Consider the following 102,304-nt stretch of genomic DNA (forward strand, 5'->3'; position numbering starts at 1 on the left):
TTGGCTGGAGTCCATTCCTACAGATGGCTTTGATAAAGTTCACATCAATTGAGAGAAATCACTGTTCAATAATACCTTTTAAATTAACTAATCTTGAATTCTGTGGGTAGGCTTTCTTTTAATTTCCATAGGAAACTAAGGGTTCAGCATTTTTAATGGTCACAAACTACAGGGTGATTGAGAGTGCTTTGGGAAAGAGGATTCCCAGCCCATTTTCCAGACACACTTCACATTGTCAGAAGTCTGCAAGTCCCCTATCTCCAGGGTATATGGAAAATAGGAACAAAGTACTGGAACTTCAGAAAATAAGGCTTAAGCAATGGACGGCCCCAAGGCAAGTGCTCTACCATAGCAATACTCAAGAAGCGAGAAAGGCTTCCCCCACAAATAGTGAGGCAAATAAGGTATGCAAGACCCTTGGCTAGGTATGACAGGGGATACGGAGGCACCAGAAGCTCTCTTGGAACCAGCATGAGAACAAAAGGAACAAGGAACAGGATTTGAGGCAGAAGAACACTGTTAGTTTTCTCAGTAAGGTTTAGCTATTAGGAGGTAAAGAACTAACTAGAGAATGCAAGTAACTGCACCAGCTAAAAAAAGAAAATAATTAAAATCTTGATTTATTCTAGATCATAATGCCTGAAATGAGTTCTTAGGTCCCCACAAAAAGATTTTTAGGGAATAAATTTGTAACCAGCATGTGAAAGAACAATTTCTTCATAAAAAGTTAAAAACTTAATGTTTCAGAAAAGTAATCTCAAAACAAAAAGGTCAAAGTACGAGCAGGAAGATACAAATTCTGGCAGCAAATGAGAGTGAGGCAAAGAAAAATGATGTGGCAGACCTTGAGAAACAAGTCTACCAAGTAAAATAACAATATTGCAATGTTTTTTCTGATAAGCATTGTATTGAACATATGCCCATTTAGTTTTCCCCTCTAGAGCAGAATATGTATTGTTTAAATAAGATTTAAGAAAGAAGGATTTATTTAGATTTTGTTTCCAAAAGTAAATTAAGATTCCAATAAGTTTCAGTGGTTATAAATCTGCTCTATCTTCAGAAACTGAAACAAAAGGCAAAGCTCTTTACCAGAAGTTTTATTTAATTAACACACATCTACATACTGAACAATGACCAGCATCACATTACAACTGGTATTCTTTTTGTCTTGTTTCCCTGCTGCAAAATTTGCTTGTCGTATGATACCCATTTTCTTCTGTGCTGGCTAGACATGCTGGACAGACTTCTAAATAATAACTTGAAGTACGTTATCCATATGCATAATATGTTCAGTATATTTACACAGTTATAGAGTATGCTCTACAAAAACCATAATGAAAGCTAATAATGAAAGCTAAATAAAACACAATAGCACCTTTGAGCTAGATACCCACTCCTGATCAGGCTTCTTTCCATTACTGGAGCCTATTTCCTCCTCTAGGGGACCATTCCACCAAGTTGTCTACTTGAAGCTCATTCCTACAGAGAGGGTGTTTGGCTATGAAAAAGCCCAAACAACATTAAAAGAAACATATTAAATCTAGTTATTTATAGTGAATGATAAATATCACCTTTACAAAGCACCTTTTATGCATTTATTATATTGATGTGCATGTAAAAAAATCCTCAAGGATTCATTCTTGTCACACACTTTGTCATTTCTGACATGACAGTCAAAATATTTCATTTGCAAGAATATTAACATGACATGAACACTACACATTTTATAAATACTCAGCCTTCCTTAAAAGTGAAGTGTTCTTCTTTCTGAGCATATTTATATTGAAATAAATAGCTCAGAGTTTTAGAGCAAGGATATATTTGGGCTACGGGAGTAAGACTATTTAAAATATGAAAGAAATAAACCATCTTTCAAAGACAATATCTTTCTTAGTTACAAACAAAGAATGACCTTTTACCCTTTTTCTTCAAAGCCTGCACAGAAATAATAGCAGCCTGATGAAATATGCTTTGTCAGGACCAGACACGGGGTACCTTCTCTTTTTCCCCAACAGACACATGAGACATAATTTAACACCAAAAGCCTTTTTCTCTGAAGTATATTCTAGGTAAAGCAAAATTTATACAATAGCACTGTCATAGGACTACTCACAAAATTTAACAGAAGACTGTGTGCACTGTACAAATGGACAACTTCGTGAAGCAAAAATGACAGACGTGAAAAACTTCTGCCTAATGGAGCAACCCTTTAAAATTACAGAAATCTGGCCACGGAACCAAGGCATCTTTAGAGAGGCTACAAAGCAGACCTCACAAAGCACATGAATGCTGGGGGCTGCTAATCTGGAATGAGTCACTAGTCAATTAAAGAGACTGGCAGTCATAATCTGATATTTTAATTTATTGCAGCAGTAAAGGCATCCTTTTGAGAGACAGAATCTTAACACAAATTTGAAATATCAGTTTTCCAAATGTTCTGAATGAATGAGCCATTCCTGATTGGCAGTGAATGAATGAGCCATTCCTGATTTGGCAGCAAACCAAAAATCCTCCAGTGACAAGACTAAATAAATTAATTCTATTAAATGTGAAAAAAAGTTTTCTGGAAAAAAAAATCCTAACAGTGCTCATAAAGACTTTTTTTTTTTTAAAAAAAAAAGCGCGCATCTTTCTGCATCCCTTATCCACTTTAGTACTGTAATTGTAAACAAAACACAAAAGTCAGCTGAACAATGCCAACACAGATACTGAAGACTAACAGTAAAAGCATATGAAAATGACAAAAAATGTCTCACAATGAACAGCTAGAAGAAGAAAAAATGTTTGAATCCATATCTGGCAAGCTTTTATAAGAATGCAGTTGATACACAAAGACATTAGATTACTGTAGAGATCTTACTTCTGCATAGGATCTTTACTTACTTGCGCAACTCTAAATTTAGTCTCAACAGAAGACTGAGATGAAGGTAGTGTTAACTCTCAAGCTGTTAAGTACTAAGAAGTTTTTCCAATCTCGGTAAATGCTTTTAGGTTAGCATTAGAAAGATAAAACAATTGCCAAATTCGTAATACCATGACAGGCCAAACTTTTTACTCAGCAGTTTTGTGTTTGCAGCTTCACATTTCATGTCTCACTGATGATTTAATGCTGTCATTTGTATTAATAATGGCAAGCATTATCTTGCCTGGAAGAATCGTGTTTGAACCCGAGCTGCTTTGGGGAGAGGGTATGCCGTTTGTTGGTCTCCTTTGTTTTCAAGGTGATACCTAAAGTGCTTTCCCACGTTTTTTACGAGGAGAGATTTGCATTGTAGCCATTCAGGCACAGAAACGACCCGGCTCAGATGCAGTACTAGGACTAATACCTATCATGTGGAAACAGTGAATTCCGCAACGCTGGGATTTAGATGCATGTCAGAGTTTTGGCTAAAAGCTGCAAAAACCTCCTTGGCAATTGATTGAAATCAGGAATCATTCTGAAGGTAAGAAAGGCTTATTCACTCACTGTTTTATAAACTTATGATAGCTCAAAAGAGCAGAATGCACACCCACCTCTGTTCAGGCTTCACTACTATGAAGGCAATCTATAGATAACATGGGGTTGGACAAAGGCAGTAGTTCTGGAGATTTCATGGTCCTTTCTACGCAAAACATAGTAAGTAATTTGACTTTACATTCAAGTAGTATATAATGATGATAATTTCATCACATCATAACCCAGTTTATTTCTTGCATGTTAAAAGCACCAGAAGGTTCAGTAGAGGCACTGACTGCTACAGACACATCAAGAACCTCTGCACTGGAAAAAGGCCTCTGCAAGTGCTCTTTCCTTCATTAGTTTCCCTCAAATTTCTCAGGAACTCTATAGAGTGGGATAGCTGCATCAAAATTTTGTGTATGTGGCAATGGAACAATGTCAGTCCAGAAGCCAGACAGACCACACTTGCCACCTCTGTCTTCTTAGGTTGACTGACTATGCACAAGCAGGGACTAATCTATCCCTGCTTGTTCCTAATAAAGAACACCACCCAGGTTTGTGCTAACATTTGCAGCTCTATTCTGGCTGAGGAGGAGGCAGAACAATTCCCAAGAGTAAGTGCAGCAGCGCTGGATACAGATGGTGAGACTACCATGCCATTATATTGCCCTAGAAAGAAAAGGGCAAACAAAAAGGAAAAGTATAACTAAGAAGCACACAAGAAAAATAAATACTATGGTTTTCAAAAGAGCAGTTAAAGTATACTCATCCGCAAGTTTTTTCTGGATAGAGCCCAGAGAAGGGCCATAAAGATGGCCCACTGTCAAAGTTTATCAGCTTGGAAAAAGGAGTGTAGACATGATTTTAATTCAACAGTCCACTTCCAATACACAGCTTTGGTCTCTTTTAAGCACAATAATATCTACGTGCATCACATCACATACAAGCAGTGAAGAGGCACCCAGCCATATGGAGGCATACAACGGTGCACACTTTTACCCCGGGAGGAAGGAAAAAGTAAGGTAAGAACTACAGAACAAGCTTCTGAAAATACTGATGGACCTTACCATTGTTCAGTTTGACAGCTACTCTCTCCATAGATTGACTTCAGGCCAATAGTTTTTAGAAGCCAGCTGATAACTGTTTGCACTCTTCACCATGATTTAAAAGAACAATAGCCAGATGGCCTTCTGGTGATAGCAGTTCATTGCTTTCGAATAGCTATTACGATAACTTTTAACCATAGAATAACCAACTTGTTCATTTATGAGGACTTAAAAAATACACAGTTTACAAAACATATGTGCACAGTGTGTTATCACAGGAAGAGTCAATGATTCCAAGCAAACTGCGCGTTCTTCATCTGAACCAGAGCTCAGAACCAATTTAATTTTACTCAGTAATGCCTCACGCAGTTCTTCAAGAGTTTTATCATTTGCAAATATAGAAACATACTTAAACCCAGAGATTTCCATACAGGAAGCACTCTGAGCTCTCATGCATCAAAACAGTTCAATTGATCAAAATGCAGTCAGAACAGTTGATACACAATGAGGATACAGCCTACAATACATAAAAACACAAGCTGCCCCATACTACAGAAAATTCTGACCTATTATTTCAAAATATATGAAGAGTAATCTTACTTGGAAAAATGGTAATTACAACTTAAAAGTACCTCAACACAATGCCTAATGGGAATAAGCAATTTTCATATGGCAGCTGTTCAAGTAGCAGCAATACTGTGGACGTGACACTATTTATAGTTAAGATTACTTTATATTTTAAGTAAAGAAATTCAAGTCATACTCAGTTAATAATTAAGCTCTAAATAATTACTGAACAATTTTCAAATAATTTTTCCATCCTGTATTCTTCAGGAAGATAAACAACAACCTTCTAAAAAAGGTTCTGACCATATCTCATTGATCTTCTGGTATCCTGAAAAATCAACAAGGGTTTCCTTCTTGTTGTCTTACAAAACCTGTAAATAACACTAATGTTCAAAGAGGTGAAGTTGTTATATTTTGACCTATTTCTTTGGAATACCCTAGTATTCTTATACTTCAAGAGCAATAAATTTCTTTATTTGGCACTTTGACATTCTCAGACAGTAATATTTCATTCTGAGCATGTAAGGAAAAAGGCACCTGTCTCCTCCCCCTTCCTCAGCTGGTTTGAGGAGTTAGTCACACAAATTCCAGAAGTGCCAAAGTGAATCTGCCTACTCAAAAGCAGGGAATGGAAAGTGTGCTCACTGCTCATGGAGTGGCACTGTAATGACGATACCACTCCAGTTTTGTATTTCTATCAAGTAAATCCCCATTGGGAAAGCAGATCTGTATCCTTTTACTATCAGGAGAGACTACAGGAAGTAGTACTTTTGTATCATCGTAACCAGTATAGATCACGTTTACATATTAAAACAGCTTAGCACTGTGGTACCACTTCATTTTTACTCAGAGCCTACGTAGCAAACCCCCGGCACCCCAGATGGAGTTTCCCGCCTCGAGAGGACAGGACGCACGCACGCACCCCCGCCCCGTGCCGCTCAAGCCCCGCCCCTGGACACGCCCCCAACTGGTGGCAGTCTTCCCCCTCGCCGGGAGAAGAGCGCCCTCGGCCAATCAGAGACCTTCCCTCGCCCCCACTCCGCGCGGGTAATGGCCAATGGGAAGTCAGAAGCTGAGGCGAGGGGCCAATCAACGGTCTTCGCTCCCGCGTAGCCCACGCGGGTAAGGGCCAATGGAGAGCCAGCACTTGAGGCGAGGGGTTTGAGGCGGTTAACGGTCGGCAGTTGGTGTCGGTCGGTGGCGGCGACGGACGTTTTGTGGCGCAGCCGGAGTTCATCTTAGCAAGGCACCATGGTGGGAGACGGGATCCTTGCGGCTGTGGGGGGAGGGGGCATTTGGAGACGGGATCCTTGTGGCTGCGGGGGGAGAAAGGGCGTTTGGGACCGCTTCTGCTGCGGCACCTCATGGGATTTCATGACTGCACGTGCTGCGCCAGGACTCGCAGGCAGTCTCTGCTTGAAGTCACCGCGGTAGCTCTAAGGCAGAAGTGTTGGGGAGAAGGAGAGAAATTAGTGTAAAAGCATATTAACTTTAGAGGAGGCGGGGCATAGAAACCGGCCGATAGCTAGCAAGACGACATTATGTGCAAGGGAAGTCTGTTCGGAGCAGGCACCTCCCGCGCGAAGACGCGAGGGACGAACTGAAACGTGATCCGGGAGGCAGGGAGATAGCGGGAAAGAGCATGGTGGCGACCGGCCGGATCTATCCGCCGTTTTTAGGCCGCCTTGGTGCGTGAAACCGTAGACGGCACGGCACGGCGCGCGCTCCTGGGAGGGCGGCGGTGAGGGACGAGGCGGGTGGCGCGTGCCGGGAGCCGCTCCCTGAGTGTAGCCAATCAGAGGAGGAGGTGTGGCCGGCGACGGTGAGGGGCAGAGCGGGCCACTCGCTGGGCGTAGCCAATCAGGAGCGGGTGCGGCCGGCGGCGTGAGGGGTCGCGCGGGCGGCGCGAGACTCGTGCCGGATCTGCGGGGGTGGAGCGGAGACTGCGGAGTTTGATGAAGCTACCAAGGAAACGGGGAAGAGCAGCCCAGACACCTTGCTTTTTCTTTCCCATCTCAGCTTTTTTCTAGATACACTCTAACAGTAAACTAGAAAAGCAGCTTATTTCCATCTCAGGTGTAAGACAATTGAGGTATTGGGAGATTAAACATACATGGCACAGTTGCTTAGAATCAAAGGAGCGAGCTAAAAGGGGGCAGATTACAATCGATTGGGACTCTAAGACGATTTCACATAGGAATATGTATGAAAAAAATATGTACGAATTGCTAGGGCCTAGATAGTGCTATGCTTATTATACAGGAAAATGTAGTGAATGGTCCTGTGCAGGAAAGATTATTGCAACAGTTACCCAGTACGTGGTCTGGTAACAAGTCAAGGAAATTGGGGGGATATTATCTAAAGAGGTCTTCCAAAGACTAAAAGAAGGTGAAAAAGAGACTAGGCTGAATATTAAAGAGGGAATATATATGCAGCATTTTAAGGAATAATGAATTTGTATTCACCTATGTGTGCATAGAAACTATGTTGTCTTTAGGATCTTCCAATATTCTCAAAGTCAGTGCAGGTCAGCTAAGGTGAGTAGTGTCTTGCCAGCAGCAGACAACTTGTTCTCTTAAATTGTCACTTAAGAGCAAACAGGGAATATTCATTGCAGAAAAGGAAGATCATAGAAAGTACAACCCATGGGCAGGTAGCCCCATGTCTCATTATCATTCTCTTTTTACTTTGCAGCGTGAATGCATATCCATCCATGTTGGTCAGGCTGGTGTTCAGATTGGCAATGCATGTTGGGAATTGTATTGTCTTGAACATGGGATCCAGCCTGATGGTCAAGTGCCTAGTGATAATACAATGGGACGTGGAGATGATTCATTTAACACTTTCTTCAGTGAGACGGGAGCCGGTAAACATGTTCCGAGAGCAGTGTTTGTTGACCTAGAGCCAACCGTAGTTGGTATGTACCCAACATTAAAGGTCTTAAGTGAAAAAGTGAGGATCCGTTACAGATTCCCCACTGTCTTATTTTGTTTCTATAGAACACTACAGATTTTAAAACGTGTGTCTGGATGCTGTTTTGACATTTGAGGTTATTGTTATTTGAAAGAAATTACATAATGGTCTACAGGTAACAATATCTGGAAAACAAGAGAACTTCTTTACGATCTGGATCATCTTTCCGGACTGCTGCACTGCATACAGAGTTTTGTTTGAGTGCTGTCCAGTATCATGTCTGTACCTGTAAAGTAGTTTTCTGAGTGATCTCTGTGTTCATTGAGTACAAATACTGCTTTGTGTGTGCCTGATGTTTACCCTGAAACAAAGGGGCAGAAGTGGTGCCAACTTCTTAAGACTAGTCAGACAAAGCTGTGTGTAGTCAGAGATGCTGTCTACACTCTTTTGACACACGTGCTTTGTGTGTAGTCACTAGGCAGCACACACAGAACTGAACAGATCAAACTTATGATGAGGTATTGTGGGTTTTTTTGTAGATGAAGTACGTACAGGCACGTATAGGCAGTTATTCCATCCTGAGCAGCTCATTACTGGGAAAGAAGATGCAGCCAATAATTATGCCAGAGGCCATTATACCATCGGAAAAGAGATCGTTGATCTAGTGCTAGACCGCATTCGCAAACTGGTAAGGATTCATGCTGCAAGTTAGTATTTAAAATAATTGATGCAGCTCTATAGCTAGCTATATTGATGGTTTGCTGGTTTTTTGTTAAGAAGTTTATGCATAGTTAATTGTTCAAAACAAAATAAACCTTTTATTTCCTTGCCTGCCCTGGGCCCCCTTTAAATAAAAATTCAAGCAGTTAAATCAGGACCTTTCAAGAACACTGTTTTTTTTATTTTAACAATGTAAAACTAGCTAACTTATGACAGAAATTATTTTGAATGATTATTTTAATACTGATTTCTCCAAAACCAGCAATAACTTTTTTTTCTCTCATTTTTTTTCAACTCATTATAGGCTGATTTATGCACAGGGCTGCAAGGCTTCCTTATCTTTCATAGTTTTGGAGGAGGCACTGGTTCAGGGTTTGCATCACTGCTCATGGAAAGGCTGTCTGTTGACTATGGCAAGAAATCTAAGCTGGAGTTTGCAATTTATCCAGCACCACAAGTTTCCACTGCTGTAGTGGAACCCTACAACTCAATTCTAACTACCCACACAACATTAGAGCATTCAGACTGTGCCTTTATGGTAGATAATGAAGCCATTTACGATATATGTCGTCGTAACCTGGACATTGGCCGTCCTACTTACACAAATTTAAACCGATTAATTGGGCAAATTGTTTCATCCATCACAGCCTCACTGCGTTTTGATGGAGCCCTCAATGTAGATCTGACAGAATTTCAAACTAACCTGGTTCCATACCCACGAATCCATTTCCCCTTGGTAACATATGCCCCTATCATCTCTGCTGAAAAAGCATATCATGAGCAGTTATCTGTGGCTGAAATTACCCACGCATGCTTTGAACCAGCCAACCAGATGGTCAAATGTGACCCTCGCCATGGCAAGTACATGGCCTGCTGCATGTTATACAGAGGCGATGTTGTGCCCAAAGATGTCAATGCAGCCATTGCCACTATCAAGACTAAACGTACCATTCAGTTTGTGGATTGGTGCCCAACTGGATTCAAGGTATGTAGCCTTTTAAGTGCTCGATATCTAAATGATTAGGAATTGTGTAGTCTTCAGAGGTGACAGTCATACTACAATGTTGTAATCTCCCTGTTAAATATTTTGATAAAGTGCAAAATAACTCTAAGCTATTTTATTTGTAATCATGGTGATTTTTGATTGTTAACAGAAATGAGTCTTTAAGCCTTAGCACTGCTAAGGAAAGTTCTCATTTGTTTTCTTGAAGGTGGGCATTAACTACCAGCCTCCAACTGTGGTGCCAGGTGCTGACCTTGCCAAGGTGCAGCGGGCTGTGTGTATGCTGAGCAACACAACTGCTATTGCAGAAGCATGGGCTCGGCTTGACCACAAATTTGATCTCATGTATACTAAGCGTGCCTTTGTGCATTGGTATGTTGGGGAAGGGATGGAGGAAGGAGAATTTTCTGAAGCCCGGGAAGACCTTGCTGCCCTTGAGAAAGATTATGAAGAAGTTGGCCTAGACTCGGTAGAAGCAGAGGCTGAAGAAGGAGATGAATATTGAGAAAACTAAAGCCTGGAAAAATTTATTTACCAAAAAAAAACAATTGCAGAACCCTGTTTGTTTTCAAATGTGTTTCTAAATAAAGTTCCAGAGATTATACTGCTGCTTTTTCTTCTTCACTATTAATGTGTGTATTCATGAGGGAAGGACCATTTGAGATGGCAGGTTTTGGTAGTGGATCTGTTACCTGCTTTAAAAGTGCATGGTAATTTTTACCTTCCAACATTGGCCTAGTAAAAAAAAAAAATTAATATCCTTTACCAGTATGGTCACATGAATAAAGCTTTAGAGACATATGGAAGCAGCTCTATCATGGAACACTTGGCTTATGTAAAAAGTGCTGAACCCGTTGGTTAGAGCATGGTGCTAACAGCACCAAGGTTGTGGTTTCAATCCCCATACAGGCCATTCAGCTAAGAGTTGGACTTAGTGATCCTTGTGGGTCCCTTACAACTGGGACTATTCTGTGAAATAACTAGGCTTTTGTTTGGGGGGTTTATTGGTTGGGGTGTGAATCTTTTTTTTTTTTTTTTTTTTTTGTTATTAAGAAAGAATTGCTGTATTTAAATACAAAAAAGTCTCTGGTTTTGACTCGGAGACTGAAAGAACCCAGGTTTCAGCAGCCTAATGCATTAGGCACGCTGCTGCCGGCGGTAGCTGCTCCAAGCCGTGCCCGAGTGAAAGCCGATCCGCACACAAACCACCGACCAAACACCCGTCAGCAAGGTCTTCCATTTATCAGTCACCGTTCCCAGTCCGTCTCACACTCCTCAAGGATCACTTCCAGTTTATCTTCCCCCTCGAGAGCTCCGCCAGTGTATAGCGCTGCTCTGCCATGACGGAGGATTCCTGGCAGTGCTCACACAGCAACGGAGTCACGCTAAGGCCACACCAAACCCCGTACGAGGGTACCTGCCCCGGGGCAGCCGCACACGGCCGCACCCGCCATCGCACAGCGCCGCGCGGAGGCAGCTCTGCCCACCGCGGAAGTGCAGGGCGCCGCCCCAAGAGGCGGCGAGTGCTGTCTCCGCTGCTGCGGCCGAAACTTTCGGGACCATGGTGCAGCTTTACAACCTGCACCCTTTCGGGTCGCAGCGAGTAGTGCCCTGCAAGCAAGAACCGGCGCACTTCTGCTGCGGCCAAGACGTGCTGTTCGTGGCCAGCACGGCGGCCAGCTGTAGGGTGGAGGTGTTCGCCGTGCGCGAACAGGGCCGCTGCGAGGCCCTGGGCTCCTTCGCCACGCTGGGTCCCGTGCTGCGCATGGCGCACAGCTCGGCAGGTCAGTCCCGGCGACCGCTGGGTCCGTCAGTGCTCGGCTGGGGAGGCCGGGACGTGTCAGGCTCGAGTCCGTGGACCGGCCCTGAGGGTCCGCCGGGCGGGGATGGCGGGCCGCTCGGGCCGGGGCCGGGGCCGGGGCCGGGGCCGGGGCCGGTGGGTGGCGGGCGGCGAACAAAGCCGCTCGGGCTCCGCCGCGGGAGGACGACCTGGCCCTCCCACCCGTCTCTGCCTCAGACTTCCCCTCAGGCTCCTTCTCAGGCTCCCTCCGAGCTCGAGGTAGGGCGCGCCTGCTGGAGCGGGCTGCCCAGCGGCCCGGGCTGGGAAGCGCGGGCCGGTCCCAGCGCCGGCAGCGCTTGAGCCTGCAGAGAGGGTACGGGCCGCATCTCCCTTCGTCGTCTGCCTCCGCCTCGGTTGCGGTCTGTGCCCCCTTCCCTGCTTTTGGTTTTTTGTTTTTGTTTTTTGTTTTTAGAGCACGGAGTGGGTGGTCGTTCCAGCCGATCCCACAGCTCTTCATAAGTCTATTGCTTTCCATGGTCTGTAGAGAACAAAACATTTCCTCATTAATGGGTGTGAGGAGGCGGGGAGTGGGGGACCTTGTCTGCAGTCACAACTCATAGAGATAATTCACATAGGAGTTACCCTGGATCTACATCTGTAAATCCTGCTTTTTACTGGTGTGTGAAGTGTGTGCCACCCAGCAAAGAAATTTGCACTTTGTATTTAATTAGGGAAAAATCGGTGAAAACTGTTTTTGGAATTTTTTGTAAGAGTTGAGACTTGAAGATGTTCTTTGTAGCATACTACAGCAGGTAAAGAGCTCAGAAACTGTGCTCTATTTTTTAATGATATATCAGTATGCTTTCTTTTAAGGAGACTATCTGGTGACAATTGAAGAAAAAAGCAAAGCAACTTTCCTAAGAGCATATATGAACTGGAGATGCATGTCTTCAGGGAGTGCTCGCGTGTGTGTTCGGATGGTTGGTCACAAGATGGAAGAGTCATACAGTGAAACCTTAAAAGAACAGATGTCAGTTGTTGAAATGCCACTTTCAGATCCTCCACTGTGCATTTCATGTTGTCCTGTGAATGGAGATCTTCTTGTGGGCTGCAAGAATAAACTAGTCATGTTCTGTTTGAAATACCTGGTCGTAAACCAGAATTTGACTGTGTTAGATTTTGAACGCTCCTTAATTTTGCACATTGATAACCTCATTCCTGCTGAAGTTGCATTTTGTGCCAGACATATAGCTGTAACAACAGAGCTGGATGTTCTAATCCTGAAACTGGAACTGGTTCAGCAAAGTGCAGACAGGACAAAGCAATGTGCTCAGGGAGTCAGTGCACCAGAAAAGGCTGAGGATGGAGGTAGGTGCTGAAATAATTTAAATTTTTATTTATTTTTTTTTTTTTTGTCTCCAAGAATCTGCTAGTTGATTCCTGTTGTTCTGAAAGTAGTCTCAAACAGGGTCTTTGCCCTTCAGAAAATAATTCCACATCATCCTATCACTGACTATCAGCTGAATAATCTAGGGCGTGAAAAGTTGTACCAACCTGCAGTTGGAGGTAACATTTCATACTAATATGCCATCACACTTAGAGGGTAGTACAGCATCTGCAGACACAGAATTAGGTCCCTGTTGTACGGTGCCACAATGGGCCAAGTTAAAGTGGTAGTAGTTCAGTGTGCTGTGTTCAGAAAAATTCTATCAGTGTCACTGCCTAAGTAACTGACTTACACAATTAAGAATGTTTCTGTTGTGATGTCTGTGTGCTTTTGTAACTGTTAGGCTCGGAACCTGCCATAATAAAGCACATTCTCCTTTTTCAGGCCGTTATCTTACTCGGGGGCTTGCCTTAGAATTCTAGAAATCCCAGAAATAGGTGTACAGATAGCAATCTGTATGTAATGAATTATCAATTCCCACTTTTCCAAACGTATATGTATCAGATCAACACCAACAAACCTTAGGAAGGTCCTTTCTTTATAACTGAAGAAACTTAAAAGGATGGTCTTTTAGGAATGGAAACTGTACCTAGAAAAAATTTAAAGGTAAATAAGACTCTTCAGGTGGGAACAATATAAATGTAATGTTCTTAACTGAGTGAACATGGATCTTTTCCAGATAGTGGCGTCCTATCCCCAGTTGTTTTTATTACTGAAAACTGCATAGAAAAGTTCCAGTTACTTTGTGAGTGTTATTAGGATTTGCTTTCCAGGACTTAAGTGAGTTTAAGACAATACAACTTCCTCTGATAGTTGCCTCTGCCTTCTCAAAACCTCTTCAGGCAAAAGTCAACATTTTTTGATGACCAGCCATTTGCGGCTCTGGTTGCCTTGGACTCGCCTTCTAATGAACGGTTTACCTGTTTGGGTTTTTTTTCCCCAGAAATCTTGACTCTTAAGTATTCAGACTTTTGAGGCTTAAATAGGAATTGTTCCCATCTTCTAGCATGGTTGTTTTCAAAATCTTGTGGTTTGAGGAAGCCAGTGCTAGCTAGCTAGCTAGCTGTAATTGGAGCGTTTAATTGATATTATGTCATACCATTTTCTTACTGCCGAGTGGAATGGTTTGAACAATTAAGATAGCATTTTCATTGCTCAGGTGTGAGAGATGAAAGTCCTTCAACACATACTTTACAGCTTGAATTAGATGAGTTCATCGTATGTCAGAAGCCAGTGGAACTGCTTGGGGAAGAAAGTAAGCTATGTGAGATACCCATCACACTGGAATCCACAGAGTTACCTACAGAAGACACAAAGCGCTTCCAAGTGCAGTATCTGCTTTTCAGGTATTACAGACATACTTTCCCTTTTATGGGTTAATTTACTACAAAAAACCAAACTGAGTTGTGTGTTTTGTCTTTTTGAAAGAAAACTCCTGATGTTTTTACTTCTGGGGTTTTTATAAGGTTTGGTGTTTCTTTGGAACTGAGGAAATTATGGGATACTAAATAAAGCCCATTTTTTACTATCTTGGAATATTTCACTTGGAAGGGATCTGCAGCAATCATCTAGTGCAACTGCCTGACCACTTCTGGGGTGAGCCACTGTTAAAGCATATAATTAAGGGCACAGTCCAAACACCTCTTAAACAGTGACAGGTCTAGGGCATCAATCACCTCTCTAGGAAACCTGTCAGTGTTTCACTATTCTCGGTAAGAAAATGCTTCCTCATGTCAAGTCTGGACCTCCCCTGGCACAGCTTTGAGCCCTTCCCAGGTATCTTGTCCCAGGATCCCAGGGGGAAATGTTCAGCACCTGCCTCTCCAGGTCCCCTCCTCAGGAAGCTGATTTAGTCTTCCTCTTTCATCAGAATTTCTGTCAAAAGCCGAGGAAGAATTGATGTCAGGGTCCAACAGTGAATTCCAAAGCAAAGGAGGGAAAAGGATGACACATAATAGGGAAAAAAATCGTATTGGAGATGGCATGATGTTCCATATAGCTCAGTGGAATAGAAAGAGAGAGGAAAAAGAAGGTTAAATTGAGGTCAAAATCAATTGCAGGATTTCTTCAGTGATCTCAGACTTTGATGTGCATCTTGCAGACAAGCAAAGAGAGAGGATTTTGGTTGCAGGAACTCAATATAGTTCTAGCTAGCTGTGCTGCTTCTTGGCTTCTACAATGGCATTGGTAGTAAGAGTGTGCATTATTATTGAGTGTTGAAACATGAGCTGTGCCTCTTATAACCAGTGTTGTTTACTTGTCCAAAGTTTATCATCATAATTTCTCACGGCAGTCCCATGTTGTTTTGGACTTTTTTCTAGACGTTTTGCACCTGATCAGTCGCCTTTTGGGTTTTGTGAAGAGACAAAGTTGCACTCTCTTCAACTGCTTCCTGTATACCAGACAGGTATATGGATATGCATGAATGCACTATGGACTGTGTCATAGGAGACTTGTGAAAGGAAGGAGCTTCTTTGTATATCCTGTTTCATACACTGCGTGATTTCTGTATGATTTGTTTTTAAATTGAGATCTTCCTCCTTTTTCAGTTGTTTAAACTGAGCTTCTGTTAACTAAAAGTCTTTTAATTTGTCCAAGTTCTACATAAACCTTGAACTAACATACCAATTCATCACACAAAAAGTGTGACTAAATCAGCTTTTATCAGTTCTTTACTGATAAATTTTGTGTTGCAAAACAGTCAGTCTTCACATTGCATTAATAAAATTCTCCGTAGTGTTACAAGATACTAGACTGCCTCTCAGCCAGCCGAGGAAATCAGAGTAGTAAACGTTAATAATCACTAAGATACTGGTTACATTTCTGAAGGGCTTTAATTAAAACTGGAAGGGATGAATGCAGATTTTAGGGGTTCACTAGCTCAAGCCCCAAAAGACCCATGGAAGAATTTAATGCTGTATGTTAGCAGTCAGATTTCATAGAATCATAGAAGGTCCTGAGTTGGAAGGGACTCACAAGCATCATCAAATCCAACTCCTGGCCCTGTGCAGGAGAACCCCAAGATTCCCACCAAGTGCCTGAGAACATTTTCCAAATGCTCCTTGAGCTCTGGCGGGCTTGGGCTATGACCACCGCCCTGGGGAGCCTGTTCCAGTGCCCAACCACCCTCTGGGGGAAGAACCTTTTCCTAATACCCAACCTAAACCTCCCCTCACACAGCTTCATGCCATTCCCTCAGGAACTGCATGTAGAATGCTCTTAGGTCTCTCCTCAGTCTCTGCCAGGCTGAACAAACCAAGTGCCCTCAGCTACTCCTCCTGTGGCCTCCCCTCCAGACTCTTCACCATCTTTTTAGCCCTACCTTAGCTTCTTCTCTAATAGCTTTATATCCTTCCTGTATTGTGGTGCCTCACACTGACCGTAGGACTCAAGATAATGCTGCCCCAGTGCAGAGCAGAGCGGGACAATACCATCCCTGCCCCCCTGGCAGTGCTGTGCCTGATGCATCCCAGGGTATGGTTGGCCCTTGCCTTTTACTGACTGCTCACTCGGTTTGAGATGATTTACTGTCTGCTAAGTAGCAATGCCTCATTTAACTTGCAGCTGACTGAAAAGAATGAGCTGCTTGCCATTTAACTCCAGCTGTGTTATGCTCTCATGTGATTTACAGGCTTTGACAAGAGGGTCTGTAGAAAATGAACACAGCTGTTACCTGCTAAAGTGGCGTCCTAATAAATTCTGCCATTTCCAGCCTTTCCTTTCCTAAGTGGTGACCTATTTTTTTGTGAGCTGCAGTTCTGCATGAGCATTCATTCCACCTTAAAAGTAATTGTCTAAGATTAGACTTTCAATCCATGGATGCTTAGTTGTGGTGAGTTTACCAAGACTCTCTAATGCTGTTACATCTATAGAATTTCTTCACTAGGTGCTAGGTCCATATTTTTGTGAATATGCCTCCAAATGAGATAACATGTCATACAAATTTTTGACATGCACACTGAGCTTCATATAAAACTATTTTTTACTAGCTACTAAGAAAACTAGTCTGCAACTTGGGCAGGTTTGATTGTATCTTTTAGGCATCAAGCTTGGAATGGAATTGCCAGGTTTTGATTTATGAAGTACATAAAATACCTTTCTCATTGTTAGATCTAGGAAGTTCTGCAACAGCCTGTGAGGAAGCTGAGAATGAGAGAAAACTTCTGAGTCTCTTTTGCTTTTTCTCTTTACCTCATGTTGGATATCTCTACTCAATTGGGAAGTTAGTAGAACTAATTTCTACTTACCAATATTCGGAGAAGTCAGAGCAGGCAGTCCTCACTCCACAGTTCCTGCATGTCATTACAAGGTACTATGTTTATGATTCTACTGATAGTATTACTATGTTTCTCTATGCTGCTGTCCTTTTTAAATTTTTTTTCCCCTCTGATACGTCCCTCATAGCCTCCTGGAAATCTCTGGCTCATGTGTTAGTTCAGCATACCTTCCTGCTTAGGCTTTAAAGCCCATTTCTTCAAAGAAAAAAGAGCTGATTCACTGTAGTCTTGGCTACTTGATTTTTGCAAGTCTTAATTTCTTTCCTTCATTGTTGTGTTTTCTTCTTTCCTCTCTAGTCAGAGCCTGCAGTGCTTCACAGTGAGATGCAGTGCAGCAGCAGCTCGTGATGAGGATCCATATATTGACACGACGGTGAAGGTACACCTCTCATTATCTCACTGAAAGAGTGGGAGTAGTGGTATGACACTTAGTTGACTTACATTTTCTTTTGAGATCCTGTTAGTTTCTAGTGGCTGAACCAATAAAATAACATCCAAAATGAATATTTTACTTCAGGCTATGGCATGTTGTATTTTGCTGGTCTACAGATCTCTCAATGAAACAATCTATTATTGCCACGTAAAATTCTAGACCATTAGTAGAATGTTTTCAAAAACGTGAAAAGCTATAAAATCACTTCTTTTTTAAACTAAATTCCATGCTTTTCTGTATAAAACTGAAGGAAGAGTGAAGAGTTTTCTTTTATTGTGTGATGTTTCTCTCTCTTAGGTGTCCTTGAAAAACCAGTTTTTCTAAGAGGCACGTAGGCAATTGAACAAGTCTGCTACCAAATATTTAGGGCATGTTTTTTAGGAGGAGGGCTTTTGATCCTTGGAGGTCTAAACTATTTCCCTTCCTTAAATTGCTCATCAGTAAAAATCTATTGAATGTAAAGATCATGATACACATTAATAAAAGTAGTAGGAAAGGTAGACGGAGGTGTATTTTAAGATAGCATTTAAGGATTTCTTCTGAGCATGTAGACAGGAGACATAAAGAAACCATAGGACAGTAGAAGCTTTATAAAATTTTCAAGAGCCAAACATGTATTCTCTGCTCTGGATAGCTAATACTGGCACGTGACACAATCTTTCCGTCCATTCTCTAGTCTCAGCTTTCTGCGTTTTCACTGTGGGTTACATTGAAATTTGTCACAATTCCTCCAGTCAGGCAATAGGCTGCCTCCTGTCTCTGTAGGAGTTTTGGAGAGGTGTGAAGGCTGCAGTCCTGCACAGATTTCCATGCTGTATCTTGCCATCCACAGTCTGCCCACCCACTCTGGCATGGATCCCTGCATGGGCTACAGTCCCTCAGGGGCGTCCCTGCGCTGGTGTGAGTCCTTCGTGGGCCAGTTGCCTCATGGGTGTCCCTGCCCCAGTGTGGAGTTTGAAGTGTGATGGGTGATGGTGGTTATTTTTATTATTTGCTATTACTATTTTTCCTGCTGTTTTTTTACACCGGTTTTAGAGCCGCCTTGTTCTGGGTCTCGCTAGCCCAGGGCGGTCTAGAGCCTCCAGATCACCACCTCTTACAAGAAAGGTTGAGGTGTCTTGAAAAAGCAGGTTACACATAGAGTGCTGTGTTGTCTTGTTTCACTGTGTATGTTAATTTGTAACTGTAGTATTTTATCTTTCTAAAGCTGTAAATTTAGAATATTTCAGTGCAAATGAGATTGCATTTTTCAGTTTTTATTTCAGTATAGATGATAGCATATGTTTTACGTGAAAAGTGCATGTAGAACAAATTGGGGAAATAATACTGGCTATGTAAGGTAACAAATAGGCAAGCAAATATAATACTTCTATCTGTAATTGGTTTTTATAAGCAACTGAAATCAAGACTTTTATAACCAGGCAGTTTTTTAAAATTTGGCCAAATTCAAACTATTCGGGATAAAGTTTTCCATGTTAGGCATCTACCTCAGGTTCTGTTATTTTGAGAAACATAGCTGAAACTGTGCAGTTGCTTTGAAGAGTGAAATAATTTTTTTTTCACTCATTATTAAATGATTCTTGTTAGGCATTTATGAGTATTTTTATTTTTGCTCAAATGAAGCACTCAAAGTTAGCAAAGCCGGTGAATGTTTTTAATGTCAGATCATTGTACAAAGGTTATTTTTTTTTTCTGATTTATTTAAAAACTCAATGTACATACCAAATGAAATTACAAAACAGTCACTTTCCTTTATAGGCTTGTCCACCTGTCACACTGGATGTCTGTACATTAAGAATGCAGCTTTTTATAGGACCAAGAGCTATCTGTCATTTCAAAAACCATATAATTCTTTTGACTAAGGCAGACACAGAAGATATTACTGAAAGAAGAAAGCCTACAAGAAGGATGCTGTAAGAATTTGTGTCTTTTAAGGAGACAGTACTTCTGGCTCTGTGTACAGTGCTGAACTTGTGGATATTGCAGTTGAAGAGTGGTTCCTCTGTTACAAAACTCTTTAGAAATAATTGTCTTCTTAGTGATTGAGAAGAGCAATCAAGTTTTTTTTTTCATTTTTACTGTATTTACTGACATAGAAGAAATGAGCATAAAGTCACAAATGCTTGAAATCAACAAAATGTTAAAATAACATTGCTAAGAATTTATCCTGAGAATTAAAAAAATATTTATCTTGAAAAAAAATATAGAGTACCAAAAATATATAGCTCCAAAGCTACAGGTTACAAAATATGTTGCAGGACAACATTTAAATGTCTTGGTTTTGGCTAAGGGTTCTTTCCAAGAAAGTTGCGAACACCACTGTAGTTATCCATTACAAAAGTTGGATCAGACTTTGCCCCGAGTTGCTGTTGTAGCACGTATGTAGCCAGAGGCATATGCGACTTCTTACAAGTTTCCATGGAAACTGCTATTCACCTTCCATATTTGAAGGCGTTTCATAAAACAGCTAAGCAACTATTCTAAACAGCTATTCAGAAACCACTTTTATTAAAGTCAGTGTAAGTTAATTAACAAGAGTGGGACAGTTTTAGTTGATTGAGGAGTTATTTGAACCAATATTTCTTAAAGTCTAGGGCAGACATTATTCAGAAGAAGATAAGGAGAAGCCTGTCAGGGAAAATGACTATTCAAAATACTGTAGTTTTCTTGTATAAAGGATATTTTCTGCCAGTTGTGTTGTTTCAAATATTTTAATTGGCATTTGAAGAAGATACACTTTTTGCCTTTTGTAAAGAATGTAAATTGGACAAAATTAAGCTCCTTAGTGCCATAATTTGAAAATAAAGATGTAAATATCCTAGTACAGTTAAAATAAATCCAAAAACCAGAACAAAAAGAGTCTGTTTTCCTACAATGTTTTTAACCTCAGGGCTTTATAGACCGAGCCAGCGTTTTAGAATAAAAGCATTCTGGTAACTCTTTATGCCATGACTTGGCAAATACTTTGATAGAGCTGCAGGGGCAAACATGCACTAAGTCCTTACAGGAGGTGAGTAAACAGCTAATTTAAATTACTTACCTCTTCAAGGTCTGGTTGGATAAGGCCCTGGGCAGTCTGACCTACTCAGTGGGTGGCATCCCATGCTTATGACAGGGGGGTCAGAACTAGATGATCTTTAAGGTTCAAGCCAAGCCATTTGATGATTCTATGATTTCTGATATTCCCTGGTGTTTAACACAGAAGAAGATGTAGTGGACAGTTCTGATGATGTCTCTGATGTATGAACATGCTCATCCCTGTTCTGTTGTTAGCCAGTATGACTTAAATTCACAGCTTAACTCTCCAGCACTTACTAGTCTGCAAACATACCTATTTATGCATTTGAATTATGAAATGAGTGGGGTTTCTTTTGGTTGTGCAGTGTTTATTTCAACACTGACAACTCTTTTCCTTTCCTCTAGTTCCAGAAAGGCTGACAGCATCAAATCCAGAACAAATTCTGAGTCAGAGCCTGGTTGGAATTTATATATTATAAACACCGTTTCAACAATTCAGCTTTACAGAGAAATGGTATTGCCCAGCTCTTGCTTTTGTTGTTTGCTAACTAAAAATAACTAATGTTAATTAATCTCTGATGGACATCATTGCTGAATATAGTGTAATACATTTCTTATGAATAGCCATAATCCTGTTTCAAATAGCTGCCATCCTCATTAGAATTGTTCCTGTATATTCCTAATTTTTGTCAGCAGCCTAAGTATATCCTGTGTCTGTTCTAGGTAGATTATAGTAGAACTTACGAAAATGTTAAAACTGAGAGCTGCATCCATCTTTTAAGTGAGGCTCACTTACTGGTCAGAGCAGCTATAATGGATCCTCATTTCCTTAAATCAGATGAGAAGGACGATCTTCTAAGAGCATTCAGAGAAAGTTGTGCCTTCTTAGGAGACTGCTATAGCAGGTATGTTTTAGTTATCAAAGTGGTATAGGTGAGCTGTGTTTCCAGTAGTGTAATTTTAAAATGAAAATCCATAATTCTTTGCTATTTTGCATTAGTATTGCATATGTAACACAAATTTTTCTGTTTTACAAAACCTACTTAATCTAATCCTCTCTTCAGTATCTAGTTGTCTTTATTGTCATTGAACAGAATTCAACACTATGTTGAATATGAACAATATATGCTGATAACTGATGTGCCTGCGACTTTGTTTGATGTAGTCGTAGTTCTTATAAAGAGTGATGGCAAAAGCGTTGCCCATAGTTGTTTTGTTATTTTTTTCCTTCCTCTCTATTTCCTTCAGGTTTGACACAAAGAATTACCACCTTGCTTTGCCATACTACAGAATGTCAGGTTTATCCATGACTGAAGTTTTAAAGAGACTAGTTTCAGAAGGTGATGAAATGCAGACATACGAGAGAGGATTTATATTTTACTTAACTCATTCTCTTAATGAAGACTCAAATGAAGAATTAAGTAAGGTAGAAATAAGTTGGATTATTTGTAATCTGCTGATTTAGTTCTGATTTTAAGAACTGTGTATCAAATATAAATCAATTTCCCTTTGAAAACGCTGAGCTGCTTTTTTAGTTTCACAGTTACTCTTTTTCACATTATTTTTCTTTTCCCATTTTTGTTGCATAGCAAGCAGCACCTGTGATGCTTTGGGCTGCTTTCAAGCAACTTCTTACAGATTTGGGTATCATGATGCATGTTGCTAGGGATCTGGTTCCCACTTGCACAGAGACACTTCTGTTTTAGGAAAGCCCTGCCTCAAATTTCTGTCATCTCTCATTTCTGTAGCAAAACCAACTGTTTCTTTGAACATTGCTAAATTACACAGATTGCTAAAAACAATTCATTTTGGTGGTGGATGTTCTCCTGGCACACCAGAAAATGGGTTGAATCACTACCAGTTAGAAATCCTTCTCTTCTACCAGTGGGGAGGAGAGAGGCAAGAAAGGCACTGTGGTTTGATAGCTATGCTGAACTTGCCTGTTTTGAAAAAAAACAAACAAACCAACCACAAAAAACAAAAACAACAGCAGAATGGCACTACTTTCATATCCCATAGAAGACTATATATCTGAAAAGGTCTAAACTGTCAAATGGCTTTTATTTCAATAGGAATCAGGAAATAAAGTTCTCCAGATATTCTATCTCGCGGACCCTGTGCAGCTGCCTCATATCCTTTGCAGTCCCTGCATGAGAAACGTATGTCCTTTGACAGCTGTGAAGTATCTTCAGAAAGTAGAAAAGATGATGCCATCAGTGGTCCTGACACTTACTAAGGCTTTCTTGGCTCTGAAAATGGGAGACCTGACAATGTATGAACATGAAATGGACTCCTATAAGGAGGTAAATTATGCTGAGGGCATGAGCTATTCAAGCTTTGAAAAGTCCAAATCAATAGTTTGACTTGTAGTTGCATTTTACGGTGAAAGAAACTTTTGGTTACTCCCCTTCCTCCTGATATGCTGTGTAGACTCCACCGAATGTCTGCAGTAACAGTAGAATGGAGGGCTGTACAGTAGAATGGAGGACTGTACAGTTTACCCTGGAGGTAGGGTAGTCTTGTCTTGGGTGAAGACTTACCAAACAAGCAAGTTTTGAAGCTCTTAATTCTTGATCAATTAAATGTTGTTTACTGGGATGTAACCAACTCTGCCAGTGCTCTTCAGCTGCATGGGAGGATTGTATAGTAGCATTTCTACGCCTCTCCACCTGTAATTAATATGTGATATGCCCATGAAAACTTCATCTGTATGTGAACAGCTGTTAGAAAATTGCTCTTCAGCAGAATATTTGTCCATTGTGCTCACAAACAGAAGTTTCTGTATACAATTTCACATCTTATGTGGAATCAAAGTACTTAACTCTTACCAAGACCAGATCAGAACCTACTTCAGTGCTATCAAAGTAAGAATTCCTCATCACTGGGGGCAAAAATGTTAGTGGAGCTGTCTCTGCTATAGATGTTCACATGTGTGAGACCAGTCTGTAAATTACTTCTTGTTAAATTTGATCAAGACTGTGGAATATTGAAAGGTGATAGAGTTTGAAACAGAGACTTTTTCTTACAGTGAGATATTGGGAGTCTAAACACTTTTGAAGTAAGTGGATAGCTGTTTCAAAGTTAGGTATCATGCTTTGGTGGAAGAAGTCCTGCAGAGTTTTTATAGTTAGCCATTTTTTAATTGCAAGGTGAGAACTGTGGGGAGCTGTTTCAAGAATTACATTCAGCACCAACTGCTTTTGCAGCACGATCAAATGAAATTGCCATGTTGTGAGCAAACACACACTGCATGGATGTTATTTTGAGAATAAGGTGGTTTAGGCTTGAGTTGTTTTGGTTGGATTTTCTTTCTTTCTAATCTGAGCTATTAAATATATTCTATTGCACTTCACCTTTAAAAAAGCATTTTCTTTCAAACTAGGAAAAAAAAAACACTTTCAGAAAGCTAATCTGAATTTTCCGTCTAGATCTGCTTTATATTTCTTGTGTAATTCATTTAATTTACTTAGGCATCATTTTTCCATCATTTGTCTTTAAAATGGGAATATATTGTTATAGTCACCTTCAAAAGCACTCACATACCCTGAAATAGCTTCCTGTTGCACAAAGTGCAGCACATTTTGATCATTGTTTCAGGGGTATTTTCAAAATAAAAATCATACTTTAGCAAAGTAGTCTACTGAAATTTAGCAAAGTAGCCTCTTGAAAAGTCAGCCAGTGATTTTTAAAACCACTCTGTATATCAAATGTCTTGGATTTCTTTGTGAAATCCATCTTTCTTATGTGTGCACTAACTCCATCTTTCAACAGCATGTTGCTTTCAGTGTTTAGGCACAATGCCTGTTTTTCAGGAGTCGCTGCTCCAGAACGTGATTTGGATCTCGGTCCCCAGAGAGCTACTCTATGAATTGCAGAAAGGATTTACTTTCTTTCCTGGCTACTTCCATCTAAATTTCACTGCCTGAGGAAATACTGAGTTTACTGACTAGAATCATATATATATTGAATTCTTTACCTGATTTATATCTAATTATGCTTGTAGACAACACTGGCTTGTGGCTTCATTGGGCAACCACGACTCCTGCAGCAGCGTAAGGAAGGAATTGTTATGCCAACTGAGTTTGCTGTTCACCTGAAGGAGATGCAGCCTGGTTTACTGGTGGCTGCCACTGTGGCTTTACATGAGAACAGTAAAATTGAACTAGAAGAAGCAGATACCTTTTTCAAGGTTGGCCTGTGATCATGTTTTTGCTTCTATTTTTTTTATAGTGACATTGTTGTGGGTAAGAAAAGCAGCCTCAGCTGCTCCTTCACTCACATTTCAGCATTTCTTCAGAAATAGCAAGATGAAGGTTGGAGATATTCTAGTCATGACAGATGGTTACATAGTCAGAAACTGGACCTTCTGGAATGAAATAGTGGTTAAGTAAAGAAAAAAAAAAATCCATTAAATTCTTTGCTTTTACCCTATCATTTGAATGGAAAATACCCTGATCTCAGAGCTCTTTCAGTGGCTTCCTAGTGATCGAGCTTCTTAAGGCCACTGAAATTTAACAGAATTTATATTAGTTCCATAAGCTTCTTTTAAAGAAATCTTTAGGATTAAAACAGACCTCTAAAGAATCAGGCCTAAATGTGAAGGTAGATAATGTTCTGATGATCTGTATAAATTGGTGAAAGTGTGTGTCTTCAGTTTCTAAGAAGAAATACTGATAGTTTTTCTAGTGTCCCTGAAGTTTTCTTTCTTTCAGCTGGGAATAGACAAACCTTTTTTCTTTTATCTACCATGAATAGCAAGACTTGGGTTAAAACGTGTTCTTCATTGTACGTGTGTTGCAGTCTTACTATGTTACTTTGAAAGACCTGTATCAAAAAGAGCAAGTCACGTAGTTCCAACTAGACCAAGTGTTGTTGTTTAAAACCATTTGGAAATGAAAGTCCTTTTTGCGGGCACAAAGCTGGCACTTCTTTGTGGGTCCTACCATGATACCCAGCTGAGCTACACAACGTATCTTATCATGGACTATAGAGTCTTTCTTTGAAGACACCTACTTGTGTATTGGCATATAAAAAAATCCTCCTCATTAGCAATCTGTAAATATTTGCTGACATTTGTACTGACATTTCTAGCAGTGGAGTAAATATTGAAGAAGAAATCAAATCTGTTGGTCAGAATTGATTACCTTAAGATCATTTCATGAACTTTTTACTTTGCCTAGAAGTGTATTACATAGAATCATAGGACAAAAAAGGAATCAAAATTTTGCTTCTAGTAAAAGTGAAAAACTGTTCCTCCTGTCTTTTCTAACTTTTGGTACTAATAATCACCGCAGTCTAACTTGCTGTCTGTCTTCTGTCGTTTTTGTTCTTAGATGTTGTGTAGTAGCAGTGAAAACACTATTCCCCAGCTCCTGGTGGATTTCTGGGAAGCTCTTCTTTTAGTGTCCTCTCAGGAAGAAATAGTTCAGGAGCTCCTATTGAGGGTTACTTCTCAGTATGTTTGGAGAATATCAAAGAAGCAACTTCCTGAGACTAAGCCATTGAAAACAACAGAGGATCTAGTAAGTTGTTAACCACACAGAGGAAGTTTAAGGACTGCAGTGTTCCTCCAAAATCTATCCAAGTACCATCCTTAATATTTTGATTCTAGACAGTTTATCTCTTAAAAGAAGCAAGAGTGAAATCAAATAAGGTGGTGTGCAGTTACAAATTAGTATTGCTGGCTCTGGGCAGTCCTGCTCCTTGGGGAGATTTGCAACTATACTTCCAACAGGAATCTCAGCTTTGGATAGAAATAAGGGTTAAAACGAAACAATGAGAATTTGTCAGGTGGATTATTTACAATTTTAGAAAGCTAACTAAATGAGAAAATTGTGTGAATGATGAATTCTAAAGAATTACGAACAGGAAAACTGAAATACAGAGCTAAATAGAAGTTTCCAGTTTATTTGTTACCAAATTGCATGAACCAGGAAAGAAAGGGTAGGCACTCTTCTAAATTATCCTATTTGAAATCAAAATTTTCTTTACTCACAGTGAGTTTCACATGGAACTGTCACTAACAGAAATGTTTCTTTTATTGCAACTTGATTCTGTCTTGTATAGATAAACTCCTGTAGTCATTTTGGGTTGATTTTCCCATGGGTAACTTCCATAATGTCGGTGGGATGTTCGTCTGACAAAGATTACCATGAAGACATCTCAAGACTACAGGTATGAAACAGGTATTACATCTTACTGCTTACATCTTAGATTCGTTCTGCAAATGTTCATGTATGTATGAACAACTTTCTCCATCAGACTCTCCTCCTTCTTCCCCCTAAGTTATCTAAGTCAAAATAAATGGTCGGCTGAATTGATGGAAGAAAAAAATACTGAAGAGTTCTGTTGATAACAATATTTACATTTGCATCCACTCTAAACTTGCTTTCTCAGTTTTCAGCAATATTTATTAAGTATTATTTCAGAATTATTCCAGCAAGTAAGAGCTTCTGTTCTAAGGTTATGGTTAGCGTTTTTTGCAACGTTTGTCTTCAATCCAAGCAATGCTTTTTCTTCTTGTCTTCAGTCTCTTTTATGTAGTCGGTCAATCAATATAGCTTCAGCCCTGCCTGTTTTGGAGCCCCTGACAGAGGCTGACAATGTCGGCCTCACCATCCGTGTTCTCTGCAATACCCATCTGGGCAAGTATGAGGAAGCTATTGATCAGCTTCTCAAAAGGTGTCCTGATGCAGCTGTGTTCTACGCTCAGCATGAGCTGAAAGGTGACAATCAGGTGCGCTACTTTCAATACAGTTATTCACTATTGACACTGAACCGTGCCATAAATCAAATCCCTCCTTGTGGGGTATGCCCAGCCAACTACACCTCCTGATGGGAGAGAATTTTCTAAAAGTCCTTGCAAGGAGTTTCAAAGATAAACCGAGACTCTTCCTGGAGTTTCAATGCTGCCGGATAGTTGTTTATTAAGTCTTATCAGAGAAACAGAGCCACTAACGTGACCCAGGTACAGCATAGAGCACTGAAAGCAGGAGAGAAGTCTAATTATCAAGATTTACACGGCCTTTTAAAGATAATTTAACCAATAGTTACTAAAAACGTATATTATTTTCACTTTCCTACCAATTATTCAGTAACACGGGCAGGAGCTGTGGAATTCTCCATCCAGTCATCCCAAGCTACTTTTACTGCAGAACATGGAGTAGTAGAAGAAGGAGAAGAAGGTTTAGAGAACAACAGTCCTCCATTTTGATTTTTTTTACTCTTATCTATTTACTACAAAGAGAAGCCCAAAACCTCTAAATTTTTCACCCTGTGACAATTTTACATAGTAGTCTATCACCTAATTCACACCACTGTATTTTCTCGTTCTTGTCTGATCGCTGGTAATTTTTTCCAAGGTTGGAAGTTAAAACGGCGTTGTTCAGGGGGGTAAGAACCCTTAAAAACAGGCAGAGAAATATTCCCGGCACTCTGGGTTCCTACAACTTTCCATGGAGCTGTTTTGAGAGAAAATAAAACTGACTGCATTGGTATTGCTAATTACGTGACTTTTTCTGTCTTCTAAACTTTTTTCTATAGAGGTATGAGGGACACTGTGTAAAGATTTTTGAGCAGAAAAAAGTTGCACTGAAGATTGAAAAACACAACATATGCAAAATCACTGCATTTCAAACCATTATGTAAACTAATTTTTGAGTTCATAATCACTGACCTCTATTTTTACACATCTGATCTTAGTTTAGGGTATTTTTAGCAGGTCTTTCATACTCTTAGTTGCAGTCCTTGTTGATTTACACTTTTGCTATGGGGTTTTGTGCATTAGGCTCTGTGGTGGAACAAGCTGCTTCCTGAACTTTGCAAGAGAGCTAGACTTACTGGAAATGACTGCCCTGTTCTTATTTCATCACTCAAAGGTAAATCAATTGGTTGTAACTCAGCTCCAGAAGGCTTTGTACATCAGCTGACATTCTTAATAACTGTTCACACTAAGGACTACTGATACGATTTTGGGAAAACGGGATCTTTTTCTTCGGTTAAAGCTAATACAGTTTAGCAGCCTTTCTGGTCATTAGCACAGAATTCTGCAATGTAGGCAGTGTAGCCTCATAAAAATCGTGGCATTCATTTTGTATCGAAAACAGGTAAATTGTTGTAATCATACTCTTTCTGTATAGGTCAGGAATAGACACCATTAAAAAACGTACTAAACAGAACTAAATGTGATTGGCTTCTAGGCTAAATGGCTATATGTTCTTAGGTAACAGGCTGCTATTGATAACACAGGGGAGGTTTAAGTGTGTATTGATGTTTAAGTCATAGACTGAAAAAACCAGTGTGTTAATACTAGAAGTAGAGAAATCAACCCTAGTAGTTCTGTAGTCCTATTGTTACATGTTTGTAAGAAGTAAATAATATTGTGTATAGCTGAGGGGCCAGTGTGATTGTTTTGACAAATTAAAAATGTTAAATAAAGCACATATATTGTTAAAAATATGCCATTGGAATGCCTGAGAAAAACAGCATTGTGAGGTTGGATTGTGCAGCACAGGTTGCCATGCTCTATCATAAAGCTTTAGTTTCTGGTGCCAGCAGATTTTCTTTGGAATTATTTTCATGCAGTAACTGTGCTGTAATTGCTTAAGAACATAACATTATGCACCTTGGTCTGAGAAGCTTCTTGCAAAGCATCGAGTTGTACAGATGGTGTTGAGTTAGGGTACTAGTAAGATTTCTAGGGCTTGCTCTGCATTTCATACAAAACATGTGAAGTACTAGATCAGACTTCATTAGTGTAAGTGCCATATGTAGACCTGATGAGTCAAGATAGAGGTATGGTTTTAATCTAAGTCATAATTTCAGTTTACTTTTTAGATTTCCCATAGTTGTGTTTGCACCCAAATGGCTATGTCTCAAATTTCATTCCAGATGCAATATTTAAATAATTTGATGACTTTAATTAGTAATTGCATGGTTAATGCTTTGGGGTTTTTTCTTTGTTCTAAACGCAAAATACCTAAACAATGTTTTCTCCCCTGCTCTGAGCAGAAACTTTATCAATTGTTGCAATGGAACTGGAGCTAAGGGATTTCCTCAGTCTTCTACCAGACGATGGAACAGCAGCATTTTTTCTGCCACATCTTCTTCACTGCAGCCAGAGGAAGCTGCTGACCTAAAACAATGAAAGTCTGCTATCCACTCAACTACAAAGAATGTGCTGTAATAAAAAAACCAGTAGAACTTTATAAGGTATTGTGGGACTCCCTTCACATACATCTTATGTCAGCTACTGAAGTCCTGAGGCAAAGCATCTGTTTTGAAGCGAATTCTGGTGCCAAAGCAGCTAGGAAATACAGACTCTACAGTACAACTGAACATACAGTGTTCACTGAAAGTAAAGTAGAAAGTCAGTTTTAAATCTGTGTGCTGGATCACTGACCTAGGGAGGAATTCAGGCTCAGGCATGTGTCTAACTGTACGAGTAAAAGTGAGTACCTTGTTCTTCCGAGTAGAACTGTGCCCAACTGACTTAATTTTGCAACACAGACATTTCCTTGAATTCTGGCTGGCAAAATTGGGTCGCTGCTCTGTCATCTTAGTTACATACCCAGGCAAGTGTTATACCGAAAAGGTTTTAATTTAGCAATTCGCAAGAAAAGGTCATTAATCAAAAAAACCAAAAGTGGAAGATACGGACTACTGTTGGCTTGCTGGTCTTTGTTTTCTTTCTTCTCCTGCTGTGCTCAGTCAGTAGACAGTATTTGAAGTACCACTAGGCTGTAAAGCCAGCTGAAAACCCTCCTATCTTCTACAGTTTTTGGTAAGCATCTCAGGTGCTTGTGCATGTGTGTACTGATGTTTGTCTGTCTTGTGAGCAGAAAGCATCTTTCTGCTCCTTCAGAGCTGGAATTCAGTTGTAATAAAACTGTCACAATGTTTATAACTTTCTTACGAATGTAGTTTGGGGTTTTTGACAATTACCAAAAATACAGTGACTCCCGTGATCCCATAATCATCTAAACCATCTGTAGGCCTAATTAGCTGACACTGACTCTATCAAATGTTTTCACTGGAGTTGCAATGTTATTTAAATGTGTAGAAGTCAGTCAGAAGAGATCATCTATATTTCAGCTAAAATGCATTAACAAAAAAAGATAAATCAAAAGTAGCTTAACTTACTCACATAGCATTCCTGCTACAGGTAAAATCAATGATCTGATTTAGTGGTAGGTATTATGCCAGTTTCAGTATAATCTTTAAAAAATACCAAAGCAATTTAGGCTTGTTACAGAGAAGCAGTTTCATTCTTAGCGGTATAAAGCCAAGACGTCTTGCTTTCCCTGCCTGTCCCTCTCGTTTGACACAGGTCTAACATGAGGAGTTGGGTTACTGAAACACAACTGGTTACTGAAACGCAACTGGATGGCATGACCATGTCTGCTCTTACTGTTTTCATTTTTGATCAGCATCAGCCATACTCTAATACTGCTACTTTCATCTGTCAGGAAACACGTCCTTTTTCCTTTGCCAAGGGCTGCAACAGCAAAATGATTCCACTTCAGGAGTTACTTAAGAGTCATCAAAGCAAAGCTCTTCAGTACCATAGTCACCAAGTTTTGGCCTTCACTGTCTGCACTTCATCAGGCTTATTTCAGCCTAATTTTGCCTTGGAATTATTTTCATAACAGGAAATCAAATCTTTTAAATGCATACTCTTGAAACATACTACTGAATAAAATGATAATTTAACAGAAACAACAGAGCTATTTTGTTAATTGCTCAATTATACAAGACTATATATGTGTGAACCTATGGATAAAGTGATAACCAAATTCCTGTTTACTAAAAGCAGTTACTACACACATACCTATCTAGTAAAATGTGACAGTAGGATGACAGATACCCCGAATTTTGCTGTTATTCAGAGTTATTTGCAAACTTAAAGTACATTTCATTAGCTCTTCCATGTTCCTCAGCTGCTAAATAACATGGATTAACCATGACCTAGATATTGTTTCGCGTGCAAGATACTATTTTCATTTATAGAAAAAAATATTTGTAAGCTGTTACATCCATTCAGCTGTCTTAGTCTGTGGTTCTTTTCTTAGCCATGGCCACTGTGTGAAATCTTCCAAAACGTAGAGGTGAGTGGTCCAGACGAGAGTGTTTTCCAAGAAATGCTTCACTGAAGGTACACTTTGGAGGATCACTGTGTTAAAATGCTTTCATCATTCCTGAGTGCCTGGCATGCCCTTACACTTGAACTGATTGAATAATCTTGGGAACAGAGACTGTTTGTCTAGAAGGGGAAAAATAGTTTTTTGTTACATTTCATCAAAAGAATAGTCTGTGCATGGGGCCAACAGAGTCCAAAATGAGCACAGAGATTCTGAGTACCTTCTGGCCATTGTGAGTAAGATTTAAAAACAAATTTAAGATGCATGGAAGGGTACATTTTAATGCACTCTAGATGGCTAATAATAAAAAATCCAACACAGTGCTGATAAAAGTTGAAAGCCTCCTTTTACATGTCATTCTTGTACTCTTAAATTAGCCCTGTTATTGTTTGTGGAGGTTTGGCATAACATACTCTGTAAATCAATAGTGTTTATAAAATAGAATTAGGTTGTGTTCCACATTCCAGTGGTTTATCAAATAGAATTAGATTTTCTATTTAACATTGCACTCTGTATTTTTAGTATAGCTATAAATGTAAATCATATAGTTGTGTGTATGTATATATATACATATACGTACATCACGTATTTTGAATTATTTCTACTGTTCTCTTTCTGTCAATTAACTACAAGAAATACCTTATGCTCTGTCTTTTGAGTACTGGAAAGTGCTGTTTTTAAAATGGTATTAACTTTTTAGAAACAAGAACTTTCAAAATTCAAGATTTTTCACTGGTAATATTGCTAGAGCAAGGTAATAGTATCTGTAAAGCTACAACATGCCCTTGAGAAAGTAAAATCTGTTTTAGTTTTTCACTACTTCAGCTGTATAGGGATGATGAATTCAGCTGTATTTAGCAACTGTTCTTGTTTTGAACAAAGACTGAGATGATGTCTGACACTACTGGCACTTCTTGGGTACAGAAATACTCTGTCTCATGAAGAATTATTTTAAAATAGAAAAATATGTCACTTAGATTTCATGAATGGTAAGTCAAAGTTATAGTCAGTTATCATCCAGTCCTTTAGCTACTTCACTTTCCTGAGCAGCGCTGAGGGAAGTGTGACCAGATGGCTTGCAACATCTTGGCTTCTAGACATGGAATATTGCTCGGTGCCTGAACTGGTTCTAAGTATGCTGGCCTGTCTGTGAGCCCCATTGTGCATCTTTAAACATAATGAACATTACTAAGCTAGATGGCTCTTACCTTCCTTTGGGAGCACAGTGTAGGTCGTTTCCATGCCTGCATGGATGTGGTCAGTAACATGACAATGTAACAGCCAGGTTCCAGGGTTCTGTGGGGTCATTTCCACAGTTTGAAATGTCCCAGGGAACAGATCGAAGACATCTGCCCGGTAAACCCTTGTTTGCTTCAAGACAAAAAGAAGCAACAGTTAAACTGTTAAGCACACTTTCTGTGTGTCATTTCTTCTGAAGCATCTCTTTGTACATCCACTTCATGCTCCAAAGTTTAATAAACTAGCAACTAAGTGAAAATGAAGGAAAACTATAGCTTTTGTCTTACCACAGCCATGAAAAATTCACAGCTATCTTATTGAAGCAACTTCTGAGGTTACCAGTGAACAAATGCTACTGACAGATCTTCTCTGGCTCTTGTATGTTGGTCAAGTACAGGTTTGAGGCATAAAAATCTTATGGTCAAAGTACAAGCCCTGCTTAATATTGTAACGTGACTTTTCACCATAGATAACAGTCCTTGGTATTTGACTTACCTCTCATTCTTAATACAGCAAGAAATAAGTGAAAAAGACCTGATACCTTATAGTCAAAGCTGTGGCCATGGAAGTGTGCTGTGTGAATGTCTATCTCATTGCCCATTCCCATCAGATACCAGGTGACATTATCTCCAACATGCATAGTCAGGCCATGCAAATTTCCAAACACCTTTCCATTAATGGCTAAAAAGAAGGAAAGTAAGACAGAGAAAACAATTAAGATTTTGTATATTGTGTGTTGTTGATCTCTAATGTAATACAGATTGAAAGATTTGAAAGACAATGCGAGACAAAAGTAATGGCTTTGGACAGCACATTATGAATGGTTGTGTTTATATTCCACATTAAACTAGAAAGAAAGACATAATAAAGAAAATGTCTTTGCTGTACACCATTGCTAATATTGCAGTTTTTAAAGAGCTGTGGGAATTGCAGATCTTATTTTAAAGATCTGCAATTCCCACAGCTCTTTGTAAAAGAGTTAGCTTTACAAAGACATGCTCTCAGGATGCACATAGCCTTTCCAACATATTCAGAACATTTGTTTACTGACATCAAATCAGAACTTCAAATTTCATTTTTATTCTTTCTCTGCTCAAAACTTCAACATGGGAATATACTAGGGCGTTTTGTTGTTGTTAGGCATTTTTTTTAACTTGTGAGAAAAAAGTCATTCACTGTCATTAGCAGTGTTTTCAAACAGTTTGAGTAAAATTTTTCGGGCCTTCTATCCTGGAACTGGAAATTCAGGGGGCTGAGAAAGTTGAATTTATATGCAGTACTTTCAAAGATATAATTTTATAGAATTCCCAGAGCTAGATGCACTAAATTGGGAAACATACCATGCATTTTATTACTTTCAAGGAATTCCTCATCCTCTTTGTCGACAAGGTGTGGGTTGGTAGAATAGGTTTTAATGTTTTCATCCAAGTACCATGACTCATTTTCATCAAAAACCATAAAAAGAAGAGCAAATTCAACTTTCTTTTTAGTATGAAATGATGGCAGGTAATGTCTACGACACACAACGAGTGTGCCTATTAATCCGCTGTAAGTGTCCTGAAATGACAGATGAAAACCCACATAATTGCAAGATGTAACTAAGCAGAAGTACTTTTAATGACATACATGAATCCTCTTACTATCTTCACAGCTGTCAGGGAAGCCAGTGTCAAACAAAGTTAATTCTCCACTGTTATATGCTACCCAGGGATCAAGTTCAATGCAGACTGCCTCATCTGCATCTCTCACTAGAAATAAACATTTTTTCCATATTAATTTACTGCTCTTTTTTCAAACTATTTCTATAATTTTGACCTTGATTTCCATTCAAAATATATTTCTTGACGCTTTATTTGTTTTTGTTGAGACAAAGGCAGGAATACATTAATTTCCATTAAAAATACTATGTTAAGGTAATTAGTGCTTGGTAAAAAGTGGCAGAGTTGTGTTTCACAGTTGCATGTTAGTTTTCCCACAAATGACTGATTAGAGATGGAGCAAGCTATAAAGTGTTAGCTCTAAGAAGGGAATCTGAGATGATCTATACCAACAGCAGAACAACGAGGAAGCAAAACCATGAATGCCTGTGACATTCAATTTCTGCCCTGATTTTCTTGCTATTTGCTTTCAAGAAACACTTAAATTGGTATGGTATGGTAATAGGGGAAATGACAAAGAAAGCAGAAAAAATTTCAAACTCATCTCCTTCAGCTATATGTATGTTGGAGACATGAACAAAACTGATATCAATAACATACCTTAACAATGTCCACTGTTGAATGGTATGCCCATGCAATACAGTGTGAATCTCCTTTTTCAGGACTAGATCTCTCTGGGATTTTCCAGACATACATTTTTGTTTCACCTGAATTAAATAAGTATCAATTAATTTTTGAAGTTTTCAGTGTGCTGACCTACAGGAGGTCATCCTGAGGCTGATGTTACCTCCATTTACAGCTTACATTTATCTTGAACGTCCCATTTAGTGCACTGGCTAGTTGATGGCAGATCCCTCTGCAGATCCCTGATTCTTCTTGACAATAGTTTTGTGTGTGTGTGGGAGTGTGTTTCTGCACTGTCCAGTTCACTATACTTAATAAAGTTGATTGTATCTTTTGTAAAGATCACAGAGGAACTTCAGAAGTAATAGCATAATCTATGCTTTCCCTATGGAGCCAAATCTGTTTGCTTTCATGAAAGGTGCAGCCACGTTGTGTCAAAAAATGACTGATCAGTCAAGGACTAAGATACATAGCAATAGTTAGCAGGGGCATTTGGACTGTAGAAGTGTTTGTCATAATCAGCATCAAAAATTTAAGAACTTGAGGTAAGACAAACAAAAATTATGTCTTTCCTGCTATCTGGAAGCTCGCTAAATCTTACCAGAAGTCCTGATGTTACCTGCTGGAAATAAAGAAGGGTGGTTTGATACCTGGGTTAGTTACAGCAACAACAGAACTGTCTGTTTTCACTCCGTGGGCATGGATAGAATAAGGTCTTGATGCTAAGTTCTTAAAAACTATTATAATTTTATCTCCAGTATTTGACACAAGCAGTGGCCCTGTTGGATTGAAAAGAAAGATTAACTTGGTTTTACAAAACATCAGGGCAGACAGAGCCAGCTCGCTGTGTTCAAATTCACGACATTGTCTCATAATTCAGCTGAAAACTGTATAAAGATAATGTTCATTGTGCCGACTTGAGATGTTGAAGTTAGGCCTCTAAGTCTCAAGTTCTGAGCACCTACTGTGTACCTGAAGTCAGTTTGGATGTTGATGCCCAGTTTTATGCTGACTTAGGAAAAACTGACCTCTGATCAGGCAGGAAACCAAAAGGTTTTTTTTTCCTTGTAAAGCAAGCAATGTTATCTTGCAGGGAAAGCACCACAATAAAAGTAGCAATTCCATGTAGGTTTTCCACTTAGATTGAGGCAATTTTTGTGGGTAGAACTGTACTCAATATTACTCAAATAGTATCTTCTGATTTGTGTCACTGCATTTTTTGCATTTTCAAAACTGAACATGATGACTTTACCTTGAATTTCCAGGTGCTGCTGCTCCTTTGCTCTGTTTTTGGGAATACTGAATGTCTGATCGGTGTACTCACGATATACTACCTTTTTGTACTTTGAGCCAATGAATTTGTCATTTTTATTTAAAAACGGATTGCCAGGGCTGCCAGAAGAAGAAAGAAATGCATTCCTTCATGTATTTTAGAACATCTTTTGCAGGTATGTCAATTCACTATCAAGCAAGAATCTGGCTCAGTGAAAGAGTAATCTCGTAAACTGCTAGTATGTTGCTTTCAACATGCAAACATTCTAGTTAAGCTGGGAGGTTTTTCTTTAAAAGGTTAAAAACCCCACTTTAAATAGATCAAGTCTCTATGGTTCTTGGAAAAATGCTGAGTGCTTGGCCTGGCAAATGCTTCAAATTGGAAGAAGATGCATAGCAACTTGCATACTGAAAAATAGAGCCTTTGTCTACTTGTGTACATCTGAAATGAAGCCTAAAACTTGTAAAGCTTAAGTGCCTTGCTGATGTTAAATGTGAGGGATGCTCTGCTGAGATCATGGGGGCTGGACACAACAGGGGGGAAAAAAGTCTGGTAACAGCACAGCCCATATTACTTGTGCTTAGAATTATGTCAGAGTCCACTAGTATACAGGGCAAGGAAATGTGCTATCAAACTGAGAAAAAAGAAGAAAATACAATTAAGTTAATAACAAAATACAGTTATAATCTGCTACTCAAGTTATTCAGGTGGAACACAGAAATTCATCATTCTTGTTTAGCCTTTTCTGCTAATTGGCAGGAATTACTTGATCCAATCAATTCTCTCTCATTGAGATTCAAGTACTGGAAATAAAACACCGAGACAACAAGCTTCATGGTGAGTGGATTCAATCGTGGACATATCTTGTGTAAGCTCATGAAATTGAGAGGGGCCGGAAAGAACCTTACTCAGACCACAAATAAACATGAGACAGAGACTTGTTTATCAGGACATAGTCATGATAGGTATGATGACAATGAACATTTTAAGCTTTCCATGTCAAGGACTACCAACATAAGTAAATAATAAATGCACATGCACTACCCAGGATCCATTAAAATCTACACCTGTCCCACAGAAGATCTGTGCTGGACTATTTCTCAAACAGTTTGCTGTCTGGCTCAGTTACATGGCAACACTACTGGGGAAGGACCACAGACTCAAGTGAGCCCAAAAAAAAATGTGTGAAAAGAAAGTGTGTCTAGAAACGTTTGGAAGAGGAAAAGGTTCAGAGGAGAAGTGAGTTGCTCCTTTGCTTTTTTTGTATTTCTTTTCCCTGTGTATATACCAAAGTACCTTTCCTCATGGTATTGGTGCCGCTCAAATTCCCATGTCCTGTTAGGAGAATAGTCCCATTCAACTTCCACTGCAGCAATGTAATAAATCTTTTCATGCAAATACATAGATAAATCTGAATTCCACCAATGGCATTTTTTCACTTTGTAGTTCTGTTTCATTCCCCCAGTGTAGTGGTCTGTTGTCAGGCAGGACACTTCAAAAATTCCTAGAGGTCATGTGAGAAACAAAGACTTGAGGAGACTCAGAAACAGGTTATTGCTCATATAAGGTCCAAAATCTTTGTGCGGTATGGCTACTTGTAGTAATAAAATTCAGCATACAGAGGAGCTAGAAAAATCAAGGCTTTAGCATTAAGAACACGTCCTTACAGTTTGCTGCCCCTCAAACACGGCTGTACACAGTTTTAGCACCAGGATCAATATACCAGCTACTTAAAGCTTGTCACTATGCACAAAACATTCATAGGTAACAGTTTCTGCATTACTAACAAAATTTTTAAACAAGACATTTACCTTCGGAGTCAGGCTTCATAATAGCTGTAAGAACTGTATGTGGAAACAGATTTGCTGTATCCCTTCTTGTTCCTTTAGTTACAAATGTGTTTTCTGAGAAGTATATCCCATGGACATCAACTTCTGAACCCAAGCCCATCAAATGCCAGGAAACAACACTTCCTTTACACATCTCAAGACCAGGCTGATTTCCATACATATAACCATTAATGGCTATAGAAGATTAGAGAAAGCAAAACCCACCTTGATTAATATATTACTTAATTCTGCAATAGAGATTAATTAATAAACACTTCAGATGTAATGTCATGCCTTAGACTGACAGAAATATCAATAATAAAATATCATATGAACAAAACTAAAGAATCAATTCAAGCAAAACAGCTTTTAAACCCCAGTGTTTAAAAATAATTTCTAACTGTTTCCCTTTTCAATGTCTACAGCACATGTTGCTGCCTTGACCAACTGGAACTTTCCCTGCTTTCTACTTGTCACATATTCAGGATGCATAAAGGATCCCACTTTACACCCTGCAACATCCTCCAGCCATACAGTGGAGGCAATCAGAAGGGTTTTTTTAGTTTGAGTTTCTAACCCTTTCTAGATAGTCCTTTGCAAAACTTTCAAATCCTGGGCTTCACAGGTACCACTGAATGCTCTGCACCAAGAGTCTGTGAACAGGAACGGCCCTGAGGGGAACATTTTTTTTAAATGCACAAATAAATATGCTTAAAGATTAGGACTTACTAGCAGGGCTAGGGCCTGAGGATAAAAACGTCTTTTTTCCATGAAACTTGAAAAACATTTCTGCAGTACTAAAACACTGATCAGTGTGAAACTCAGTTCTGCCCTATTAAAGAAGCAAAGACTCATTCTGAGGCAAAGTCCAGCTGGCAGGTTGAGGGAGATGATCCCTGCCCTCTGCTCACACTGCTGAGGCCACACCTGCAGGGCTGTGCTGAGTTCTGGGCTCCCCAGTATGGAAGACATGAACATAGTGGAGAGAGGGCAATAAAGGGCCACAAGGATGATGAAGGGACAAGAAACCATCTCTTCCTGCAAGGAAAAGCTGAGAGAGCTGGGACCCTTCAGCCTGAAGAAGAGGCAGCTTGGGGGATCTCACCCACCTGTACAAACACCTGCGGGGGGAGTGCCAAGAAGATGGAGCCGGGCTCATCCCAGTGATAGGGACAGAAGCACCGCTGACACTAACAGACACCACCTGACACACAGGAGATTCCCTCCGAACATCAGGAAATTATGAGACTGACCAAGCACTGGCAGAGGCTGCCCAGAGAGATGGTAGAGTCTCCATCCTTGAAGGTATTTGGAAGTCATCAGGACATGGTCTTGAGCAAGTGGCTCTGGGTGGCCCTACTTGAGCAGGAGGTTGGACCAGGGGACCTCCAGAGGTTCCGTCCAACCTCAACTGCTCTGTAACTCTGTGAAAAACCTCCTTTCAGCTATATCATCTGTAGAGCAGAGGTCAGTTTTGTCTTGCTGCCTGGTTGCACTTGTAGTGGTTGCACATCTGCTCAAAGTGGTACATAACCATGCTAAATCCTCAACTGCCATGCAAGACACTGAACAGCTGGCATTATACTTTGAACTATCACATTTAGTTGAAACTGAATTGCACCGAAATGTTCTGGGTTTTTTTCCACTGGAAAGGAATGAAATGTCTCTGCACTATACAGCTTTCCAGCTTCAAACATGAAACCATACAAGTAAAAACCCTATTGTAGAAATTAATATTTGGCTAACTAATAATTTTCTTACAGTGCATTTTGTTAGACTCTTGGAAGTCTTCATCGTCTTTGTCAATTTTGTCAGGACTTAGTGTAAACATCAAAATATTATCATCCAAATACCAGCTCAGATTCTCATCAAATACTGTGGCAAGTAGAAAAAACTCCATGTTCACATTTTTCTGTTGAGAAGAAATAGTAGAAAGAAAAATAGAAATGAGTGAACAGAAAATGTCAGTGAGAAAAATCCTATGCTCATAATAATTTATGAGTACAAGTCACAAAATAGAGTAAATGCATACATTGATACTTCATTCTGATAATCTCAAAGCTCAGTAATTGCTGTATCTGGTGACTAAGTACCTACTGCTGATGCTCTTTCTACCAGCAGGGACCACCTCTGGAAGTGAGTTTGTATTTTGGTCTTTAAAATCTCTACATTTTCCTAGAGATTCCAATCATAGCTGAGACTTGAATGCCAGCAGCTGCTTGTGATGATGGTTTTTCCACATTGCAGTGACTGTCTATCTGGAGCAAGATTGAAAACCAACCCCACTTTCTTCATGTTGTGTATTCCCCTTAGGACATGGGTGAAACTGTGATGTGGAGAAAACGTGGTGCAGTCTGGGAGGAGAAAGCAGATTCAGCTGTGATGATGCAAAGGTTTCCACTTTTCTTCTTCTACCGACCTGTTTCCCAGAAGAAAGCAGAGCTCCTTTCCTGCACACCAGGAGAGGACCCACAAGGCCAGAATTGGTGTCTCTGACTGCATCCACAGCTGAGTAATAAAGCCAGGTTAAACAGTCTGGGTCTTGGTCTGTGGGACCCACATCTTCTGGCACATCCCATTCATATGTAAATGTAGTGCCGGGACTCACATGAGAGGCTGGAGATTCGGTACCTATTATGGAAATCAGCGTTGGGAATTATGCCTAATGAACATTCTTTCTTTTATCACCTTTAATACACGGACAGGTAAGACAGTGTGTGCTCAGATGTTGCAGCACTCCATCCGTGGCTCACCTCTGGGGGCAGTGCCATACCGTGCCCCTGCCTCGCTCCTGTGGTAACTCACACCGTGGGGCTGGATGCTGAACGGGCGGCTGGCATTGTTCCGGAAGGTCACCCTGATGCGCTCACCCACTTCAGCCTTGATCACAGGTCCTAGAAAAGTGTACATGGTCTAATTACAGGGTATTTCTATCAAATGGTGTAAAGGTCACCACAAACTTATGGCATTCAGTGGCTGGCTGCTTTTACCCTTGCATGAGGAATGCCCCTAGGCCTCTGTGGCCACAGACCAGGTCCCTGGCTGTTCCAGTTTGGCCAAATTTAGAAATATATCCTCTGAGAGAAGGCAGGTCACAACCATCCCTCCCCCACCAGGTTCGGGAAAAAATAAATTTTCCTAGAAGGAAAGTGAAAGAGATAAAAACTATTTATTTAACCAACACACAGGAAAAGGGATAATGATGCCAAATAATAAAACCTCTCGATCCACTGAGAGAAACCTGGGAAAATTTCAGAGTCCTTCCGTAGATCTCTCTCTCCCCCTCCTTGGAGCCTGGACGGGGTGGTGGGCCCACCTCCAGGGCCAAGGCCTCAGTAGAAACTCCTCCCAATGTATTCTGATGTTGAAACAGTCCAGCAGAGAGAAAAGGAGAAAAAACAAAGTCCCAAGAAAACAAAAGTTCAACTCTCCAAAGGAAAAAGAGCTGAGGAAAAAAACTGCCGAAAACCAACTGGAAAGAAAAGCAAGCCCGGGTACTTCCCTTCCCTCTCGCTCTCCTGCCGCAGCTGAAAAAAAAAGTCGTTATCTCTGTGCGACCTTGAACAAGCTGCAAACTGCTTTGAAAAAGTTTTGCTCGGTTTTTCCTTCCTCTTCTCAGGCTCAGTTTAAAGGCATAGAAAGCGCAAAAATTAATTTCTGGGCATAGGGCAGCAATATGGGATACACATCATAAAGTCACCCCAAGACACTGGCATATGGCCTGAATCACAGAACAGCCCAGCAGCAACCATTCCCAGTTCACGTGGAGGCCCAGTGACTTTCAGGACAGTTCCTCTCTTTGGAAAGGGATTTACAGACATTAGTACCAACCCATGCCAGAAGCAGCAAGGTTATCAATAGGACTAGACTCACCTAGTCTGGCCTTGTAATTCAGAGCCAGACCTTTGGAGACCATGGCATGGTCCTTCAGGGAAGCTGGGTACCATGACAGTGTTGCAGTTAAGAGCTTCTTTACACCTTGGGGGAAACCACAGGCACTAGCGACTGCTGGAGGCAGGGAGAGCTGAGGACTTCTTGGAGAGTGGGGGCGCTGCTCACTAACCAGTGGAAGTGACTGTTCACTCTCATAAATCTTTGACATGAAAAAATTTTAGACTCTTGTCTTGGGGTGACAGTTACTCTCTTACCTAGGAGTCCAAGATGTGCTTCCTCTGCAAGCCTTTTTCTATGTTCAGTGAAAGAACCATCTGTGTATTCTTTGTAAATTGCTTTTTTATAGGAGCCGCCAATTCTTGTCCCACTTCGTTCAAAAAAGATCTGAGATTCACTGTGTAAAAGAAGTAGCAATAGACGCAAACAATTCAAGTCAAAATGTTTGGTTGTACAAAGGCAGTCAGACCTCAACCCTGTTTTCTGAGGTATGATATGCTGAGTTTGTCTTTTGGGTTTCTTTTCAGTGGTATGGCCACACACTTACATGCAGTCCCATATAGGATGTGCAGGAATCCATTATCCTTCACTAACTTCTCATTAAGAAAAGGCCACTGTGCTGTGTTGCCCTTACAAAGCCAGTGTGCTTAGAGACTCACCAAGGATGATTTCTAGTTAACATTTCATAACCTTGAGTTTATTCTTCTTTTAATTAGAAGTTACAAAAATTCAACAGGAGCAGATACAAACAACAAGAATATGTAACATCTATATACAAAGTGAGAAGATTCAGTCAACAGTTTTACTCTCTAAGAAAGGACCTTTCAGTGTTTTTCAAGCCCTATTCAAACAATGAACTGTGCCTCGTCGCTTGTGGAAGAGGTAAGTATGCTTTAACTCACAGATGAAAAACTTGAGGAATCAATGTATTCAGTGAATTGATCCAGGTCTTAAATATGTAAACACAGTGCAAAGGGCAAAGCTATGTCATGCAAGCTGTTTCCTAGATGAGATACCGTTAGCATGAGTTTCATCACCTAAGGCAATGGTCATGAACTCCTACTTTGTTCCCTAACTCAAAATAATCAACCATCTTGAATAATCAGGAGTCACAGCCTACATATGACATAATAATTAATCTTAATCCCAGTGAAGTGACTAACATAGCAGCAAAATTTAAGGTAAGATTACAAGGAAAATAACTGACCTAATTTGGTCTGATATTTATTCTAGCATTAATATTTAAGCACAGATGAGCAATTCTGCTTAGAAATCAGTTCTACCATATGTCTTACCTTATTTAGCATGCTTAAATCAATTCTGCTTGGAAAATAAAAATTCTTTAATTAGAGGCATTTACCTGTCAAGGATTAATTCTTGTCCTGTAAAATGGTTCACTGCAGATGGGCCATAATTCCAGATGATCTCTTGAGCAGCAATGAAGTACTGTCTTATCTTTGTACTCTCATTGCGATCTGCTGTGGATTTCTTACAATCTTCTACTTTAAAAAGAGCCTGCATACCACCTGGAAAATAAGGAGGTAGAGAAACCTAGAGAGAAGGAACCGCATTTTGTTTTCTTTTTCCCTGTGCCCAACAGCTTTTCTGTTCCCTGGACGATTCCCACCCCATTGATGAATATGAAAATCACAAAGTGGAAGATGAATGCTGTAAAAAAAGGCACGCCAGCTGAGCTAGGATGTAGAAACACAGCCATGGTATCTACAGCAGGCAGACAGGTGTGGTAAAGGGCATTCTGCTTCTAAAGCTGCAACAGGCATGGCAGAGAAGATTAGGGGAGGGTGGACACAGTGCTGTCAGAGAACACTTCAGCCAAGGTCAGATGTTACCAGACTGACCATTCTGCATCTAAATATAATCAACCGCTTACTTATGGAACTCCCAAGTCTCTGCATCCTAAGGGAAGCAGTTAGCAAATCTGCTTGCTGGAGATACAAATAGTATACTGAAAAGAGCCCTTTTACAGCTATAAATCAGGCCAATTTGTAGGATTTAAGTCTCGCCCAGGATGCTTCATCTATATCAGGATATTGCTTGATGTGGTAACTATTTCAAAGCTTGGAACCTCTGTGTAATTGAGTCTGTCAGTTACATACTTCTTTTTTTATCGGAGTTTTCAAATCTTGGAGAATGATTTTCAGTTCTGTGTTCTTTCCCACTTCTGTGACAAATTACTTCCCTCACTTACAGGAATATAGATCATTCAAAAGCATGGAATTAACTTCTAAGTATTTCATATGGGTATTAAAACTGAAAATACAGGATAATACAGGGAAGAGAAAAGAACATCTCTGCTTGTTCACCAATGCACTTTCCAGAACATGTATTTGTCAGCAGGGAAGTTAGCCTGCCTGTCCCGTGCCCCTTGCCAAACATGGAATGAGCTCCAACATTTTTGTTGGCAAACAGAAAATTGTGGTTAGTTATCTCCAGCAAGAGGCAAACATCATGCTGGTTTTTTGTCCAAGGGTGAGGCTCACAAAAGTGAAGCTGTGCTAATTGCTGCCAGCTGATGATGATGTCCATTAGAGAAAAGAATCCCTTGATTCCCATGACTATGTGCTCAAACCCATCTAATGCACTTGTAGGCATTTCAATTTTAATTACTATGAGAGTTTTGTTACCTAGAGGAGAATAGTGCCTGGCATATCACGAGGTCAAGAGCCCTGCAAAAGTGACTCAGTAAACTCTTAGCTCAAGCTAAAAGAATTCTGATCACTGAAACTTGTACTGTACCTTCAATATGGTCATTCACTTGGCAGCTGAGCAGCCATTCTCCAGGGCTCCTTGGTACCATGACAGCATCAATGAATGTGGCTGGGAAGAGGCTGATGGTGTCAACTCGATGATGCCTTTCTATTAAGGTTTGTCCATGAAAGTAGGCTGAATGGATATCAGCTTCATTACCCATGCCAAAAAGATGCCATTTTATCTTATCTTCCACACACATTGTGAGGTTTGGGAGGTATCCATACATGTACCCATTGATTGCTAAAATAAATGTTGTTTATTACAGTTAACTTCACAGACCTTAGGATTTTTTCTTCAAATGCAGGTATCATACTCTATTTTTTATCAGTACTCTATTTTTTGAAATAGAAAGAGCTTCAAAAGAAAGCTCCACACCTTTGAAAATCAGTGCCAATATCAGACACATGCTTCCTCTACATAGCTATAATTCTGGAATCCATGTCAGAGCCAGAGGTGTCATTTTTGTTTACACTAACGGTAAAAACTGTTTTTCTAAACTGTGAAATTATAGTACAGAGCTCAGGACTAAGAAACAGAGCAAAGTAACACAAATCTGTTCAGAGTGCCTGGGAAAATTACACTGGCAAAGATCTTCTTGGCCCCTAAGAATTTTATATCACAACTCCAAAGGTTTGATTGTGCAATATCTGCCATCACTTTTAAACTTTTTAAATTTTTATTTAAAAGAATCTTTCTTAATCCTCTAAAAAGAGACTTGATTAGAAAAAAAATCTACAATTCATCTTTAAAAGAGACAAGACAGAAAAATATTACTTCACAATATTAGTGGCAAGCAACATTAACATAATGTTCTCTCACAGTGCATTTTATTGCTTTCCTGGAAGTCTTCATCATCTTTGTCCACTTTGGAAGGCTCAAAACAGTATGTTCTGATATTGTCCTCTAGATACCAACTGAGATTTTCATCCACCACAGAAAACATAAGGATAAATTCAGCATCAAAGTGTTGATCACTGTCCCTATTCATTGTATCTGAAAAAGAAAGTGGTATATTCAAAATCTTTGGTAACTGACATTATTTTTTTGTCAGTTTTAACTCTAGTCTCAGTAAGGCTGGACCCTGTTTACTTCATGTTTTGACACTTCTTGAGTGTGACTGTACACATAAACTTACAGACATACTCAGGAAACAAAAATCCCTTTTGATAGATTCTATAAAATTACTGAGAATAAATGTTGCATGTTAATCTCTTTCTTATATCAGTATTTACTCCTTGCACATGGCTAGCATAGCACATTTCACTCACATGGATTTGTGGACAAAGTATTCTGCAAATTATATTCATTCTCATACACAAAATCTAACTACTTCCTACACTATTGAAGGCAGCTAATTGAGAAGACCAAAAGCAGTTATTTCAAAATAAATTGTAGTCTTCTCCTCTTCCAGGAATTTACTTCATTGATATTTATCAGTGATCATTATCAATCACCTTGCATATGTATTTATTTACTCACTTATTTATTTATGGTTTACCTTTCCTGCAAATTATTAAAGGCCCAACAAGCCCTGAGGCAACATCTCTTGGAGCATCTATGTGGGAGTGGTAAGCCCTGGTTATGCAGTTTGCATCTCCTTTAGCTGGACCTTGATCTTCTGTCACATCCCATGTGTAAGTGTACTGGCCTCCAGGCTCCACAGCATCATCTCGCTTTTGAAAATCTTTGGTGGTGTCAGGGTAAAGAGCACCTGAAGAGTTCCATACAGCCACCATTAGTACAACACATTCACAATAGGGTGTCAGGATAGCACCTGCCATGCTGAAAGTCGACTACATGCTGCAGAAAAATGGACTGAACATCTGAATACAGGTTAAAAACCCACAACTTTTAAATCAGATTAGTAGATGTTTTCTTTCTCTTTAGGCATCTTTTCATTTGCCTTTGAAGTCCGTAGGAGTACTTTGATTAATGGCCCATTAAAGCTAGTCCTTAATTTATTGGGAGGGGACTATGTACTTCTTGTAAAAATATAACAATTCGAATATTTGTAAAGCATTTGTTAAATATTAATCTTGTAACCTGTTCTAAAAAAATTGCATATGCCCTGAAGGAATATAGGTGCTACTGCAATGATAGCAATAGAAAAAAATTCCAAAAAGTGTACATACTGCTACATAATAATACACTGTTCTGATCCTACAGAGTGTCTCTATCAAGACACAGACTAGTTGTAATGAAAAAGTCCACAAAATACTAGAAGCTAGGTTGATACTTCATAAATTCTTCTAATGAAGGATTTTAAAAGAGTGATTTTGAGACATCATATTCTCAACAATTCACACACTGTTTTAAAGGCTCAGTAATAAAACTTTCAACAGCCATATTCTGATGCCATCCAGTGCAGAAAATCCCCCATTGCCTGAGTGTGGCCAGACTGGCTATTGCAAGGACAAGCCATCACCTATCCCAATAGAACCCCTGACTACATCTTAGAGTGTGTCAGAATTTCATCTCATTAATTATTTACTGAGCAGTATCTGTTTCTCCATTTCAAGAAACTCTTGTGTATCTTATATACCATATACACAAATTTAGTGTTAAGAACTTAGAAAAGTACTTTATTACTGTTAACAATATCTTCCTCACAGCATCAAATTTTTATATATACCCCCCCATATCTGAATCTCTTATATACCTTTATACCCTTATTTTGGTTGAAACACAAATACTCTTATTTCAGGTAAAATGTTGATCTAAAATTGCCTTCTTTACAAATTCCACTTTTGGCTTTGTATTTCACTCTTGAAAAATTTCAAACTTAGATTATATTTTAAATTGATTGTGTCCTAATTTAAATCTCTATTTACTTGACCAGTCTTCTCTCTGATGAGAGAGTACCACTTAGAGGGATGATTAACTTTTGATAAATTCTGGCACAGAAATGAATCAAGCTTACCTTCATTTTCTTTTGTGTATCTTACACCATGTGGATGCAGCGTGTAGTTTCTTGAAGCAAAGTTTTTCAAGTGAATAGTAATGGAATCTCCAACTTCTCCCTTAATTATAGGACCTAAAAAACCCAGCCAGGAAGGTTTGTCAAGTATCACATCATATAAATGATTGGTATACTGAACGTAGATAGCCTTCTTGTAAGTTCTTCCTATCCTGTGTGGACCTCTTTTGAGAAAGACTTCAGCCTGCCTGTAAAGAAAATACACAAACATACCTGTAGTGTGGTTTTAATTAATAGTCTCAAATAAAGACCAGGCCTCTGCAGTGCTGTGCACAACTGTGTGCAAGCCTTGTTGTGAAATAAGTTAATACTGCCGAAAAATGCAAAGTATTTTCTACGAGGCAGAGTATTGTTTGAGCATGTGGGGAAGGAATTGTAGGTACCTCGGCAAGCACAGGTCTGAAGTGTAATTAAAATGCCAGTTCAGAGCTCCACTTGGGGAGCATAAACTGAGTTGCAAAGGCCCAGTTACTATAATTCTGAGTGCATGAGGCTTTTGAGCAACAACCTAAATCGAACAAATATGTTTTGGCTCTTCTTGGACCATTTAAACAGACAAAATTTAGTTGTAAAGTATTCCTTCTGCACTCTGCTTTTCCCTGCTCCTATAAATATCAATCTCCACACAAGCGCAGCCTCATAAAGGGTCCGGGAGGAGAAGGGGAATCAGAGAAGCTGAAACTGAAAAGTACAATACAAGGGACCAGCTCCATTGCAGGCATACAACCACTGAAAACCTGAAATTAATGTAGCATGCTGCAGGTCACCACAGACCAGAGAAAAGCAGTGAATAGGAGTGGCCTGTTTTATTACAACACAGCTCTGCAATTCTTAGACAAGATGCCCTGTTTCCGCCCCTGATCAGAATTACTAGCCTGCTGAATCCCTGGCAGTGTCTTACACCTCACAAAGTTTGTGAATGGAAAAAGTAAAAAGCTGACTGCTTCACCTCACACCTGATCGAGTGGCAGGTTATGGCTGAGGCCCTCACTAGAGAAAACAAACCACAGGAAATCTTCTAATCCCTCACCCACAAACCAAATGAGAACTGCATTTTTGAGATTTTTCTAATTTCTGATTTCTCTCATCATTGTTTTAGCTTTGATATAGTTCTATTTAATTTTAAAGGCACTGAAAAAATAGAAGAAAGGAATACTTCTCCTCTCTCAAGTATTTTTCTGATGCCTTTTATATCTGAGTTTTCTTTATTGATTATTCAGACTTCCAGGGTGCTCCCTTCCTCCTCACCCTACATATCTTCAGCCTACTTACTGCTCTCACTCTGCACAGGACCCTCCCTGCCTCGTAACGAGCAACCCAGCTCCTCCACAGTGGGTGAAAGTACTCAGCTGTGCTTCTGTACCAGTGAAAACCATCCCTGCCAACAATGAACTAAAAAGGAAACCTGTGCTCAGTAGGAAAGTTTTAAATTTGTCAAGTTTCTGCATTTAAAAACAACGGCAAAAATCATCTCTTCAGCACTAGCACCTTAGACACTCAAAATAAAACACCATTAGACATTGAGGGTCTTATTCTAGTCTCTACTTAGTAAATATTTCATTGCAAAAAATTCACACCCCCTACATATTCCAATGCTCTGAATTAGCAGAACATTGGAATGCAATTCTCAAGCGAGCCAGGAAAAAAAATTGAAATTCCCTTATATGTCTGACAGAAAATCCACTGACACCAACAAGACTCATCAGGTTTTCAGTGTGGCTCTGGTGTCTAAAGCAGATGAAGCTGTAAAATAAAACTCAACCGGTGACACTGCTTTACTTACTCTTCTTCAGCAAAAAGCTGCCCAGAGATGGCATTGGCATCACCAGGTGCATAGTTCCAGACAGTCTCTGTAATGCCAATATAGTACTCCCTGTTCACTGCCCCAACTTGGCAACAGCAGGAAACCAGCAAGCAGCTTAGGAGAAATAGCTTCATTTTGCATTCATGAACCTTGTGGAAAACATGAAATAAAAACACAGAACAGGCACATGCAATTTCCCTTTTTATGGTCCTATCCCTCCTACTCCCCACATCCTTACCTCCCCCTCCCTGCTCCTGTTTGCTTTTGTGAACACAATAAAACCAATTGCACAATGTCTCTGTGTGTCAAGAGCAAACAAAAGATTCTGGTAACCTCGTCAGTTCAGAAAATCAAAGAAATTTTTTCTATTTCTGCCAACCTGCAATCACACATATTAGCATTCAGACTGTCATAGAGTGTAAATCTTGTCACTGAATTGAAAGCAGATTTAAATGGACTTACAGACTAAGCTTAATTACATTCTTCACTATCTTCTTCACTCTCTCTACAGCTTGTATGCTACTGAGAAAATAATCCCTATGATATGTGGCACAAGAGCACAATTTCTCAAGCACACTGTGAAAAGTTCTAAGTGACACTTCTTCTCTGTGTATCTGCTCTGCATTGACAAAAGGAGGCCAAGTTGTGCCTGCTCCTGCCTGTTCACACTACCAAACTGGTGTAGCACAAGCAGAAAAAGGAGGACTGAGGTCACTGGGATCAGTGTGCCCACCAGTGCATGGTTGTGTTAGCTCTGCTACCCACCACAGTTCCCTTGGAAATGTAATTTTAGCACAAAGTGTGGCATATATTTCTAGGGATGGAAAGGCCCAGATATTCATAGATGGAGACGGGGAGGTTTTCATCCCCTTTCCAAGCAGTTTTAGTATTGCTGAAATTAGGCTCAGAAATTCCACAAAATGACCCCACTGTGTTATCTTCCTCCTAATCTGTTGCCAGACAGGATAAGCCACACTCTTCAATGATTAAAAACATAAGATCCAGATAATCTTAACTGTTACCCTTATCCAAATACACTACCCAGTGCCAAAGGCTTCTTTTGCTTTATTCAAGTTCTGTAAACATTTTGTATCAGTCTCACTGAAAAATAAGAACAAAATTGGACCTTAAACACAGAAAGCTTAAAAACCACCTAACTAAAGTTTGCAATGGCACTTTCTTTGAGTATATATCCATTACAACATGGTTGTGTCTGAAGCTTTAGGCATACAAAGCCACCTGCAAACTTCTATTAAAAAATATGCATTTTTGGTCACTTGGGAATTCTTTAAAAATGTCATCTGTGCTCGAGCACTGACACAGTCCCACTCATTCTAAATTAAAATTACAATTACAATTTTCCATTGTATGGCAACTTAAAATTATCTGTAATAAGCACCATCTCCTTGGCAGCTATTTTAATACTGGTCACAAAAATTATGATTATTTTGGATAGAAGACTAAGATTCAGAACATAACTAAAGTATAGCAGTTTCCCTGCAATGACACAAAAATCTAAGTCTTATTGACCAGGACTATGGTATACAATAATTCACCAATTTTAATCACTATTCCTATCAGGCACTGTCAGAATACTGAATTTCATAATCTCACTTTCTGGAACCTTCTGAATTAAATGAATTAAATCTCACTTTCTGGAACCTTCTGAATTAAACACATCTGAATTAAATGGAGGACTCTGCTTCTCTCTAAATGAGTAAGCCAAAGCTGAGATTTCGAAATCTGACCAAATCTATGATGAAATTCTGGAGTTTCACAGGTTGATGTCACATGTTCAAAATTATTTCTGTAGGGATTTTTTTTTTCCTTTGCCATGGATGAAGATCAATAGCGCAGTGGAAAGATCAACTTATCCAGGTTGTATCTGCCCCATTTGTAAATTAAGTGAGGTAAAAATGAGAAAACATTTACCTCCTCTTATAATACTTAAATCCAAAGTCATTCCTTAATACAGTCCTTAATAAATAAGTTGTTTGTGCATATGTAGGCTATTTGGTTTATTTTTTTTTCCAGATTTCCATTTGATTGAGAAAGAGAAAAACCACATGAGCAATGCCCTTGAGATCTCCACATTTGTTTGAGGGTAAAAATATAAACTTTACTTTGCCTTAGACCCCCGAATCTTCTAAATTACTCTTCCTTGATTTGCAAAATAACTGCATGTTGTTCTTATGAAAAAATACAACAAAAACTTCTGACAGGCAACATTTTTCCATTCCCACTTTTAATCATGCCTCCCCCAAACGTTCATATTATCTGTATGCCTAAGCACACTCCTCTTACCTTTTTCTTAAGGAACTCAAAAAACTGGCCAAAGTACCTCAGCTTCTCAAGTCTGTATTATCTTCAGAAGGTGTCTGAAAAGCAGGAACTTCTCTCAGGACCTATATAAAAAGACCCTATTTAATTGGTTAAATTATAAGTCTGCAGTTTGGTGTCATGAATATCCCTTTATTGTTTTAAACTATATTCCTATTCATATTCAATATTCATATTCATATTCAATCTCATATTGAGGATGCTGAAATGCTCTGACTGTTTTTAAAATCCCCAAAGTTCCATTGAAAAGATAAAGCTGATCTTTTGCTTCAACAATTTTCCTTGGAAGAAAAGAATAAGCAAACTCCCAAATTGAATATTCTGACAAAAAGTCTCAATAAGATCACACAGTGAGGCTGAATTGAACCCCCACCATTTCACAGTTCCCAGATTTGAATGATGTGTGTCTATTGCCTGCTGCCCATACTGCTGTGCTGGCTGCCTGCAGACCTCTGCAGTTAAACACCCTTTAAAGAGCTGGTGCAGCTTCATTTGTCCTCTGCCGCTCTATGTGGAAAACCCCTCTATCCATAATGGAAACAATCAGGAAACTGTAGTTCAGCAGGAGTCACTTTTACCTACACAAGGATTAATATAAATATACCGTAAAATGCAAAGGTATGGATGGGGCTCCACAGTATTTTATTGCAAAACCGAGTGTCTACAGTGATTTCCAGCTGCAGTCTTTTAAATAAATGGCATTACTGTTCCAGACACAGAATCCTAATACACTGGCAAAACGCACTGGCTGTGGGGGACAAATAATGCTGGAACTCTTAATGCAGATTCAGCACTAACTCCTCCCTGCCAGGAGTTCATAAACTCAAATCAGCAGCTTTCTTCCTGGTGTGCCTGGGGTGTTTTATGTGGGGATTTCAGCAGGCAGGACGTGCATTTCGTGTCCAGGAACTCTTGTGCAAAAAAAGGGTTTCTCATATTCCAGCTTGGTGCAAGCCTTGTCCTGGCCCCAAGGGCCACTTCTCCCTGTTGTTGGGTGAGGTCTGTGTTCTGCAGCTGGATGGTCATGTTGCCTCAAACACCACCATCGGGATCACTGGTTATGTCTAGATTTCAAGCCAGTTAATTAATATTCTTTACAGGAATCTTGGTTCTGCTACCAGGCACAGCTCATAGCACCTATTGTTAGAGACAAAATACTTAGGATTTAATCAGGACTTAAATTGATTGGACCAAGGTTAACTTTGCCTTACATCCAAAAGCCCTGCGTGAAACTGTCTATTAAATTCAGAAATATGACCCATTGTTAGCCTTTAGTATTCTTACCACCAATTTCAAATTAATAGACTGCCCCTTTAAAAGCTGAACCATCAAGTCACAGTTGAACCTGGCTATGGTAATGGAGATGCTAATTCTGGATTATGGGTAAAGACGGTTGCAGGATCAAGAAGTTCAACAAGAACCACATTACATGTCTCCTTATTTAATCTAAGCCCCAAAAATAAGAGACGTCTGTGATAGAGTAGAAATGCAAATTCACCAGACACAATCACACAAAAAATGATAAAGACAGATCCAGAGTTTGCAGGCAAGAAATCAGCAAGATTCTCTGAGATGTTTGGTAGGTGTACAGGTTGATTTTTAAGTTTCCTTTCTTTTCCTTCTGTCCACAAACAATATCCACAAATCCATAAAAATGTAGGATTATCATTTAAGATAAATGATATGTTACATATTTAAGCCTAGAGAAAAACAAGTGTGCAGTGACACAGTCCTCATTATATAATCATGCTTTTGTATCATGCACCTCTGACCATCCATGCCACCTTGAACCATCTCCCAAAAGACTAGCCCCATTCTTAAATATCATTAATTACTTTATGACTTCTTGCTACTTAAAAGAAACTAAGCAAATAAAATTTTAGATGAATTCTTGAAATCCTACAGGAAGAAATCAGCTATTCAAAACAATCTAATAAAAGAATATGAAGGCAAAATCTCAATATTGCCTTGAAATAGAATTAAATGACAGATATATTCCATTTGTTCTAAATAACTTACCCAAAGCTGACACTTATTGTATGGTATGAATTTCTAACAGTGTTTAATATTTGATGACAGTGTACCTGAATCCCACTGGTTCTGATGTAACAGGGATACATGCATTACTGAAGTCTGAAGTACATGTTTCTCTTTCCTTTTGGGTGTTCATTGTCTAAAAACCAGAGTGCTAAATACAGCCAAATGCTGCCCATACAACTGCAAATGGGCCAGATGTCCATTTCATTGTGAATCCCTGAATTTTCACTGGGAATGAAATAATAATTCTCTGAGAAAGTAAAAATACCTTTTAGCTGCTAATTTAAAAGAGATTATTCTTTTTCATCTGATCATTCTTGTCAATGAACGTTAGCCTTCCATTGTAGCATGCTCAAGATACCTGGAAGAATATTAATAAGCTAGCACTGGGTGCTCACAAGGTTCCCTCATATGTTCCCTCAAGTCACATCATACTCGACTACAAGAAAAAAGTTTGCCTCTAAGTATAAAGTGAAAAGAAACCCAGTGCAATGATTAACATGTACCAATTAGCACAGCTGAGTTCAGACCTGTGTGTTTAATCTGTCAATCAGGCCCAGGTGCCTTTTTTACCACAGGAAAACTTGATAGACTTTTTTCAGTAATTGCTTTTTGCAATTAAGAACTTCTAAGATGGAAGGAGCAGGGTAGGCTCTGCCCTCCATCACCATCATGGTCTGCCTGTAACTAGAATTCATTCATTTAGAAATCATGGCTTCATGCCATGCACTAACAACCCCTCCTGATGTACTGGGCTTTGAACCAGGCCCTTTTGGAACAACAAATAGTCATACGGTCTAAACAATGACAAGGGAGTACAAAAGCAGTTCTACATCAGTTTATTAAAAAAAATAAGGTAATTTCAATACAAAAGCAGTTCCATTGTATTCAAACATCCCTATTGTCACAACAAGTTGGAGGGTAAAAAAATGAACTGTCCTTGCCAGGAGCAACAGGACAGGTGAAGAAAAACGTAGATGTCAGACAGTTCAAATATACTTCATCCAAAATAGAGAAGCTTGACAGACAGAGATTTACAATAAGGGTTTCATTTTTCTTTGTAGCACTCCAATCTACCACTATGGATCATGGACAGGCCATCTCTTTCATTATCTGGAGGTGGGGGAGAAGCAGCAATGATATCCTTGCCATTTTCAGAGAATCCCAGCCTGCCAACAAAAAACAAAGTGCTAATCTCTTTCATCATTGCTGCGAAAGCCACACATTAGTAAGAATGTCTGTAAATTGAATGTTAGAAGAAAGGTGCTCAGCAACCTCTGCTGACATATGAGTAATGGACTTGGCATCAGTGTTAATTTCCTAACCAGTTTTTTTTCTTCTCAGTCCTAGACTTAAAGGTCAGAATGAGAAGCCACCAACCTCTGTATACCACAAGAAATTAGTGGATTAATCAAAACCAACAAATGTATTATCAGTACATATTCTCTGGAAAAAAATATGCAGTAGCATAGAGAATGCATAAACCAAAATGGTAGGTCCCCAACTGAGAGAAATTGCTGAAGCTACAGTTACATGGAGATGCTGAAGAAATAACCTCAGATGTTTTGTTACCTGGACAAAAACAGAATAGGTCCCACAGAGTGTTCGCTTCAACTCAGCAGCTACTTTGAGAATGCAGATGATCAACTGCAGTGCACTGAGAGCTATCAAAATTGAGAGCAAAATGATGTTCCACTCCACTATGTTAGCAGGCTCTGTGCACTTAGACCAGGTAGGGTAATCTGTGAGGTACCTATTAGAGAAACAGCAGACTGTAGTAAGAAGAATGTTTCTGACTACTGATTTGATGAACAATTTCTTCCAGAAGAATTACATCAATGTTTCTTACCCCCCAGCAGTGTCTTTGAAAATATAATTCCATCCACTTGATGAATTGCAGAAAGGGCCTTGAATCAAATGCAGGGTAAAAATGATGCAACTGTATCCTGAGAAAGCAATTCCAAGCAGGGCTAGCACAATTGAAATAAAACTCTGAAGTAAAGAGAGAGAGAAATATTACTGTGTGGGGATAGTGCCAACAGCAAATATGGTCATTCAGACTGCCTAGCGGCAGTCTGAATTCTGCCTTGGGGCGGAATTTCACATTTGATTTTCCCAGTCTTCAAAATTCAGAAAGAAAAATAGCAGGTAAAGAATAGTAAGAATACACATACAAAATAAAGATTAAGACAGAGTTTAAGGCAGTTCTACAAGTCTAAGTTACATAATTTTTGGATGGGGTTTTTAAACTTGCATTTTTGTAAAGTTGTTTCCCAAAATACCAGGGGAACACAATCATATATTAAATATGTCTGCATCCCAGACAGTGTGTATTGAGTAATTTCTGAAAAAAACCCTTTCAAATAATACAGGCAAAGGGATGAAGCTGTTTAGCTGGTGTGCTTCATTCTATGTTCTTACTTTATTTTACAAGGATTTGGGGAAAGTGTGTGTCTAATTTACTTTTGTCCTGCTTATGCTTCAGAAGAAAGAAGCTACACTTTGTGTGACCTTGCAACCCAATTTAGAATCCTCTGTGAAAGAAGTGAAAACAGAGCAGTGGAGAGGGCAGCAGGATGTGCTGGAAAAACAAGAGCAGGAAGGATTTGAAACAAGTGCTAAGGAGATGCACAGAAATAAAACACAGACTCACCCTGTAAGTTTTGTTACAGCTCTCACTCTGGCAGCACCGATAGAACACACTACACTCCAGTGTTACTAGAATTACTGCCAGAAGAAGGATCTGTAAGAGAATATCATAAGGTCAGTGAGATGACTGCAGATACTAAATCAAAGTCTCTTTCACCTGCGGAAGGCAGGGATTGCATCTCTTCTACTGTCTTGATATTTCAAAGCTGATTTGTAGGACAGCACAATTACTTAAGGCACACATGGAACTGGAGTGGTTTTAGTAGGCTGTTGCTGTACTTGTGTCTTGTACTTGAAAGACAAGAGCACAGCATCTCCCATCACAGTAAAGTTCTACGAGCTTGGGCACAGGTACACCAGTAAGCTGAAACAATAAAACCAAGTTCACAAGTAAAAGAATTAATAACCAGTGAAAAGAAGGATATTTTATTGATAAAACACATTAGTTCAAACACTTTCTTGCTGACACAGGCACACAAATCAGGGTATTGCCTTCCTTACCAACACACTTATGCTAGAAAATGTCAGTGATGCAAATTTTAATTTGTTTGTCAAGTATCCATACTGATTTTTTCAGACTACTGGATTATTTAAGACGGATCCTAGATAATTTTTATAAATAGGACCTGGGCTCCAGAACCACAAACTACCATTCAGAGAGGCACAGGTTTGAAAAGGAAAGTATGAGAAGACAATACTCCTGAATCACAACACTATCCTCTCACATGCTGCTGACTGGTTTGTAACAGAATGATACCTGCATTTTAATAAATTGGTAATAATTTTAAGGCTAAAAATGCTTCAAAATATTAGTATCACTGTTGCAGTTAACTCTTTCATACATTTGCAACTGTTTTTCTGTTTGACTCTGCTATCGGGTAGTTTTTTCTTCTGCTAGAACAGAAGGTTTTTCTTCTGCTTTAAGGAGACTACATGATTTCAAAAGAATGTCTAATGTTTTAATAAGAGTTCAGCACCTTCATTAAAAAACCTCACTTATGCAGATAAACCCTTTTTAAGCACTGATTGTGTGTGATGCCCTTTGATCACATAACCACTTTCTGTTCCTGAGGCCCTTTATGAGTATAGTGAATAGCATGAACAGTGGGCAACTCCATGGTAGTTTATTGCTGCAGATGCATATTACAAACGTAACAGGGAAAATCCTACTATGCTAATCACAGTGAGACAATTCTCTATATTTAGCCTGACAACAGTAGTACCTGATGCATTGTGAACTGTATTCAGTCTTCTAAATACTGGACTGCATACAGGTTTTAAAAACATCTGAACCATTATGAGAAGCTCTTTTTGTTTCATTTGGGTAAAAGAGCTCTAATTCAACCTTCATAGGTGATTAAACCAACCTAGTGTTTGCCTCCATAATACAAGCATAAATTACATATGAACAAAAAGACCACAGGAAAAAACCCCCAACCCACCCTGCAAAATCACTTGCACTTAATAGCATACATAACTTGTCATTCAGTATACTATTTTCAGTTTGATTGAGTTTTTCTGCCTGCAGTGATTTTGTCAATGTAATCCATATGCTTTTTTTTAAAAGCAATTACATTGCTGAAGTGTAATCCAATACTATTTGCTGTAGAATGCAATTAAAAATCCATAGACTGAGCACTTACCATCACACCTGAGAAACAGATACCTTCAAAATACCACTCATAGTTGGGGAGCTGGTAAATGGCAGCATGCAGAGCTTTCCCATTTGGAAAGTACAGGAGGATGTTCACAACAATACTCCAAAGCGCAAGAGGTATCAGCAGGCAACTCAAACAGCTTCCACATGTCTCCAAAGCCATCTCTCAAGAACTCTGGAAGTTTTGTTCTTCTAAGCTAACAAAATTTTACAAGACTTTCAATATAAGAAGCGTTTTGACCTCTCCAGCTTGATTCAGTCATTTCATATTCGCAGGAACCGGTGACTGGGGTGTGATTCCAGGGACAGAAGTGCTTAACAGTTAGCAGAACAACAGATTAATATCACTGTGTAAACTCACTGTCCTGTGTTAAGCACGTCTTTAAGTAGCCATTTCCCTTCTAAAAGATCCCCCGTTGTGATCTTCCAAATGAAATATGTCTAGGAGTCAGACTCAGGAAGGAACTTCAAAGCTCTCATTTCCTAGTGACTGCTCAAAAATGTCCTCCTCCCCACAACATGAACTGCAACACAGTTTGTGACAGAAGCAAGGTTTTTCAACCTTACTGCAGCATGAGGAAGTGGGCTGTAAGATGATAAATATGCCCTGTCTCTGTACAGAAGGCCATACTTTGCCTCATACTACAGAGATTTATTAGCAGAACCCTAAGGGGGAACTAAAATGTTGCTGACTTGCAACAGCAGGCTGAGTCTGGGCTATCTTGCAGAGAGTATAGAAGCCCAAATAACACTGGTTAGAAACTGCAAGGCAGGTTTACTTTCACACTTTTAATAAATTACTCTTTCCCACAGCACTACGTGGCTCTACTGTCTTGCAAATTAAATCCTGTTATTTCTCCAATTGTTTCATTCTGTGCTTACAGCTGAGCTTGCACAGCTGCAGACCTGATTTATGTATACGTGACTTCTTGTGCAGGACAAAAGGTCTGGGTGTTTTTTTGAAATGCCTGCTGTTTGCACTGTGCAAAGCCAAAGTCAGATAGCTTTCCCATTGTCACATGTCATCATTCCCCAACCCCTGAGCATCTAAACGCTATCCCAGTAACACAGAGCCAGGGCAGTTTGAACGCTTGCAGCACAACCCAAGCCTTCAGTCTATGCCGCCGTGAGTCTTCAGAAAAGTAATTCAAGAATGAGCTTAGGCTTTACTCAATAGGAAAGTTGTAGGCAGAGGAAAAAAAAACAACCAACCAACCAACAATGGGGCTCTATCAAAAGCAGGAAGGCTGATTTTAGAAGCAATGACATCACAATATATTTTCCTTGTGTTTCCTCGTGAGCTGTTTCAGGCTCTTCACACATGAGGCTTCTCATCCTCTCATAAAAGCTGTTTGGACTGCATGTTGTAACTAATTCCATACTATTGCTTAACATGAGATCACACAAGGAAATGAGTGTGCGTACCACCATGCCCATTTCCTTCTGCTGTGACTCTCCTCTTTTTCTAGGAGGTTTGATTTTGAAGTCCTCATTCTTGATCTTCACATATTTCCTGTTTTACTTTCTCATAACTGTGGACACTTTTTTTCAGGTGTCCCTCTAATCGGAATTAGTAGCAAACCTGCCTTTCCAGACTCATAGGCAGAGACAGAACTCATGTCATCAACACTGCCCCATAGAGAGCAGAGGAAACAGCTGCATTAAAATCACACACATCCAATCCCCATGACTGATTTTTTAGTACAAAACTCAAAGATCATATAATAGGTTGAAATATTTTCTTAAAAGCAAAGGCTAAAATTAGTAGCAAGCATCTTATTTTATAATCAAATTTGCTGCTACTTCCATTATAACAGTTCTGATTAGAAGAAGCTAACTAGGGAAGTGATGACTGAAGCAGCATTTGTTCTGCAGTAGTACAGCAGTCTGCTACACGACTTTGTTTTTAAACTGAGCTCTGCAAATACCAAATCACAGTGTGGTTATTTTTCTGGCACATGATACCACTGGAACAGGAAACAACTATTTTATACTAAGGATTAAGCAAACCTGTAAGCCAGTTTCTCAAACATCTTGCCAAGTGTCGCAAGCACTGCTTTTCCATTGCTATCATTATTCATGAGTTGATGCCAAGCCTGTTACCGAAAAGTCAGGTTTACTCTGTATGAGTGACTTCTTTGCCAGCTGAAATGAATACAACCTAAACCAATCACTTCTCTACAATGTAACTGATAAACCTCTCAAAATACTCTCTTATGCACCAGGCAACAAAGGAATCCAGCTGGCCATTTTTTACACAACAATATAAATAGTGAGCAGGAATGCTGTGCATTAGTGCTACAGGGATCTATTAGTGCTACATGCATTTGTGCTGAAGTTTCAAGTCTAAACTCTAGACTAATCACTCTGTGTATTGGAATTCTAAAATTGTTTCAGTTCTTTAATTGATTGTGTGTACCAGAAGAACAAATAACCATTATGCAAGAATAAAGGCAAAAATCTTTAAGTTGCATGGTAATTATACATGATTCCATTGAGGACTCTCTTTTCAACTTTCTCTCCTTCCACACCCAATTTAAACTTGCAGATAGTTTTTCAAACAGTGCATCTTCACACACAAAGACACCATACTACACAGATGCAAGGAATTTTGTGTGTATACACATGCAAATATTCTCCTTCCTCCCCCTCATAGCAGGACAGGACAGGGATAGAAACTACAAAGAAATGGCATTAAATGGCATTAAAGTCCCTCAACTATTTCTATGTATTTAGGTATGAATAAATGCAAAATTCAGGTATCCTGAGATTCTAAACACAAACTCTTTTCATCTGAGAATTCTTTTTCTGGTGTAGATATATGTGGACAATTCTGTTTTCACAGTTAACTTGTTTTTTTCAGGTATGTATTTGTACAGGGCAGACTTGACTGTGCAGACAGCCTGAGATACACCTGAACTTTCTGGCTACCTTTAAAGACCACCCTCCTAGTTACAAATAGCCTAAGGATGCACTGAAACCCACAGGAACTTCTTTTTCTCCTATGAATAGAAACTAACTAATGAGGAAAATAAGTAAGTAGTGGATATTTTGAACCAAACCACTACACTTATTTTCAAAGACAATATGAACACCTAAATTCCAAAACTGAGCCTCATTTCTTTGAAATAAAGAGCATGTCACTTTTTGGTTTTCACTTGAAAAATGTCATTGCCAGCAGAAATGCTGCCATGCTGACTTTGCCAGCAGTGCTGTTGGCAGCACATTATTCAGATGTACTTGTGATGAAACTCTAATGTGCTACAAGCTACACTTAGAGGTTCTTGCGCAGGACCCTACAATAATGACTTCAGGCTGATAACTGGTGAAGTCAGGTATTTCAGATTAATCTGTCTTCACTGACCTGAATTTGGACTGTATTCCTTGAATGCTGTGAGGCCTGAGGGTCTGCTGAGTGAGGTGAAAAACAGGAGTCCTGTCCACATTTGTTTTATCTCAGGCCTGTAATGGAGCAATCAGGAGATGATCCCCCTTGGGAGGGCAGGAGGGGCTCAAGAGCTGGGCTCAGCTGTGCAGGGACCCCCTCAAGCTCCCTGGGCTGGCCATCAGTTGGGAACTGCCAGCCCTGACCCAGGACTAAGACTCCACGTGTGCAATTGTGTCTGTTGTTGAACCCTTATTATGAACAAACACCTGTTTCAGTAAATGAGCCAAACCAAGCAAGGAAGCAGTTCCCACTCTGGCAGAGACTGCTGGAGAGGAAAAACAGGTTATAACCTGACTGCATTAAATCCATATTCTCATGCCACCACGGCCCTTTACTCCAAGACCAGACAAGCAGTGTTTCAGCATGGGCAGGGAAGGAATCACTGACACCTTCTGGGTATTTTTAATACAAATCTTTATTTGTGAAATACAGGGGAAGTTCAGAAAAAATCCCCAAAAGCCCTTAATCATCCACATTTTACTGCTGCTTTGGTTTTGGGCCAGCTGACCAAAACCCAGTATTCACTTTTATCCAGGCTAGACTAGATTTGGTTTGTGTTCATTCCAAGATCAGAATGAAAGAGCAACTTTATTGGGAAAGCAGTACAAAGTACAGCTGTCGTGTCAGTAGAAAGAGAAAAATAAATAAAGCCACTTTAGTGACCTATGTTCAGACTGTTGCCTGTACCAAGATGAAATGAACCAAAGAAATTCAGGATACATTTTGCCTTTAGGTTTAGGCAGGTTAGTGGAAAACCTGCATATGACTCCAGCAACAAAGGCTGGCCCCAAGTCAGTTAAATTCATGGCAACAGCACAGCTTGACAACAATGCATATTTCAGCATGCATGGAATGTTTTAAAAAAAATCCACAGTATTTTCATTACAGCACACACATGCACCGATGTCAATGCATTGTCAGGTTTCTAGCAAACATATGTCTGTGGGGGGAACAAAAAGAAAGAAACATATTAATGGAAAGAATGCTAATATTGTATCCAACTAAAAATGCAAAAATTAACCTGACCACATTTAGAAAACCATAGCATAGCTCTTCTATACTGCAGTTAGAGCCAGGAAGACAGGAGGAAGAAAACAATAATAGCTTTGAAAGAGCCCCAACACTCAACTATGACAATTAAAAAGGTGAAACACATGCTTACCTACAGTGTGCAATATAAATTATATCTGGTTCATACTTTAAGCCACGGCACCACACTATGCAACAACAGTTTAGGCAAAGACCACAACCACCAGGAGATCTGTATCTCAGTTTTTTCACCTATACAGTGCTGATGATCACATGTGTCACTGGACAGAAAAAAGCCCTCTAGCTCCTAGCTCTCATGCAGATTAACATGACTGTGACAGCTGAGGAATCAGCTGAAATCATGTGATCAAACACTGCATGAAAATTCTAATCACAACAGGGCTATAGAAACAGCTGCACAGGGAATTGTTGCTTAAGAATACCTAAAGAGTAACTGCTGAGTAAGACTCCACAGGAGCATAAGTAACAAGTTTCATGTTCATCTAAGAAGCATGGGTATATCTACAAATTACTTACCTCCTCATGACTGCAGCACAACCCACACAGTCCTCCAAGAATGCCATTGATTATCTGTATGAAGCACAGAATGAATTCTATTCCTCCCAAAACAAGGAGGATGGAAAAGAGGGTGACGTTCCACTGCACGATGTTTTGAGGTTCCTGACATTCAGACCACTTGTTATACTCAAACAAGTACCTGTACACAGCAATTAAAAGCATATTGCATTGTGTCAGAGTGGGATACGTGGGATACTTACCATATACTAGAACCAAATTATGTCTAGTCTGTAACTGCATCAAGGATATTCACTCTATAGAGTCCCAATAGGCTAGGTTCCCTTAGGAATAAATTCCTAATAGAATAGAAAAAACAATGGTTTACTCCATGCAAGGTTAGTTTGGTTTAGGAACAGGTTGAAATAACAACCACACATTTTTGCTAAGTCTTAATTCTTTTAAAAAAATAATCTAAGCTATAAAGGCATCATTTCCTATTGCTGATTGAAGTGAGGCACAAACTCAAGAAAGCTGAAAGAGTAAAGGTTTCTCTCAAAACAATCACAGAGTTTTTCATGACTGGGCCTTTTTTCTAAAGATAGCAGTCACTGATCTGAGGCAAATGGGTCACTCTCCTGTGCTGCTGTCTTTGGGCCCTCACATGCTTACTTGGATGAGCCAAACACAGAAGAAATTTGGAGGGGTACTGCAATATTTAAGGTGTTACTGCTCATTCACATTTTGGGAACAACAGCACTTGCCTTCAGCAAGGATTTAACCTTGTTCTTCTACACTCAGTCACAGTAAGGAGGATGGAGAAGGAGGAATGATACCTCTTGAGAGAGATACAGGTGAAATATAAAATTCAAACTCTACTGCAAAGAGCTTTATGTGGCTTCTTAGTCCTCCAACTGCCTCTAGTCTGGCATAAGACATAAGCTGTTTCTAGATACAGCCTTGAGGTTGCAAAACATACAAACACTTTAAAAGCATGCCATGATATAAACCGTATCAGGATTTATGTGCATTAATGGGGAATAGCACACTGAGACCTTTTTTGCAGGAGAACCCTAATTAGGGATCATTAGGAGCTTCTTGCCCTCTCTGCCCTGCGGTGTACAAAGATCCTTATAAACCTTCTCAAGTTTCATTTATGAGGTTCTATGCCATTGTCACTTATGTGGGCATTGTGCCACTTTACGCTGGTGGAAAGCAGCTTCAGAAGCAAGTCTGACAAAACAGATTCTTACACAAATCATAAGACACATTTCTTAACAACCACTATTCCTAGTTCGTAAATCCTTCAAAGTCCTAAAACTTTATACTTTGTTAGAGATGTTCATGGACATGAACAGTATATGATGTATAGATTTAATTACCTATATGTATTTCCATTGTTTTGGTTTTACACTGTAGCAGCGAGGGTATCTGATGCCATTTGTTAAGTTCTTAGTAAGTGAGAAGGATAAAGTTATGAACAGATCTTGGTATATGGTTATTGGACATTGCTGAAAGGTACTGGAATAAAGCCCATGTGTACACGGGGAAGATACAACATCCTCATGAACAGACAACTTACCCCCCAGAGGAGTCAGTGAAAGGATAGATCCAGTTTCTCTCTAGGTGTGTAAAACAATATGGTCCTTGAGACAAGCCCAGTGCTGAAATGGTTATACAGTATCCAGAGCCAAGAATCCCAACAAAGGCTGCCAGAACTGAGGACAGCATCTGCACAGCAGAGGTAAACATGAGCTTTCAGTACAGCCATCGCCTTGTCTTTGGGATTACCTGGGACTGGGGTATATGGGATTGCTTACCACACAGCTCTTTCCACAGCCCTCATGGCCGAAGCACCCACAGTCATCACTGTGAAGCCCAATGAACACCGCAGCTGGAATGAGTACCTGGATATGGAGCAAACAAATCACACTATTCCTTTTGGTTGCACAGAGAGGGCAGATAAAACGCAGTCTTTGAATTGCATTCATTTATGCTGCTTCTTGCCAGTCAGCCTGTACAGGTGATTCAGCTTTACTCCTATTTAACACAGTAGGCATCTTGCTACTGACATCTCCAACATCAAAACAGGTATATTTCTATTGCCACTTTGTGTATGCACAGCACTTAAGCATAGAAAGAGACAGTTGAGGTACTGATACATTTCAACTATTTCAGCTTTAAAAGTTTTTGTTCACATTAAAGGCTGTATAATAAAAATAAAATGCTTTGCAAAAAAAGGCATTAACTTTATTCCAGTGAGGACTACAAAATAACTTTTTTTGCAAAACAACTACTGCCAATATACTTGTTGCTTAAGAGCAATTATCACTGCCTGTGTGACAAACCAGTCTGACTAGAGTAGAAAGTCTAGTAAAATTTTGCTCAATTCAGACAAACATCTCATTACAGACATCTACTTTTTTCCAAGATTTCACGACCAGTTTCCAGTGACAGAAATGCAAAGTAACAAAGCAGAAGCTATCCATGAGAAACATAAAGCCTCCATACTCCAGAGCTTTTAGCATAAAATCAAGAATGAATGGAGCTGATTAAAAAGAGGATCCTCCCACCAGCAATAATAGCACTTAACAGTGTCCACTTATAAAGACTCTACACCCAAGAGTACCCCGGAAAACCATAAAGAAAGAGTAGAGAGTTATTTGCAAACTCCACAGACTTTCTTAAGGAGAAACTAGAATAAGAACTATACTATTGAACAGACACATACTTGTCAGCCCTCACTCTAACCCATTGCTGAGTCCCAATGCTTCAGGTCCAGAAGAGGTTGTACAAGAGCGCTGCAGGAGAAGTTCCATTGATTTCACTTGTATTATTCTGTGTGTAAAGCCTAGTCTTTGCAAACCCCACTCTAGGTCCCAGTGGGGCTGTAACACAGCTGTAAGCACCTCTCACTACACAAAGCACCTTAGCATGCAATTTTTTTCAATTTGTGATTTGTGGACACCTTGAGATCATAGAATCATAAAGTGCTAAGAATTGGAAGGGACCTATAACCTATTTTTAAGAAGACTTCTAAAAGCAGATGAAAAAGGAAGCCTGGAGTTAGGGGTCTTAAATATGCTACAGTGTGGTCCACAAAACTGAAAAGGTAGAAAATAAGAGCTTCAGATTAATGATATCCTATAATGAACACACTCAATCCTTGCATCCTGTTATTCAAATGCAAAGCTTTGACAACTATCACTCAATTCCTCTGAATAAATAGCTTAGGCAGAGAAATAACTGTCAACATGTCAGATAATAGAAATTAAGGAACTGTATCTAAATGCTCATTAGTTAGGGACATTTAAAAGGAGAATGGCTCAATAATATAACAAACTTAAGATTTAACCCTTTATGCAAACTGTTATCCACTGAGAGGCTTGGTTTCACTTTTGCATTTGGATTCTGTGCCCCAGACCCTATGGTTTTTCAGCTTTAAAGTGCCATCATGTTGCAGATAAGATAACCAATAGTAACTAATAATAGATATGGGATAATATAGCTCTTTTTTTATACAACTCCAGAGACTCTGGTTGACAAGATATTTGATGAATAAATTCAGGTAACCACTAGAGAAAGAGCAGTACCAAGTACCTCCAAAATAAACTTGAAAGAAGACACCAGGTTATTACTTACCAGAAAGCCTCCACCTAGAATGCCATGAAGGCACTCCACGTATTTGCTGAGGTGATGCTCTGAAGCAAATCTTGTTTCGCCATTGGGAAAATAAAGTAAAGTGTTGGCCACAATGCAGAGGAGGGCAAGGATGAGCAACTTATAACCAACACATCTAGCACATCTTCCAAAACACATATTCTCAGCTTTAAAAATCCTCCTCCAGCTTGTCCGATCCAACCTATCTCACACCCTTCCACACCTAAAAGAAGATCAGTGTTTATTCTCACCTCCTTAAATACCAGGGGTTACCTAGCTACCTGGATGACGTTTACAACCCTTCCTAACCACCATTCCCAATTGTAGAGTGAGAGAGCAAGCATGGCAGAATGCCACCGCCCTTTTTAAATGCAATAATTGTAGATGAACCAAATGCAATGAAGGAAATATTGAATACTAGGTGATTTCACACTAATATATGATGCTTTGAATAATCACTGGTGAACATGATTACATGTGAAAAACAGGCTTAAACCACAACAAAAGTTCTGTTGGGAACTGAAGGAAAAATGTTTTGTTTTCTTTGTTAGAAGCAGCTTTGAATTTTAGGTTTATAGACTGATTCAGAACAACCTGAAGCCAGGGAAAGACTTCGCTGACTTCAACAGCACTGAGTCAGAGTTTTGGGTATAAACAGAATAAGGTCTACAGCAATGAGGAGTATGTGGAGCAACCTCTCACTTTGCTGTCCTGTTGACGGAACAGAAAATCTCACCAGGACATTGGAAAACAAATAAAAGGAACAGGTAAGCTTCTTAGGAGTGTCCTTGTTCTTGCCATTGTAAGATGAGCTGAATTTAGATTAACAGTCAGTTACTAAATGGTTTGGTAACAGCTAAACCAAGCAAACACTCGTGAAAAATACTGCTTAAAAAAAGCAGGATTATAAAAGAGAGTCCGTGCACCAAATATCATGTATAGAAACACACACAAAAAGAACAATGCCAAGAAAGAAACAGATTTTATCCAAGGTTTCCAAATGGTGTTTCATGTACCAGTAACATTAATTTCCATAGTAAGTGGAGATACAAAGTGAGCTATAAAAATTAAGATCTAGCCTTTTCTCTTTTCCCTCATGCACATTTTGCTAAAACAGCCCAAAGACTTTTTCTTTGCACACAGCTCAACACAGAGGTGTGAGCTGCCAATGACCACTGCTATCATGTGACAGCAGGTAACTAAAATGCACAGGCCCAGACTAGATCCAGGTGGTGCTGCTGCCATCACCACAGTACAATGTAATTCTCATTGCAAAACCAGAAGCTAGACAAATGGAGTTTGGGAATGTACAGGATATTAGAAAACTATAATGAAACTTTTAAAAAATACTCATTCAGGTTTCTTTTTTTGAACGTGGGGTAGGGTGTGTTTAATTGCTAAATAACACAGTAGACATAAGCGAAGTCAAGCCCATGCTATTCTTGCAAGAGATGTGAGCAACACTTATGCTGAGAAAGAGTGTGCAAAAATAAAAAGTGGGGGGTGAAGCAGGGGAAGAGAGCAGTCTGGTGCAGCTGTGGCTTTGTGATGTAACTTCTCTGAGTATTGTGGCTGCTGACCTTGGAGACTTCCTTCATTATGAGAAATATCCTCCAATTGTACAAACATAGGCTGGCCATTATTGTGTGCTTCACCTCTAATGACTAAAACAACCCTAAACATTATCCTGCAAGTTTCCTCTGCAGAAGAAAACGGACGCTCAGCTGAAAACTTCCTTTATTTTGTTGGGCTAAAAAAACCCCAAACCACTCCTTCCCCAAAACCCGCCACCCAATACTCTTCCCCCATCATATACCACACCAACATATCGCCTGTGGGACATGGATTTAAAACCCTAGCCCTAACCATATATTTGAAAACTGTTCTATTTACAACTTAAATAATGGTTTTCTAAATACTTCATTAAAAAAATTCACATAAGTGAGAACTTCCTATATTTAAAATCAATTCTATATTTAAAATAACACATGTGGGGCATTGCATGGGCATTGCAGGCTTCAGTTCGAACCAATACCTCTCCAACAATACACTAGCAGTTCAGATCACTCTCCGGTATAGAATCGTATTACAAAAGCTCAGATTACAAAAATCTTGAGCTTTCTCAACTTCATGTGCCTGTTTGCTTCATAAATCCTAATTTTACTACTTGGCAAAGTGAGAAGCAGTGGATTTTTGGAATGCCTTGTGGGCATGATGAGTTTTAAACTATGAAATATACTCACAGATGAGCAGTAGCCAAACACAAGATCTTCATTAATTTGAGAAAGAGCAGGGCCTAAACTGCAGCTTCTGACATGCTCCAGTACTATCAGGCATTGGAGTTTACACTAGAGTAAATAAAACCAGAACTGAGGTTTGAGTCTTTTATACGAGAATCATACTGTTTGCACTTGGAGAGGTGAGGTAATCGCTTACTCTCTTACAGATGCTTCCCCACGCCCCACAGGAAACTACACTATTTCTCTCACACAGGATGATTTCTGTAGCTCTGATGCCTATCGTGGACAAAGAACATGCATTAAAAGGCAATCCAGCATTCAGTATTATTAAATACAATAAAAGTCTAGGCTAAAGCCTAACTTTAGACTATAGGTCCAGCCCTCAGCTCTGGCTGAGAAGAACCTCCAGCAGTGTGGTACAGGAAGGACAAGATCATCAAAGAGACAGTGAAGCAAATTTGTGTAAGGTCCAGCAGGTAGGACCATTGTCAAAGACTTCCATATCCTCTCCTGGCAGGAGAGGTTCATAAACCATTACAACAACTGGCTTGTGTCCCCAAATCATCAGTTCTGCTGGTTAAATTTGTCAGCAGAGCACTGCTATGAAGGGCAGGACACTTACCCTTCAAGCCTGAGAAGTGGCTGAAATTGGATGCCTCGTCCAATTACTGAGGTGCTTATTAGCAGGGCTATTTTCACATAGAAGGATCCAGCCATCCCTCTATAAAACAACCCCCCCAACCTCAATAGTCCCTGTTGCTTTGGTTCTTCTGTTGCAGCCTGCTTCTGTCGCAAAATGTAAATGCTAGAAAGAAACTAATGTTTCCTGATGCCAAAAAGTGGAAGAACTCAAAACTAGTAGAAGAGCTCTCAGCATTGAAGCTCTGAAAGGTTGAGTATTCTCTAGCTTTCTGGATCTGCTTCTCAACCAGCACAAGAGCAACAGAAATCACTTTCTTCAGCTCAACAGAGTATTGGAAACATTCGCTATATTTTTGGACAAGTTTACCTACAGTAAAGACGATCAGTTTATCAAAGACTGTAAAAAAAACTCCTACCCAAACCCCACAAAACCACAGAATCTTAAAAAGAAAACTGGGAAGTATCATATTTCTCCTACAGAAACAAATTACTCCAACTACAACCACATCTAGCACTTCCATCCTGAACCAGATTCCCAAAAGGATTCACCATAATCAACAGAAGAAACTGAGCTGCAACAGCAAAGTGCCACACAAAAAAGGAGACTCCACTAATATATTTTAATAATCCTGGAAACACCCATGTCACTCTACTGAAGAGGAAATCAAGCAGGGCAGAGGGGAAGGATATCTGCAAAGTAAGTGTTGAATTGCTCAGACAGACCCAGAGCCATCACACCTGTCAGCATGCTGTCAAGAACAGGGTCAGTCTCCCCAGCTGGACACTGGGCATGTTACTACATTTGAACCTGCTGCACATGCACAAGTTAAGGCTCCTGTGCACTGAGGATGCCACAGAACCCTTTTTCCTTTGCCCTCCAGCACACTGTCAGAACATTCTGGCTGCTCTTCCCTTAATGGAAATGAGATTTCTATAGCTTGGCTATGCCAAGTTCCCAGTGTTCACCTTGTTAATCCTCCCCAGACTCAATGGTTTGTTGGTTTGGTTTTTTTTTTTACCACCAGAACAGGTTCTTATTCCTTATAATTAGACATAGGATGAAACATCTGCATCAGTGTTTTCAAGCAAATAAGCAAGCTCCTGACTTAAAGATGCCAGAAAGAGGGAAAGATGTTGCTCTACTGAAAAACGTAACAGGTTTCTTCCCAACAGTTTCTTCTAACATTCCAAATAGTCAGTCTTACTGTTTTATCCTGACTTTTAGACACCGTCAGCCACTGTTTGCTAAAAGACGCAATAGTGATCAAGGAACACAGATGAAAGAGACATATGAGAAATGTCTTCCAATGATCTTGAAGACAGTGGAAAGAAAGAAAGAAAGAAAGAAAGAAAGAAAGAAAGAAAGAAAGAAAGAAAGAAAGAAAGAAAGAAAGAAAGAAAGAAAGAAAGAAAGAAAGAAAGAAAGAAAGAAAACATTTGAAGCAAATACAATTTTTTTTACATTAATACACCTGGTCAGGTGTGAATCAAGGGGGCTTCACTAATGCCACTGCCATTTGGACACCCTATGCTACAGCTTCTACCAGAAAGTCTCAATATAACTTTTCTTTTCAGAATTTCTGGTCCCACCCACCATCAGAAAAAGGTTTAATGGAGTAAAGTGGATCTCATGGAAGCGCTGGCAGGATGTGGTAACTGTATGGACTGCAGGTGAGACACATCATAGGAAATAATAGCATGGGCTGCGCCGATTCATTTGGAAAGACTGGGCAACACAACACAGATTATTAATTCCCGCTTGTATTTGCTTGTAAGCTGTTCTCATTTGGTATTTTACTGTTTAATAGGTTGCTGCTCATGAAGGCCAATGCTAGCTCAGACAATTGCTGGGAACATACTGGAAATGTGTGGTCACCTGTTGGCTAAACTAAGGGCAGGCTCTTGGCCAGCTGTGCAGACAGAGCTCCTGGTGACCTTAGAACAACTCTAACTCCCTTTGACCCATCCATGCTGCCATCCATTTCTCAATGTCTAAATGATGCATTACCCATGTTTTCCAGCCATCATCCACAAAAACACTGTGCTGCAGTTGTAACTGTCCTCACTACCTCTCAAGTGCACATTGGTTGACAAACTCGACCTGGACGGCTACAAGAGGAAACTGCTCATCATGAAGTCCTTGGTGCCTATGGTCTCCTGGCCACAGACAGAAGAAAGTCTCCAGATTACTTTTATCAATTAGATCACAACTCCTCAGATGAACTAAAGAGCTAATTATGAGCACAAGCAACTACCTATTGTCATGAGAGCAATTACTCCTAACACAGCTGTAACACACATGCATGTGCTTGCTTGCTATCTCTGCCACCACTTTGAGACAGAAAACTGATCTGAACCAGAGAAGTAATCCTGGAGTGAGCGCTCACACTTCTATGTAACAACACACATTGACACATACAGAGAACATTTAATTTATTAACAATGCTGCTCTAAGAAGGAGTCAGCAACAATGCAACAAAAGTAGTTTTGCCATTTAACCAACCAGTTTGGAGACTCATAAGCTTACAATCAGGGCAGAGCTACCACTAAACGAGTGTATAGAAATTCCTCTCTTTAAAAAGGAACCCATAAAACTTGCTTAAGAACAACTATTACTGACCCAGGACTTGCAATGCCACAATCAAATAAACCACTTCAAACACTGTTTTCTGGTGACATACAAAAACCATGCTGTAGCCTGCATTCATTAATTCTTCCAACAATGTTATTATGGTAAAAGTAGGACATAGGACAAACAAATTCTTTTTCTATTTCTGCAACAGCCTCTGGGTGAAACCGTGGCCTTGCAAAATGGCCAACAAAAGTTTGTTCCCCTTGGACTGTACTATTTAAACACAGGTTTGCATTTTGGATTTCTAGTCTATCCCTAAAAGTATGGCATTCTTGCAAAAGTTAAACAAGTATGAGGAATTACCATCACTGCACTATAAGCATCCTCTCTTCTACACTGTGTGTTTGTAATGGCTGTATGGATCAGAAAACTGGCATTAGCTTAGCATACAAAGCCTGCATAGCACAGCACAAGGAACAGATGGTCTTCCAGCTTGCAGTGTGTCACTGATGTCTCCCCTCCCCTGCAGCAACCACAAAAACCAGACACTGAAAACATGGAACAAAAACTACCAGTGTTATGTCTTTGACTCTTGTGGTACAAAAGTCAGTCATTAATTACCTTTGTGTTTCTCATAAAGTGATCCTGTTGGTAGTGAACTTCTAATCCAGAAAAAAAAAAAATACTATCTCTATCATACCATGTACTTTAGATTGATAAGCTCAAAAAAAAGGAAAGAAAACTGAAAAGCAACAAAGTCATTGCCTGGGTTGTTTCCTTAGCATATGCTTCATACATTGCTCGTGCAGTCTTGCCTCTGGAATTAACCATTAGTGAGTTCATGTCAATTAAATATTTTAAATTATTCTTGCTGCACAATCCCACAGCTGCTGCTCAGCTGGGAACAGTCTACGTATTGATTCCACAGCAGCAGGATAGGAAGTGAATTTTAAATTTAACACGTCTTTCACATTAGCATGACTGATATTGCAGCATGTTGTATTTACTTGTGTATCTTTCAGCATCGGTAATAGCTGAATCAGACATCACAATCAGAAAAGCAAATCAGACATGACCACAAGACTCTTAAAAGATGATTTCCTAAACTGCAATCCCACCCTTCCATCAATCTTTGCTATCATCATTTAAATTGGAATTCTGAAATCCATTTAACTATATACACTCAGTGCTCTGAATCTTTGCTACAAGATGGTCCTTAAAATGGCTGTCAATCATAAAGCCGACTATTTCATGGTCATGTTCCTCCAAGGGGTACATCAAGACCTTAAAAATGCTACACAAAGGTAGTACATATTTTTAGTAGAACAGAATTTTTAGGAAAACCCCCCAAAAATATTAAAAATATTTTTAAAAACTAATAAAAAGAACCAATTAAAAACCATGATTAAAGAATTAATTAGTCTACAGAAGACCCTTTTTCATCTAAGCAATGGAGAAAAGCAGAAGAAAATAACATTCAATGCTAATTATGATTTAATTAATTCTTAGTCTTTTTTTAAGGTAACATACTGGAACAACACAACTAAGACCGTATTCTCTGTAAATCTACAAAACGTGTCTACCATGTGGTACTAGATACAGCACTCTACTGCAGCTGCTGTTTTCACAAGGTCTTTCAAACTCCCCGTCAAACAGATATGGTGCCATTCTAATGAAATGCAATTGGCTTGGGGGATGGGGAAAGACTAATTTCCTGAATTAAGACTTTTCTATTCTTTTGTACTATAATTACAGGTAAAGTAGTTGTGTCATTTGTGTACCAAAACATGGAAATTAGTGCTGCAGAAATACAGATGTGCTCATTCCAGAGCAGCATTCCATCACACAGCCATCTCCTCTGGGGTCAGATCCTGCCCATGGGACTTTCTGCCAGTCCCCCGAAGATGAAGTACCCCAAGAATTCCACCAGCTCCCTCTAGTGATAATGAGGTTGTGACCAAACAGGTTCTGCTGGGCCCATTCATGGGCCTCTGCCTCCAGCGGCCTCTAGCTCTCAAGTCTTCCACAACAGCACCTGAAATACTATCTCCAGGTGAGAGGCATCTGCCTTTGGTAGAAGAAAACAATGCTCAGTAACAGCTCCTGGTGGCACAGGATCCAGGCGCAAGGCACCCTTATGGGAAGAGGAACTGAACTAAGGCATCATGCCCACCAAGTCAAACCTTGAGGCTTTGACAGGACAGGATTTGGTTCAGGTGCTAGTTCCAAAAGAGAGTTCTTCCAAGAACAGACTTATAAATGGTAAATTAAAAACCAAAATAAAGCAACTTTCATCTTTTACAGATCTTCACAGCAGAAAAGTAGCCCTGCTCTGTGCTCTCCATAAGCACAAAGGAAACAAAACAAATTGGAAGTTTGCACTAAAGGTGAGGAGAAAAAAACTCAAAAAAGCAAAACATCACAGCCTTTCCCCAGCATCTGTGCTGAATCAGGTGGAATTTTCCTCCAAAAAGTCAGGCACTGTCTTTGAGGAAACTGCAACCATGTCAACAATAGTACTTGCCTGTCAGGCAAAACATCCTGGGCTTTTTTGTGTTACACTCCATTGACTCCCAGGATTTAGATCAATTACACTCTGCTCGAAGATGAAGACATAGGGCTTACTAAAGGAGCACTACTTAGAGGCATACTAAGGGCTCAAGGAAAATTAAGATGTGTCCTGTGGAACCATTACAATTACAGAGCCATTACTGCATTCTTCATAGGCAGACTTTGTAAGTGGGTTGCTGGTTAATCCAGCCTATGATTAATGTGCAATGAATATAAAATATTACCACAAAAGAAATTAGTTTCCATTCAATTTTCACTACAATTTATTATTATTATTATTTTAATTATTAAACTCTTCCTATCTCAGCCCATCAGTTTTCTTGCTATTAACCCTCCAACTGTCTCCCTATCCCATCAAGGGCAGAGTGAGAAAGCAGCTCTGTGGGGCTGAGCTGCTGTCTGGGTTAAACCATGGTAAGTATCTAAACAGTGCATTGCTAAGTAACACTAACAACAAGGTTCTATTAAAGTTTACTGTTAGGAAGTTGGTCTTGACAATGCTAGGATCATGAATGAATGAATGAATTAATGTTGCCAAGACAGAATCTCGATCTTGTTTTTAACTATTTAAGATTATAAAACAGTAATCTGAAAAACATAAGACATTTCTACTTTTCTGTCAAAATAAAATGAAGACCTAATATTTATAGGCTCATTTTGCAAAGAACTCAAAGATCATCCTTAACATTGTAAATTATGTTTACAAAGAGCAAAAAGAAAAGTAATCACCATTGGTTAGAGCATATACAATTGTCAGGGCTATATAACCTTGCACAGCTAATAGAGCCACTTTATCTTAATGATAAGGAGTCACAGTACCTTAGAAGTCATGAGAGACACTTCTATCTTTCCTTGCCTTAAAGAAAAAAGGCTCAGCTGTGGACACAGCACCACAAGAGTAACTTCACCAACCCTGCATTTGCATAGTTCTGCATGGAACTATGGCACAAGGCTGAACTTAGATTGTGAACTATAGACAAAAGGCTGATCTGCTGAGGCTAGTGAAAGCGGGCAACACCCTCATCTCCTGGACTCAGCTAACACACACCTGTCAGTCTGTCCTCTCCTGGAATCTCACATCTGCTCTGCAGAATAAGAAAACAGGCAAAAGAGGTTGGAACTCCATGCCTGTTCTCCTTTTGCACCAAGAAGGCTTTGTGCGAAACAAAAATGAGTTCCTTTAGTCAGGCAGAGTTTTACATTAACAGAAAATATATATTTTTTTAAATGTGAAAAGTAACTATCCTGTCGTGTAAGAGTAGTAGAGGTTGGATTCTCTGATCATCTTCTCAAATAGTCTTCACACCCACTAGAACATGTTTTATTGCTAAGTACTTTCTCACTTGTGGTCTAAGTCCTTAGCTATCTGGAACCAGTCCTGTTCCAAAGCCCATGCAGTTGGATTTGAGTAGAGAGCAGGCCTCAAGGCAGCTCGAGGATCCACCACGTAAAGCAATTAATCTCAGTTCTAATGGCAATACATTTTCAGAGCTAGATTTTCTGCTGCTTGAAATGCAGAAATAAAACTTAGCACCCATAAAAGTTCTGTCTCCATTAAAAATTAACTACTATATACCTGTAAGATGAAACTTACCCCCATGTTGTGAATTGTCCTACTGGAACCAGAGGATATATTCATACAAATGACAAAACTAGGATCCTAATCCATACTCACTTTATTAAAGCAAAGGACTGTATTAGGCTAGACACCTCACACTAGTACAGAACTGGAGAAAATTTAAGGAGAGCAATTCCACGTTGGTAGTATAAGCCATAAGGAAGTGGCCTCAAGTTGTACCAAGGGAGGTTTAGATGAGATATTAGGAAAAATTTCTTAACCAAAAGGTTTGTCCAGCCCTGTGGTGGAGTCCCCATCCCCAGAGGGATTTAAAAGTTGTGTAGATGTGGCACTTGGGTACATGGGTTATGGTGGCCTTGGCAGTGCTGGGGAAATGGTTGGACTCAATGGTCCCAGAGAGCTTTTCTAAACTGATTCCATACATCTATGATAATCTGAAACAATTGAGAAACACCAAGGTTTAGATGGACACTTGGAAATTATAGGTGTTACCATATGAAAGACAAAATACTATATGGAGCCAAAGTCCTCTAATAGCTATATGGAGCCAAAGTCCTCTAATAGCTATATAATATCTATATCCATAAGACATTTCAACTTTATAACTATTTATTTGTTATGTTCAAATACAATCCTGCCAATAAATTAAAGTAAACACTTCTATCTAAAGTACACAAACTCAGACTAACACAGCCTGGTACTTACACACATGGGAATTTCTACCTCTACATAAGTAATCACTGTGCTCATGGATTTTCTTATGTTTCTTTAATAAAGCTGTCATTATACGAAACACTAAGATGACTTTTAGCTACAAGATTTTACTAAGCATGGACCTTATTGAATTTAACCTGACTGCAAACCCCATTAGCCTCCAATATTTTATTTCTGCCCTTTAAACACACTAATGAAACAAAACCATTAAATAGAAAGATCACTGCTGACAGCCAGCTCATTGGGAAGCAGAACCACGTAGGTGGTATTTGGAGAGCTTCACTGTAGGGTCCTTCTTCCATGCTCTCCTCCACAGACACTGGTGCAGCTCCTGCCATGCTGAGCTCTCAGCTGGGGACAGAAATTCCAGGCCTGGACATCTGCCACAGAAAGCAGAGGAGTCTTGAGAGAGCTGCAGTCTTCTTTGTTTGAAGACAGGCTCCCTCTTCTCCCCTCCGGCCAAAGAAGACAGATTAGCTGGGATGCTGCTGGTACTGCACATGCTGCCCCATGTGATGGAGATCAGTTCTGAACAAAACAGCTGCCAAGAGGTACCAACACCTACAGACACAGAGACTTAATAGCTCCAAGCTGTGCCATAGCATCCATTTGCTTCTCTGATCATGCTGACTGAGATCTAAGGTTTAAACCAACTCTTTTTTTAACTATTCTCTGAATGCCCAAGCAAAATTTTTAATGTTACTGTTAGGCAAGAGGAAAATATCATGCAGTCATTACACAGTAATTTTTTTAATTGAACACTTTTTAAAAATTAGGTTAAGATATCAGTGCACCTCTTCCCTTTTTATACTTTTTAGCTGATTTGCAATCCACAGATTACTTGTTTCTAATAGGTCTTTACTGCTTTACTACTTTAACAATTGTTATTTTCTTCTTTCTAACTACTTTTAATTTTTTTTAAGTAGCACATAGGTATAGATGGACTAATGTTATAAAAATCCCAGGGCTAATGTTATAAGAACAAACAATTTTTTAGCCAAATTATTTAATGGAGACATACTTCAAACAGTTGTGAGGGAAGTCTGATAACCATCATATGTACAGAAGCAGATCAAAGTCTCCAATGACAGAATTCCTCCTCATACTGCAGAGTATGCAAGGGAAAAGAAAATACTTCTAAAAGTTAAACAGCTGAGAACACTCCTTAGCATCAGATCTGGGCAGGCTGTTTTTCTACGTACCCAACCCTTGTAAGGTCAGCACAGACTGAGATTGCATCAGTGAAGCTGAGTTCCACAGCCTCAGCCAGCACATGTGGAGTCAGCTGTGTTATGAACCATGTCTGAAAGCAGCAGCAGCAAAGGTACAATTGCATTAGATTTACCACATATTGTAACATGTCCCATTTTACTGCATAATAAAGAGCAGTAAAAAGCAGTGTGTATCCAAACATTATTCACATAACTCAAGGTACTAATTTCATCATATTGCTCACAGCATTGTGCAGTAGTTAGCAATGAGAAATTCTGAAAAGGTATGAAGTTGTTTATAAAAATCAGTTCAATCATATTGGAAATTTTCTTCAAAGTTTATTTTGTAGCTTGCAAAACATAGTATTTTCAACACAAAATTCAAAATGGTTTCATACTAAGAACCTCTCTCCAATAAAATCACACTTCGATTAGTAGTAGAAGACTATTCATTGTACAGTTTACTTGGACTGGAGCCTTGCCTTTGACCTGTGTTGAGGAATACTTCTTTTGAACTACAAGTGGCTGAAAATCTTTATGGATTCATTCTTCTGTGTTTTAATCATACTTTCAGAGCTGATCAGACTTGAGGAATTTCCCAAACATTCACACACCACAGAGAGGGAAAAAAGCTATTTCTTCCTGCTTTAAGCAAAAATAAAAGCATTATTAGAGTTTTTTATTAAAACCAGCAGAGTGAACGTATTTCTTCATAATACAAACTCCCAAAAGCAAGGTAGTGTTTCCCCACTTCTCTAAATCAATCTTTTAGAATAAGATACAAGCATTATGAATTAGCACAGTGTTCTGCAGCAGCAACCCAATTTGCCCAATCCAAGGTAAGTTCTAATACCGTCATTATTGCTACATGAAGGGAAATCTTGTTCCTTCACACAGAATAGATTTCAGTTGCAGATGAGTTACATCACAAGGCACTTGAAATTTGTTTATATGTAACAGTCAAAACAGTTCATGAGAAATATGTAAAGTTATGAAAAGCCCTTTTTTTACCTTCAGCACATAATCTCTAAATGACCTGTCAAAGAAAAAAAGCCTGGAGTGCCAGTCTGCTTGCTTGCAAGAGGACATCAGTAGAAGCAAGGTGCCCTGTAAATTCTGCCAAATGTACTCGCACCTGAACTTTTACTTTGTGGGAAAACTGTTACCCTAGTCTTGAGCACCCAGACCCAGATCCTTGGGCTGCTGCTGCTCTGCTGCACCGAGTGCCTCTCAAAACCTTTTGCTACTTGAAATGGCACATAAGAAGGCAGCACAGCCAGCATGACCTCCCTACTGATAAGGTGTTTGATATGAAGATGTGGTTAGTAAGTCCTCAGGCTGAAGAAGACCTGTGACTTACCTCATGCTGAGGAGGCATTTTAATTATCTTTTGTTAAGAATTGGGCACCCCAATTTTTTCTACATCTGTACTCCAAGAGCAGGGATGTTTGCTCCACTTTTAAAATGTGCCTCTGCACACTGATTTGCCCCAGCCTCCAAAATCCACCTCTTTTCTTTGACAGGATCAAGGCATGACCCACTCCACCTGGCCAACAACATACTCAAGCAGCCAGCTAAATCCATCCCAATGGAAGGAATTCCCTCTCCCTGCCGCAAGGCTCTGGCATGGATATCCCCACACCTGCTGGAAATTAATGTCTGTTCTGAGGTGCCTTTGCAGGTCTCACTATAAACCACGTCAAGACAGATCAAGCACTTCCCATTCCTCTTCCAGCGTACATGATCCTGACATCAAGCCAACCCAAATTATCTCGCTAAATCTACAAAAATCTTGCGAAGTTTTATGTCTGCTTTCAAAGATGCTATGTATCTGGATGTTTTGGTTTTAGTACTGCTCGGCACATGAATGTTCCTGCTTTGAAAACAGTCAATTCACTTGCCCAACAGGCAGCCCATTATGTTTAAGAGTCTGTCCTCTGTTGCTCAACTTGGACACAACTCCCATGGACGTAATTAAAAAGTTACCTCGAGTAAAGGCTACAGGCATGGGTGTGGATGCAGCCAGGTATTTCAAAATAGTCTCTGTGCGCCATGCTGTGGACTTCTGCTTCTTTCTAAAATTCTCTCTTAAGAGGAAATGGGTGTGCCACTGAATGAACAACTAAGAACTTTTTCCTGCGAGCCCTGGATTAGATGGAATGCTTGCCCTTGGTGTTACAGGATAATGCGTCTAAGAGGCAGGTGTGCCTGCTGAGAAAATGCAACTCATAACTTCTAATAAAAGCCCTCTCTTTTCCTACACATTTTGCAGCCCAACTATCATTATATAGCCTCACTATAAAACAGAACTGCACAAGTTTTCAGAAGTATGAGGAATACTAGGAAGTATAAGTAAGCAAAACTCAAATATCTAATCAGAAATAAATATCTAATAAAAAAAATCAAAAATGCAACTCTGCTTTTCTAAGCATAGTACTTACGAGGCATACCTAGACATTCAATCTTATCTACACCTTTTGGGTAGAAGCATTCCAACTGAAAAATAACTTGGGAACAAACTCTCCGTGTATCACATGCCCTAGAATATTATGTAGAACTAAACATGTAAGTCTTTATTTTTTGTGGGTTTTTTCCTATTATTCTTAATGCATTGTAACACCTGCTATGCATGTAGCAGAAATGCCTGTTATCAGGGATAATGATTGGAACAGTCAAGAAAACACAGATCACTTTTTAAAAAGCCTTTGTCTTAAAGCTCCCATATTTGTTACTTTTTGAAGACTAACAAAAGTTCTGAAAACACCTGTCTCCACATCATTACAGATATGACCTAAATGCACCACCACTAAGGAAGTATAATTTCTATGGCCTACCAACACTATTAAGACAATCTCTTGTTTTCAAGTGGAACAGGGCTAAAATAACTACTCAGTACAGACCATCAAGACCAGCAGCAGATTTCTCATCATTTGAATCTGAAAAGCACAGTGCATTCCTAGTGACTGCTTCCAGCATGACATGGCTGAACAAGCATGGGAGTTCCTTGGTGATTTCCACAGGCTCTGCAAGGGAGAAGTCGGAGCAGATACATCTGCCATCTGTCAAGTCAAAGCTTCAGACAGAAAGTCACCACCTGGCCTTGTCCCAGAGAGCATCAGGCAAAAAGGGTAGTGTCTTCAGAGAGGAAACAGATTGCTCCTGCATGAGCAGCACAGAACAGGGACTGCATAGAAACAGTGAAGGAACACAGAGCCAGGCTAAGCACCAAGAAGTTACTAACACCGCTAATTGCAGAGGAAGATCTCTGTGTGAGGGCTACATGTGTTTCCTGGAAAAACATACAGCTTGTATGTTCATGCTGAATTGTTGTTCATGATGAAAGTTGGTTGCAGTTCACACACCAAACCACAAGTAGATTTCAACTAGTGTATTGTGATTTTCAGCATCTTGAAATTTAGGTCATTTACTCTGTTGCCAAATAGAAATCAGAAATAGAAAAATCCATGCCCCTCAGTAACTTTCATTTAAAGACAGACAAAAACCAAAGAAAAGCACGCTATTAAAAGCCAGGAGTTTTGACAAAATCAAAGTGCATATCTGCTGTGTCTGGGAGCAACCGGTTCTACCTGTGAGCATAAACGTGGCTCTGAAACAGCTATTCAGCCAGAGCTTCTCCTGCTCTTGAATGCTAGAGAAATGGCAATTTTATTCCATGGAAAAGAACATATAAAAGGGCTTAGCACATTTCAAACCTCTTGTCAAATTCACAGGATGAGATTTACACTGTAATAAAAGACACTAATAAGTCAGTAAAAACAGCAGAATACAAAGATGAAGCTGAAAATAAAGACCTCATTGTATTAAGATGACAATTCATGTATCAAGTCAGGTAGTTTTGAGCTAGTATTGATGTGTATATTTTAAGAGTATACAATACCTTTACTCAAAAAGGCAAGGGTGTGACAACAGTTGAAACTCTTGCACAAGATCATACAGTAACAGCCATCAGAGAAGCCAAGGAGAATCCCAACAGGCCACAAGTGCAATCTGGAATGGTACTATGACACATACTGGTGATGATCTAAAAGAACCTACTTTGCTACAACCAGGCTGTAAGGTAAATTAAGGTTTTGAAACATATTCACCAATTAAAAAAAAATTTTTAGTCCCCACTCCAGAAAGGTGGTGTTATTCCCAGCTCATCTAAATGGTGTAAGAATTAACTACCAATGAGTTGACAAACACACAGCAATATCACACACATTGAACTTGAAAAGAAACACTATTAAAACAGACCCTTAGTACCACATACGTTAAGTCCATTCTTGATTCCTAAAATCACCCCAGACCTCTAGAAGTCCAAGAGGGAAAACTGAAACAGAGAAACACCTCAAAAAGAGTTTAATTAAACAATCTGCACTTAATCTAACCAGGTGATGCCTTTTCCTGGTCTTAAAATCAAGAGTCAAACACAGTTAGAAGGGAAAAAGGGATTTTACCTTGGTATTTATTTTAAGGAACCTTAGGTGCGCACATCCAGGTTGAATGCTGCAAAGTGCACACCACAATGCCCACCCCAAAAGATCTGGTATAACATTATAGGTCTTACTAATTAGCATATCTATCAAAAATTCCCCAATGATAGGCTTGAATGAGCCCCCCGCTCCCCAAGGAACCTTCCCCTGGATGGTTCTATCTTAATTTACAGAATGTGTTCTGGAGAGGACCTTGGGGTCTGGGGCACACTAACCTCTACCTACGAAGCTTCTAAGATGTTGAGTCTCCTAGCCGAACAAACAAGTCCAAGAATGTAGGCAAAAAAGCACTAAGAATACAGAAGTTGTAAAAAGGTATAATGGGTATAAAAGAAAAGGCAAAAAATCATCATGGCAGCACAGGGACTTCTCTTGTCAATAATACCTGGATGCAACCCAGCCCACCAGTGCAGCCCCCAATAGTAAACTCCCTATATTCTTCTGAGAGCCTCTTCACACCCATTTTAAAGGAACTGAAATCCACCAAGGACAGCAACGTCCTCCTGACTAAGCATCTTGTAAATCAGGCCAGATTCAGACCACTTGAAAAGAAGAAGCTGCAGCCAGCATTGCCTTGTTTGATCTTGAACTCACGGAGACTAAGTGAATATGATTGGAAAAAGCTGTTTTCATGAAAATAGCCATCCATAAAACTTCAAAGTTATTAACTACTTACTAATGTCACTGCAGCAACAGGCCCAATACCACAAGAATTATCTTCATAGTCTCAAGGTGCAGTTAAACACCTGACTGAAACAGATCTAACTGAAAACTGTTGCTGGAGATTCAGTCCCCTTCTCTGCTTGCAGCTGTTTACTCCTGTTTCTTCCCTAATATTGGTCCTAGCATTCCTGTGGTCCTACTTGCACTGGGTCAGAGAACTAATGAGGATGAAAACTAGCCCAGTGGTGGAAATTACAAATCCATGAACAAACCACTTGTGTTCAGCCAGATCAGCCCATCTGCAAAGCACAATGGCACAGCTGCCAAGGAGCCAGCACCATGACTGCTCCTCTCGGTGCTGGTGGAAGCTCAGGTGGATACCAGCTGTGCTCCCAGCCACAAGGAGGCCCACGGACAAGAGCCCTGCAGTCCTGGGCAGCCAAGGTGCTCCTCACTACCAAAAATGTGCTTTCTGTCCTCTCAGTGAAGTACCAAAAACACAACAAAGGGAGTAGGGGAAGAAATTGGAGAGGCTTAACTAATTGCCAGAGAGGATGAGTCTGTATATTGTCATGGTATTTTTTCAGATCCCTGTTTCTGCAGCACAGAGGCACCTGTAGTATTCCTCGTATCAGGGTGTCTCGCTTGCAGCGAGGTGATGGTGCCGTGCACGGGGACACAGGGGATGACCAGGAGACAGCTGAGGAGGCAGAGCCATGGCCAGGGGAAAGTGGCAGCAGAAGGCAGCACATCTCAGGGGTGCAATTGGGCTCTGGCACTGGTGACAGAAGGAGATGGTAGAAAAGACAGCTTAAGGGACAGACAGGAAAAATGGGAAACATGGACTCTAAGGTCTGCCACAGTCTCTTGTCCTCAGGCCAGCTTCAAAAGGCTCAGCATATTTTTCACAATGAGATACAGAAACTAACTAGAATGATCTCTATTTTTTTAAAAATCTAATTTATTTCTATTTTTTTGCTAATCACTGTAAGACCAGAATTAGGGTCTTGGAATCAGAATGTTCACACTGTTAGGATCTGTGGCACCCCTTACACAAAGATAAACACAGCAGAGGCACTGGGCCTTTGAGGTCATACAGAACACTTCATCCTAGATCCCTGGTATTAATGCAGGAGATGCATTATCTGTCAAAACAATATGGGAGTGTTCTGAAAGGAACAGGGTACAGCCTGGTACTGTACCATTAAATATTAACACAAGTGATAACTAATCTACTCAAGGTGAGTCAACTCTGACCAACCACTTACCAAAAAAAAGTTTAATAAATCAAGACTAAGCACATAAATTGTTGTAAAATGCGCTACATTATAGGTTTGTGAGGAAAACACATATGTGAAAAAGATCCAAATTTTATTTTGCTGTTTGAAACAAATGAAAAGAAAAATTTTGTAACCAACCCTGAGCCTGCAGTTCCTACAGTTTCACAAAACCCAGTTTTTTGCATTCAAACTGGATTACGCCCATGCCTTCAGAAAACGAAATCAACCACTAACTCATACATGATATATCTCCAAAATAAACTGCATTCTGGTAAATGTCTCTCTGGGTTTTCCAACTGCATGGTAGCCAACATCAAATTTGAAGTAGAAACAGAAGCAGGAGGGTTTTTTACAGAATAGATTACCTGGCTCTATCACACTCTTAAACACAATAAAAATGAAAGAAAGAAAGAAAGAAAGAAAGAAAGAAAGAAAGAAAGAAAGAAAGAAAGAAAGAAAGAAAGAAAGAAAGAAAGAAAGAAAGAAAGAAAGAAAGAAAGAAAGAAAGAGAAAGAAAGAGAAAGAGAAAGAAAGAAAGAAAGAAAGAAAGAAAGAAAGAAAGAAAGAGAAAGAAAGAAAGAAAGAAAGAAAGAAAGAAAGAAAGAAAGAAAGAAAGAAAGAAAGAAAGAAAGAAAGAAAGAAAGAAAGAAAGAAAGAAAGGCATTGCATTATGTTTCCTGCAGCTGAGATCCTGTATGTGCTTTTAGCCTGGATGAACCTGCATTATCAACAGGCTCACTCTCAATTACCTCTTTATTATTGCTGACATTTGGTTCTCAGCAACCTGTAACATTACATTCCCTACACAACAATCTGTTCATGATATGGAAATTTATTGTAATTGCCCACTTACAATTGCACAGAAAGGCCTATCTTCCACTTAGTTCAGCCTTACTGACACAAAGTTGTCCATGAAGCAGGAGTTGCCATGGAAATAAAACCAATTTAACAGAGGCTGCTGAAAGACTCCCATTAATTAACCTGTTAGGGTAAAGCAATTTTTCCTCTCAATAACTGTAGTTGGTATTATTTCAATGGCACAACACGAAAAACAAACCTGCTCTCTTCCTCTGTATATTTCCTGCTTTAGGGAGAAAGGCATAAACAGACAGTTTTGCGCCACTTTTTTATAATTCATGGTAGAGTTTAAACTGAAGTGGTGAAAAAGAATTCATGATCTGTGTCAACTTTGAGAACACAAGTGAAGGTCCAGCTATAAAACTCAATATAACTTGTTCCTGACAATAAAGGTTTTTTTACTTGTTTTGAAACAAAAAATCTGATTTAAAATACAGGTTTAAAGTTTGTTTTCACTTCTGAAATCAAGACTGCCAAATTCTTCTGGAAACACACATCATGCCTGTCTTCACTATGTTGACAAAATGAAACAGTCCATGTAAATCTCAGAAAACAAAAAAAACTTTAAACCATAGAGTATAATAAAAGACACATTTGTGAAGCAGTTAACACATTCCAACTCTGTGTACAACATACTACACCTAAAAACTATATGGGCTTTCAATGAGGGAGTAACAGCTAATTCAGTTTCAAGCTGGACAAACTTTGTCTGCAAAAACAATAGGAAGGTGCAATTAAATGAAGGGAGAGCTAGAAGATCCTTTTGTTTGGTAACAACACAGCAACAGAACCCTGTCTATAAAGGTACTGCATAGTGACAATGACAAGAATTATGCTGTAAGAAGGGACAGGGCATGCCCAGAGGCAAGATTTCCATTGCTAAGGTTCATTTGAAGCTTAATGCAGATACTGTAACCAGCAGCATAATTCTACTCCTAGCCTAGCAAATTTGATAACAACTAATCCATAATCACCAGGCACCAACAGTGTCTAATACAAAACAGTTGCCTTAGACCATCTGGATGTCTATTTACAGAGCAACCACTTTGTTGCTGTACCTAATGTAGATTTCATGATTGCAAAGTGATGTAGTGGAGGGTGAGAGCAAGGTGGAAAATGCACCCCCACTCCTGTGGATTCTCCAGACACAGGAACAGGGCAAGCTTCTCAAAGCTGCAACAGCACAGAAAGAACTGAAGGGGCAAAGAGGCTGGGAGAAGGTGTAGAGGTTGTCCCATCTTCCCTCCAAATCTCTAACTAAGAAATCCAAGCTAAAAAAAAGCACTAATGGTCTGGTAATAGGAATAGCATGTCTTGTCCTTGCTCCGTGGGCTTTTCTTTGGATAGTGGGGCTGTGAGTAAACAGCATACAATTCACAAAACCCCCAAGTTTTTACACATTTTCAACCAGCTCATAAAAAGAACACAAACGTTCACAAAATTCGTTGGAAATGAGACTTAACATTGCATGATCTGTCTCAGTTTTTAAATTTATCTGTTAACTGAGAAATCAATGAACTACTACAACAGTGCAAAGGCAAATGCTCAGCCTCTGATCTCCACTACCGCAGTGACTAGTTAATAAATCCACTGCAGGCAAGGCCACACACACGTAGTCTCACATTGCTCTCCACGAGCCTGTGGAGTCTATTGCTGATAACAGGAATACAGGAACTCCAAAATCAAGCCACCAGCAACTCGAGCATATTGGGCAAAATAATAGCATCTAAATTATGGATGAAGAAGGATTTGGGTAAGACAATTCCTCATTTCTTCTCCAGCAAGGCTTCCCACAGAAGTTCGCGGGAACCATGGTATGCAACTAGATTCTTAATGTATTAACTAAAAATTAAATGTTTTATTTATTTTGGAAAAACAAAGAAAAAGTCATAGCTGTGAGTTCTAAGCCTTCCACAGCTAAAAACCCAACCAGCTGCTTTCTTCAGAATTTCTTTATTCTTGCTATCAGAGGAGATCAGCACAGAAAAAAAACTACTATTCAGTCTTGAAAATCTCTTTTTGTAATAGAACTACAGCACGAGGATAACGAAGAAAACAACTGAAGAGGAAATCAACTGTAAACATGGACTATGACCCCACTCTTAACAAATGTCCGGGTGAAATCAGCACAGGAGGTGGACTAGCCAGCTGGAGGCATGTTTGTAGTTATGAGTAAGATAAATATGAGGCATTAAGCATCCAAGTCTCTCACCAGATGGATTATAGAGAATGGTGTATGCAACATTCTTACTGTCAATCAAAAGCTCTATAGAATTGCATCTAAGTACATGAGACATACAGCTTGGAATGACCCACAGCAATCCTTAAATTTGAACATATTCAAATTGTAACAGTCTTTCAGATTTGACCCAAAATGGAAACAGTTCTACTTCCCCAGAAAAGACAGCCTGCCTTCCTTCCTTTCTTCATTCTGCCTCCCTACACAAGCCTTAAGGCAGATATATCCCTTACAGAATTCTGGAGAAGTGAGAGAAGCAGAAGAGCCAATTGGCCACAATCATGTCATTTCCATGGAGCACATGAACAATTCAGCTGGACAACACAAGTGGAGAATATGAAGCAAAGCAACAGGGACAAAAACTGGATAGAGAGACTGGGTTTGACAGATGTGCAGCTCACATTTCCTCATTACCACAGGAACCAGCATACGGGGAAAGTTGTTTATCAGCAACACAAACAAGCTGCAGAAAAAACCAGCTGGTTTTCTTCTACTCCCATCTCCTCCAAGTCTAGAAAGAAAGATGAGAGGCAAGTATTCTCTTCCAGGCTGAAAGCAAAGCAACTCCATATATAAGTTTGCAGCATTATTCCTGTTTTACATTCGGGGCTACATAAGGTTCCTAGGTAAGGCGAGTTAATGAATTCACAGAAGGATTTTTCATCTCAATTACACTGGTATCTAGCAAGAGGTAAGAATGCACAGGCTTTATCTCTGGCACCTACATTCCCTTAAGGCTATACATTCACTTTATGTTTGCACCCCAGTAAAGACAGAAGCAATTTCCACCTGCACCAGCATTGACAGTTTGGAGATAGGGAGAGCAGCAACCACAGCCACAGCAGCCACAGCAGCACTCCTGGCATTCTATCAGGTATTTGCACCAGAGAGGCTGGTAAAACCCTGGGCAGTCTGTAAGACCCCTTGAAAGGAGAGTGGGAGAGAAAAAACCAGCCGAATTGCCCTGTCACACACTGTAAGAATCTCAGTGCTTATAGAAGCAAAGAAGGCACGTGATGTGAAAACTTAAAGATGTTTGTTGTTGCGAAAGACAGAGAGATAGGATAATCTCAAAATACAGATGTAAAAAACCGGTCAAAACCAACAATACAAGGATTAAAATCTGCCTTCACTGAACATCATGTTCTTCAAGTTGTAGTCAAGACTTCACTCAAGCAACAGTAATTTTAATTTCTCATATTTTCAAAGATTTAGAGTCCTTGTACAAATGCTACTTACAACTGAAATTTTCTTGTGAAACATCAGGTACACTGACTGCTAGAAAATGAAACTATAAGCAGACCAAAGCATGTAAAGCAATGGTTTTTTTTGAGTACAACACACACGGAGACACACTCTATATTGCTGAACTCTTCAGAAACACACCAAATCAGACTGAACACTACTGGCCTCTGGAGACATGTAAGTCAGTGGCAAATGGTCACTTTGAGAAAGAAGTTACAGAAAACCAAGCACACAGTGACACTTCCCTGTAAAGCAGGGAAGAATAAATGCATCTGGTAAAAACAGGAGGTAGATCCATCTGTTTCTAAAACTTGAAGCAGCCGGCATGGTTTCCCAGGTGTTTCCTGCTTGTTTGCCTGCTTTTGTAAAGTCAAGAGGAAGAAGAAAAACTAAATTATATCAGCAAGAGGATGATTGTACCCACTGGACAGTTGTGCACTTCAGCATGCATAGTGACAGGAAGAATATGTAACTGCAAATGCTGCATAACCGCTGCAAATAATAATTTGTGTGACTTGGCAAAAACTCATAACAAAACAATAAAGAGCACACACTCTCACAGAGAAATAAATAACAGGTAACCCTAAAGGAAACAATTCCTTTGTTCTCTCATTTTTGAAAATAGGTGGAAGTTTTGTCCTCATTATGAAAAGTAATTCAGTGGTGCTTAGATGGTCCACAGCAATACTGGAATTCCTTTGCTTTCTCCTACAGATATTGTGGGTTACAAAAAAACCCAATTTGATTAATACATAGCAACACACCTTTTGTGCAAATGAACAAAAATAAATACTGCAAGACTCAGAAAATGTAATAGTAGAAAAAAGAGGTATTACATACACAGAGTTATGTAATTTTTGCTTACTTAAAAGCAATATAAATTAGAGAAGCATTAGAGATTGCTTAGAGCCCACACGCCTATTTGCTACTGGTTGACAGTTACTTTTGGACTCATGTTTACAGTATGCCTTGAGAATGAAGGAATGGAATTATTAAAACCCTTACAAGAAGACGTTCCATGTCGAAAAGGGCATTTGTGGGAAAGTTGGAGAATGGGCAGCGGAGACACATAAAACAGAGACATGTAAAACAGAACATGACTACAGAACAATAAAAGAGCAAAGAAGTATAAAGCTGAGTTACAGTACAGTACAGTTGAATACAGTAGTTCTAATGTGCCTTCCAGCCCACTTCTCCTAAACACTCGTCATCAGCATACTTGGCTGTTTTGTATTCATGGTGATGTAATGTCCATGTGTCACTGAGGACACCACCCAGTCCAAGCTACATTTGCCATAAGCTCTTACCTGAGCTTTGACAAAGGTCAGAAAGATATGAGGGAAATGCTGCATACATCAACAGTCTGTCCTCAGAGCTTGGGAGAGTCCAGCAGCTGGGGCTGGGAGAGGAAAACCTGTCGTGAGGAAGCCCACGACACCTAGCTTTTCCTTAGGCATCTTCCCCTCTCTGCTCTCAGGTGCCTCACACACAGCCAGTTCCCAGGTCTGACAGAGGAGTCTGGGAATAGGGAAGGGAATGAATTTCTCCCACGCCAAAGCTGTGTATATGGGTGCAATTATGGCTTTTACTTTTGTACATACAGAGCCCCACTCTTTCAGCTTCTCACTGACATGCACTGCATATCCGTGCATTTCACAGGGAAGGAGCGGCTGAATTTCCGGCAGGAGGAGCAGGGTCTGTCCCTTCAGTACATCCCACTGGATGTACCCCTTTACTACACAGCTGTCAGAGCCGGAGGGCTTTTTGGAGTTCTCCAGAGGACAGCTTGTACTAATGTGATCCTTCACTGCAATGAAGATTTGGGTCACATGAAGGGAGACATTTTTCAGCTCATTCTCCTTAGCACTCTCTTCAAAGAAAGGAACTTGGTGCAGAGTTTACCAGCCTCTCTCCAGCCCTCAGTGGAACTGCATAACACAAAGCAACTACCAGATTGTGTTATGTGTGTTAAGAGTGATTTTATGCAGGAACATCCTTCTGTATTTCTTGCTTGACATCAATGTGTCACCATATATATTTTATAAATTATTACATATATATATATACAAATGCATACACACAAGTTTACTAGCAACAGCAGAGGCTTGAACAGACCTGTTTCCAACTAGGCTACTGTAAATCCCATCCTACCTATAAATTTGTACCTTCCCCCTCCCTCCTGGCTCAGTTTAAGGAGGGGTAAGTACTTGTCACAAGCTTATCAAGCTCCAGACGTCCAAACTACATTTAGAACATGGAAGCAGCGACAAAAATCACAAGAGCAATAACTCATGACCTCAGGTCATAACTGCCTAATGAGTTCAGTAATTGACACAAAAAAATGATCAAGACAGACCTATCTGCAATTCCAAATTACTAGATACATCAAAATACAAAATTTGTAAGGTATCATCGCTGCTTACATCCTCCTGAAACTACCACAACTGAGTGGCCTGATATTCCTGTAATTTTCCACAGGAAAATACGTCATTTCATCTTTCTCTGCACAGCATGGACTTTGTATGACTCAGGAGATGAGGAGTGAAGGAAACACCTTCCCAAAGCACACCAGAAAGGAGTGCCTTCCATTATGATACCACAGTTGCTAGAAAAATGCTGTTCAAGAGGACAGGATGACACAACATTCAAAGATTGGCTCCACCCCAGTTACCAGCCCTCAGAGTCTCCAAGGGGAAGCATTTATTCCAGGACAAGAATTGTGGCTAATGTTTGACAATGGGTCACTCCTCCCAGATAGATGGCCAGAGCTGGAAAACATGGGCTGGAATGGAAGGGAAGAGCCTCTTTCAGAGGAGCCAAGTGTGCAGCTACTCAGTTTTTTCCCTGGGGAAAATACTTGACTCAATCTGAGTGGCACTTTCCAGCTCAGGTTGGATGCCACTTCCCTGCTGAAAATAAAGTGTAGCTAAATCCTCACATAAAAGGTGGCAATAGATTAAAAACTCCAAACATAAGTGAGTATAGTTGAACAGAGGGGTCTGGCTAGACTTCAGTGCCACTGGCAATGTTAGTGAGTGGAGGAAGGGAAAGTACAGGAGTGCTGTGAACACCTGGCAAGAACCTGGTGGAAGCATCTGCCTTTGAGCCACTTGCTGTGAATCAGGATGGCAGGGTGCTGGACGCAATACAACTTAAAACTTTTCCCCTTTACTGGAAGCCAGGATTCACAACTGCAAAAGAGTCACGTTCTTGTCAGATAGAGAAGGGGAAGAAAGCCAACTAAGACTTATATTCCAGCTACAGCAAACATTTTCCCTGTGCCTGTTACTGAGCCACTGTAAGTGGGAGCCAACTTACAGATGCTCTCTACCAAATGGGAATGTCGTGAAAGCCTATTTAATGTATCAAGTGACGTATGGGGAGTTTTCAGGTTCTGAATCTTTGCCATAGAATCAATAGCGGGCTGTTGAAAGCCATGAAAACTGCTTACACTGGCCCAACTGACATCCTACTGAATACCACACGTAGGCTGTGCTCTCAGGACTTTTTTTCTCTGCCTGCTCTTTGGTTGCATAATAGCTGTCCTCCTTGAAATGAAAAGTTGAATTTATGAGCACGTGCCTTTCAAAATGCTATCCTCAGGGGCAATATGCAGGTTGCTGTTACACAGATGGGACTAGAGGCTCCTCTCTCCTTCAGGGACCAACCAACAAACCAGTGGCAACACCTTGGGCATTGTCTACTCTGTGCAGAGGACAGGCAGGTCCTGCACCCAGGTCAGACACAACAATGCCACACAGCACATGGCTGGCAGCACATGGGCAGCTCCCAGCGCCTGGCAGAGACAGCTGCTCTGGCTGAGCAGTGTGGGATGCAAAGGGCCATGCTTTCCAAACTATACCAAACAGCATGTGCTGTTCACAGCCTTGGCTACCTCAGGCAAAAACACTAAGAGGGGTATCATGATGACACATGAAAATCAAAACCAGCACAACTTCCAGAAACTGTTTGGTAAATCATCAGCTGCAGGCTCCTGTGCCAACAGCATGGAATGCACTGAGATTAATGGGGATCTTCCAGTCCACCAGGAACAACCACTGTCACTGTCCAGGCTGTTCTGCTAGATCTGCGCTTCATACCAAGAGCCTGTTGACTTAATTTGTGTTGCATTATATGCCAGCTTGAAAAGCCACTCAAAAATTTGTCTTAATAAATACCTGAATAAAACCTTTTACAAAGTAAACTGGTGTAATTTCCTCAGAAATCATGAGTCTGCTCAGTACTGCAGACAGTGGAATTTCTAGGACTGGTCCTCACAGAGAAACCATTCTCTGGTCTTCCTAATATATTATAGAATGCATATGATTGGCAGTAGTGACAATCATGTCTTGCCATCCTTTATTGAATAAGCTTATGTGATATGAAATATTCTCCTATGAAAGGAAAAAAATGTGTGAGTTATCCTAAAACGTGGCATATGCCATAATTTCAAAATACAATCTATGGAAAATACTGTCAGGTTTTGATTCATCTTTATCACATAACTTAATTTTTGGTGAAGAGGGCTATTAGATATTAGAAGATTTATAATTCACTCTTTCCTGCAAACAGTCTTGATCATGTAGAGCATGAAATCACAAAATAAATATAAAATCAACCTTTTAATCCCAAAGAAGGAGAAGAAACACATGCCCTGAGGCGCAGTCCAACTGCCTAACATCAATAAATGTTTCTCATCCTGCTGCAACCCAAGAACTTTCTTGGGTTTGGGGATGTGTATCTTTATTGGTCTATAATGGCTCACCTTTTATCAGCTAGCCTCTCTACTATTTCAATTACAGAACTGTCTCATGACATGTAAAAACTTGGACTATAGATATGTTATTAATATCAGCTGACTCATTATGCATTTTTATGTCAGTCCTTGCAAAAGAAGTGTTTTCTAGTATGAAGAAAGATCGTGTGCTGTAAAAATGATGATCCAGAACTAAGACAGATATCTACCTATGACCTGAGCCCAGATTATGAAGTGTCTCAGCTACCTTAGTAAAATATTAACAGAGTTTGCGGGTTGTCATAGTAAAATGAGAGGCTGCCCTGAATGTAATTTCATTTATGGACGTTCAGAAAATTGACATCACAGCTGCAAGGCCATATAAAAAACCAGCACAGTGTATTTTGGATTGACTGCAGGAACACTGACGGGAGCATTCTACAGGCTCAGCTCCTCTAACGGCACAACAGAAACGGGATTTTGCAAAGTACACCAAGAAGCTTCTTTTTATAAAGTAGTTCTGAGAACATCTGAGAGATTTTATTTTGTCTTCAATTGTGTTTGCAATTCCTTTAAAGAAGCATGTGCACGGGAGGCTGTGCCAAGTGCCTGGGAAGTACTCTCATCCCTCTGGCCGTGCTCTGCACCCTTGCTAACATTTTGTTGTTTTTCCCTGGAGGAAAAGTGGCTGAAGACAATGCACACATTACAGATGAGGTTTGGTACTTTGGAGGGATCTTGGGATCAGGTGTATTGGTAAGTATCTAAATTCAGACATTCCTACCTTCCTCCCACCCCCAGCCATGACTTGCATTGTTGAATTTTCTCAGGACTGCAAATTCCTCTTTGATGAACAAATAACTTATAAGTCATCCAAAGGTTTAGCAATAAGTAACTTAACCTAATGATAAGAAAAAAAAACCCCATAGAATTATTATATTTAAAGAATATGTAACTTAAATTTATCCAAATTCAAACTGTATTTCTATTATTTGTAGATGATCTTCCCTGCCTTGGTATTTTTGGGCCTTCAGAATAATGATTGCTGTGGATGCTGTGGTAATCGGAGCTGTGGAAAGAGGTTTGCGGTAAGAGAAAGGAAACACGGCAAAAAAAGCAAAAGTTAAATTGTTACTGATATATGTATCTTCCTCTCACAGTCATTGTGAGTCTAGACAGATGCTGTCCCGAGTGTGGGACACAGCTCTGACATTTGTTTGAGTGCTGGGAAGTGGAAACAGCAGGCTGTAAAAATTGTATTATGCCTCTGATGTTCTACCACAGGTACCACAATGGTATGGCCTCAGTGGTTTTTGCTAGCACAAGATACTTATAGTTACTATCACAATCAAAACTTACTGCTGAAAGATCTACACTTTGTTTTGCAGAGTACAACAGTTCTCCCTTTAGACAGTTTTTGTTGGCAGCTTTTAAAATTACCCTGGCAGTCAGACACTACATTCCCAACTCACTGCAGACCTTCAAAATGAGCTCTATCTCATTAGATTCACAGGAAATTTCAGGAAGGAGTAGACCTCGGGAAGTCACCTAATCCAACCTCCTACCTAAAGCAGTGTGGACCAGGCTCTACATTGAATTTATAGCTCCCTCCCACACTAGAAAAGTTTCCAAATGATACTTTCAGACACTAGTAAACATCCCAAACATTTTAGTTTTAAAATTAAATCAGAAAATAAGTATATTTCTCATAGGAAAATATGTCCTTTTGAAATAATTTCTTTGGATCAAGTAGATCGTTACACTTGTTTAATAAAGGAACAGATTTTCAAGAGAAAAAAAAAAAAGAGAAAAACAAATAGGAAAAGATTCATGACTATAAGGTTGACCAAAGAGCCTTCCCTAAATTCTGTCTTTGATGCTGTGTTCATGCAATGCCAACAAAACAGGTGGAACTTGGAAAAAGAGGAAATGGAGCCACCTGTTTCTCTTTATAACACTATATGATCCATTTTCTGCAAGCAGTGAGGAGAAACTAGTTAAACTTTGCAGAGCACAGACCACTCCATGAGTAGCCAAGCACTGTGGTTTTGCTGCCGCTCAGTCATGTGGTGACCAGGGGCACAGTCCCACACAGTGACCACTGTGAGCATTGGCTGAGTGTGAGCCAACCTGCATGTGTGTGGTGCTGCCTGCAAAGCAACCTCTTTGCTGGCAAGGGTGTTAGAGTGCAGATGACTGGGAATATTAATACAGTCAAGTGTACCAAGTACACTGTACTATGAGAGTCCTACTGGCCTTATCACCATCAGCATGGCTGAGAACCAAATGTGGTATTGTATGTTAGCTGAAATCCATTATTATGATGTCTACTACAAAAGCATAATTTTTAAGCTAGCCCTATCGGATATATCAACATTAAAATGCATGCCAGCACTCAAGGCAAGAGTCTTGTGATGAGGTTTGAACAAAAAACTCACATTGAACTCGATGATATTAGAGGTTGTTTCCAACCTAAATGGTTCTAACCTGAAAGTATGGCGTTTTTTAGCTCCACCTGTATCCCTTTAATCCAATAAAGGACACTACCTCTACCTATGAACTGTTAAAGGCTACAAGTGTTTCAGAATTCAAGCAGGGCATTAGTTCTTGCATGATTTACTTATATATTAATATATATGAAAAATCTGTAATAGAAAGCCAGAAAAATAAAGACATACTTTCCCATCCATTTAAATTGCACTACTAGAGCTTACACTGGTAAATACCTGTGAGGAGATAAAGTATAATATGAAACCTAAAGGGAGACTTGGGAAGGAAAACTATAATTATTTGGTCCAAATATAACCAAGATACCAAAGCTAACTTGTAAAGGATACTGTAGATTTTTTTAAAAAATGCCTTGAGTGGTCCAAGACTTCAGTCTTGCTTGCAGTCTCCTGAGAAAAACATCTGGCTGCAGGGGAACAGGAGCCCTGGTACAGGAGGCCCCGGGGGAGCAGCGCCATCTGCTGCCAGCGTCTGCCCTCTCCTCCTCAGGCACACGGGGCTGATGGTAAAGCTTTAAAATACCATAGAGGTATGCATTACACATCTACTATGCAATGAAAACTAATATGCTTTAGCTGTTCAGGTGTTGACTATTTGACTATTAACAGCTGAATTTAGGGGACGTACACTGACATTAAGGGTGCATCTAATTGTTTGAATGAGAACCAAAATAACATTCTTTTTCTCTTCATCAGATGTTTTCTTCTATAATATTTGCTGCCGTTGGACTTCTGGGAGCCGGATACTGCTTTATTTTGTCAGCAGTAGCCCTAAACAAAGGCCCTAAATGCAAGACTGGAAACGAGTGGAAGTACCCTTTCCAGGATGGGTAAGACAAGGCAATCAGGAGAAAAAGATATACGTGTTTTAAGTTTGTGATATGATTCAAATTCCAAACCCATTGTATAAAAACGGGAATTATACTGTTTGTCTAAATTACAGAAGCTCTTAGAAGTGCCTGCAGTGCACAGCAACACTTCATAAGGTTCAAGAGCACAGATGTAAAGAATAACAAGTACTATCAAAACTACTGAGTTTCAACGGGGCCAATACAGAGAAATGCACAGACTCCTCCTAGGTTATTCTTGGTATGATAAGCAACATAGGGGGATAAATTCCACTTAGATGAATAGCAATGACACACTGAGACACATCTCAGAGTCCTGAAGGAATTGGCTGATGTAATTGCCAAGCCACTCTCCATATCTGAAAAGTCCTGGCAGTCAGGTGGAGCCCCAGGTGGCTGGAAAAAAGGAAACAATACATCCATCTTTAAAAAAGGTAGGAAGAAGGACCCTGGGAACCATCAACCTGTCAGCCTCACCTCTGTGCCTGGGAAGATCATGGAACAGTTCCTCCTAGAAGGTCTGCTGATGCACATGGAGGACAGGGAAGTGATTTGGGACAACCAGCATGGCTTCACCAAGGGCAAGCCCTACCTGACAACCCAGTGGCCTTCTATGATGGGGTGGCTCCATCAGTGGATAACAGAGGGACTACAGAAGTCATTTATTTGGACACAATCCCCCACAACATCCTGCTCTCTAAATTGGAGAGAGAGGGATTTGATGGGTGAACTGTTAGATGGAAAAAATGTGGTTGGATGGTTGCATCCAGAGGGTGGTGGTCAGTGGCTCAGGATCCTTATGGACATCAGGGACAAGAGGTGTCCCTCAGGGATCCCTACTGGGACTGGCGTTATTTAATATCTTTGTTAAAGACACAGATGGAGGAGGCCACCAAGATGATCAGACGGATGGAGCGCCTCTTCTGAGGAAAGGCTGTGAGAATTGGGATTGTTCAGCCTGGAGAAGGGAAGCCTCAGTGTGACCTGATTGTGGCTTTCCAGTAACTGATGGGAGCCTACAAGAAAGATGGAGCGGGACTTTTTATAAGAGCATGTAGTGACAGGACAAGATAATGGCTTCAAACTAAGAGCAGGTTTAGATCAAATATTAGGAATAAATTCTTCCCTGTGAGGGTGGTGAGGCACTGGCACAGGCTGCCCAGAGAAGTTGTGGATGCCCCATCCCTGGAAGCATTCGAGGCCAGGTTGGACAGGGCTTGGAGCAACCTGGGATAGTGGAAGGGGTCTCTGACCATGCAGGGGGATTGGAATGAGATGATCTCTCAGGTCCCTTCTAATCCAAACCATTCTGTGATTCTATGATTACATTGAAATTTGATGGTATTCAAATAATTAGGAATAATAATATAATATATATTATAATAATATAATCTATGTATAATTTTATTTTGGCTATGGCATTTGGAAGCTGCTTGTTCCTCATGCTCTGCAATGCAAACATATTCAATGTCATGTATATTTATCACCTAACCCCAGTAATCCCACTGCTCAGGCTGAAGTCAAAACAAGTTCAACAAACAACAGGGCACAATGTACTACTGAGGAGAGCAGGTGTGGTCAGAACAGAACGGCAAGGGCTGCAGTAAACTCCCCATCACCTCAGAACTTTTAATGCAGTCTGCCTCAGTCAAGAGTGACCTGGCAGCATTTCTTGCATAATACACCAAAAAATTATACTTCAGGTTGAAAAGAAAAAAAAAAAAAGAAAACAAGAAGTATACAGGTAGAGGATTATTTGTTCATGGGCCAGTGAGGGCTGGAAACCAACTCCCTTAGTCTCATTCTGAGAGTCTCTGGAAATATGCTCTGTTTCAAACATAGTTTTGGTTGCAGTCCAGAAATCACTTGACAAGAACACAAACAAGTCAGCACTAAGAATAAGCAGAGGAAATATAGCCAGTGGTTAAGCAGTTTACAATCAAATCAAAATGCGAACGTAAAAATTACGGAAAATACCTTTAGATGAGGCATCTAGAACAGCAAAAGCTGTTCTTTTCAGCTCAGTGGGAAAGAGGTGACTTGTATAATTTCATGATTTGTTTTGATAATTCAGTTGTTTTGATTTTATTACAATTTACTTCCTTGTTCCCAATAGTACTTTGAGGTACTGGATTGCATGCCCTGACCACAGTCCCCCACCCACCCCCACCCCCAAAAATTGCCATCATCAAGTAAAAGCAGCAAAAATGCCCCTGAAAAAACACAGCAACAGATAAAACCCATTTGGCACACATTTGGCTAAGATCTTTTCTTCCCAAAGCACTAGAAATGGTTCAGTTGTATCAAACATATACTTGTCTCCAATTGTTCCCTTCTGATGTCTTGTTTTTTTCAAGTCACTTGCTTCAATTCAGCTAGAAACTGAAGTCATATTCTAGATAAGTAGCACCAGTGTGACAATGGAAATTCTTACCAAAGCAAACAAAACGTCGGCCATGGCACAGCAGTGACAACTTCTCAGGGGTGAGAGACCCTCTTTTGTGAGTTAATGTAGTCTTCTTCCTAACTATTTTGTTCTCCTGTAGGAACTACCTTGCTGACTACACATTGTGGAATACGTGTGATTCACCTGCAAATATTGTCCCATGGCACCTGTCACTCTTCTCCTTACTGCTGATCATGAGCGGGATCCAGGGAGTGCTCTGTGGCATTCAGGCGGTCAATGGCCTGTTTGGAACCCTCTGTGGGGACTGCAAATGCTGCGGATGTTGTGGGGTGAGCAACCGATGACTCTCCTTTGTTATTTCACGTACTTATGAATTACATACACACCTCTAGCTGACAGTCAGAAAAACTAAACTAGCCTTCCTTCAGGTCCATGATCGTGTTTTCTAACATAGCTGCCAAAACCCTACACTGTTACCATTAGGAAATAATAAAATCCTTCGAAAGTCACAGCAATAGGAGCCAGGAAATTACCTCCATGTTTTTATTCTTCCAGGGAAATGGAACTGTCTAAAGAATAGGAATATTGCAGACAACCCTCCTCACCTTGAGAGGATCCCTTCTGCAGCCGCTCCACAAAACAGCCATCAGATGCACTGGCTCGGGCTAAGAAGATGAGAATGAAGGGCTCCTCCTCCCACCAATGTCATGAAGCCCTGACTCTGTTTGCAGCCTTCCTGAAATCCCTCATCATGGAATAAAATAAGTGAAATACAACTCTCACATTCATATTTATTTTTGTAAAACAGCTTCCATTTAAAAAGAGGGTATTCTCAGGCAAAATACAGTTTTGGGTTACAATTTCTATTCAGGTCAGTTAGGTAGCTTGTAACTCCTCAAAGCTTCCAATCTATACATGAGCACAAATGCTGTTTATTAATCTTTTTGCAGAAGTTCAATTTAGCCGTATTTGGCACACTGCTGTGAAAAAGACAGGAAAGACAATAGAGAGCTCAAAGGCAAAAATACCTTTTAGAAAGAACTTCTAAAACTTTAAAAGAAAAAAACTACTTCCCAAAGGAATCAAGGAGAAAATAAGAGGGATTGGAGACATTTGAGGGGTTCAAGTCAACTAATATGCTTCTTTAAAAAAATTCTGAAACAAATTTTCACAAACCAGTTTGCCAGGCTGGATTTCTCAACGCTTCTCAATATTTGCCATATCTGTTCCCTAAAATTTTCCTCCTGAAATAATGATTCTGTGGCCTGTGCTTTCAGAAAATGTATTTCATTGACTGTATTTACACTAGGGATATTTGAAGAACTTAGAAGTACTTAAAAGCACTGAAAGCTCTTGAGCAAGATGCAGAAATGTTAAACGGTTTGATATAGGTACTGAGAATTACACTGTGCAAGATGATAAATTGTAAAAAAACCTCTTCAGAAACAGCTGTCTGTCCCACCTGTTCTACTGCATTGCCCAGGAATTTGAGAGTACCCTTTATTTCAACACACACTGTGCAACCTTCTCACATCTATTCATTTGTGGTGAGCAGCTGTCCTGCATCTCATCTCGCATTTGTCTTGTTTGATTTATATGAAGCCTTTGGGAACATGGAGTGTTTCTCATCAGTGTTCAACAAAGGGATGGGTAGCTGCATAGTGTACAGCTTTGATATATCAATAAACAGAGTACATAAATCTTTGTAGGAGATGGGATAAGAAATAACAGGCTATAATACCTAACATCAAAATCAATGAGCTACTGCTTCTAAGAGCCACCCAGCTACATGATGGCTTTCTAACACAAGCTAATCTATAGTAGATACTGACACAAGGTGCACACGGTTTCATCTTGTGATCTGGACTGCATTCACACCTTGGCCTTCAGGTGTATTGAAGAAGGGTAAATGAGCCAGAACCAGCAGCCCAGCTGAACTCACACTTTAATGTGCCAACAACAGTGTTCCCAAATCTATTCAGTTAAGGCTAACATCTGAGGCTGTCCCCTAGCACTTAATTTCAAGGGAATCACACATCTGCAGTGTCCATTCTGCAGTAACTGGAGATTGTTCTGTGTTTTTACCTAGCAAAGCATCCAGTAAAATCAAGGAGAGGGACTAATCATAGATCCTCATAACAGAGAATGATGTAAAAGGTCAGTGGTAATTCCGGGAGAGAAGTCACAGATAAAGAGAGTGCAGTGCTAGGAAGGGACAGAAAGATGATGGTAAGAAAAAAACCACAAACAGGGATAACTGAAAGTGTTAACAGACCTCAGGAACCCTGACCAACTTCAAGACCACGCTCTGTT

The 102,304-nt window shown here is 39.8% G+C and overlaps 6 protein-coding genes across 10 annotated transcripts; 3 read left to right on the forward strand and 3 right to left on the reverse strand.

The window, feature by feature from the left end:
* The first annotated feature begins 6,197 nt into the window (after positions 1-6,197).
* LOC104688184 (tubulin alpha-3 chain) lies at positions 6,198-10,292 on the forward strand. Its single transcript, XM_039557317.1, has 5 exons — positions 6,198-6,306; positions 7,747-7,969; positions 8,505-8,653; positions 8,990-9,670; positions 9,897-10,292. Exons 1-5 carry the CDS (start codon positions 6,304-6,306, stop codon positions 10,191-10,193), a joined length of 1,353 nt encoding a protein of 450 aa, XP_039413251.1. The 5' UTR covers positions 6,198-6,303; the 3' UTR covers positions 10,194-10,292.
* An 874-nt stretch (positions 10,293-11,166) lies between these two features.
* HPS3 (HPS3 biogenesis of lysosomal organelles complex 2 subunit 1) lies at positions 11,167-30,551 on the forward strand. 3 transcript variants are annotated; one of them, XM_020584466.2, is made up of 17 exons: positions 11,168-11,472; positions 12,342-12,836; positions 14,075-14,261; positions 15,237-15,322; positions 17,026-17,224; positions 17,490-17,571; positions 19,384-19,538; positions 21,049-21,157; positions 21,367-21,548; positions 21,892-22,069; positions 22,716-22,946; positions 24,647-24,832; positions 25,977-26,165; positions 26,710-26,817; positions 27,173-27,379; positions 28,430-28,520; positions 29,653-30,551. In XM_020584466.2, exons 1-17 carry the CDS (start codon positions 11,250-11,252, stop codon positions 29,778-29,780), a joined length of 3,036 nt encoding a protein of 1,011 aa, XP_020440055.1. In that variant the 5' UTR covers positions 11,168-11,249; the 3' UTR covers positions 29,781-30,551. The 3 variants fall into 3 exon arrangements, with proteins under 3 accessions (XP_020440056.1, XP_020440055.1, XP_010395782.1); XM_010397480.4 differs by having other exon boundaries at positions 17,032-17,224; XM_020584467.2 differs by lacking the exon at positions 27,173-27,379 and having other exon boundaries at positions 11,167-11,472.
* LOC104688113 (ceruloplasmin) lies at positions 22,686-50,055 on the reverse strand. Of its 3 annotated transcripts, none has more exons than XM_019284636.3 (19): positions 49,828-50,055; positions 47,988-48,232; positions 46,566-46,778; positions 45,887-46,060; positions 45,053-45,307; positions 43,656-43,821; positions 42,553-42,692; positions 41,158-41,298; positions 40,824-41,035; positions 40,166-40,316; positions 38,387-38,599; positions 37,872-38,079; positions 36,555-36,694; positions 35,953-36,081; positions 35,279-35,385; positions 34,361-34,577; positions 33,562-33,701; positions 32,990-33,152; positions 22,686-23,312 (listed from the first exon to the last, which is right to left on the reverse strand). In XM_019284636.3, the coding sequence occupies exons 1-19, from the start codon at positions 49,980-49,982 to the stop codon at positions 23,299-23,301; spliced, it is 3,183 nt and encodes a 1,060-aa protein (XP_019140181.1). In that variant the 5' UTR covers positions 49,983-50,055; the 3' UTR covers positions 22,686-23,298. The 3 variants fall into 3 exon arrangements, with proteins under 3 accessions (XP_019140181.1, XP_010395787.1, XP_019140182.1); XM_010397485.4 differs by lacking the exon at positions 22,686-23,312 and adding an exon at positions 30,706-31,903; XM_019284637.3 differs by lacking the exon at positions 22,686-23,312 and adding an exon at positions 30,706-31,903 and having other exon boundaries at positions 47,988-48,101; positions 49,828-49,969.
* Positions 50,056-55,048: 4,993 nt separating this feature from the next.
* TM4SF18 (transmembrane 4 L six family member 18) lies at positions 55,049-59,958 on the reverse strand. The gene is made up of 5 exons (XM_010397479.4): positions 58,518-59,958; positions 56,879-56,968; positions 56,075-56,217; positions 55,798-55,978; positions 55,049-55,394 (listed from the first exon to the last, which is right to left on the reverse strand). Exons 1-5 carry the CDS (start codon positions 58,692-58,694, stop codon positions 55,380-55,382), a joined length of 606 nt encoding a protein of 201 aa, XP_010395781.1. The 5' UTR covers positions 58,695-59,958; the 3' UTR covers positions 55,049-55,379.
* Positions 59,959-62,521: 2,563 nt separating this feature from the next.
* TM4SF1 (transmembrane 4 L six family member 1) lies at positions 62,522-67,451 on the reverse strand. The gene is made up of 5 exons (XM_010397477.4): positions 67,167-67,451; positions 65,345-65,431; positions 65,107-65,255; positions 63,546-63,726; positions 62,522-62,919 (listed from the first exon to the last, which is right to left on the reverse strand). The coding sequence occupies exons 1-5, from the start codon at positions 67,341-67,343 to the stop codon at positions 62,905-62,907; spliced, it is 609 nt and encodes a 202-aa protein (XP_010395779.1). The 5' UTR covers positions 67,344-67,451; the 3' UTR covers positions 62,522-62,904.
* A 27,120-nt stretch (positions 67,452-94,571) lies between these two features.
* Positions 94,572-100,767, forward strand: TM4SF4 (transmembrane 4 L six family member 4). Its single transcript, XM_010397476.3, has 5 exons — positions 94,572-94,985; positions 95,228-95,317; positions 97,433-97,566; positions 100,131-100,320; positions 100,547-100,767. The coding sequence occupies exons 1-5, from the start codon at positions 94,812-94,814 to the stop codon at positions 100,562-100,564; spliced, it is 606 nt and encodes a 201-aa protein (XP_010395778.1). The 5' UTR covers positions 94,572-94,811; the 3' UTR covers positions 100,565-100,767.
* The last annotated feature ends 1,537 nt before the right edge of the window (positions 100,768-102,304 follow it).

This window comes from Corvus cornix, chromosome 9 (genome assembly GCF_000738735.6).
Source record: "Corvus cornix cornix isolate S_Up_H32 chromosome 9, ASM73873v5, whole genome shotgun sequence".
Lineage (NCBI taxonomy): Eukaryota > Metazoa > Chordata > Aves > Passeriformes > Corvidae > Corvus > Corvus cornix.

Excerpts from the sequence above, each read along its gene's own strand:
- TM4SF4 (XM_010397476.3), top strand. The coding sequence starts at position 94,812 with ATGTGCACGGGAGGCTGTGCCAAGTGCCTGGGAAGTACTCTCATCCCT. Across the intron at positions 94,986-95,227 it reads TCTTGGGATCAGGTGTATTG|ATGATCTTCCCTGCCTTGGT; the intron begins GTAAGTATCTAA and ends TATTATTTGTAG. Across the intron at positions 97,567-100,130 it reads AAGTACCCTTTCCAGGATGG|GAACTACCTTGCTGACTACA; the intron begins GTAAGACAAGGC and ends GTTCTCCTGTAG.
- HPS3 (XM_020584466.2), top strand. The coding sequence starts at position 11,250 with ATGGTGCAGCTTTACAACCTGCACCCTTTCGGGTCGCAGCGAGTAGTG. Across the intron at positions 11,473-12,341 it reads CATGGCGCACAGCTCGGCAG|GAGACTATCTGGTGACAATT; the intron begins GTCAGTCCCGGC and ends CTTTCTTTTAAG. Across the intron at positions 24,833-25,976 it reads AAGCAGATACCTTTTTCAAG|ATGTTGTGTAGTAGCAGTGA; the intron begins GTTGGCCTGTGA and ends TTTTGTTCTTAG.
- LOC104688113 (XM_010397485.4), bottom strand. The coding sequence starts at position 49,982 with ATGAAGCTATTTCTCCTAAGCTGCTTGCTGGTTTCCTGCTGTTGCCAA. Across the intron at positions 36,082-36,554 it reads GCAGCACCTGGAAATTCAAG|GGCCACTGCTTGTGTCAAAT; the intron begins GTAAAGTCATCA and ends TCAATCCAACAG. Across the intron at positions 34,578-35,278 it reads CAACAGTGGACATTGTTAAG|GACACTTACAGCGGATTAAT; the intron begins GTATGTTATTGA and ends CTGTCATTTCAG.
- TM4SF18 (XM_010397479.4), bottom strand. The coding sequence starts at position 58,694 with ATGGCTTTGGAGACATGTGGAAGCTGTTTGAGTTGCCTGCTGATACCT. Across the intron at positions 56,969-58,517 it reads TCTGTTTCTCAGGTGTGATG|ATCCTTCTTCTGGCAGTAAT; the intron begins GTAAGTGCTCAG and ends ATTCTCTTACAG. Across the intron at positions 56,218-56,878 it reads GCTGTAACAAAACTTACAGG|AGTTTTATTTCAATTGTGCT; the intron begins GTGAGTCTGTGT and ends TCTTTACTTCAG.
- LOC104688184 (XM_039557317.1), top strand. Across the intron at positions 7,970-8,504 it reads CCTAGAGCCAACCGTAGTTG|ATGAAGTACGTACAGGCACG; the intron begins GTATGTACCCAA and ends GTTTTTTTGTAG. Across the intron at positions 8,654-8,989 it reads TAGACCGCATTCGCAAACTG|GCTGATTTATGCACAGGGCT; the intron begins GTAAGGATTCAT and ends AACTCATTATAG.
- TM4SF1 (XM_010397477.4), bottom strand. The coding sequence starts at position 67,343 with ATGTGTTTTGGAAGATGTGCTAGATGTGTTGGTTATAAGTTGCTCATC. Across the intron at positions 65,432-67,166 it reads TTCTAGGTGGAGGCTTTCTG|GTACTCATTCCAGCTGCGGT; the intron begins GTAAGTAATAAC and ends CTCCATATCCAG. Across the intron at positions 65,256-65,344 it reads GCTGTGGAAAGAGCTGTGTG|ATGCTGTCCTCAGTTCTGGC; the intron begins GTAAGCAATCCC and ends TCTGCTGTGCAG.